Source organism: Bufo gargarizans, chromosome 8 (assembly GCF_014858855.1).
Source record: "Bufo gargarizans isolate SCDJY-AF-19 chromosome 8, ASM1485885v1, whole genome shotgun sequence".
NCBI classification, from domain to species: Eukaryota; Metazoa; Chordata; class Amphibia; order Anura; family Bufonidae; genus Bufo; species Bufo gargarizans.
The window spans coordinates 199,533,165-199,657,809 of NC_058087.1; the positions used below are offsets into that span (position 1 = coordinate 199,533,165).

The 124,645-nt window shown below is 47.1% G+C and overlaps 1 protein-coding gene across 3 annotated transcripts; it reads left to right on the forward strand.

Annotated features, from left to right (window-relative positions):
- Positions 1-673: 673 nt before the first annotated feature.
- Positions 674-81,693, forward strand: LOC122944422. Of its 3 annotated transcripts, XM_044302658.1 has the most exons (11): positions 674-881; positions 1,136-1,161; positions 2,997-3,276; positions 6,360-6,587; positions 18,003-18,122; positions 28,333-28,452; positions 32,153-32,251; positions 67,777-67,872; positions 70,847-70,863; positions 80,411-80,681; positions 81,120-81,693. In XM_044302658.1, the coding sequence occupies exons 1-11, from the start codon at positions 680-682 to the stop codon at positions 81,302-81,304; spliced, it is 1,644 nt and encodes a 547-aa protein (XP_044158593.1). In that variant the 5' UTR covers positions 674-679; the 3' UTR covers positions 81,305-81,693. The 3 variants fall into 3 exon arrangements, with proteins under 3 accessions (XP_044158593.1, XP_044158594.1, XP_044158595.1); XM_044302659.1 differs by lacking the exon at positions 67,777-67,872; XM_044302660.1 differs by lacking the exons at positions 32,153-32,251; positions 67,777-67,872.
- Positions 81,694-124,645: the final 42,952 nt, after the last annotated feature.

Sequence of the window (124,645 nt, forward strand, 5' to 3'; positions counted from 1 at the left end):
AGGTAGCATCCTGGCTGCCATGGTAACCCATCAGAGCTCCGGGATTACACTGCTGGGGCTCCAATCAGAAGCTGCCACCGCCACCAATGAGGAGGAGGGGACCCTGTGGCCACTGCCACCACTGATTTTAATATGGGAGGTGTTGGGGGGGAGGGCGCACTGCACCACCAATGTTTTTAATACTGGCGGGGGGAGGGCGCAAGGCGCCACCAATGAAAGTTAACGTTTAATACAAATACAGGTGCCGGTGGCAGAATCACAGGAGCTGCGATCAGCGTCAGTTAACCCCTCAGGTGCCGCACCTGCCTCCAGTATCTGTATTAACGAGTTAGTTATCTTCATTGGTGGCGCAGTGACCACAGCCCCTCCCCCTTCTCCGCCCCTCTCTCCTCTCATTGGCAGAGAGTCCTTCTTGCCTGCGCTGCTGAGGGAACATGGCACACCCTGACAGCAGCGCGCTCCATGTTCTCTGATACTAGGCTGCACAGTAGCGATTAATGTCAAATACGATACGATACCTGGACAAAAGTATCGATTGAGTATCGATATTTCGATACCCGAAACAACCCTAGACTAGGCTCCCCTGATATAAGGAAGTCTTGCTCTGGTGGATAATGATGGGGGTAGTTGTCCTCAGTATTTTCTCATAATCTAATGTGAATGTTCAGGAGCGGAGAACATGATAAAGGTGATTATTGATTCGGAAGAAGCGGAATCCCAGGAACGGAACCATTCTGAATGGGGACAATCCCCCCCGTGTCCCCAGGTGACTCTGACGGAGGCCGAGCTGGATGCGATCAGTCCATCCGACGATGTGTCTATAGGGAGGAGAATGGCCGACAAAGTGAAGCAGATGAGGAAAATCCTACAAGTGGACGCAGGTGAGTGAGGAATACAATCTCAAGACAATATCATTGGTATGAGGATGTTGGGGGCAGTAGTGGTGTAGGTGGGCTTCTGCTTTGCAGGTCATCTTGGCCGGTGTGGGATGTAGACCCCATCTGGGACCAGTGATAGACTGGGGCTTATCATCTATTACATCCTGACCCCTGCTGTGCCGGCGGCGGTCGGAGTATTATATGATATTACCGCTTGTCGTGTCTGGTACTAATCGCCTTTCTTTCCCTCTTTACAGATAATTCACTTTTACATCGTCTCTGGGTAAGGAAAACACAGAGGATCTAATGGCCGAAGTAATCTGCATGTGTGATTAGTGCTGAGCGGATCGAAGTCAATCAAATTGACTTTGATCCGACTTTCTGACGCTTCGTGGTAACAAATCAATTTTTCCTGAAATGGTGGCAAAAAAAGAAATAAAAACATACTGGCCTCATCCATTTGCACTCGAAGATTCTGAAATCTCGCGCACGCCGCCGTGTGATGTCACCACATTATCACGATGGCCGGGGAGCGGTGACTTCACCAGTAATGTCAGTCACCACCTCATCAGCACGTGACAGAATTTGCGAGTTTTCTTCAAGATGGCTGCGATGGCCTCTCCCCGAGCAAAAGGATGCGATGAGTATGTTTTTATTTCTTTTTTGCCACCATTTCAGGAAAAATTGATTTGTTCCAGCGGGATGCAATATGGCGGCAGGCCTTCTAAATGCTTCTCTCATTCCTAACTGGCCTTGGCTTCAATATGGTTTGCTGAGGAGGGCGTCTTTTGCCCGTTTTCCCTCTACTCCATTAATGAATCTCTTGGTACAGGATAATGCAAGGAGCGGGTGCTCTGCGAGCTGCTCCCCGGGGCTCCTGCAGCAGGAGGGGAACGCTCCCCTCACTGCACCATGGCTTGTCTCTCTGGACACTACAGCTTCCTGAAACCCCTCTCTTGGTGGAAAACAGGACTGGCCCACTTCTGCCCAAAGGGGGGATAAGAATGGTATGGTAAGTTCCATTCTCTCTGCCAGGTACACTGCCACCCGCTGGTGAACCAGGCACAGTGCATGAACAGTTTTTGCACATAAGCCAATGACTCTTTGCTGATGGTGGTAGCACAGTTGGTGCTGCAAACCAATACAATGGTGGCAAACAGGCTAGCAATAGGCATGTAGGAGTGGTAGTGTCCCTCTGGGCCGCTACACTTCACATGACCGGATTACTTTAAGTTATTACGATGTAACAATCAGCAACATTTCCTGGGATCTGTACGATGATAATTACAATCACCTGCACGTTTCGTGTCCTGATATTGTATATTATTTCTAGGAATTTATGGGGGTTGTCAGCACTGGAATCAGTGTAAAAAATACTCTAGGACTTCATCTCCCTCATGTCCTGGTCTCTAGGCACTGGTCTGAAACACTGTAACAAAACACCTGCGCTGGGAATTGAAAAACTGAAAAAATAAAGTAAAATTAGAAAAATGCAATAAACATATTTTAATGGTCAAATAAACACCATAACCTTGTACATAACATAGAGATGGTCGGTCTCCCTGTAACCAGAAAAACCTGCGCAACAAAGAGATGGCTATCGGTAAAAAATAAGGATAAATAGCTCTTTTTTCCACATTTCACTCATGGTAAAAACTAAAAGAAAATATGAAAAAAATTTTTTACCTGGAGCAAGAGAAAAATCTGGAAGAAATTAGCAAAAAAAAAAATATATGAAAATAAGAATTTTAGAATTGGGATTTTATGCAGCTTTCTTCCCCTGTGATGATGTTCACATTTGTCATTTTTGTCTTTCCTTGCTATTCATGACACAACAATAATATATTCATTATTTTGACAGAAATGAAATTGAAAATCAAAAATTAAATTTAAAACTATTTATGATTATTGGGGTGAGTGAAATTACCTGGGATATAAGGGGGTTAATTGCCCGGATGCATCTGGAGGTGGTGATGAGTATCTGCTCAGCTCCTCCTGCTCTATCATCTCCAGACTGCAGCTGCAGCACCAGGTTAATGAGACAGTCCCGGCTGTCGGTCTTCTTCAGGGTTTTCTGGTCTCTGATGCTCTTCTGCACCTTGTGTATCTTTACTTCAGTTTCAGGATAGTAAACCTGTTATCGGGATCTTCTCCAGAGAAGCAGAGAGTCAGTATTCCTGGCTGATGAGCGCCCTCGGGTCACACCCTCACAGGGGTCGTATTGCTGAGGTCCGGCCCTGCTGCATCAGTAATAATGGCTTACAGCAGTTTTATCAGGATTTATCTCTCTGCAAATTCGGGATCCTGTATCACAGCAAGAACAGAGGGAGAATCAATGTGACCGATGTGGTGGACGCCCTGTATGATGAGGAGCTGAAGGATCTCTCCTCTAGACATGGTAAGAGATGGAGGATTGTGTGCTCGAGAATGATAGCCCTAAGTATGATGAGATGTATGGTTAGTAATATGTCCAGTGTGATGGTGGTGACCGGTGGTGGTGACCGGTGGGGTGAGATGTATGGTTATTGATATGTCCAGTGTGATGGTGGTGACTGTTGAGATGTGTGTATGGTTAGTAATATGTCCAATGTGATGGTGATGACCGGTGGGGTGAGATGTGTGGTTATTGATATGTCCAATGTGATGGTGGTGACCGGTGGGGTGAGATGTGTGGTTAGCAATATGTCCAGTGTGATGGTGGTGACCGGTGGGGTGAGATGTGTGGTTAGTAATATGTCCAGTGTGATGGTGGTGACCGGTGGGGTGAGATGTGTGGTTATTGATATGTCCAGTGTGATGGTGGTGACCGGTGGGGTGAGATGTGTGGTTATTGATATGTCCAATGTGATGGTGGTGACCGGTGGGGTGAGATGTATGGTTATTGATATGTCCAGTGTGATGGTGGTCACCGGTGGGGTGAGATGTGTGGTTAGCAATATGTCCAGTGTGATGGTGGTGACCGGTGGGGTGAGATGTGTGGTTAGTAATATGTCCACTGTGATGGTGGTGACCGGTGGGGTGAGATGTGTGGTTATTGATATGTCCAGTGTGATGGTGGTGACCGGTGGGGTGAGATGTATGGTTAGTAGTATGTCCAGTGTGATGGTGGTGACCGGTAGGGTGAGATGTGTGGTTAGTAATATGTCCAGTGTGATGGTGGTGACCGGTGGGGTGAGATGTATGGTTATTGATATGTCCAGTGTGATGGTGGTGACCGGTGTGGTGAGATGTGTGGTTATTAATATGTCCAGTGTGATGGTGGTGACCAGTGTGGTGAGATGTGTGGTTATTGATATGTCCAGTGTGATTGAGGTGACCGGTGGGGTGAGATGTATGGTTAGTAATATGTCCAGTGTGATGGTGGTGACCAGTGGGGTGAGATGTATGGTTAGTAATATGTCCAGTGTGATGGTGGTGACCGGTGGGGTGAGATGTGTGGTTAGTAATGTGTCCAGTGTGATGGTGGTGACCAGTGGGGTGAGATGTGTGGTTAGTAATATGTCCAGTGTGATGGTGGTGACCGGTGGGGTGAGATGTATGGTTAGTAGTATGTCCAGTGTGATGGTGGTGACCAGTGGGGTGAGATGTAAGGTTAGTAATATGTCCAGTGTGATGGTGGTGACCGGTGGGGTGAGATGTATGGTTATTGATATGTCCAGTGTGATGGTGGTGACCGGTGGGGTGAGATGTATGGTTATTGATATGTCCAGTGTGATGGTAGTGACCAGTGTGGTGAGATGTGTGGTTATTGATATGTCCAGTGTGATGGTGGTGACCGGTGGGGTGAGATGTGTGGTTATTGATATGTCCAGTGTGATTGAGGTGACCGGTGGGATATGATGTATGGTTAGTAGTATGTCCAGTGTGATGGTGGTGACCGGTGGGGTGAGATGTATGGTTAGTAATATGTCCAGTGTGATGGTGGTGACCGGTGGGGTGAGATGTGTGGTTAGTAATATGTCCAGTGTGATGGTGGTGACCGGTGGGGTGAGATGTATGGTTATTGATATGTCCAGTGTGATTGAGGTGACCGGTGGGGTGAGATGTATGGTTAGTAGTATGTCCAGTGTGATGGTGGTGACCGGTGGGGTGAGATGTATGGTTATTGATATGTCCAGTGTGATGGTGGTGACCGGTGGGGTGAGATGTGTGGTTATTGATATGTCCAGTGTGATGGTGGTGACCGGTGGGGTGAGATGTATGGTTAGTAGTATGTCCAGTGTGATGGTGGTGACCGGTGGGGTGAGATGTATGGTTATTGATATGTCCAGTGTGATGGTGGTGACCAGTGTGGTGAGATGTGTGGTTATTGATATTTCCAGTGTGATGGTGGTGACCGGTGGGGTGAGATTTGTGGTTATTGATATGTCCAGTGTGATTGAGGTGACCGGTGGGATATGATGTATGGTTAGTAATATGTCCAGTGTGATGTTGGTGACCGGTGGGGTGAGATGTGTGGTTAGTAATATGTCCAGTGTGATGGTGGTGACCAGTGGGGTGAGATGTGTGGTTATTGATATGTCCAGTGTGATGGTGGTGACCGGTGGGGTGAGATGTGTGGTTAGTAATATGTCCAGTGTGATGGTGGTGACCGGTGGGGTGAGATGTATGGTTATTGATATGTCCAGTGTGATGGTGGTGACCGGTGGGGTGAGATGTGTGGTTATTGATATGTCCGGTGTGATGGTGGTGACCGGTGGGGTGAGATGTGTGGTTAGTAATATGTCCAGTGTGATGGTGGTGACCGGTGGGGTGAGATGTGTGGTTATTGATATGTCCAGTGTGATGGTGGTGACCAGTGGGGTGAGATGTGTGGTTATTGATATGTCCAGTGTGATGGTGGTGACCGGTGGGGTGAGATGTGTGGTTATTGATATATCCAGTGTGATGGTGGTGACCGGTGGGGTGAGATGTATGGTTATTGATATGTCCAGTGTGATGGTGGTGACCGAAGAGATGTGTGGTTATTGATATGTCCAGTGTGATGGTGGTGACCGGTGGGATGAGATGTATGGTTATTGATATGTCCAGTGTGATGGTGGTGACCGGTGGGGTGAGATGTATGGTTATTGATATGTCCAGTGTGATGGTGGTGACCGGTGGGGTGAGATGTATGGTTATTGAAATGTCCAGTGTGATGGTGGTGACCGGTGGGATGAGATGTATGGTTATTGATATGTCCAGTGTGATGGTGGTGACCGGTGGGGTGAGATGTATGGTTATTGAAATGTCCAGTGTGATGGTGGTGACCGGTGGGGTGAGATGTATGGTTATTGATATGTCCAGTGTGATGGTGGTGACCGGTGGGGTGAGATGTATGGTTATTGATATGTCCAGTGTGATGGTGGTGACCAGTGGGGTGAGATGTATGGTTATTGATATGTCCAATGTGATGGTGGTGACCGGTGGGATGAGATGTGTGGTTATTGATATGTCCAGTGTGATGGTGGTGACCGGTTCTCTGTAATGTTCTCTGCACAGGGAAGAGTAACGTCATTGTGGTCATAGATGATCTGGAGGACAGCAGTGATCAAGAGAAACGCAGGATTCTAAGTCATCAGCCGAGTATTGGGACAATGGCCGCAGGTCTATTCCTGATCAGTCTCGAGGAGAAGAAATCAAACTATCAGAGATATCTCATGGTGACCAAAGAACAAGCGGAGAAGAAACTGCAGAACCTGACAGAAGTGATAAGAAAGATGAAATCTGGTAATATCATCGTCTGTTCTAGAGCTCACCATGTATGGAGCGCACACCGTGGTCATACCTGTGGGGTTACACAGGACGGCAGAGTCATTCCTGTGACACAGTGACATTATTTTTAAGACTGAAACCAGACGCCGTCCGTCCAGTTCAGCCGGTTATCCTGGAATGCTGATCTGGAGGAAGGCAGGAACCTCCATAAGATTAGACAATGACAGTTTGTTAGTGTTTCTTCAGTTTAGTCATAAATCAGATGAGGTGGTCGTTTAGGAGAGAGCGGGGCCGGAGACCGAGTCTGACAGATGTGCTAGTGATTGGCCTTCTGCAGCCCGCTCTGTGGTGCGTATACTGTACACGCCGGCTGCAGGATCCAAATTCACTTTATCCATGCAAACTCAGAAAACCCCTTTAATCTGTCGCCACACATATCCCTATCATTAAAGAGGTTGGTCTGTGAAGGTTCTCATTTATCCAGGTCATGGTATATATCTGTAAAGAATAAATCAAGGCAACTGGACGTACTGTAGATTTCTTGAAAACGTTTCACTCGTTCTTCCAACGAGCTTTCTCAATTCTGAGTGATTGTACAAAAATTCTGGGAATAAATATGTAACTGAATCCACATCTGGTAATTATACCCAGCATTGGGTCAAAGGTGTTGATACCATTACCCTAATTGGAGTCAGTAGGTGATAATGACCTCCCAGAAAAAGGTGTCAAGACAGCATTGTATGTGGCAGACAATAGATGTCTAACCCCCCCACCTCTATTCAAGCTTGGCTTCCATATTTTTACGTAGATGGCCTCCTTCACGCCTCGTTTGTACCAATCGGCCTCCTTATCCAAAACACGTACTTGACTGTCTTCAAAGGTGTGACCTGTTCCTTTTAGATGTAAGTACACGGCTGAATCTTGACCAGAGGTTTTGGCTCTTCTATGCTGAGCCATACGCTGATGTAGTACGCGTATGGCTCAGCATAGAAGAGCCAAAACCTCTGGTCAAGATTCAGCCATGTACTTACATCTAAAAGGAACAGGTCACACCTTTGAAGACAGTCAAGTACGTGTTTTGGATAAGGAGGCCGATTGGTACAAACGAGGCGTGAAGGAGGCCATCTACGTAAAAATATGGAAGCCAAGCTTGAATAGAGGTGGGGGGGTTAGACATCTATTGTCTGCCACATACAATGCTGTCTTGATATATCAACACCTTTGACCCAATGCTGGGTATAATTACCAGATGTGGATTCAGTTACATATTTATTCCCAGAATTTTTGTACAATCACTCAGAATTGAGAAAGCTCGTTGGAAGAACGAGTGAAACGTTTTCAAGAAATCTACAGTACGTCCAGTTGCCTTGATTTATTCTTTACAGATATATTAAAGGGGTTGGCGACTTTCTGGCGACTTGTGACCGCTGTGCTTGTAAGATGACTGGATGGCACTTACTTATATAGCCTGAGTTATTATTGGGTGCAGTTTGCTATATTTCATACGTAATGCCCCCTTGTTAGGGAAATATTCTGTGCTGTCCACAGGGGGCGCAGTCCATAAGATGGCCGCTGATGGAGGGTCATGTGACCAGACACATCACTCAGCCTTCTCCAGTCAGATGGAGTGCAGGCGGCAGGTGCCGTGTATCTGAGGGGAGGAGATGTCACATGGCGGTGGTCAGCCTGGTCACATCACCCTCCATCAGCAGCCATTTCATTCACAACATCTCTGTGTGGACAACAAAAAACACCATAAACTGGCGCAGAATTTCAACACAGTTTATATTAGTGAGTGCTGTGCAGTCATCTCACAAACACATCGGTCAACAGCAACCACAAAGTGGCCAAACCCATTAAGCTTCACAATAGCTAAAGTGAGGACCCAGCAATGCACCAGGACACTGTTTGTGTGACGGTTTATTACTATTTTATACACTTTTACAAACTGCATGGCACAAATGGTTAATAATAGGGATGAGCGAACTCGAACTGTATAGTTCGGGTTCGTACCGAATTTTGGGGTGTCCGTGACACGGACCCGAACCCGGACATTTTCGTAAAAGTCCGGGTTCGGGTTCGGTGTTCGTCGCTTTCTTGGCGCTTTTGTGACGCTTTCTTGGCGCTTTTTGAAAGGCTGCAAAGCAGCCAATCAACAAGCGTCATACTACTTGCCCCAAGAGGCCATCACAGCAATGCCTACTATTGGCATGGCTGTGATTGGCCAGAGCACCATGTGACCCAGCCTCTATTTAAGCTGGAGTCACATAGCGCCGCCCGTCACTCTGCTCTGATTAGCGTAGGGAGAGGTTGCGGCTGCGACGTTAGGGCGAGATTAGGCAGATTAACTCCTCCAAAGGACTTGATTAACTGATCGATCTGCAGCTGTGGATCATTGAGCTGCTGATCCTCAATTGCTCACTGTTTTTAGGCTGCACAGACCGTTTGTCAGTCTCATTTTTCTGGGGTGATCGGCGGCCATTTTGTGTCTTGTGGTGCGCCAGCACAAGCTGCGACCAAGTGCATTTAACCCTCAATGGTGTGGTTGTTTTTTGGCTAAAGCCTACATCAGGGTGAAGCTGTCACACCAAGTGCATTTAACCAGCAATAGTCTGTTCATTTTTTGGCCATATACAAAATCAGGGGCAAGCTGCGCCTGTCACCAAGTGCATTTAACCCTCAATGGTGTGGTTGTTTTTTGGCTAAAGCCTACATCAGGGTGAAGCTGTCACACCAAGTGCATTTAACCAGCAATAGTCTGTTCATTTTTTGGCCATATCCCAGTCTAATTCTGTCACTAAATCCATACCGGTCACCCAGCGCCTAAATACTAGGCCTCAAATTTATATCCAGCTAAATCTGTCCCTAGTGCTGTAGCTGGGCGAGTTATTTAGTGTCCGTTCAAGCACATTTCTTGTTCTGGGTTGAAATACAATTCCCAATTTAGCAATTTCATAATTTAGTGGTTTCTGCTATATCAGAGCTATTTGAAATCTATCCCTAAAAGGGTATATAATATTCAAGGTGCACATTGGGTCATTCAGAATAACTTCACACACACCCGCTTCTGTGCATTTCCAAGTCTAATTCTGTCACTAAACCCATACCTGTCACCCAGCGCCTAAATACTAGGCCTCAAATTTAAATCCCTCTAAATCTCTCGTTACCGCTGTCCTGTTGTTGCTGGGCAAGATATTTAGTGTCCGTCAAAGCACATTTTTTGTTCTGGGTTGAAGTACAATTCCCAATTTAGCAATTTCATAATTTAGTGGTTTCTGCTATATCAGAGCTATTTGAAATCTATCCCAAAAAGGGTATATAATATTCAAGGTGCACATAGGGTCATTCAGAATAACTTCACACACACGCTTCTGTGCATTTCCAAGTCTAATTCTGTCACTAAATCCATACCGGTCACCCAGCGCCTAAATACTAGGCCTCAAATTTATATCCCGCTGAATTTGAATACAATACATTGGGCCAAATAATATATTTGTTGTTGTGGTGAACCATAACAATGAGAAAAACATCTAGTAAGGGACGCGGACGTGGACATGGTCGTGGTGGTGTTAGTGGACCCTCTGGTGCTGGGAGAGGACGTGGCCGTTCTGCCACATCCACACGTCCTAGTGTACCAACTACCTCAGGTCCCAGTAGCCGCCAGAATTTACAGCGATATATGGTGGGGCCCAATGCCGTTCTAAGGATGGTAAGGCCTGAGCAGGTACAGGCATTAGTCAATTGGGTGGCCGACAGTGGATCCAGCACGTTCACATTATCTCCCACCCAGTCTTCTGCAGAAAGCGCACAGATGGCGCCTGAAAACCAACCCCATCAGTCTGTCACATCACCCCCATGCATACCAGGGAAACTGTCTCAGCCTCAAGTTATGCAGCAGTCTCTTATGCTGTTTGAAGACTCCGCTGGCAGGGTTTCCCAAGGGCATCCACCTAGCCCTTCCCCAGCGGTGAAAGACATAGAATGCACTGACGCACAACCACTTATGTTTCCTGATGATGAGGACATGGGAATACCACCTCAGCATGTCTCTGATGATGACGAAACACAGGTGCCAACTGCTGCGTCTTTCTGCAGTGTGCAGACTGAACAGGAGGTCAGGGATCAAGACTGGGTGGAAGACGATGCAGGGGACGATGAGGTCCTAGACCCCACATGGAATGAAGGTCGTGCCACTGACTTTCACAGTTCGGAGGAAGAGGCAGTGGTGAGACCGAGCCAACAGCGTAGCAAAAGAGGGAGCAGTGGGCAAAAGCAGAACACCCGCCGCCAAGAGACTCCGCCTGCTACTGACCGCCGCCATCTGGGACCGAGCACCCCAAAGGCAGCTTCAAGGAGTTCCCTGGCATGGCACTTCTTCAAACAATGTGCTGACGACAAGACCCGAGTGGTTTGCACGCTGTGCCATCAGAGCCTGAAGCGAGGCATTAACGTTCTGAACCTGAGCACAACCTGCATGACCAGGCACCTGCATGCAAAGCATGAACTGCAGTGGAGTAAACACCTTAAAACCAAGGAAGTCACTCAGGCTCCCCCTGCTACCTCTTCTGCTGCTGCCGCCTCGGCCTATTCTGCTGCTGCCGCCTCGGCCTCTTCCTCCGCCTCTGGAGGAACGTTGGCACCTGCCGCCCAGCAAACAGGGGATGTACCACCAACACCACCACCACCACCTCCGTCACCAAGCGTCTCAACCATGTCACACGCCAGCGTTCAGCTCTCCATCTCACAAACATTTGATAGAAAGCGTAAATTCCCACCTAGCCACCCTCGATCCCTGGCCCTGAATGCCAGCATTTCTAAACTACTGGCCTATGAAATGCTGTCATTTAGGCTGGTGGACACAGACAGCTTCAAACAGCTCATGTCGCTTGCTGTCCCACAGTATGTTGTTCCCAGCCGGCACTACTTCTCCAAGAGAGCCGTGCCTTCCCTGCACAACCAAGTATCCGATAAAATCAAGTGTGCACTGCGCAACGCCATCTGTAGCAAGGTCCACCTAACCACAGATACGTGGACCAGTAAGCACGGCCAGGGACGCTATATCTCCCTAACTGCACACTGGGTAAATGTAGTGGCAGCTGGGCCCCAGGCGGAGAGCTGTTTGGCGCACGTCCTGCCGCCGCCAAGGATCGCAGGGCAACATTCTTTGCCTCCTGTTGCCACCTCCTCCTTCTCGGCTTCCTCCTCCTCTTCTTCCACCTGCTCATCCAGTCAGCCACACACCTTCACCACCAACTTCAACACAGCCCGGGGTAAACGTCAGCAGGCCATTCTGAAACTCATATGTTTGGGGGACAGGCCCCACACCGCACAGGAGTTGTGGCGGGGTATTGAACAACAGACCGACGAGTGGTTGCTGCCGGTGAGCCTCAAGCCCGGCCTGGTGGTGTGTGATAATGGGCGAAATCTCGTTGCAGCTCTGGGACTAGCCAATTTGACGCACATCCCTTGCTTGGCGCATGTGCTGAATTTGGTGGTGCAGAAGTTCATTCACAACTACCCCGACATGTCAGAGCTGCTGCATAAAGTGCGGGCCGTCTGTTCGCGCTTCCGGCGTTCACATCCTGCCGCTGCTCGCCTGTCTGCGCTACAGCGTAACTTCGGCCTTCCCGCTCACCGCCTCATATGCGACGTGCCCACCAGGTGGAACTCCACCTTGCACATGCTGGACAGACTGTGCGAGCAGCAGCAGGCCATAGTGGAGTTTCAGCTGCAGCACGCACGGGTCAGTCGCACTACAGAACAGCACCACTTCACCACCAATGACTGGGCCTCCATGCGAGACCTGTGTGCCCTGTTGCGCTGTTTCGAGTACTCCACCAACATGGCCAGTGGCGATGACACCGTTATCAGCGTTACAATACCACTTCTATGTCTCCTTGAGAAAACACTTAGGGCGATGATGGAAGAGGAGGTGGCCCAGGAGGAGGAGGAGGAGGATGAGGAAGAGGGGTCATTTTTAGCACTTTCAGGCCAGTCTCTTCGAAGTGACTCAGAGGGAGGTTTTTGGCAACAGCAGAGGCCAGGTACAAATGTGGCCAGCCAGGGCCCACTACTGGAGGACGAGGAGGACGAGGATGAGGAGGAGGTGGAGGAGGATGAGGATGAAGCATGGTCACAGCGGGGTGGCACCCAACGCAGCTCGGGTCCATCACTGGTGCGTGGCTGGGGGGAAAGGCAGGACGATGACGATACGCCTCCCACAGAGGACAGCTTGTCCTTACCCCTGGGCAGCCTGGCACACATGAGCGACTACATGCTGCAGTGCCTGCGCAACGACAGCAGAGTTGCCCACATTTTAACCTGTGTGGACTACTGGGTTGCCACCCTGCTGGATCCACGCTACAAAGACAATGTGCCCACCTTACTTCCTGCACTGGAGCGTGATAGGAAGATGCGCGAGTACAAGCGCACGTTGGTAGACGCGCTACTGAGAGCATTCCCAAATGTCACAGGGGAACAAGTGGAAGCCCAAGGCCAAGGCAGAGGAGGAGCAAGAGGTCGCCAAGGCAGCTGTGTCACGGCCAGCTCCTCTGAGGGCAGGGTTAGCATGGCAGAGATGTGGAAAACTTTTGTCAACACGCCACAGCTAACTGCACCACCACCTGATACGCAACGTGTTAGCAGGAGGCAACATTTCACTAACATGGTGGAACAGTACGTGTGCACACCCCTCCACGTACTGACTGATGGTTCGGCCCCATTCAACTTCTGGGTCTCTAAATTGTCCACGTGGCCAGAGCTAGCCTTTTATGCCTTGGAGGTGCTGGCCTGCCCGGCAGCCAGCGTTTTGTCTGAACGTGTATTCAGCACGGCAGGGGGCGTCATTACAGACAAACGCAGCCGCCTGTCTACAGCCAATGTGGACAAGCTGACGTTCATAAAAATGAACCAGGCATGGATCCCACAGGACCTGTCCGTCCCTTGTCCAGATTAGACATTAACTACCTCCCCATAACCATATATTATTGGACTCCAGGGCACTTCCTCATTCAATCCTATTTTTATTTTCATTTTACCATTATATTGCGAGGCTACCCAAAGTTGAATGAACCTCTCCTCTGCCTGTGTGCTAGGCCTAAATATATGCCAATGGACTGTTGCAGTGGTGGGTGACGTGAAGCCTCATTCTCTGCTATGACATGCAGACTAATTCTCTGCTGACATGAAGACAGATTCTCTGTTACGGGACCTCCCTCCTCTGCCTGGGTGCTGGGCCTAAATATATGCCAATGGACTGTTGCAGTGGTGGCTGACGTGAAGCCTGATTCTCTGCTATGACATGCAGACTAATTCTCTGCTGACATGAAGACAGATTCTCTGTTACGGGACCTCCCTCCTCTGCCTGGGTGCTGGGCCTAAATATATGCCAATGGACTGTTGCAGTGGTGGCTGACGTGAAGCCTCATTCTCTGCTATGACATGCAGACTGATTCTCTGCTGACATGAAGACAGATTCTCTGTTACGGGACCTCTCTCCTCTGCCTGTGTGTGTGCTGGGCCTAAATATATGCCAATGGACTGTTGCAGTGGTGGCTGACGTGAAGCCTGATTCTCTGCTATGACATGCAGACTAATTCTCTGCTGACATGAAGACAGATTCTCTGTTACGGGACCTCTCTCCTCTGCCTGTGTGTGTGCTGGGCCTAAATATATGCCAATGGACTGTTGCAGTGGTGGCTGACGTGAAGCCTCATTCTCTGCTATGACATGCAGACTAATTCTCTGCTGACATGAAGACAGATTCTCTGTTACGGGACCTCCCTCCTCTGCCTGGGTGCTGGGCCTAAATATATGCCAATGGACTGTTGCAGTGGTGGCTGACGTGAAGCCTCATTCTCTGCTATGACATGCAGACTGATTCTCTGCTGACATGAAGCCAGATTCTCTGTTACGGGACCTCTCTCCTCTGCCTGTGTGTGTGCTGGGCCTAAATATATGCCAATGGACTGTTGCAGTGGTGGCTGACGTGAAGCCTCATTCTCTGCTATGACATGCAGACTAATTCTCTGCTGACATGAAGACAGATTCTCTGTTACGGGACCTCCCTCCTCTGCCTGGGTGCTGGGCCTAAATATATGCCAATGGACTGTTGCAGTGGTGGCTGACGTGAAGCCTCATTCTCTGCTATGACATGCAGACTGATTCTCTGCTGTCATGAAGCCAGATTGTCTGTTACGGGACCTCTCTGCTCTGCCTGTGTGCTAGGCCTAAATATATGCCAATGGACTGTTGCAGTGGTGGCTGACGTGAAGCCTCATTCTCTGCTATGACATGCAGACTGATTCTCTGCTGACATGAAGCCAGATTGTCTGTTACGGGACCTCTCTCCTCTGCCTGTGTGCTAGGCCTAAATATATGCCAATGGACTGTTGCAGTGGTGGCTGACGTGAAGCCTCATTCTCTGCTATGACATGCAGACTAATTCTCTGCTGACATGAAGCCAGATTGTCTGTTACGGGACCTCTCTCCTCTGCCTGGGTGCTGGGCCTAAATTTATGACAATGGACTGTTGCAGTGGTGGCTGACGTGAAGCCTGATTCTCTGCTATGACATGCAGACTGATTCTCTGCTGACATGAAGCCAGATCCTCTGTTACGGGACCTCTCTCCTCTGCCTGTGTGTGTGCTGGGCCTAAATATATGCCAATGGACTGTTGCAGTGGTGGCTGACGTGAAGCCTCATTCTCTGCTATGACATGCAGACTGATTCTCTGCTGACATGAAGCCAGATTGTCTGTTACGGGACCTCTCTCCTCTGCCTGTGTGTGTGCTGGGCCTAAATATATGCCAATGGACTGTTGCAGTGGTGGCTGACGTGAAGCCTCATTCTCTGCTATGACATGCAGACTGATTCTCTGCTGACATGAAGCCAGATTGTCTGTTACGGGACCTCTCTCCTCTGCCTGGGTGCTGGGTAGTGTTGAGCGCGAATATTCGAAAAGCAAATTTTTTTCGCGAATATCGCAACTTCGCGATTTCGCGAATATTTCGAATATAGTGCTATATATTCGTAAAAACGAATATTCGTTTTTTGTTTTTTTCCCCCCCCCCCACAAAATTACAGTACACATATAATTGATTGTTTCCCAAAGGTCCAACAGCTCAGATCTTACTCACATTGCCTAGAAAGTGATTGAGGCGCGAATCTTCGTAAGGCGATTTTATTAGCGCACATGCGAATATCGGCACGTCCCAGAACAGAGGCAAAGGGCTTTGCATTCATACATTAGTGAATTGAGTTGCGAATCTTCGTAAGGCGATTTTATTAGCGCACATGCGAATATCGGCACGTCCCAGAACAGAGGCAAAGGGCTTTGCATTCATACATTAGTGAATTGAGTTGCGAATCTTCGTAAGGCGATTTTATTAGCGCACATGCGAATATCTACACTTGTCCCAGAACAGAGGCAAAGGGCTTTGCATTCATACATTAGTAATTGAATTGAGCTGCGAATCTTCGTAAGGCGATTTTATTAACGCAAATGCAAATATCTACACTTGTCCCCAGAACAGAGAGGCAAAGGCCTGTGCATTCATATAGTATAGCACCATATTCGCGAATACGTAGAACTTCGTAAAATTCGATTTACGAATATTCGTATTTTTTATTTTACTTTCCACCTTACAGATTACATTGATCTGTACTCTGTCAACTACTGTCATCACCCCCCACTGTATCTCGATTGATTCCCAAAAGTCTTACATTCCCTAGAAAGTGATTGAGGTGCGAATCTTCGTAAGGCGATTTTATTAGCGCACATGCGAATATCTACACTTGTCCCAGAACAGAGGCAAAGGGCATTGCATTCATACATTAGTGATTGAATTGAGTTGCGAATCTTCGTAAGGCGATTTCATTAGCGCACATGTGAATTTTGCATAGCATATGTATTATGCGATGCGAAAATTCGAATTATCGCATATGCGAAATAATAACGAATTTGAATAATGGCGAATATTTTACGAATATTCTTTCGAATATTCACAAAATTTCGCGAATTCGAATATGGGACATGCCGCTCAACACTAGTGCTGGGCCTAAATTTATGACAATGGACTGTTGCAGTGGTGGGTGACGTGAAGCCTCATTCTCTGCTATGACATGCAGACTGATTCTCTGCTGACATGAAGACAGATTCTCTGTTACGGGACCTCCCTCCTCTGCCTGGGTGCTGGGCCTAAATATATGCCAATGGACTGTTACAGTGGTGGCTGACGTGAAGCCTCATTCTCTGCTATGACATGCAGACTGATTCTCTGCTGACATGAAGCCAGATTCTCTGTTACGGGACCTCTCTCCTCTGCCTGTGTGTGTGCTGGGCCTAAATATATGCCAATGGACTGTTGCAGTGGTGGCTGACGTGAAGCCTCATTCTCTGCTATGACATGCAGACTAATTCTCTGCTGACATGAAGACAGATTCTCTGTTACGGGACCTCCCTCCTCTGCCTGGGTGCTGGGCCTAAATATATGCCAATGGACTGTTGCAGTGGTGGCTGACGTGAAGCCTCATTCTCTGCTATGACATGCAGACTAATTCTCTGCTGACATGAAGACAGATTCTCTGTTACGGGACCTCTCTCCTCTGCCTGGGTGCCGGGGCCTAAATATCTGAGAATGGACTGTTCCAGTGGTGGGTGACGGGAAGCCAGATTCTCTGCTATGGAACCTCTCTCCAATTGATTTTGGTTAATTTTTATTTATTTAATTTTTATTTTAATTCATTTCCCTATCCACATTTGTTTGCAGGGGATTTACCTACATGTTGCTGCCTTTTGCAGCCCTCTAGCTCTTTCCTGGGCTGTTTTACAGCCTTTTTAGTGCCGAAAAGTTCGGGTCCCCATTGACTTCAATGGGGTTCGGGTTCGGGACGAAGTTCGGATCGGGTTCGGATCCCGAACCCGAACATTTCCGGGATGTTCGGCCGAACTTCTCGAACCCGAACATCCAGGTGTTCGCTCAACTCTAGTTAATAAATATGTCACAAAGCAGAAATGGTGTAAACTGCACGGAAGAAAAGTCCCATTTTGCTGTAAATCCTCCTGAGGAGACGCTGTTTCCTTTCCTTTCTGCAGAGATCGGTCGGGTCACATATTCCCCTAATATCTTATCCTTTCTCCTGGTGTCTCCCTTCACTTTCCGACACCTTTCTCTTATTTTGTGATGCTGAGCACTGCTTGACCTCTCCACAAATGTCAGCATTAGGCTCTTGTCCATAGCCTGCCCGCATATTCCTGATCTCTTCCTGCAGTCACACCCATCAATTATCATTATAATCAACAGAAATGAAGAAAATCCCGATAATTGCCCAGTGCAGACAATCACTCACATTGTAGCAATAAACTACTTGTGTATTACAAATATATGAATGTTAATAAACACAATGTAAATCTTTTATCATTTAAATTAGGTGAAAAGGCAGAAAGATTGATGCCTTCACCTGGAGCAAGAGAAAAATCTGGAAGAAATGAGCAAAACAAATCAGAAAGCAGAGAAGATATGATCCAGACAAAATCAGGCGCCCAGCAGGGTAAGATCACCCCTTTTTATAACCTGCAAGATTTTCAGAATGTTTATACTTTTTCCAAACAGTTGTCCTCTCATCTGCATACCTAATCTCAGAGGGTACCGCGATGGGCACGAACAATAGGCCAGTATTTGATCCTTTAATACAGGGGTGCACAACGTTTCCTGGTTGGGGGCCACATTGCCAGACTGAACCAATAACGAGGGCCGAAATTAAAATTTAAAGGTGTAATAACAACTGAAATATTGCACTTATGGCACATTTAACACACATTATATACCAATAATGTCTAGTTACACTTCCAGGACTCCCATCTAATGGGAGAAATACATGAAAAATACATGTAAGCAGCCACAAGACATAGGCATACATGTCTGTTACCAGATGGTTGGGGGCCGCACAGAATGGTATCAAGGGCCGCATGTGGCCCCCGGGCCGCAGGTTGTGCACCCCTGCTTTAATACATCTGGTTATGGATTAGCTGTGATAATCTTCCGGGAAGTCTCCATTATCTTACTATTCCTTAGAGATCAGTCCGGTCACATCCCCCGATTTATCTCTAAATGATGGTCAATAGAATTTATATTTTCTTTTATATGTGGATCATGTGTTTTCTATTTTCCATTAAGTATATTGTAAAGAGAATCAGAATATTGGGTTAAGGTGGATCCACATGGCCTGATGTTTGGGCCGATTATTGGGAACAAATGTTTCTATGAACGCTCAGTCTTGATATAATTTGCCCATCTGAAGGTGCCACAGATCACCTCATGAACGAGCAAAAGCTTGCTGCTTTTCCAAGGCTGCTAGTTCAAGTGCTGATCTACAAGTGCATTGGAGATATTCAGGAGATACTCGGGAGGTAATCTGGAGGTGGAGGCAATCTAAACAAGTAAGATTTGTTTGTTTAAAATCTTTCCCCTCTTTACAATGGCAGACCTGGTTCTGTGAGGAATTGTTGTGCTTTTATTTCAGGTTCCACTCTTCAGAGGTTTGGATACTGTAGACAGCTCTCCATAATGCAGCAGGAAATTACCTTTTTGAAATATGAGATTTGTAAATTAACCATTAAACAAACTCAGGCTGAGAACATTGCAATGCCACTGCCACAGAAATGGAAGATGGGTTACTGTAGGTTCTGGTAGACTGAGTGTTGTGGATAGAAGACATGTCCCACAGTCTGTGGCTCTCCATAATTCATTTGCAGCACTTTCAGAGTGCAAGAGCAACATGGAGGATGGCTCAAGCACAGTGGGTGAGAAACAATCATCTCCCATGCCTAAAGTATGCAAGACTGCAGCCAAAGACAAAAAGGAGAAGGTGAGGATTGATAGTAAGCAGCTGTTGGTGGGCGATTCCATCATAAGAGGTGTGAAGTTTGAGTAGAATGGTGTTGTGAGATGTCTCCCTGGTGCTACCGCTAGCAGGGATAGACGACGGATCCTTAATATTGTTAGGCAAGCAAAGCAGGAAAGGGAAGTGGATGTTATTGTCCACCTTGGGACAAACGATCTGGCTTGCAATGAGGTTTCAAAGGTGAAAGAAGCTTTTCACACACTTGGAAAGGATATACGGGAGGTTGCATCAACTGTTTCATTCTCTGCAGTTTTGCCTGTGCATAACCTTCAGCATGACAGGAAGATGCGCATTAAGGAATTCAATGTATGGCTTGGTGAATGGTGTCTGAACCAAGGGTTTGGCTTTGGGTCTTATGTTAGCTCTTGTTGGAATGAAAAAGAACTGTACAAGAAAGATGGTTTGCATCCTTCTCTCAAGGGAACGAATGTCCTCAGTGAACAGTTCCAAGTATTTGCTAAGGAGCATTCAAACTAGGAAAGGGGGGCAAAAGAGTGATAATCCAGCAGTCCAACTGCCCCCCGGAACAATGGCAGAAGATGCCAGTAGCACAAAGGTTAAGAAATGACAAGCTCGGAATCTTGTCTACAAATGCTCGCAGTTTAGGGAATAAGATCAATGAACTTGAGGCTATAATGGCATCTGAGAATGTAGTGGCTGTTACTGAGACGTGATTCAAGGGGAGTAATGACTGGGATATATCAATACCAGGGTTCTATCTATACAGGAAAGACAGAGAAGGCAAGAAGGGGGAAGGGGTGGCCCTGTATGTGAAAGATAGCATAAAATCTAATTTGATACAAGTTAGCGAGAACAATTTAGAGTCAGTTTGGGTTACCTTGCAGCTTGATAATCATAAGGTAACTCGTGTAGGTGTGATATATAGACCACCTAGCCAAGTCAAAGAATTAGATGATCTACTAGTTCAGGGAATAGCTAAAATGACATTGAAGGGGGAAGTTATCATTATGGGAGACTTCAATCTTCCAGATGTAAACTGGAAAACCAAAATAGCTAGTTCTGCCAGGAGTACAGATATTCTAAATTCCCTACTGGGATTATCTCTACAGCAAGTAGTGGAGGAGCCAACCCGGAAGGAGGCCATTTTAAATTTAGTATTCACAAATGGGAATTTGGTATATGATATTACTGTAGGGGAAAGCTTGGGATCTAGTGATCACCAGTCAGTGTGGTTTACTATAAGTACAGTGACAGAGTCACGCCACACAAAAACAAAAGTTTTAGATTTTAGAAAAACAGACTTTTCTAAAATTAGATTAGTGGTATACGAGTCCCTATCAGACTGGAACAGTTTCATTGGAGTCCAGGAGAAATGGGACTACTAAAAAGTGGCACTATTGAAGGCAACAGAAAATTGCATTAGGCTTGTCAGTAAAAGCTAAAAAAGGAAGAGACCACTGGGGTACTCAGCAGAAGTGGCCAAAATCATTAAAAACAAAAAGATAGCATTTAGGAATTATAAAAAAAAAAAAAACGAGGATGAAAGGCAAATTTATAAGATTAGGCAGAGAGAGGCAAAACAAGCTATAAGAGCTTCTAAAGCACAGGCAGAAGAGAAATGAGCTCAGTCAGGGAGAAAAGGCGATAAGACATTCTTCAAATACATAAATGAAAAAAGGAAACTAAAACAAGGAATTACCAAATTACAAACAAAAGAAGGAAGGTGTATGGAAGAAGATAAAGAACTAGCTGACTGCCTCAATGAATACTTCTGTTCAGTTTTTACAAAGGAAAATGAAGGAAAAGGACCTCAGTTAGGAAAGATTTTGACGCATGTGTCTTTACAGAGGAAGAGGTTCTGAGTCAGCTGTCTTAAATTAATACAGATAAGTCACAGGGGCCTGATGGGATACACCCAAAGCTATTAAAAGAGCTCAGCGGTGAACTAGCAAAACCATTAACAGATTTATTTAACCAATCACTGGCAACAGGAGTCGTCCCAGAAGATTGGAAATTAGCAAATGTTGTGCCCATTCACAAGAAGGGTAGTAGGGAGGAATCGGGCAACTATAGACCAGTAAGCCTGACATCAATAGTGGGGAAATTAATGGAAACCATACTTAAGGAGAGGATTGTGGAACATCTAAAATCCCATAGATTGAAAGATGAAAAACAGCCTGGGTTTACTTCAGGGAGATCATGTCAAACTAATCTTATAGATTTTTTTGATTGGGTGACTAAAATAATAGATGGAGGAGGTGCAGTAGACATCGCTTATCTGGACTTTAGTAAGGCTTTTGATACTGTCCCACATAGAAGGCTTATCAATAAAGTGCAGTCATTGGGCTTGGACTCCCATATTGCTGAATGGATTAGGCAGTGGCTGAGTGACAGACAACAGAGGGTTGTAGTCAATGGAGTGTATTCAGACCAAGGTCTTGTTACTAGGGATGAGCTAACCCGAACTATATAGTTCGGGTTCGTACCGAATTTTGGGGTGTCCGTGACACGGACCCGAACCCGAACATTTTCGTAAAAGTCCGGGTTCGGTGTTCGTCGCTTTCTTGGCGCTTTTTGAAAGGCTGCAAAGCAGCCAATCAACAAGCGTCATACTACTTCCCCCAAGAGGCCGTCACAGCCATGCCTACTATTGGCATGGCTGTGATTGGCCAGAGCACCATGTGACCTAGCCTCTATTTAAGCTGGAGTCACGTAGCGCCGCCCGTCACTCTGCTCTGATCAGTGTAGGGAGAGGTTGCAGCTGCGACGTTAGGGCGAGATTAGGCTGATTAACTCCTCCAAAAGACTTCATTCAGAGATCGATCTACAGCTGTGGATCATTGAACTGCTGCTATTCAATTGCTCACTGTTTTTAGGCTGCCCAGAGCGTTTTTCAGTCACTTTTTTCTGGGGTGATCGGCGGCCATTTTGTGTCTTGTGGTGCGCCAGCACAAGCTGCCACCAAGTACATTTAACCATCAATAGTGTGGTTATTTCTTTGCTATATCCTACATCAGGGGCTTGGCTGTGAAATACAATTGCCAAAATAGCAGTACCCTAAATCTGGTGTTTCAGCTGTGGCCAGCCAATTGTAATACTGTCTGCTGTCTGGCAAAGGATATATTTTCGTTCTGGGTTGAAAGACAATTCCCAACTTAGCAATTCCCTAAATCAGTGGTTTCTGCTGTATTAGGCCTACTTTAAATCTATCCATAAAAGGGTATATTAGATTGAAGGTGCAGATAGGGTCATTCTCAATAACTTCACACACACGCTACTGTGCATTTCCAAGTCTAATTCTGTCAGTAAATGTATACCTGTCACCCAGCGCCTAAATACTAGGCCTCAAATTTATATCCAGCTAAATCTGTGGTTACTGCTGTGCCTGTATTAGTGTAATACGGTACCTAGATAGATGCCAGATAGTGTTAGGTGCCTGGAAAAAAAGGCCTGAATTTGAATTCAATACATTGGGCCAAATAATATTTTTCTTATTGTGCACAACCAAGTATCCGATAAAATCAAGTGTACACTGTGCAACGCCATCTGTGGCAAGGTCCACCTAACCACAGATACGTGGACCAGTAAGCACGGCCAGGGACGCTATATCTCCCTAACTGCACACTGGGTAAATGTAGTGGCGGCTGGGCCCCAGACGGAGAGCTGTTTGGCGCACGTCCTTCCCGCCGCCAAGGATCGCAGGGCAACATTCTTTGCCTCCTGTTGCCTCCTCCTCCTACTCGGCTTCCTCCTCCACTTCTTCCACCTGCTCATCCAGTCAGCCACAGACTTTCACCACCAACTTCAGCACAGCTCGGGGTAAACGTCAGCAGGCCATTCTGAAACTCATATGTTTGGGGGACAGGCCCCACACCGCACAGGAGTTGTGGCGGGGTATAGAACAACAGACCGACGAGTGGTTGCTGCCGGTGAGCCTCAAGCCCGGCCTGGTGGTGTGCGATATTGGGCGAAATCTCGTTGCAGCTCTGGGACTAGCCGGTTTGACGCACATCCCTTGCCTGGCGCATGTGCTGAATTTGGTGGTGCAGAAGTTCATTCACAACTACCCCGACATGTCAGAGCTGCTGCATAAAGTGCGGGGCGTCTGTGCGCGCTTCCGGCGTTCACATCCTGCTGCTGCTCGCCTGTCTGCGCTACAGCGTAACTTCGGCCTTCCCGCTCACCGCCTCATATGCGACGTGCCCACCAGGTGGAACTCCACCTTGCACATGCTGGACAGACTGTGCGAGCAGCAGCAGGCCATAGTGGAGTTTTAGCTGCAGCACGCACGGGTCAGTCGCACTGCGGAACAGCACCACTTCACCACCAATGACTGGGCCTCCATGCGAGACCTGTGTGCCCTGTTGCGCTGTTTCGAGTACTCCACCAACATGGCCAGTGGCGATGATGCCGTTATCAGCGTTACAATACCACTTCTATGTCTCCTTGAGAAAACACTTAGGGCGATGATGGAAGAGGAGGTGGCCCAGGAGGAGGAGGAGGAGGAGGAGGAGGAAGAGGGGTCATTTTTAGCACTTTCAGGCCAGTCTCTTCGAAGTGACTCAGAGGGAGGCTTTTTGCAACAGCAGAGGCCAGGTACAAATGTGGCCAGCCAGGGCCCACTACTGGAGGACGAGGAGGATGAGGATAAGGAGGAGGTGGAGGAGGATGAGGATGAAGCATGTTCAGAGCGGGGTGGCACCCAACGCAGCTCGGGCCCATCACTGGTGCGTGGCTGGGGGGAAACGCAGGACGATGACGATACGCCTCCCACAGAGGACAGCTTGTCCTTACCTCTGGGCAGCCTGGCACACATGAGCGACTACATGCTGCAGTGCCTGCGCAAAGACAGCAGAGTTGCCCACATTTTAACGTGTGCGGACTACTGGGTTGCCACCCTGCTGGATCCACGGTACAAAGACAATGTGCCCACCTTACTTCCTGCACTGGAGCGTGATAGGAAGATGCGCAAGTACAAGCGCACGTTGGTAGACGCGCTACTGAGAGCATTCCCAAATGTCACAGGGGGACAAGTGGAAGCCCAAGGCGAAGGCAGAGGAGAAGCAAGAGGTCGCCAACGCAGCTGTGTCACGGCCAGCTCCTCTGAGGGCAGGGTTAGCATGGCAGAGATGTGGAAAAGTTTTGTCAACACGCCACAGCTAACTGCACCACCACCTGATAAGCAACGTGTTAGCAGGAGGCAACATTTCACTAACATGGTGGAACAGTACGTGTGCACACCCCTCCACGTACTGACTGATGGTTCGGCCCCATTCAACTTCTGGGTCTCCAAATTGTCCACGTGGCCAGAGCTAGCCTTTTATGCCTTGGAGGTGCTGGCCTGCCCGGCGGCCAGCGTTTTGTCTGAACGTGTATTCAGCACGGCAGGGGGCGTCATTACAGACAAACGCAGCCGCCTGTCTACAGCCAATGTGGACAAGCTGACGTTCATAAAAATGAACCAGGCATGGATCCCACAGGACCTGTCCGTCCCTTGTGCAGATTAGACATTAACTAGCTCCCCTTAACCATATATTATTGGACTCCAGGGCACTTCCTCATTCAATCCTATTTTTATTTTCATTTTACCATTATATTGCGGGGCAACCCAAAGTTGAATGAACCTCTCCTCTGTCTGGGTGCCGGGGCCTAAAAATATCTGACAGTGGCCTGTTCCAGTGTTGGGTGACATGAAGCCTGATTCTCTGCTATGACATGAAGACTGATTCTCTGCTGACATGAAGCCTGAATCTCTGTTATGGGACCTCTCTCCTCTGCCTGGGTGCCGGGGCCTAAATATCTGACAATGGACTGTTCCAGTGTTGGGTGACGTGAAGCCTGATTCTCTGCTATGACATGAAGCCTGAATCTCTGTTATGGGACCTCTCTCCTCTGCCTCGGTGCCGGGGCCTAAATATCTGACAATGGACTGTTACAGTGGTGGGTGACGTGAAACATGATTCTCTGCTATGACATGAAGACTGATTCTCTGCTGACATGAAGCCTGAATCTCTGTTACGGGACCTCTCTCCTCTGCCTGGGTGCCGGGGCCTAAATATATTACAATGGACTGTTCCAGTGGTGGGTGACGTGAAGCCTGATTCTCTGCTATAACATGAAGACTGATTCTCTGCTGACATGAAGCCTGAATCTCTGTTATGGGACCTCTCTCCTCTGTCTGGGTGCCGGGGCCTAAATATATTACAATGGACTGTTCCAGTGTTGGGTGACGTGAAGCCTGATTCTCTGCTATGACATGAAGCCTGATACTCAGCTGACATGAAGCCTGAATCTCTGTTATGGGACCTCTCTCCTCTGCCTGGGTGCCTGGGCCTAAATATATGACAATGGACTGTTCCAGTGTTGGGTGACGTGAAGCATGATTCTCTGCTATGACATGAAGACTGATTCTCTGCTGACATGAAGCCTGAATCTCTGTTATGGGACCTCTCTCCTCTGTCTGGGTGCCGGGGCCTGAATGAATATATATCAATGGACTGTTACAGTGGTGGGTGACGTGAAGCCTGATTCTCTGCTATGACATGAAGACTGATTCTCTGCTGACATGAAGCCTGAATCTCTGTTATGGGACCTCTGTCCTCTGTCTGGGTGCCGGCGCCTAAATATCTGACAATGGACTGTTCTAGTGGTGGGTGACGTGAAGCCTGATTCTCTGCTATGACATGAAGACTGATTCTCTGCTGACATGAAGCCTGAATCTCTGTTATGGGACCTCTCTCCTCTGCCTGGGTGCCGGGGCCTAAATATATGACAATGGACTGTTCCAGTGTTGGGTGACGTGAAGCCTGATTCTCTGCTATAACATGAAGACTGATTCTCTGCTGACATGAAGCCTGAATCTCTGTTATGGGACCTCTCTCCTCTGTCTGGGTGCCGGGGCCTAAATATATTACAATGGACTGTTCCAGTGTTGGGTGACGTGAAGCCTGATTCTCTGCTATGACATGAAGCCTGATACTCAGCTGACATGAAGCCTGAATCTCTGTTATGGGACCTCTCTCCTCTGCCTGGGTGCCGGGGCCTAAATATATGACAATGGACTGTTCCAGTGTTGGGTGACGTGAAGCATGATTCTCTGCTATGACATGAAGACTGATTCTCTGCTGACATGAAGCCTGAATCTCTGTTATGGGACCTCTGTCCTCTGTCTGGGTGCCGGCGCCTAAATATCTGACAATGGACTGTTCCAGTGGTGGGTGACGTGAAGCCTGATTCTTTGCTATGACATGAAGACTGATTCTCTGCTGACATGAAGCCAGATTCTCTTTTATGGGACCTCTCTCCTCTGCCTGGGTGCCGGGGCCTAAATATATGACAATGGACTGTTCCAGTGTTGGGTGACATGAAGCCTGATTCTCTGCTATAACATGAAGACTGATTCTCTGCTGACATGAAGCCAGATTCTCTGTTATGGGACCTCTCTCCTCTGCCTGGGTGCCGTTGCCTAAATATATGACAATGGACTGTTCCAGTGTTGGGTGATGTGAAGCCTGATTCTCTGCTATGACATGAAGACTGATTCTCTGCTGACATGAAGCCAGATTCTCTGTTATGGGACCTCTCTCCTCTGCCTGGGTGCTGGGCCTAAATATATTACAATGGACTGTTGCTCTAACTAAACATATAATAACCTGACTCACCTAAAGGACCGTTCACACACGGTCATAACATGCGGCTTTCTCAGCCCAATAGTCAAGCAGCCTCCAGGCTCTAGCAAATGTAAGGCTCTAGCAAATTCCAGGCTGTCCCTTAACCTCGTGGTCCCTCAGCCTAGCCCGGCTAAGACCACACACACAGAGCCTCAACAGGCCTCTGTTTCTGGAAAACACACTCTCCTTCCCCAGACTGGGAGCCACACCCAAGTCCAGCAACAGGATTAAATACCATCCCTGGACATGGGCATATTCCAAAATCCTGGACTGGAGCATGGGAAACAGGCACCCACCCAACACATTGCCTGTTCCCAGTAAAAGCCCACCCTGGACTAGCTGGAGCTAGCTAAGCTAAGTAGCTTGGTGTCCACCAACTAGTTTAGTGGCCACCTATATCTAGGGCCTTTACTCCACCAAGGCCGGGCCCCTTGGTGACACGCTCCTGGTGCAAACACCCCTTTTTCATGCTTCCCCGACACTTTACTGCACCCATCACTATTCACATTGCCACACCCTCCATCAGCAGCCATTTCATTCACAACATCTCTGTGTGGACAACAAAAAAACACCACAAAATGGTGCAGAATTTCAACAAAGTTTATATTAGTAAGTGCTGTGTAGTCATCTCACAAACACATCGGTCAACAGCAACCACAAAGTGCCCAAAGCCCTTTAAGCTTCACAATAGCTAAAGTGAGGACCCAGCAATGCACCAGGACACTGTTTTTATGACGTTTTATTACTATTTTATACACTTTTGCAAACTACATGGCACAAATGGTTAATAAATATGTCACAAAGCAGATATGGTGTAAACTGCACGGAAGAAAAGTCCCATTTTGTTGTAAATCCTTCTAAAGAGACGCTGTTTCCTTTGCTTTCTGCAGAGATCGGTCGGGTCACATATTCCCCTAATATCTTATCCTTTCTCCTGGTGTCTCCCTTCACTTTCCGACACCTTTCTCTCATTTTGTGATGCTGAGCACTGATTGACCTCTCCACAAATGTCAGCATTAGGCATCTTGTCTATAGCCTGCTCGCGTATTCCTGATCTCTTCCTGCAGTCACACCCATCAATCATCATTATAATCAACAGAAATGAAGAAAATCCCGATAATTACCCAGTGCAGACAATCACTCACATTGTAGCAATGAACTACTTGTGTATTACAAATATATGAATGTTAAAAAATGCAATGTAAATCTTTTATCATTTAAATTAGGTGAAAAGGCAGAAGGATTGATGTCTTTACCTGGAGCAAGAGAAAAATCTGAAAAAAATAAGCAAAACAAATCAGAAAGCAGAGAAGATATGACCCAGACAGAATCAGGCGCCCAGCAGGGTAAGATCACCCCTTTTTATAACCTGCAAGATTTGCAGAATGTTTATACTTTTTCCAAACAGTTGTCCTCTCATCTGCTTCCCTAATCTCAGAGGGCACCGCGATGGGCACGAACAATAGGCCAGTATTTGATCCTTTAATACATCTGGTTATGGATTAGCTGTGATAATCTTCCGGGAAGTCTCCATTATCTTACTATTCCTTAGAGATCAGTCAGGTCACATCTCCCGATCTCTAAATGATGGTCAATAGAATTTATATTTTCTTTTATATGTGGCTCATGTGTTCTCTGTTTTCCATTAAGTATGTTGTAAAGATAATCAGAATATTGGGTTAAGGTGGATTCACATGGCCTGATGTTCGGGCCGATTATTGGGAGCAAATGTTTCTACGAACGCTCATTCTCGATAAAATTTGCCCATCGAAAGATGCCACAGATCACCTCATGAATGAGAAAAACGCTAGTTCATGGGGGGGAAAATAATCAGAGGTGCGGACACCTCAATAATCGTTCCTGGGCAGCAGATCGTGTGGTCTGAAGAACCTCTGCTGCCCAGGAGCAATGATTTTTTATGGGGACGGGCTCGTCCTCATACTGTGGAGGTGATTGCTGTATGTAAATACAGAGCTTCACCTCCACTTAACGAGCAGCCGACTGACGGGAAGGAACACTTCCTTCCTGACAATCTGCTTCTCCTCGTATAGCTCTCATGTAAATCCACCTTTAGTTACTGCTATCCCAGTGGTCCGTGCCGGCAGGCTCAGATTGGCCCACTGGGGAGTCGGGGAAATCCTCGGTAGCCCCTGCCTAGTTACAGTCTACATATTAATCAGCGGCGGCGGGCAGCCCCAGCTTTCTGCTGGCAAGCGCCGCTACCTGCCGCTACAATAGGAAGAGCATAGCTACACAGACATACAGAAGGTGGCGAGATGATCTTGACTGTCATGATTATCTCGCCACTTAACTTGCCCTGCAGTGATGCTGGCACTGCCATCTTTCAGTGGGCGGCGGGCCCCTCCTCGTGATACGTGCCTGCGCTTCCTTCTCACCCCTTGCACTACACGCACGCACACTGTGACCTCACAGAGCCCTGCAGCCCGCCCATATTCTGGAGTCTGCAGAGCGCGGCGGTGGGCTTTTACTGTGGTGCTGAGCGTGCAGACATGCTGGTGGTGCTGCCGTGTCCCCCATGAAACAGTAGCTGTGACACAGTTGGTGACATCACAGGCTGCCGCTAGTCCCCCAAGACAGTATAATATATATAGTTTAGTAAAAATATAATTTCACATTTTAATGCATTCCCCTCTGGAAATTACAACTCCTAGCATGCCCTGTAAGATGCAAACCTCCAGGACCTGCTGGGAGTTGTAGTTTTCCTGCAACATGATGTAGTTTTATATCACAATTATGATTACATGCCACAAAAATTTTAATAAATATTGATAAAAAAAATAATACATACTTCAACAGTCCTCACACAGCTCCGTAGACGTAAATGTAAAAAAATACAGTATTTTTGGTTTATTTTTGTGCTTTATTTTTATTTTTTTGTATTAACCTGTAGGATACCTAGGTTTCAAGTAAAAAAAAAAAAAACACAGGTTTCCCATAATAAAGTCATATAAAAGTATAAATAACAGAAAAAAAAAGAAAAACAGACATATATTAGGTATCGCTGCGTCTGTAACGACTCTCTATAAAAATATGACATGATCTATCCCCTCAGATGAATGCCATAAAAAATTTAAATAAAAACAGCCATTTTTTGGTCAACTTACCTCACAAAAAGTTTAATGCCAAGCAATCTAAAAATTGTATGTACTCCGAAATGGTACTAATCAAACTGTCACCTCATCCTGCAAAAAAAAACAAGCTTCTACATAAGACAATCGCCCAAAAAATAAAAAAAATATGGCTTATAGAAAGATATTTACTTTTCAGAAATGTTTTCACTGCGTAAATCATACTGTAAAGGGATTGTCTGATCTCAGACAATGGGGGCATATGGCTTATCGTATAGATGTGGGTCCCACCTATATCAGAGTAGAGCCCCCCAAGGTGATGGCTGTAGGACTCCGGTCCGGCCACCACCAATCGGTCTCCCCATAGAAGTAAGTGGGAGCGCACCGCGCATGACTGGCCACCGCTCCCATTCACTTCTATAGGCCCGACGGAACTATTTGTGGCGGCCCCATAGAAAATGAATAGATGGCGGCTGTGTATGCGCAGTGCGCCCTCCACCACTTTCCGGGCTCCGTTCTCAATATAGGTGCAAGTCCCGGTGGTGTGACCCACACCTATAAGACAATGGGGGCAGATCCTAGCGATATTCCCCCATTGTCTGAGATGACACAACCCCTTTAACAGAAATAAAACCAATAGACATATCAGGTATCGCTGCGTCTGTAACTACCTGCTCTATATGACATGACCTATCCCCTCAGGTGAATGCCATAAAAATAAAAATAAACAGACATTTTTTGGTCCCTTTGACCCAAAAAAGTGTAATATTGAACGATCAAAAAATGCAACAATAAATATGTCAACTTTTCTGCAAAAAAGGAGCCCCTACACAAGATGATTGGCATAAATATATATATATGGCTTTCAGAAATGGAAACATAATTTAAAAAAAATGATTTTTTATGTAAAAAAATAATAAAGATAGACATAATGTCGCAGTGTAGTTCACTGTGACAGGGGTTACCGCGTTGCTCGCTTTAGTAGCTCTTGGGCGTACTGGCTGCGGTGGTCGCCGTGTAGGCTGATTACCTGATGAACGAACGAAACACTCATTCATCTGGTACCGTGATTCGATCGTTTGTGCGCACATGACCATTTACTGGAAGTAGATTGTGCTGTGTGATCACGATCTGCTGCCGGCAAACAACTAGTCAGTATGAGGAAGAACATGGACAGTAGTGATCACTGCTCCCCGTACAACGGAGATCACTGCATGGAAGTACAGCGTTCTCCTCCGTTAAAGAGCAGGCATTTGTCGGGAAGGAACGCGTCCTCCCCAACAATCTCCTACTCCGTCGCCCTGTGTAAAGGGACCAGAATTTCAACACAGTTTATATTAGTGAGTGCTGTGCAGTCCTCTCCCAAACACATCGGTCCACAGCAACCACAAAGTGGCCAAAGCGCTTTAAGCTTCACAATAGCTAAAGTGAGGACCCAGCAATGCACCAGGACACTGTTTGTGTGACGTTTTATTACTATTTTCTACAATTTTGAAAACTGCATGGCACAAATGGTTAATAAATGTGTCACAAAGCAGATATGGTGTAAACTGCACGGAAGAAAAGTCCCATTTTGTTGTAAATCCTTCTGAGGAGACGCCGTTTCCTTTCCTTTCTGCAGAGATCGGTCGGGTCACATATTCCCCTAATATCTTATCCTTTCTCCTGGTGTCTCCCTTCACTTTCCAACACCTTTCTCTCATTTTGTGATGCTGAGCACTGATTGACCTCTCCACAAATGTCAGCATTAGGCATCTTGTCTATAGCCTGCCCGCATATTCCTGATCTCTTCCTGCAGTCACACCCATCAATCATCATTATAATAAACAGAAATGAAGAAAATCCCGATAATTGCCCAGTGCAGACAATCACTCGCATTGTAGCAATGAACTACTTGTGTATTACAAATATTTGAATGTTAATAAATGCAATGTAAATCTTTTATCATTTAAATTAGGTGAAAAGGTAGAAGCAAGAGAAATATCTGGAGAAAATGAGCAAAACAAATCAAAAAGCAGAGAAAATGTAACCCAGACAGCATCAGGCGCCCAGCAGGGTAAGATCACCCCTTTTTTTAACCTGCAAGATTTGCAGAATGTTTACACTTTTTCCAGACAGTTGTCCTCTCATCTGCTTCCCTAATATCAGAGGGCACCGCGATGGGCACGAACAATAGGCCAGTATTCGATCCTTTTATACATCTGGTTATGGATTAGCTGTGATAATCTTCTGGGAAGTCTCCATTATCTTACTATTCTTTAGAGATCTGTCAGGTCACATCTCCCGATCTCTAAATGATGGTCAATAGAATTTATATTTTCTTTTATATGTGGATCATGTGTTCTCTATTTTCCATTAAGTATGTTGTAAAGATAATCAGAATATTGGGTTAAGGTGGATCCACATGGCCTGATGTTCGGGACGATTATTGGGAACAACTGTTTCTATGAACGCTCAGTCTCAATATAATTTGCCCATCTGAAGGTGCCACAGATCACGTGATGAAGAAGCAAAACGCTCGTTCATGGGGGGAAATAATCAGAGGTGCGGACACCTCAATAATCGTTCCTGGGCAGCAGATCGTGTGGTCTAAAGAACCTCTGCTGCCCAGGAGCAATGATTTTTTATGGGGACGGGCTCGTCCTCACACTGTGGAGGTGATTGTGTATGTAAATACAGAGCTTCACCTCCACTTAACGAGCAGCCGACTGACGGGAAGGAACACTTCCTTCCTGACAATCTGCTTCTCCTCGTATAGCTCTCATGTAAATCCACCTTTAGTTACTGTTAGCCCAGTGGTCCGTGCCGGCAGGCTCAGACTGGCCCACTGGTGAGTCGGGGAAATCCTCGGTGGCCCCTGCCTAGTTACAGTCTACATATTAATCAGCGGCGGCGGGCAGCCCCAGCTTTCTGCTGGCAAGCGCCGCTGCCTGCGCTACAATAGGAAGAGCAAAGCTACACAGACATACAGAAGGTGGCGAGATGATCTTGACTGTCACGATTATCTCGACACTTAACTTGCCCTGCAGTGATGCTGGCACTGCCATCTTTCAGTGGGCGGCGGGCCCCTCCTCGTGATACGTGTCTGCACTTCCTTCTCACCCCTTGCACTACACGCACGCACACTGTGACCTCACAGAGCCCTGCAGCCCGCCCATATTCTGGAGTCTGCAGAGCGCGGCGGTGGGATTTTACTGTGGTGCTGAGCGTGCAGACATGCTGGTGGTGCTGCCGTGTCCCCCATGAAACAGTAGCTGTGACTCAGTTGGTGACATCACAGGCTGGTCCCCTAAGACAGTATAATATATATAGTTTAGTAAAAATATAATTTCACATTTTACTGCATTCCCCTCTGGAAATTACAACTCCTAGCATGCCCTGTAAGATGCAAACCTGTAGGACCTGCTGGGAGTTGTAGTTTTCCTGCAACATGATGTAGTTTTATATCACAATTATGATTACATGCCACAACTTTTTTTTTATAAATATTAATAAAAAAATAATACATACTCCAACAGTCCTCACACAGCTCCATAGATGTAAATGTAAAAAAATACAGTATTTTTGGTTTATTTTTGTGCTTTAGTTGTGTTTTTTTTTTTGTATTAACCTGTAGGATACCTAGGTTTCAAGTAAAAAAAAAATACAGGTTTCCCATAATAAAGTCATATAAAATTATAAATAACAGAAAAAAAAGAAAAACAGACATATATTAGGTATCGCTGCATCTGTAACGACTCTCTATAAAAATATGACATGATCTATCCCCTCAGGTGAATGCCATAAAAAAACTAAATAAAAACAGCCATTTTTTGGTCAACTTGCCTCACAAAAAGTCTAATGCCAAGCAATCTAAAAATTGTATGTACTCTGAAATGGTACCAATCAAACTGTCACCTCATCCTGCAAAAAAAAAAAAGCTTCTACATAAGACAAAAAAAAAAAAAAAAAAATGGCTTTCAGAAAATGGTAACACAAAAAGATATTTACTTTTCAGAAATGTTTTCACTGTGTAAAACATACTGTAAAGGGATTGTCTGATGTCAGACAATGGGGGCATATGGCTTGTCTTATAGATGTGGGTCCCACCTATATCAGAGTAGAGCCCCGCAAGGTGATGGCTGGAGGACTCCGGTCCGGCCACCACCAATCGGTCTCCCCATAGAAGTGAGTGGGAGCGCACCGCGCATGACTGGCCACCGCTCCCATTCACTTCTATAGACCCAACGGAAATAGCTTGGCTATTTGTGGCGGCACCATAGAAAATGAACGTTCTCAATATAGGTGCAAGTCCCGGTGGTGTGACCCACACCTATAAGACAATGGGGCAGATCCTAGCGATATTCCCCAATTGTCTGAGATGACACAACCCCTTAAACAGAAATAAAAACAATAGACATATCAGGTATCGCTGCGTCTGTAACTACCTGCTCTATATGACATGACCTGACATGAATGCCATAAAAATAAACAGATATTTTTTGGTCCCTTTGACCCAAAAAAGTGTAATATTGAATGATCAAAAAATCATATGCAGCAATAAATATGTCAACTTTTCTGCAAAAAAGGAGCCCAACACAAGATGATTGGCATAAAAATATATATATGGCTTTCAGAAATGGAAACATAATTTAAAAAAAATGCTTTTTTATGTAAAAAAATAATAAAGATAGACATATTGTTGCAGTGTAGTTCACTGTGACAGGGGTTACCGCGTTGCTCGCTTTAGTAGCTCTTGGGCGTCCTGGCTGCGGTGGTCGCCGTGTAGGCTGATTACCTGATGAACGAACGAAACACTCATTCATCTGGTACCGTGATTCGATCGTTTGTGCGCACATGACCATTTACTGGAAGTAGATTGTGCTGTGTGATCACGATCTGCTGCCGGCAAACAACTAGTCAGTATGAGGAAGAACATGGACAGTAGTGATCACTGCTCCCCGTACAACGGAGATCACTGCTTGGAAGTACAGCGTTCTCCTCCGTTAAAGAGCAGGCATTTGTCGGGAAGGAAAGCGTCCTCCCCAACAATCTCCTACTCCATCGCCCTGTGTAAAGGGACCTTAACAGATTAGGCTCAACTACAATGAGCTGCTTAACGAGAACAATCTGATGTAGAGCAGTGCACACTGTATTGTCTGCTAAACTGCAAATATTAATGTGCATGAGCCTGAAAAATGAACAAGTAATATTTATTTTTGGTAGCTGGAGGGTGGGCCCCTAGAATAATTTCTACTGGTAGGCCCTAGGCACCCCAGTCCGATACTGCATGCCGACGCTGCTGCCCCTACCCGCGGGCAGGCTGCCGGGCTCCCTCTTTCCCTCCTGCTGCCATGGGCCCTGCTGACAAGAGCAGACAGCAGGTAGCTTAACTGTTGCTCCGTGCCAGAGTTTATATCCTGCCGGAGACCTGTACTGTTGTTAGGGCTTGTATGGGTGTGTCTCTCCTCCCTTGTGAGGCAGCACGTACACGGCCCCTGTCTCACCAGCCTATGGCTGGATTGCAGATAGTATTTAACCCCTTAATGCAAAACGCTGTGCATGTACGGCGCCGGATGCATTGCCAGAATGCATTCCACCGTAAATGAACGGTGGGCTGAACGGGCAGGTGCAAGAGCTACATCCGCCCGATCACTGCAGGGCTCCGGCAGTCCCTGCTGTATCCGCCGACATCGCTGTTTACAGCGATGCTGGCGGGTTAACCCCTTCTATACCCCGGTCAGCGCTGACCTCGACCTAGAAGTGGTTTGCGGCGGGTGAAGGAGCGCATCAGGTCCCCGCGCTGCAGTGGCGGGGACCCGATATGAGACAAGGCAGCCCGATGCCGTGCAGAGGCTTCCCAATCCCCTGCACGGCATCGGGACCTGCCTTCTACGGGGGCCGAGGAGATCCAGCCTCAGGCCCGTCTCCTAGGCAACCTAACTAGCCTCAGGCCCGTCTCCTAGGCAACCTGTCCAGCCTCTGGCCCGTCTCCTAGGCAACCTGTTAGTGTATGACTCAGTGTAATCCACTAACAGGCAATGCATTACAATACAGATGTATTGTAATGCATTGCAGAGGGAATCAGACCCCCAAAAGTTGAAGTCCCAGAGTGGGACAGAAATAAAGTTTTAAAAAAAAAGTTTAAAATAGTGTTTTCAATAAAAATAAATAGTTTCAAGTTAAAAAAAGAAAAAAATTCCCCTTTCCCCTGATTTTATAATAAAAAAAAGAAATAACAAACAAAAAACACACACATCATGACCGGCTCTATAAATATATCACATGATCCACCCCGTCCGATAGACACCATAAAAATAAAAACTGTGTAAAATAAAGCCATTTTTGTCACCTTACATCACTAAAAGTTCAACACCATGCGATTAAAAAGGCGTATGCCCCCCAAAAATAGTACCAATCTAACGGTCACCTAATCCCGCAAAAAATGAGCCCCTACATAGGACAATTGTGAAAAAAATCAAAAATCTATGGCTCTCAGACTATGGAGACATGATTTGTTTTTTGTTTCAAAAATGCTTTTATTGTGTTAAACGTAAAAATAATAGAAAAAGTATACATATTAGGTATCGCTGCATCCATAACAACCTGCTTTATAAAAATACCACATGACCTAACCCCTCAGATGAACACCGTGAAAAAAATAATAAAGTGTCAAAAAAGCATTTTTTTGGTCACCTTACATCACAAAAAGTGTAATAGCAAGCGGTCAAAAAGTCATACGCACCCCAAAATTGTACCAATCAAACCGTCATCTCATCCCGTAAAAATGATACCCTACCTAAGAGTATCGCCCAAAAAAAAAAAAAAAATATCGCTCTCAGACTATGGAGACACTAAAACATGTTTTTTTTTTTGTTTAAAAAATATTAGTGTATAAAACTTAAATAAATAAAAAAGTATACATATTAGGTATCGCCGCGTCCATAACAACCTTCTCTATAAAATATCCCTGATTTAACCCCTCAAGTGAACACCGTAAAAAAAAAAAAAAAAAGCCATTTTGTCACTTGACATAACAAAAAGTGTAATAGCAAGCAATCAAACAGTCCTAAACACCCCAACATCATACCAATCAAACCGTAATCTTATCCCGCAAAAACTGAGCCCATACCTAAGACAATTGCCCAAAAAAAAAAAAAAAGGCTTTCAGAATATGGAGACACTAAAACATGATTTTTTTTGTTTCAAATATGCTACTATTGTGTAAATTTTAAATAAATAAATAAAGTATACATATTAGGTATTGCCATGTCCGTAACAACCTGCTCTATAAAAATATCACATGACCTAATAAATTAAATATTGTATCAAAAAGCCATTTTGTCACTTTACATCACAAAAAGTGTAATAGCAAGCGATCAAACAGTCATACGCACCCCAAAATAATACCAATCAAACCGTCTTCCATGCTGAAAAAAATGAGTCCCTACATAAGACAATCGCCCCCCCCCAAAAAAAAAAACTATGGCTTTCAGAGTATGGAGACACTAAAAAATCATTTTTTTCAAAAATGATTTATTATGTAAAACTGAAACAAACAACCAGAAAAGTAGTCATATTTGGTATTGTCGCGTCCATTACAACCTGCTCTATAAAAAGAGCTCATTATCTAACCTGTCAGATGAACGTTGTAAATAACAAAAAATAAAAACGGTGCCAAAGCAGCAATTCTTTTGTTACCTTGTTTAACAAAAGGTGTAATATAGGGCAACCAAAAATCATCTGTACCCTAAAATAGTACCAACAAAACTGCCACCGTATCCCGTATTTTCCAAAATGGGGTCACTTTTTTGGAGTTTCTACTCTAGATGTGCATCAGGGGGTCTTCAAATGTGACATGGCAAGTTAAAATTATCCCAGTGAAATCTGCCATACAAAAACCATATGACGTTCCTTTCCTTCTGCGCCCTGCCGTGTGCCCGAACAGCAGTTTACGACCACATATGGGGTGTTTCTGTAAACTACAGAATGAGTGCAATAAATATTGAGTTTAGTTTGGCTGTTAACCCTGGCTTTGTTAGCGGGAAAAAATGATTAAAATGGAAAATCTGCCAAAAAAAGTTAAATTCTGAAATTTCATATCCATTTTCAATTAATTCTTGTGGAACACCTAAAGGGTTAACAAAGTTTGTAAAATCAGTTTTGAATACCATGAGGGGGGGTGTTTCTAAAATGGGGCCACTTTTTTGGAGTTTCTACTCTAGGGGTGCATCAGGGGGGCTTCAAATGGGACATGGTGTCAAAAATACTCCATCAAAATCTGCCTTTCAAAAACCATATGGCATTCCTTTCCTTCTGCGCCCTGCCGTGTGCCCGTACAGCAGTTTACGACCACATATAGGATGTTTCTGTAAACTACAGAATCAGGGCAATAAATATAGAGTTTTGTTTAGCTGTTAACCTTTGCTTTGTTAGCGGAAAGCAAATGATTAAAATGGAAAATCTGCCAAAAAAGTGAAATTCTGAAATTTCATCTCCTTTTTCCATTCTTCTTCTTTTTTTTTTTTAAATATATATCCAATTTCTTTATTAATATACAAAACGAATACACGCAAAATATTCAAACTTAATATAATTAATCAATACCATTTTACCCCCAACCCCCACCCTACCTGTGATGCGTCCACTCCCTCCTCCCCCCCACCCCCCCTAAAGGGCAGAGAAGGAAGGGGAGAAGGAAGAAAGAAAGAAAGAAAGGGAAGAAAAAAGAAAAGAAAACAAAAAAAAACAACACTATTACAAATACAATTAAGTCAACACTTCCAATCATCCCATATCTTAGTCCATTTATCTAGTGCATCTCTCTGCTTATAGAGAATCCGTTCGTAGTTTTTAACCTTATTAACCAAGCTTATCCAGTTGTTTACCTCTGGAGTATGGCGTGCAAACCAGCTCCGGCTAATCAACACTCTGGCCAATAATAGTGTTCTACCTAACATAATCTTTTGATATTTATGGCTACCTATTAACGAAAAGTCATTCAGTAAGAACAATTGTGGCTCAAAAGGAATCCATATTTTCAATTTCTGAGTAAGAAGATTATTAATAGCGTTCCAGTAAGCTCCAAGTTCTGGACAGGCCCAGATCATGTGCAGATAATCCGCACCTACAGTATCACATCGAGGACATTTGGAGGTGTCTCTTAATCCACACTTGTTTAACCAGGTGGGGGTAACATATAATCTATGATAAATATGAAACTGTATTAGAACATGATTAAAATTGTGAGATAGTAAATCAAAATTAGTAAAAAATACTTCCCCACCCTACCGATTGTATATTTGGGCAATCCATCTCCCAAGCCCTTTGTCCCGGCGATTGTGTCTTTCCAAAACGTGATTTAAGTGGTAGTTTATATATATTGGAAATCTTAATTCTTTGTGGTAACTTCCCTAACCACCCATTTAGCGGAGCAGTATTATCTATTTCTAAAAGTGATTTATCATTCAAACTAAAAAGTGCCGACCGAAGCTGAAAATACCTGAACCAAGAGAGGTTCACTATATTATGTGATCGTTCCACAAACGACTTAATCTCTCAATTCTTAACAACCTGTGTAATATAAAGAATCCCATTCTTTTGCCAAAATTGATCCGTAGCTATACCCTCTAAACTCTGTAAGTGAATATTGTGCCAAAGAGGCGTGAATGTAAGGGATCCCTTCACCCCCAGCCATCCTCTAGTAGGAGCCCAGATTTTCAGTAGTGATTTTGTAGTCGCTTTATGGCCCTGGTCTCTATTAATCAGTAACCCGGATTCCAGAGGCGTAAATATGTTATTATGCGAGGAGCTTCTCACTAACCTACTCAAAAATGTACTATTTTGCCATTCATAACACATCTATAGCTGAGCAGCAATAAAATAACCTTTGAAACAAGGGAGGTTTAAACCCCCCTGTTCCAAAGGTTTATACAAGTATTCCAATTTGAGGCGCACACGTTTTCTTCCCCAAACTAGATCATTTATTATTCTTTCCATAAGTTTAAAATATTTATCCTCTATCCAGGTAGGTATATTTTTAAGAACATAGAGGATTTGAGGTAGAATCACCATCTTGACCAGTGAAAGTCGATCTGCCCTAGAGAAGGAAAGTCTCAACCAAATCCCTATTTTTGCCCTAATTTTCGTTATCAATGGGATCAAATTGAGTTGTACACAATTTTCAACCCTGGGAGATATCATCATGCCCAAGTATTGAAAAGTGTCAGCAACATCTAGCTGGGTTATCAAGGACTCCTTTTGGGGCAACGGGTCTATTGGCATCAGAATTGTCTTCGACCAGTTTATATCTAGGCCTGATACCTCACCAAATAGTTTAACCATCCGAATAATTCTTGGGGCAGTTATTTATGTATTATCTATAAAAAAAAAAGGACATCGTCCGCATATAGGGAAATCTGATCCTCCACGCCTAGTATTCCAAATCCTTTAATTTGGGTGTCCTGCCTAATAGCCAGAGCCAGAGGCTCAATATAGATATTAAATAGGAGTGGTGACAATGGGCAGCCCTGGTGAGTACCTCTATTTAAATCAAAACTGGTAGTAAGGCGCCCGTTGAGACTCAACTTAGCCGTGGGGGATCTATACAGTAGTTTAATCATATTTATGAATCTCTCCCCAAAGCCCATCCTGGCCAGGACCCTCCACAGGAATCGCCACTCCACCCTGTCAAAGGCCTTAGAGGCATCCAGTGACAGGATGGAGCGAGCAGACCCCCCAGGGGCCTGTATATTAGCGAAAAGCCGATGAAGATTATGGTGAGTGCCCTTATTTGGGATAAAACCGTTCTGGTCCGGGTGGACAATGGAGGAGATGACCCTAGAGAGTCTTGAGGCCAAAATCCTTGCGAGGAGCTTTACGTCCGTGTTCAACAGTGAAATCGGTCTGTAGGATCCCAGTTCTATGGGGTCCTTACCTTTTTTTGGAATTAATATTATTAAAGCTTCCGACATTGAAACCGGTAGGGTCCCCTCCTCCACCGACTCAGCAAAGACCCCCAACAATTTGGGAAAAATAACCTCCTTATATTTACTATAAAATTCATATGGGAGTCCATCTGAGCCGGGGGTGGAGTTACCCGAGCAAAGTTTAATTGCCCCTTCAAGCTCCTGAATTGAGAGATCAGCCTCAAGAACCCTCCTTTGAGCCGAATAATAGTAGGGAAAATAATACCGTCAAGATAGACATCCATCATTTCATTCGTAATCTTACAATCAGCTCTATAAAGTTCTGAAAAGTAGTCCAAGAAAACTTTCTCTATAGAATTTTGTCCAACAACTATCCTCCCATTAGGCAATATTGTCTATATTTTTCTTGGATTCCTGACTCAAGATCACTCTGGATAGAAGTTTCCCCGGACGCCCCGATTCAGTAAAGTATTTTTGGCCCTTAAAGAATAAACTCTGTTGGGCCTTCTCCAGCAGGAAGTTGGAATATACTTGTGTGGTTTTCTGCATGGTTTCCCTATTTTCCTCTGTCCTATTTATATAGTAAGATTGTGTAGCTAAGGAAGCTTGTTCTTTTAAGTTTCCCTCCTTTTCCCCATACTCCTTTCTCAGGTTAGCAATATTACTAACCATTATTCCCCTCATATAGGCCTTAAAGGTGTCCCATACTACTTGGGTTTTTGCTGAGGTATAATTAGCCTCCCAAAATTGGTTAATTTCCTTTTGTATTATTTCATGATTTTTTATTACTGATAACCAGTAGGGGTTAAGTCTAAATGGAGACCTCCCGATTTGTTTATCCTGAATCAGGCAGAGTTTGAGGAGTAGGGGGAGGTGGTTCGAGAGTGACCTAGTCTCGTACCTCATTCGTTTTACATATCGCAAATATTTTTTATTAATCAAAACATGGTCTATTCTGGACATAGATCTACCTAATTTACTAATGCATGAGAAGACCCTTCTCCCCTGTCCCAGACTTCCCCAAACATCCTCGAACCCAGGCCTCCAAACAGAAATGTGCCAAGGGGGACGTCCCCCTTGCCGCCAATAGAGACCCTGTCGTCCGCGGGATTGATGACGCAATTAAAGTCTCCCATAATCAATGTAGGACACTCTGGCCATTTATCCATAAATTTTAGCAGAGAGTTGAGTACTAAGAAAGAAAATGGAGGTGGGATATAAACAAAGGCCAGAATACACATCTTCGCCGCCGGCTTACAATATAGGAAGACAAATCTCCCCTGGTGGTCAACAGAGGCTGCCTCGCACATAAAATCAATCGTTCTATGAATAAAGACAGTCACTCCCCTGGAATGACTAGAAAAGGTAGAATGGTATGTGTGCGCAGCCCAGCCCCTGGTGACGACCCTGGAGGTCTCCCCCGTAAGATGTGTTTCTATCAAACATATAATAGCTGGGAGATGTGAACGCATCAAATCAAAAACCGCTTGTCTTTTTCTTCTATCCCCCAGGCCCCTGACATTCCAGGTAAGAATTCTAATTGACATTATAAAAATTAATCTAAAAATAAAAAATAAAAAAATAAAAAAAGAACACACACAACTCTTCCCCACCCTAGACACATCACAGCCCCCAATCCAATTAATCCACCGCATAAATCAGCAGATCCCTCGCCTATGGCCACCCCCCCCCACCCCTCCGCTCGACACCTCACCGCTAGTTAACCAAAGAAAGGGAACTATATAGAGCATAATCTGCCAGCTATTGATCCCAACAAAACCTTGAGCAGTTAGATCACATATTATTTCGTTCAAGCCACTCCGCAGCTTTATCCGGCGTATCAAAAAACAAAGTCGTATCATTGAAAATAATCCGGAGTTTGGCTGGGAAGACAAGTGAGTATTTAATATCCCTTTCTCTTAGTCTCTTTTTAACAGTATTAAACAAGCGTCTCTTTTCTTGGACATCTTTGGAAAAATCATGAAAAAAGGCCAGTTTATTTCCATCATATAAAACAGGGGGGCATTCCCTCGCCCGTCTTAGTACTATGTCTCTATCTCTTGAAGCCAGCATTTTAACAAGGAGTGTCCGTGGTTGTCTCCCAGGAATTAATTTACCACCTGGGACTCGATGAACTCTTTCTAGAAACAAGGGCGAAAAGTGCTCCCTCCCAAAATTTTCAAGAATCATCGCCTGTATAAACTGAGTAGGGTTCTTATCTTCCGCGCCCTCTGGGATCCCCAGGATTCTTACATTGTACCTTCGTGATCTGTCTTCCAGATCCACCACCTTTTTTTTAAGGCGATTCAAATCTGTCTTTAACGTGGACATCTCAGTGTTTATTTCTTTGTATTCATTCTGTATAGTAATCATAGAGCTCTCCACCTTATTGACTCTATCTCGGATTTTAGACAGATCATCTCTAATCAGTCCCACATCGACTTGAATTGCGCCAAGCTGGGTTGTAATAGCCTGTATTAGGTCCCCGTTCTGTTTTACTGCCAAAATAATTTCTTTTAACTGCGAGGAGTTGGGGTTGGTCACACCTTCTCCGTCTATTCCCTCCTCCCCTTGCGGATACGCAGGAGCTTTTTGTAATTCAAGTTCCATCACTTCGGGAGTATCATTTTTTTAAGAGCTGGTATCTTTTTGCCCACCTCTGGTATTAACCCTTGGGGACCTCAAAAACTGGTCTATTTTCCCTCCTTCAGAGGGTTTAGTAGCCGGTTTCTGACCAGAAAGGTCCACAGACCGCCTACTGGCCTTCGGTGCCATTTCCCCTTTTTTTTTTTTTTTTTTCCATCCGCTTGTCTCTCTCCTCTATATTATTTTCCTCACCAACCGCCTCCCTCTTTCTCTCTCCACAAACAGTTTTTTTTTGTGTTTTTTTTTTACAGAGTACCTCAATTCCTATGGGTACAATATCCCATATAGAGTATGGATGTAGGTTAAGGCTGCATAAATGTCCTTAAAGTTGAAAAGGTTAGCTGCTTAGAGGATTAGTTGGTTACTCAGTTAGTAAAAGTTACTGTTAATGGGAGCAAAAGTAAAGGAACCGTCTCACCAGTCTTCAGTTCACTGTTCACTGTTAAGAAGCCCGGCCGGATAGAACAGGGGGAACACACTCAGGGAGATCAGGCAGATCGCAAGTTGCAGGAGGGAGGAAGGATCCGGAAGACCAGAGAGGAACGGCCATAGGAACAGCCACCGGAGCGCACCGCATACAGCAGCAGAAACCATCCAGAGGCGCCGAGATATCACCCCCAGAACATCGACAATTTCCCGGTATTTTCACACTAAGGCTCAGGAGACACCGGGTAGCAGGGGCCCGACGAAGGAGCAGAAGCACCAGCACCACTTGTTACAAGTCCGCGGTCCCCTATCCCCTATCCGGGCGTAAGAGCAGGAAGCAGGAGGCAGTGGGAGTGGGAGAGACGCCGCAATCAGCGGTCAGCGAGGCAGCCGAGCATCGGGGAGGAGGAGCGAGCGCGACGTCCTCACGTCATCACGTCATCCCCTTTTACCATTATTCTTGTGGAACACCTAAAGGATTAACAACGTTTGTAAATTCAGTTTTGAATACCTTGAGGGGTGTAGTTTCTAAAATGGGGTCATATTTGGGTGGTTTCTATTATGTAAGCCTCACAAAGTGACTTCAGACCTGAACTGGTCCTTAAAAAGTGGGTTTTGGAAATTTTCTGAAACAATATCAAGATTTGCTTCTAAACTTCTAAGCCTTCTAATGTCCCCAAAAATTAAAATGGCATTCAGAAAATAATCCAAACATGAAGTAGACATATGGGAAATGTAAAGTAGTAGCTATTATATGAGGTATCACTATCTGTTTTCAAAGCAGAGAAATTGAAATTTGGAAAGTTGCAAATTTTTCCAAATTTTTTGTTAATTTGGTCTTTTGATAAAATTTTACCATGAAGTACAATATGTGACGAGAAAACAATCTCAGAATGGCTTGGATAAGTAAAAGTGTTTTAAAGTTATCACCACATAAAGTGACACATGTCAGATTTGCAAAAATCAGTCTTGTCCTTAAGGTGAAAAATGACCCGGTCCTTAAGGGGTTAAAGACGCTTCCTACCACAGGAAGATGCCTGAGCAACTCATGGTCACTAGCTTGCCTAGTACCAAGTGTGAAGGTGTTTTTCAAGTTCTGCTTTGCTGTGTACCCTGCTTTTGGAATTATCGGATTTTGCTTGTTTGCCGCCTGCCTCTGACCTCGGAGTTCGTTTACAGACCTTGATTGATCGTTGCCTGCCCTGACCCCGGACTTCCTGACCACGCACATCCCCTCGCTGCTTGCACCGGTATCTCTGACCCCCTGGTCAGCTGCCACTGACTCGGGGACTGCTCTGGAGTGACACCTGGCAACTACCCTAACGGCCCAAGTCTATCCTCACCATCGGAAGCTCTAGTGAAGGCCAGGTTGTTGCTTAGTCACGCCCCTATTAAAGTGCTCAATGACGCTCATAAATTATGGTGCACGGCGGCACCTAAAAATAACCGGTAGTCCTACCATGCCATGGGAGTCTTCTGGGCTTCATGGATATACAACTGATAGTATGATCCTGATCAAAAGTTTAAGACCACTTGAAAAATGGCAAAAAATCTTATTTAGCATGGCTGGATCTTAACAAGGTTCCAAGTAGAGCTTCAACATGCAACAAGAAGAAATGGTAGTGAGACAAAACATTTTTTGAGCATTCAATTTAATGAAAACAACGAATAAACTGAAACAGGCTGTTTTTCAGCTGTTCAAAAGTTTAGGACCACATGCCTTTAAAAGGCCAAATCTGTGCAAAGATGTGGATTCATTGTCATTTTCTGTCAGGTAGTCACGTTGTGATGGCAAAGGCAAAAAAACTCTCCCTTTTTGAACGTGGTCGGGTTGTTGAACTGCATAGGCAGGGTCTCTCACAGCGCGCCATCGCTGCTGAGGTGGGACGCAGTAAGACAGTCATTTGGAATTTTTATTAAATGATCCTGAGGGTTATGGAACAAAAAAGTCAAGTGGAAGACCCAAAAAATTTCATCAGCACTGAGCCGGAGGATCCAATTGGCTGTCTGGCAAGACACTAGACAATCCTCTACCCAAATTAAGGCCCTTACTGGTGCTGACTGCAGCCCCATAATCATCAGACGGCATCTGAGACTGAAGGGCTTCAAAAACAAAAAACGTCTTCAAAGAGCTCGTCTCCTTGAACGCCACAGAACTGCTCGTTTGGACTTTGCAAGAGGGCACCAAACATGGGACATTCAAAGGTGGAAGAAAGTTTTATTCTCTGATGAGAAAAAATTTAACCTTGATGGTCCTGATGGTTTCCAACGTTACTGGCATGACAAGCAGATCCCACCTGAGATGTTTTCTACGCGCCACAGTGGAGGGGGCGCCATAATGGTCTGGGGTGCTTTTTCCTTCAGTGGAACAATGGATCTTCAGGAAGTGCAGGGGCGTCAAACGGCCGCTGGCTATGTCCAGATGTTGCAGAGAGCATTCATCATGACTGAGGGCCCTCGTCTGTGTGGTAACGACTGGGTTTTTCAACAGGACAACGCTACAGTACACAATGCCCGCAGGACAAGGGACTTCTTCCAGGAGAATAACATCACTCTTTTGGCCCATCCTGCGTGTTCCCCTGATCTAAATCCAATTGAGAACCTTTGGGGATGGATGGCAAGGGAAGTTTACAAAAATGGACAACAGTTCCAGACAGTAGATGGCCTTTGTGCGGCCGTCTTCACCACTTGGAGAAATGTTCCCACTCACCTCATGGAAACGCCTGCATCAAGCATGCTGAAACAAATTTTTGAAGTGATCAACAATAACGACGGAGCTACTTATTACTGAGCTCATGTTTGGAAGTTGGATTTCTGTTTCGGGGGGGGGGTTTAGTTTTTTTTTGGATGTGTGGTCCTAAACTTTTGATCAGCTGAAAAACAGCCTGTTTCAGTTTATTCGTTGTTTTCATTAAATTGAACACTCAAAAAAATGTTCTGTCTCACTCCCATTTCTTCTTGTTGCATGTTGCAGCTCTACTTGGAACCTTGTTAAGATCCAGCCATGCCATTTTTCAAGTGGTCTTAAACTTTTGATCAGGACTGTATGATCCTGAAAAAAACAAGGCAAGTAGCGGACAGAAAGAGAGATGGGCTATAGATTCCTAGACAGCCCTAAGGTATGGGTGGTATGCTGGCCCTAACGTCATAGCCACGGAGCACCCGTCCTAAAAAGAATGACCCCGTCCAGAATCTTGCCCTCAAGCTACTTGATCCTAAAGTTCCCTAGTAGTGATGAGCGAACTTGTGTTTTAAGTTCGGCGTCTAAAGTTCGAGTTCAGGTTATCGAAGTATCCCGTTATGGATTCTAAGGCTGGGTTCACACCTGAGCGTTTTACAGCGCGTACGATCGCGCTGTAAAACGCCCGACGCCCCAAAAAGTTCATGAGCTTCTTTGGGGCGTCTTGTCGCGCGTTCCCGCTGAAGTCTATGTACGGGAACGCGTGACAAGACGTTCCGTTATGGTCCATAGTAGCGAAATCCATAACAGGATACTTCGATAACCCGAACCCGAACTTTAGACGCCGAACTTAAAACACAAGTTCGCTCATCACTATTTCCAAGTGCAGCTGGTCCCTACATGCATGTTTCAATTTACTCTCATCAGGGGAAACATTACAGAAACTGGATAGAAACAAAAACCAAATCCAGAAGGGCATAAGTTAAGTTTGGTCTGACTTCACAATACACATACAGAAAAGTGCTGGTAAATGGGATGAAAAAATGCCTCGATGGTAAACAGGGCAATCTAAATGGAAGTGGCAGCCCGAGATATAGGCTCCACTAGTGTACTGGGCCTGCGCAAGTACCGCAAGATGGAGGGCACTTACAGTAGTGAGGGGAAGCCTTGTGAGGAAGGGCTCCCCCGATCCGGTGGGCCTAGACACGTTCCGAGGCAGTGGGATAGCCTGCCTGGAGACGACAGCCCACTCGGAATTTGAATCAATTCTGATTTCAAAACGAGGCCTGAGGCGCAGCGTGGTGACGTCGGAACAATTGCCAACGCAATCATGCATTCGCGACAAGTGCTTAAGGTAGACAGCGCTTCCTGAACTTGTGTAATGACCGGCAACACGCACAGGGAGGAAAAAGGGAAAGTCCTGCCCAAGGGAGAGGGAAAGGTGGTGACCCCTAAATCACCTTGCGGCTGGCACCTGACTGCCCTGATGTCCCTAGACGGGTTCCTCACCCGTGCGGCGATCACGTGCCTAAACCCTGGCTTTCCCTGAAATGAACCCTAGATAATGAACGGGCCGGTGGGATCGCTAGTCCGCACCACTGCACTAAGAGGGAAACACCAGGGAGAGGACAGACAAACACAGACAAACACAAACACCCAGGTGGGCGACCACAGCAGTCCACAAAGGTCCAACAGGGATCCGGAGGGTAGCGTTCTAAGGCAACACTCAGAGAACGCAGCAACACAGCTCCAGTGGGTCAGAATAGATGTCCAGGCAGGAAGCTCTATATCTGGCAACCAGAGAAGTGTGAGAGGGGAATATAAGGAGGATTGGGAGTGCTGGACAAGGAACAGCTGAGGAGGAGAAGCTACGGATCCCTGAGTGAGACAAAAGGGTTTGTAAAGCAAACCCAGAAAGCTACAATAAGGAAACATCCCTATCTTACATAGAGCGTGCAGCCAACCGCTGCGACCTCCTGACCCCGGGTATAACGGAGTCAGGCGTGGGTCTTGACACCCTCGTGACAACTTGAAACCGTGTGATGATGCGTCCCAATGCGTATTGCGTCATCACATTTGGCCACACATTGCGTCATAAACATAGGACGCATTCGTTACATGCAACCATAGTTGAAAATGTTGCCAGACAACCGGGACATGTTCCCGGCAACCATCAACAGCGCGGTCCTATTTTGAGGGCGGCGCTAAACATAAAGGGCATTTAGTGGCGATCAAATACAAAAGGTAATCTGTTCAAGGGAACCCCGACCCAGAACTGCGATTGGACAGAAGAAACAAAGGAATATATAAAAAACTGACACCAACCAAAGCAAAATTATAAGATGTTCATAAAAAATGAAACAATTAAAGCATGGTTGTTCATTTTAATACAGGAGGCACGGCCTCCAAATAAAGCCATATATTACAGTAGAAGTAGACAAACTGAGGAACAAGCAGGGGATAATAGAATAATGCTGGTCAAATAAAACAACTAAAACATAGCTGTTCATTCAGACCTAGGGGGCGACACCGTACGTAACGTGTAAATCCACCGGGCTTCATGTTGTAAGAGTGTGCGGTCCCAGTCCCCCAGTGTAGGTGGTGGGACGACTTCAATGCCCATAGCTTTAATGCTTTTGGGGTCACCAGAATGGTGGTCATGCACATGACGGGACACAGCCGTATCCCCCCTGTTCAAAATGTCCCCCAGATGTTCACCTATGCGTCTCGCAGTTCCCTCTTTGTTTTGCCTACATACTCCGTGGGGCAGTCACACGTGATTTTATAAATGACTCCCCGGCTACGACAATTAATTAAATCCTTAATTGGGAAGGACCGCTGGAGATTAATACTGTAAAACGAGGGTGTCAAGAGCCACGCCTGACTCTGTTCACAATTATCCACAGATAACCTTCAGGAGAGGACACAGCCTGAGGGACCTGCTGGTACACAGCCACTACAGTTCAGCTACTAAGGGCAGTTCCTGGTTAGATTGAAAACCCTTGGGTAGCTTTAAATGTAGTGGCTGTGTTGCCTGTAGTACAATACAGACAGGAAAATTAGAGTTGTTTCCTGACCACTCATTTTGTTATGAATGGCTAACAATGGAGCGAAGCAGGCAGAGGAGGAGTCTGAGCGGGAGAAGTGGAAAGGGATGATGACGATGTGAAAAACACCGCACTGCTTGTGGATGCAGCCTGGCTACCGCGAGCTGGACTAGAAGAAGGAGGGAATTCCTGCCGCGGTGGCTGGCTGCCACCTCTGTTTGCCCACTGGATGGGGCGATGCCACTTCATGTGGTTTAATAAAGCTATGGTGCCTACATTTGTGTTTGCCTGCCATAACCGCTTTCACAAGACAATGCTTTTGTCTTCTGGCAGCGTGAAGAAAAGTTGCCAGATGGGAGATACTCGCGCACTAGTAGAAGTAGCCAAGCTGGGTTTAGCTCTGGCACATTTTGGGCCTAACTCACCCACTTCGTCAGTTGCATCACCAGATTCTGAAGCAGACATGGCCCTGACTGTTCTTGGGGAGCTATGTGGCCTCTGCTCTTTATTGCCACTGCCATCACCCTTCTCTTCTGATGTTGCCTCCTCCTTCTCAGAACCTTGATCTGGCTCCCAGGTCCTGTCCAGCACACAATCGTCGTCAGAGTCCTCACCCTCCCTTTTGCTTCTATCAGACTGTGGTCTTTCATGGTGGGTTCCTTGGTCCCCCTCCCCTGCTCTGCATTTGCACTGACTGCCACTGTCACTGCCCCCAATGCCAACACTGCAGCTATGGATGACAAAACTGCCCCCACCAACCTGGGGTCTGCAGCCTCCTTCTGCACTTCCTCCTCAGGGCAGTACAAATGTTGCGCCTTTCTGAAGCCAGCAGGGACAACTGCAGCCTGCTACTACTACTACCACTACCTCTGGCCGGATAGATTGCTGAAGCCTGATGCTCAATTTCACATTAATACCACAGCTAGATTGCTGCTACACCTTGTCTTGTAGTAATAACATATATATATATATATATATATATATGCTGGTTTAATTACAAACCGGATTCCAAAAAAGTTGGGACACTAAACAAATTGTGAATAAAAACTGAATGCAATGATGTGGAGATGGCAAATGTCAATATTTTATTTGTAATAGAACGTAGATGACAGATCAAACGTTTAATCCGAGTAAATGTATCATTTTAAAGGAAAAATACGTTGATTCAAATTTTCACGGTGTCAACAAATCCCCAAAAAGTTGGGACAAGTAGCAATAAGAGGCTGGAAAAAGTAAATTTGAGCATAACGAAGAGCTGGAAGACCAATTAACACTAATTAGGTCAATTGGCAACATGATTGGGTATAAAAAGAGCTTCTCAGAGGGGCAGTGTCTCTCAGAAGCCAAGATGGGTAGAGGATCACCAATTCCCACAATGTTGCGCAGAAAGATAGTGGAGCAATATCAGAAAGGTGTTACCCAGCGAAAAATTGCAAAGACTTTGCATCTATCATCATCAACTGTGCATAACATCATCCGAAGCTTCCGAGAATCTGGAACAATCTCTGTGCGTAAGGGTCAAGGCCATAAAACCATACTGGATGCCCGTGATCTCCGGGCCCTTAAACGACACTGCACCACAAACAGGAATGCTACTGTAAAGGAAATCACAGAATGGGCTCAGGAATACTTCCAGAAACCATTGTCAGTGACCACAATCCACCGTGCCATCCGCCGTTGCCAGCTGAAACTCTACAGTGCAAAGAAGAAGCCATTTCTAAGCAAGATCCACAAGCTCAGGCGTTTTCACTGGGCCAGGGATCATTTAAAATGGAGTGTGGCAAAATGGAAGACTGTTCTGTGGTCAGACGAGTCACGATTCAAAGTTCTTTTTGGAAATCTGGGACGCCATGTCATCCGGACCAAAGAGGACAAGGACAACCCAAGTTGTTATCAACGCTCAGTTCAGAAGCCTGCATCTCTGATGGTATGGGGTGGCATGAGTGCGTGTGGCATGGGCAGCTTGCATGTCTGGAAAGGCACCATCAATGCAGAAAAATATATTCAGGTTCTAGAACAACATCTGCTCCCATCCAGACGTCATCTCTTTCAGGGAAGACCCTGCATTTTTCAACAAGATAATGCCAGACCACATTCTGCATCAATCACAACATCATGGCTGCGTAGGAGAAGGATCCGGGCACTGAAATGGCCAGTCTGCAGTCCAGATCTTTCACCTATAGAGAACATTTGGCGCATCATAAAGAGGAAGGTGCAACAAAGAAGGCCCAAGACGATGGAACAGTTAGAGGCCTGTATTAGACAAGAATGGGAGAGCATTCCTATTTCTAAACTTGAGAAACTGGTCTCCTCGGTCCCCAGACGTCTGTTGAGTGTTGTAAGAAGAAGGGGAGATGCCACACAGTGGTGAAAATGGCCTTGTCCCAACTTTTTGGGGATTTGTTGACACCATGAAATTCTGATTCAACATATTTTTCCCTTAAAATGGTACATTTTCTCAGTTTAAACTTTTGTTCCGTGATTTATGTTCCATTCTGAATAAAATATTAGAAGTTGGCGCCTCCACATCATTGCATTCAGTATTTATTCACGATTTGTATAGTGTCCCAACTTTTTTGGAATCCGGTTTGTACATTTAACAATGCAAAAAAAATATATAATAATTGAAATTCCAAGCATGTTGAAACTGAAAAATACGTAAATAGATGATTGAGGCGTGACACTCAATTTCAACTTAACACACACAGGTAGATTGCTGCCACACCATGGATATTGCTGCAGTAATCACACATATACCTGTGTGTGTGTATGTATGTATGTATAATTAGATAGCTATATATATATATATATATACTCACCTAAAGAATTATTAGTATAATACTAATACGGTGTTGGACCCCCTTTTGCCTTCAGAACTGCCTTAATTCTACGTGGCATTGATTCCACAAGGTGCTGATAGCATCTTTAGAAATGTTGGCCCATATTGATAGGATAGCATCTTGCAGTTGATGGAGATTTGAGGGATGCACATCCAGGGCACGAAGCTCCCGTTCCACCACATCCCAAAGATGCTCTTCTGGGTTGAGATCTGGTGACTGTGGGGCCATTTTAGTACAGTGAACTCATTGTCATGTTCAAGAAACCAATTTGAAATCCTGAACACTTTGACTGAACGCCGGATCAGGCCTTTTTCCCATTGACTTGCATTAACGCCGGATCCGGCGCCGTGTGTTCAGTCAAACCGGATCCGGCTTTTGCATGTTAAACCCGAAAAATGTGAAAAAAAAGTTAAAGTCCATAAATGGCGGATCTGTTTTTTCCAATGCATTTTTTCATTGTGACCAAAATCCTGATCAGGATTCAAATGTAATCCGTTTTCACACGTTTTTCCGGATCCGGCGGGCAGTTCCGGTGTCGGAATTGAACGCCGGATTTAAACAACGCTAGTGTGAAAGTAGCCTTACAGTGACGTCACCTTTGATGTAGATGTTCTCTTTCCTCATCTTCTCCTTTCAGACCTTCAGACCAGACACCATTTTTCAGCCATTTCTCGTCTCTGCAGTTTGACAAAAAAATTCTTAGTTTACTACTAGAGTTGAGCGGACACCTGAGTTGACCGGAAATGTTCGGGTTCGAGATCCGAACCCGATCCGAACTTCGTCCCGAACCCGAACCCCATTGAAGTCAATGGGGACCCGAACTTTTCGGCACTAAAAAGGCTGTAAAACAGCCCAGGAAAGGGCTAGAGGGCAGCAAAAGGCAGCAACATGTAGGTAAATCCCCTGCAAACAAATGTGGATAGGGAAATGAATTAAAATAAAAATTAAATAAATACAAATTAACCAATATCAATTGGAGAGAGGTCCCATAGCAGAGAATCTGGCTTCCCGTCACCCACCACTGGAACAGGCCACTGTCAGATATTTAGGCCCAGCACCCAGGCAGAGGAGGGAGGTCCCGTAACAGAGAATCTGTCTTCATGTCAGCAGAGAATTAGTCTGCATGTCATAGCAGAGAATGAGGCTTCACGTCAGCCACCACTGCAACAGTCCATTGGCATATATTTAGGCCCCGGCACCCAGACAGAGGAGATGTTCATTCAACTTTGGGTAGCCTCGCAATATAATGGTAAAATGAAAATAAAAATAGGATTGAATGAGGAAGTGCCCTGGAGTCCAATAATATATGGTTAAGGGGAGGTAGTTAATGTCTAATCTGCACAAGGGACGGACAGGTCCTGTGGGATCCATGCCTGGTTCATTTTTATGAACGTCAGCTTGTCCACATTGGCTGTAGACAGGCGGCTGCGTTTGTCTGTAATGACGCCCCCTGCCGTGCTGAATACACGTTCAGACAAAACGCTGGCCGCCGGGCAGGCCAGCACCTCCAAGGCATAAAAGGCTAGCTCTGGCCACGCGGACAATTTGGAGACCCAGAAGTTGAATGGGGCCGAACCATCAGTCAGTACGTGGAGGGGTGTGCACACGTACTGTTCCACCATGTTAGTGAAATGTTGCCTCCTGCTAACACGTTGCGTATCAGGTGGTGGTGCAGTTAGCTGTGGCGTGTTGACAAAAGTTTTCCACATCTCTGCCATGCTAACCCTGCCCTCAGAGGAGCTGGCCGTGACACAGCTGCCTTGGCGACCTCTTGCTCCTCCTCTGCCTTGGCCTTGGGCTTCCACTTGTTCCCCTGTGACATTTGGGAATGCTCTCAGTAGCGCGTCTACCAACGTGCGCTTGTACTCGCGCATCTTCCTATCACGCTCCAGTGCAGGAAGTAAGGTGGGCACATTGTCTTTGTACCGTGAATCCAGCAGGGTGGCAACCCAGTAGTCCGCACACGTTAAAATGTGGGCAACTCTGCTGTCGTTGCGCAGGCACTGCAGCGTGTAGTCGCTCATGTGTGCCAGGCTGCCCAGGGGTAAGGACAAGCTGTCCTCTGTGGGAGGCGTATCGTCATCGTCCTGCGTTTCCCCCCAGCCACGCACCAGTGATGGGCCCGAACTGCGTTGGGTGCCACCCCGCTGTGACCATGCTTCATCCTCATCCTCCTCCACCTCCTCCTCATCCACGTCCTCCTCGTCCTCCAGTAGTGGGCCCTGGCTGGCCACATTTGTACCTGGCCTCTGCTGTTGCCAAAAACCTCCCTCTGAGTCACTTCGAAGAGACTGGCCAGAAAGTGCTAAAAATGACCCCTCTTCCTCCTCCTCCTCCTCCTCCTGGGCCACCTCCTCTTCCATCATCGCCCTAAGTGTTTTCTCAAGGAGACATAGAAGTGGTATTGTAACGCTGATAACGGCGTCATCGCCACTGGCCATGTTGGTGGAGTACTCGAAACAGCGCAACAGGGCACACAGGTCTCGCATGGAGGCCCAGTCATTGGTGGTGAAGTGGTGCTGTTCCGCAGTGCGACTGACCCGTGCGTGCTGCAGCTGAAACTCCACTATGGCCTGCTGCTGCTCGCACAGTCTGTCCAGCATGTGCAAGGTGGAGTTCCACCTGGTGGGCACGTCGCATATGAGGCGGTGAGCGGGAAGGCCGAAGTTACGCTGTAGCGCAGACAGGCGAGCAGCAGCAGGATGTGAACGCCGGAAGCGCGAACAGACGGCCCGCACTTTATGCAGCAGCTCTGACATGTCGGGGTAGTTGTGAATGAACTTCTGCACCACCAAATTCAGCACATGCGCCAAGGCAAGGGATGTGCGTCAAACCGGCTAGTCCCAGAGCTGCAACGAGATTTCGCCCATTATCACACACCACCAGGCCGGGCTTGAGGCTCACCGGCAGCAACCACTCGTCGGTCTGTTGTTCTATACCCCGCCACAACTCCTGTGCGGTGTGGGGCCTGTCCCCCAAACATATGAGTTTCAGAATGGCCTGCTGACGTTTACCCCGGGCTGTGCTGAAGTTGGTGGTGAAGGTGTGTGGCTGACTGGATGAGCAGGTGGAAGAAGAGGAGGAGGAAGCCGAGAAGGAGGAGGTGGCAACAGGAGGCAAAGAATGTTGCCCTGTGATCCTTGGCGGCGGAAGGACGTGCGCCAAACAGCTCTCCGCCTGGGGCCCAGCTGCCACTACATTTACCCAGTGTGCAGTTAGGGAGATATAGCGTCCCTGGCCGTGCTTACTGGTCCACGTATCTGTGGTTAGGTGGACCTTGCCACAGATGGCGTTGCGCAGTGCACACTTGATTTTATCGGATACTTGGTTGTGCAGGGAAGGCACGGCTCTCTTGGAGAAGTAGTGGCGGCTGGGAACAACATACTGTGGGACAGCAAGCGACATGAGCTGTTTGAAGCTGTCTGTGTCCACCAGCCTAAATGACAGCATTTCATAGGCCAGTAGTTTAGAAATGCTGGCATTCAGGGCCAGGGATCGAGGGTGGCTAGGTGGGAATTTACGCTTTCTCTCAAATGTTTGTGAGATGGAGAGCTGAACGCTGCCGTGTGACATGGTTGAGACGCTTGGAGACGGAGGTGGTGGTGTTGGTGGTACATCCCCTGTTTGCTGGGCGGCAGGTGCCAACGTTCCTCCAGAGGCAGAGGAGAGGCCGAGGCGGCAGCAGCAGAAGAGGCCGAGGCGGCAGCAGCAGAAGAGGCCGAGGCGGCAGCAGCAGAAGAGGCCGAGGCGGCAGCAGCAGAAGAGGTAGCAGGGGGAGCCTGAGTGACTTCCTTGGTTTTAAGGTGTTTACTCCACTGCAGTTCATGCTTTGCATGCAGGTGCCTGGTCATGCAGGTTGTGCTCAGGTTCAGAACGTTAATGCCTCGCTTCAGGCTCTGATGGCACAGCGTGCAAACCACTCGGGTCTTGTCGTCAGCACATTGTTTGAAGAAGTGCCATGCCAGGGAACTCCTTGAAGCTGCCTTTGGGGTGCTCGGTCCCAGATGGCGGCGGGCAGTAGCAGGCGGAGTCTCTTGGCGGCGGGTGTTCTGCTTTTGCCCACTGCTCCCTCTTTTGCTACGCTGTTGGCTCGGTCTCACCACTGCCTCTTCCTCCGAACTGTGAAAGTCAGTGGCACGACCTTCATTCCATGTGGGGTCTAGGACCTCATCGTCCCCTGCATCGTCTTCCACCCAGTCTTGATCCCTGACCTCCTGTTCAGTCTGCACACTGCAGAAAGACGCAGCAGTTGGCACCTGTGTTTCGTCATCATCAGAGACATGCTGAGGTGGTATTCCCATGTCCTCATCATCAGGAAACATAAGTGGTTGTGCGTCAGTGCATTCTATGTCTTTCACCGCTGGGGAAGGGCTAGGTGGATGCCCTTGGGAAACCCTGCCAGCGGAGTCTTCAAACAGCATAAGAGACTGCTGCATAACTTGAGGCTCAGACAGTTTCCCTGGTATGCATGGGGGTGATGTGACAGACTGATGGGCATGGGTTTCAGGCGCCATCTGTGCGCTTTCTGCAGAAGACTGGGTGGGAGATAATGTGAACGTGCTGGATCCACTGTCGGCCACCCAATTGACTAATGCCTGTACCTGCTCAGGCCTTACCATCCTTAGAACAGCATTGGGCCCCACCAAATATCGCTGTAAATTCTGGCGGCTACTGGGACCTGAGGTAGTTTGGTTCACTAGGACGTGTGGCTGTGGCAGAACGGCCACGTCCTCTCCCAGCACCAGAGGGTCCACTAACACCACCACGACCACGTCCGCGTCCGCGTCCCTTACTAGATGTTTTCCTCATTGTTATCGTTCACCACAACAACAAAAATATTATTTGACCCAATGTATTGAATTCAAATTCAGGCTTTTTTTTACAGACACCTAACACTATCTGGCATCTATTTAGGTGCCGTATTACACTAATACAGGCACAGCAGTAACCACCGATTTAGCTGGATATAAATTTGAGGCCTAGTATTTAGGCGCTGGGTGACAGGTATAGGTTTACTGACAGAATTAGACTTGGAGATGCACGGTAGCGTGTGTGTGTGAAGTTATTGAGGATGACCCTATGTGCACCTTCAATCTAATATACCCTTTTATGGATCGATTTAAACTTGGTCTGATACAGCAGAAACCACTGATTTAGGGAATTGCTAAATTGGGAATTGTATTTCAACCCAGAACAAAAAATGTGCTTTGACGGACACTAAATAACTTTCCCAGCCACAACAGTACAGAAGTAACCACAGATTTAGCGGGATATAAATTTGAGGCCTAGTATTTAGGCGCTGGGTGACAGGTATAGGTTTACTGACAGAATTAGACTGGGATATGCACAGTAGCGTGTGTGTGAAGTTATTCAGAATGACCCTATGTGCACCTTGAATCTAATATACCCTTTTAGGGATAAATTTAAAGGGAACCTGTCACCTGGATTTTGGGTATAAAGCTGAGGACATGGGTTGATAGATGGCCACCAGCACATCCGCAATACCCAGTCCCCATAGCTCTGTGTGCTTTTATTGTGTAAAAAAAACGATTTGATACATATGCAAATTAACCTGAGATGAGTCCTCTACTTGAGATGAGTCAGGGACAGGACTCATCTCAGGTTATTTTGCGTATGTATCAAATTGTTTTTTTTACACAATAAAAGCACACAGAGCTATGGGGACTTGGTATTGCGGATGTGCTAGCGGCCATCTAGCAACCCATGTCCACAGCGCAATACACAAAATCCAGGTGACAGGTTCCCTTTAAAGTAGGCCTGATACAGCAGAAACCACTAAATTATGAAATTGCTAAATTGGGAATTGTATTTCAACCCAGAACAAAAACTGTGCTTTGACGGACACTAAATAACTTGCCCAGCCACAACAGGACAGCGGTAACGAGAGATTTAGCGGGATATAAATTTGAGGCCTAGTATTTAGGCGCTGGGTGACAGGTATAGGTTTACTGACAAAATTAGACTGGGATATGGCCAAAAAATAACCACACTATTGATGGTTAAATGCACTTGGTGTGACAGCTTGACCAACCACACTACTGAGGGTTAAATGCACTTGGTGTGACAGCTTGACCAACCACACCATTGAGGGTTAAATGCACTTGGTGACAGGCGCAGCTTGCCCCTGATGTAGTATATGGCCAAAAAATAAACAGACTATTGCTGGTTAAATGCACTTGGTGTGACAGCTTCACCCTGATGTAGGCTTTAGCCAAAAAACAACCACACCATTGAGGGTTAAATGCACTTGGTGGCAGCTTGTGCTGGCGCACCACAAGACACAAAATGGCCGCCGATCACCCCAGAAAAAAGTGACTGACAAACGGTCTGGGCGGCCCAAAAACAGTGAGTAATTGAATTTCAGCAGTTCAATGATTCACAGCTGCAGATCGATCACTGGATGGAGTCCTTTGGAGGAGTTAATCTGCCTAATCTCGCCCTACTGTCGCAGCCGCAACCTCTCCCTACGCTAATCAGAGCAGAGTGACGGGCGGCGCTATGTGACTCCAGCTTAAATAGATGCTGGGTCACATGGTGCTCTGGCCAATCACAGCCATGCCAATAGTAGGCATGGCTGTGATGGCCTCTTGGGGCAAGTAGTATGACGCTTGTTGATTGGCTGCTTTGCAGCCTTTCAAAAAGCGCCAAGAAAGCGACGAACACTGAACCTGAACCCGAACCCGGACTTTTACGAAAATGTCCGGGTTCGGGTCTGTGTCACGGACACCCCAAAATTCGGTACGAACCCGAACTATACGGGTTCGCTCATCCCTATTTACTACTTTTCCATCATCCTCCCATCTCCTGGACAAATCATCCTACCACCCCCAATACTGTGCCGCTGTGCTCCCCAATATTATACTGCAGAAACAGAAAAACCTCCTGATAATGCTAGTACCACACAGATAGTGCCCCCTTCAATAATCATTGGCCCTAAAGTGCCCTAAAATAACTGCGCCCAGCAAATAGTGCCCCTGACACTAATAGTGTAAACATAATGTCCCCCAAAAATATCTGTGCTAAGCTGATACTGTGCCAAGGTGCCCCCACAGTAATAGTGCTCCCAAAAGTCCCACCAATAGTAATAATTCTCTGCTAGTAATAGTGCCCCCAATATGTCCCCACTGTGCTCCAGAAGTAATAATGCTCCCATAGTGCCCGTACTAGTAATCATGTTCCCCATAAAGCCCACCATAATGCCCCCAGTAGTAATAATTCTCCTTATATTGTGACAGTACAAAAATGCCCCCTTATAATTTGTGCCAGTGTAAAAAAATACCCCCTTTTAATGCCCCAGTTGAGCTAATGTCCCCATAGTGTCCCCATAATGTGTCAGTATAAAACACCTCTATATAGTGCCATCATAGTGACTAGGGATGAGCGAATCGACTTCGGATGAAACATCCAAAGTCTATTCCCATAAAACTTTGTTCTAATACTGTACTGTATTAAAATGTATTGGCTCTGATGAGCCGAAGTTATTGCTTTGCGAAGTCTCGCGAAACTTCGCACAATAACTTCATAAATTAATTTTGAGTGGTACCTTGGAACCGAACTCGAGTTTGGGAAATGTTTTTTTACAGTACAAATTTATGAAGTTATTGCGCAATGTCTCACGAGACTTCACAGAGCAATAACTTCGGCTCATCGGAACCAATACATTCTAATACTGTAAGGAGCTCCTGCTCCGTACAGTATTAGAACAAAGTCTTATGCCAATCGACTTCGGATGAAACACATTCGCTCATCCCTAATAGTGACATCACTGCCCCGCCTGCAGCCTATCAGAGGAACGGGGAATGGAGATGCCTCTTCCCTGCCCTGCAGCATCCATCTGTATTGCTGTCCCGAGTTCTTTTAGCGGACATACATAGAATCAGCTTTATATACTAGATATAGTTATATATATACTAGCAGAAGGACCCGGCTCTGCACGGGTATATTTCATCTATTTCATTTAATGTTTCTGTGTGTCGTTAAAAGATATCGACAGTATCCCCCATAATAGCGACTAGAGTTGAGCAAACACCTGGATGTTCGGGTTCGAGAAGTTCGGCCGAACTTCCCGGAAATGTTCGGGTTCGGGGTCCGAACCCGACCCGAACTTCATCCCGAACCCGAACCCCATTGAAGTCAATGGGGACCCGAACTTTTCGGCACTAAAAAGGCTGTAAAACAGCCCAGGAAAGGGCTAGAGGGCTGCAAAAGGCAGCAACATGTAGGTAAATCCCCTGCAAACAAATGTGGATAGGGAAATGAATAAAAATAAAAATAAAATAAATAAAAATTAACCAATATCAATTGGAGAGAGGTTCCATAGCAGAGAATGAGGCTTCACGTCAGCCACCACTGCAACAGTCCATTGGCATATATATAGGCCCAGCACCCAGGCAGAGGAGAGAGGTCCCGTAACAGAGAATCTGGCTTCATGTCACCCAACATTGGAACAGTCCATTGGCATATATTTAGGCCCCGGCACCCAGACAGAGGAGAGGTTCATTCAACTTTGGGTAGCCTCGCAATATAATGGTAAAATGAAAATAAAAATAGGATTGAATGAGGAAGTGCCCTGGAGTCCAATAATATATGGTTATGGGGAGGTAGTTAATGTCTAATCTGGACAAGGGACGGACAGGTCCTGTGGGATCCATGCCTGGTTCATTTTTATGAACGTCAGCTTGTCCACATTGGCTGTAGACAGGCGGCTGCGTTTGTCTGTAATGACGCCCCCTGCCGTGCTGAATACACGTTCAGACAAAACGCTGGCCGCCGGGCAGGCCAGCACCTCCAAGGCATAAAAGGCTAGCTCTGGCCACGTGGACAATTTAGAGACCCAGAAGTTGAATGGGGCCGAACCATCAGTCAGTACGTGGAGGGGTGTGCACACGTACTGTTCCACCATGTTAGTGAAATGTTGCCTCCTGCTAACACGTTGCGTATCAGGTGGTGGTGCAGTTAGCTGTGGCGTGTTGACAAAAGTTTTCCACATCTCTGCCATGCTAACCCTGCCCTCAGAGGAGCTGGCCGTGACACAGCTGCCTTGGCGACCTCTTGCTCCTCCTCTGCCTTGGCCTTGGGCTTCCACTTGTTCCCCTGTGACATTTGGGAATGCTCTCAGTAGCGCGTCTACCAACGTGCGCTTGTACTCGCGCATATGTAGTGTCCCACTAGGTAAAAGTGGGCACTACACAAAAGGGTTAATGTGTTTACTGCCTTACTGTTATGTGTATGCATTTCCCTGTTACATGCTTATCAGGCCTAGTTGGGTGTAATATAACATTTCAGACACTAGAGGGAGATAGGAAGCCCCTAGTATAAATGTTCAGGCCCAGACAGGGGAGAGGCAGTGTATTCCAGGGGACTAGAGGAGTTACCTCGTCAGCCTGAAGCTGCTGAGGCTAAGGATAGCTCAGTGGAGATACCCCAGTAGTAGGACAGCACCTCCTGGGAGAAACCTGCAGCCACCTTTCCCATCCAGCAGTGAAGACAGCTAGGAAAAGAAGGTACTGTAACCTTAAAGGGGTTGGCCACTCTCCATGTATTTTCAGCAACTGTGGGGGAGGCAGGGAAAAAATACATTTCCTAATATATGTCTTTAAGAAGATATGCCTATTTTTTAAACAATCTGAAGCCACACCCCCTGAGCCTCTCTCTGATGTGCAGCCAGTCCGTCCATGGCTCCACGCGACATGGAGAAGATCCGTCCATGGCTGCTGTGTAAATGCGCATGCCCAGTCAGCCCCTACCACAGGCTTCCCTGCTCCTACTGTGTCAGACTTCTGAGATTCCCCGATTTCCCCCCCCTCCCCCTGCAGCCCTCAATGTGCCCTCTTATTTTATTCTCAGCTAAACTCCAGACACAAAACGGACTAAGGAGTTAAACTCCTATCAAGAAACAGACCTTCAGACGTCTGCCTGCTCAGCTGTGTATCTAATCCTATCCTGTGTGATACTGCCTGCTCAGCTGTGTATCTAATCCTATCCTGTGTGATACTGCCTGCTCAGCTGTGTATCTAATCCTTGCCTGTGTATACGCTGCTGAGCTGGTATCTAATCCTATCGTGTGATACTGCCTGCTCAGCTGTGTATCTAATCCTAGTCCTGTGTGATACTGTCCTGCTCAGCTGTGTATCTAATCCTGTCCTGTGTGATACTGTCCTGCTCAGCTGTGTATCTAATCCTGTCCTGTGTGATACGCCTGCTGAGCTGTGTACTTAATCCTGTCCGTGTGATACTGTCTGATGAGCTGTGTATCTAATCCTGTCCTGTGTGATACTGCCTGCTGAGCTGTGTATCTATCCTCTCCTGTGTGATACGCTGGCTGAGCTGTGTATCTAATCCTCGTCCTTTGTGATACTGTCTGCTGAGCTGTGTATCTAATCCTGTCCTGTGTGATACTGGCCTGCTGAAGCTGTGTATCTAATCCTGTCCTGTGTGATACTGTCTGCTGAGCTGTGTATCTAATCCTATCCTTGTGCGATACTGTCTGCTGAGCGGTGTATCTAATCCTATCCTGTGTGATACAGTCTGCTGAGCTGTGTATCTAATCCTATCCTGGTGTGATACTGTCTGCTGAGCTGTGTATCTAATCCTATCCTGTGTGATACTGTCTTGCTGAGCTGTTGTATCTAATCCTATCCTGTGTGATACTGTCTGCTCAGCTGTGTATCTAATCCTGTCCTTGTGATACTGCCTGCTGAGCTGTGTATCTAATCCTATCCTGTGTGATACTGTCTGCTGAGCTGTGTATCTAATCCTATCCTGTGTGATACTGTCTGCTGAGCTGTGTATCTAATCCTATCCTGTGATACTGACTGCTGAGCTGTGTATCTAATCCTTCCTGTGTGATACTGCCTGCTGAGCTGTGTATCTAATCCTATCCTGTGTGATACTGTCTGCTGAGCTGTGTATCTAAGCCGATCCTGTGTGATACTGCCTGCTGAGCTGTGTATCTAATCCTATCCTGTGGTGATACTGACTGCTGAGCGGTGTATCTAATCCTATCCTGTGTGATACTGTCTGCTGAGACTGTGTATCTAATCCTCCTGTGGTTATACTGTCTGCTGAGCTGTGTATCTAATCCTATCCTGTGTGATACTGCGGCTGCTGAGCTGTGTAATCTAATCCTATCCTGTGTGATACTGTCCTGCTGAGCTGTGTATCTAATCCTATCCTGTGTGATACTGTCTGCTGAGCTGTGTATCAATCCTGTCCTGTGTGATACTGCTGCTGAGCTGTGTATCTAATCCTATCCTGTGTGATACTGTCTGCTCAGCTGTGTATCTAATCCTATCCTGTGTGATACTGTCTGCTGAGCTGTGTATCTAATCCTATCCTGTGTGATACTGTCTGCTGAGCTGTGTATCTAATCCTATCCTGTGTGATACTGTCTGCTGAGCTGTGTATCTAATCCTATCCTGTGTGATACTGTCTGCTGAGCTGTGTATCTAATCCTATCCTGTGTGATACTGTCTGCTGAGCTGTGTATCTAATCCTATCCTGTGTGATACTGTCTGCTGAGCTGTGTATCTAATCCTATCCTGTGTGATACTGTCTGCTGAGCTGTGTATCTAATCCTATCCTGTGTGATACTGTCTGCTGAGCTGTGTATCTAATCCTATCCTGTGTGATACTGTCTGCTGAGCTGTGTATCTAATCCTATCCTGTGTGATACTGTCTGCTGAGCTGTGTATCTAATCCTATCCTGTGTGATACTGTCTGCTGAGCTGTGTATCTAATCCTATCCTGTGTGATACTGTCTGCTGAGCTGTGTATCTAATCCTGTGTGATACTGTCTGCTGAGCTGTGTATCTAATCCTATCCTGTGTGATACTGTCTGCTGAGCTGTGTATCTAATCCTATCCTGTGTGATACTGTCTGCTGAGCTGTGTATCTAATCCTATCCTGTGTGATACTGTCTGCTGAGCTGTGTATCTAATCCTATCCTGTGTGATACTGTCTGCTGAGCTGTGTATCTAATCCTATCCTGTGTGATACTGTCTGCTGAGCTGTGTATCTAATCCTATCCTGTGTGATACCTGCTGAGCTGTGTATCTAATCCTATCCTGTGTGATACTGTCTGCTGAGCTGTGTATCTAATCCTATCCTGTGTGATACTGTCTGCTGAGCTGTGTATCTAATCCTATCCTGTGTGATACTGTCTGCTGAGCTGTGTATCTAATCCTATCCTGTGTGATACTGTCTGCTGAGCTGTGTATCTAATCCTATCCTGTGTGATACTGTCTGCTGAGCTGTGTATCTAATCCTATCCTGTGTGATACTGTCTGCTGAGCTGTGTAGCTAATCCTATCCTGTGCTGATACTGTCTGCTGAGCTGTGTATCTAATCCTATCCTGGTCGATACTGTCTGCTGAGCTGTGTATCTAATCCTATCCTGTGCGATACTGTCCTGCTGAGCTGTGTATCTAATCCTATCCTGTGCTGATACTGTCTGCTGAGCTGTGTATCTAATCCTATCCTGTGTGATACTGTCTGCTGAGCTGTGTATCTAATCCTATCCTGTGTGATACTGTCCTGCTGAGCTGTGTATCTAATCCTATCCTGTGTGATACTGTCTGCTGAGCTGTGTATCTAATCCTATCCTGTGTGATACTGTCCTGCTGAGCTGTGTATCTAATCCTCTCCTGTGTGATACTGGCCTGCTGACTGTGGATATCAATCCTTCCTGTGTGATACTGCTGCTGAGCTGTATCTAATCCTATCCCTGTGTGATACTGTCTGCTGAGCTGTGTATCTAATCCTCTCCTGTGTGATACTGCCTGCTGAGCTGTGTATCTAATCCTATCTGTGTGATACTGTCCTGCTGAGCTGTGTATCTAATCCTATCCTGTGTGATACTGTCTGCTGAGCTAATCCTATCCTGTGTGATACTGCCTGCTGAGCTGTGTATCTAATCCTATCCTGTGTGATACTGTCCTGCTGAGCTGTGTATCTAATCCTATCCTGTGTGATACTGTCTGCTGAGCTGTGTATCTAATCCTATCCTGTGTGATACTGTCTGCTGAGCTGTGTATCTAATCCCCCCTGTGTGATACTGTCTGCTGAGCTGTGTATCTAATCCTATCCTGTGTGATACCATCTGCTGAGCTGTGTATCTAATCCTATCCTGTGTGATACTGTCTGCTCAGCTGTGTATCTAATCCTATCCTGTTTGATACAGTCTGCTGAGCTGTGTATCTAATCCTCTCCTGTGTGATACTGTCTGCTGAGCTGTGTATCTAATCCTATCCTGTGTGATACTGTCTGCTGAGCTGTGTATCTAATCCTATCCTGTGTGATACTGTCTGCTGAGCTGTGTATCTAATCCTATCCTGTGTGATACTGTCTGCTGAGCTGTGTATCTAATCCTATCCTGTGTGATACTGTCTGCTGAGCTGTGTATCTAATCCTATCCTGTGTGATACTGTCTGCTGAGCTGTGTATCTAATCCTGTCCTGTGTGATACTGCCTGCTGAGCTGTGTATCTAATCCTATCCTGTGTGATACTGCCTGCTGAGCTGTGTATCTAATCCTATCCTGTGTGATACTGCCTGCTGAGCTGTGTATCTAATCCTATCCTGTGTGATACTGTCTGCTGAGCTGTGTATCTAATCCTATCCTGTGTGATACTCCCTGCTGAGCTGTGTATCTAATCCTATCCTGTGTGATACTGTCTGCTGAGCTGTGTATCTAATCCTATCCTGTGTGATACTGTGAGCATGCTGGTAGTTGTAGTTTTGCAACAGCTGGAGGGCCTCAGGTTGGCAATCCCTGGCCTAGGTTGTTGCCCATGATTGCACGGTTCTGCCTCTGAGCTGGCACCTATTGGCTAGAGGTAAAATAAATTGAGGAGGTTTTTTGGTCCCCCAAGGACTTTCCCCGTTGCGTAATTTACTCCGGGAACACCACCACTGCCACAATATAGTCCCTGTCCAATAAGTGATAACGGAGGCAGCATGTCCGGTGAAAAAAATCCCTTTATTGGGAACTGCTTACATGCAAAAACGTGTTAAAAGAGTTGCTACGTTTCAGCTAATACATAGCCTTTATCAAGCACACCATATAGTCCCTGAACACCACGACTGCCATGATATAGTCCCTGAACACCACGACTGCCATGATATAGTCCCTGAACACCACGACTGCCATGATATAGTCCCTGAACACCACGACTGCCATGATATAGTCCCTGAACACCACGACTACCATGATATAGTCCCTGAACACCACGACTGCCACGATATAGTCCCTGAACACCACGACTGCCATGATATAGTCCCTGAACACCACCACTGCCATGATATAGTCCCTGAACACCACGACTGCCACGATATAGTCCCTGAACACCACGACTGCCTTGATATAGTCCCTGAACACCACGACTGCCATGATATAGTCCCTGAACACCACGACTGCCACGATATAGTCCCTGAACACCACGACTGCCATGATATAGTCCCTGATCACCACGACTGCCATGATATAGTCCCTGAACACCACGACTGCCACGATATAGTCCCTGAACACCACCACTACCATGATATAGTCCCTGAACACCACGACTGCCACGATATAGTCCCTGAACACCACGACTGCCATGATATAGTCCCTGAACACCACGACTGCCATGATATAGTCCCTGATCACCACGACTGCCATGATATAGTCCCTGAACACCACGACTGCCACGATATAGTCCCTGAACACCACCACTACCATGATATAGTCCCTGAACACCACGACTGCCACGATATAGTCCCTGAACACCACGACTGCCATGATATAGTCCCTGAACACCACCACTGCCATGATATAGTCCCTGAACACCACGACTGCCATGATATAGTCCCTGATCACCACGACTGCCATGATATAGTCCCTGAACACCACTATGTCATAGTATAGTTAATTATCTTCAATATAAAGCACAGATATTATGATCACTGTCCAGTGTAGATTAGACTTTCTTCTGCAGCACTTTGTGTATCAGTAATAATGATCTCAATATAAATCAGGGGATGGTGATGGAAGATCTGGCCCCGTACCTGCAGGAAGCGAGAAACCTGTAACACAGCCGGAAAAAGGGAATATTAGAGACTATTTAGATGTGGGTAAGATCTTTTAATCTGTAAAGAGAATCTATAGCCTAGTTCTTTATCTTCTGTACATTTCTGACCTCAGGTGGCACCGCTATGGGGGCGAACACTAGCACACCCCCGCAGGAACCTCAAACATCTTGACTTTCGCTTGCTTTCTGACTCTCTTCTCCCACTCTCTACCATCTGTTGCCTCCAAGACCCAGAAGCTGCTACCACCCTATATAACACCACATTAAGTACAGCTCTGGACACTGTTGCCCCCCTCACACACAACAAAATCCGGAAAATCAACAGACAACCCTGGCACACCAACCTGACCAAAAAACTCAGACAAGCTTCCAGGGCTGCTGAGCGGCAATGGAAGAAATCCCATTCTAAAGATCATTTCACCGCATACAACCAATCCCTCCTCATATTCAAATCCTCACTCGCTGATGCAAAACAGGCTTACTTCTCATCTCTCATATCTTCCCTGTCCCACAGCCCTAAACAACTTTTTAGCACTTTTAATTCCCTTCTCCGCCCCCCAGCGCCCCCACCCTCTCCTCTCTTCTCAGCTGAGGACTTTGCCAAATATTTCAAACAAAAGATAGTCCACATCAGAGAAAACTTTACTACACAGTCCCCACAGACCCTCTACACAACTGCTCGGTCCTCTTCTCCCAAAACCCACTTCTCTACCATTACAGAAGGTAAACTCTCCACTCTACTCTCCAAATCTCATCTGACCACCTGTGCACTTGACCCAATCCCATCCCACCTCATCCCTAACCTCACCAGTGTTTATCCCAGCCCTAACTCATCTCTTCAACCTATCACTAAACTCTGGTGTCTTCCCCTCTGCTTTTAAACATGCTACCATTACACCCATCCTCAAAAAACCTTCACTTGACCCATCTTCCTTGTCCAGTTATCGCCCCATATCACTTCTTCCGTATGCCTCAAAGCTACTTGAACAACACGTCCATTCAGAACTGTCCTCCCACCTCTCCTCCTGCTCCCTCTTTGACCGCCTACAATCTGGCTTCCGAACCCACCACTCGACCGAGACTGCCCTTACCAAAGTCACCAATGACCTACTCACAGCCAAAACCAAGAAACAATACTCTGTCCTCCTTCTCCTTGACCTGTCCTCTGCCTTCGACACTGTTGACCACTCCCTTCTGTTGCAAACTCTCTCATCTCTTGGCATCACTGACCTGGCCCTCTCCTGGATCACATCATACCTCACAGACCGGACATTCAGCGTCTCCCACTCCCGCACCACCTCCTCGTCTCATTCCCTCTCTGTTGGTGTCCCGCAAGGCTCTGTCCTAGGACCCCTGCTCTTCTCTATCTACACTTTTGGCCTGGGACAGCTCATAGAGTCCCATGGCTTTCAGTATCACTCCTACGCTGATGACACACAAATCTACCTCTCTGGTCCAGACATCACCACCTTACTATCTAGAATCCCACAATGTCTATCTTCTATATCATCCTTCTTCGCCTCTCGCTTTCTTAAACTTAACATGGATAAGACAGAATTCATAATCTTTCCCCCATCTTGTTCAACCCCCCCTACAGACCTGTCTATCACGATCAATGGCTGCACACTATCCCCAGTCAACAAAGCCCGCTGCCTTGGAGTGACCTTGGATTCTGCCCTTTCCTTCCGACCGCACATCCAAGCCCTTTCCACCACCTGCCGTCTCCAACTCAAAAACATCTCCCGCATCCGCGCTTTCCTTAACTTTGAATCTGCGAAAATACTTGTACATGCCCTCATTATCTCCCGCCTAGACTACTGCAACATTCTCCTCTGTGGCCTTCCATCTAGCACTCTCGCACCCCTCCAATCTATCCTCAACTCTGTTGCCCGACTAATCCACCTCTCACCCTATTATTCCTCTGCCTCTCCCCTTTGCCAATCCCTTCACTGGCTCCCCATTGCCCAACGAATTCACTTCAAAGTACTTACAAATACATACAAGGCCGTCCATAACCTGTCCCCTCCCTACATCTCTGAGCTAATTTCCCGATACACCCCCACACGCACTCTCTGATCCTCACAAGACCTCCTTCTCTCCTCTCCTCTTATTGCCTCTTCCCACAATCGACTCCAGGATTTCTCCCGTGCATCCCCCATACTCTGGAACTCGCTACCCCAACATATCAGACTCTCACCTACAGTGGAATCCTTCAAAAGAAACCTGAAAACCCACCTCTTCAGACAAGCCTCCAACCAGTGACCCTGCTGCCTCTATACCGCCACGACCAGCTTCACCCGCACCTACTGTGTCCTTCTCCCATACCATGTAGATTGTAAGCCCTCACGGGCAGGGCCCTCTCTCCTTCTGTACCAGTTTGTAACTCATTTTGTTTATGATTAGTGCAATTGTCTGTATTATGTATGTGCACCGCTTATCACATGTACAGCGCTATGGAAGGAATGGCGCTTAAATAATAAATAATAATAATAATAATAATAATAATAACAATAGGCCAGATATGGACAAGTCTGATATCTTCTCCACCTTACAGGACCTGATACCTTTGGGGAAACACAGTGTAATCCCCTTTCTATTCTACAGAGATGAGTCAGGTCACATATTTCCCCATTATGTCACCCATTCTTCTGGTGTCTCCTCATCTTCTGTTTCCAAACCAAACAAGTTCTGATTCTGTTCTACAGGAATGAACGACCTTTACTACAAATGCCCCAATAACCTCTAGTCTATGGTAATGTTATAAGGGTTCTGGGTGTCATGTCTGATCACAATGTCATTATATCTGACTTGAGATCCACACACCGTATACTACAGGAACTTCTATTCATCTATTACTGCTGACAACCTGCCTATATACCATGTCTGAGAGGTAGTCACAGCCCCGCCCCCTGGATTCTGTGAATACATTGAAGCACATGAGTAGATCTCTTGTATTTTCTTTCATGGTTTCATCAATGACTTTTAGTTTATAACCTTTTTCTTCTTATATTTTACAGAATTTGCTCTTCCAGAGGTGAGTATTTTTACTTCTGTTGGTCTAAAGTCTACGATGTTATCATTATACATGGAGACGTCGAGTCTATTCTGTTGTGTAATTGGGATGTAGCAGAGTTATGTTGTTATTACCTGATATAAGACTATGCAGTAAGCTACTGTACAATGCTCCCATAGACAGCAGATGGCACATAGTGATATCTCCTCCTGTGATGTTATAGTGACCATGTCAGCTCTGCTACATCTATCCAGATGCAACCACAGTGATAATGTCCCGCTGTCAGCCATAAACAGAACCAGGCAGCTCTTTCAGTGCGATCATAATACAGTCTGTGCTAAATGTGCACAAAAGATGACATACAGTATACATTGTCCGGACCAGTATGGCTACCAAAACCAGGGATGGCGGCCGTGTCACGGGACATCACCCCAAAGTGAAGCAGAAGTAATAAAAGCCAAACCCAGCAGTGCTGAGTCCACACCACCGGGGGTCCTGGTAATAAAAGGCACAGATAGAGTACCGCCATATCAGGCTGACTGTATGTCATTAGTGTCCATACAAGTCGTGCCCCCAACCAAGATCCATATTCACAAGTGTATAACCCAGCAGGTAAGTGATCTCAGAAACCAGTGCCATGTCTGCACGGAGGGAAATAATACAAGTGTGTCAGTGACCCCATAATAACTGCAGACATGGAGGGGAAGGGGACCTTACATCAATAGCAAGAGATACAAATAGAGGTAATGTCGATATGAGAGAAAGAGAGTGATTAGAAAAACACATGAAAAACGCCCCAAGTCTGAACAGTGACAAAAAAATATGACGTAAATAAATAATATAGAAACTCTGTATAGTGTTACATATGAACTAAATACAATAAAAAGGGAAAAAAATGAATAAAAACACATAAAAAAACGCACATAAGTGTGAACAGTGACAGTGAAAAAAATAATTTTCTTTGTTTGTTCCGCTCCATTCCTCATGCATCATCTTAAATGCCTGAAGCCGCTGATCTTATATCTGTAAATGACAAACCATGTGTGAGCGCGGCAGACGAAATACAGACGACACATGAGGAGGTGCCGCTCTAGAAATGATAAACACAAGAAAACATTCTACATATAGAAAGAATAAAAACCTGAAGGAATCAGAGGAAGGCGCTAACGTCCAGAGCTTCATTCAGGGTCGTTGGCACCGCTGAGCTCCGGGTGCTCGCCCCTACAAATTCTCTCTGGGCCAGAATCTTCTCTTGTTGTCCGCCCTTTGCTTGGTTGATTCTGTACCTACCTCTTCCTCTGAGGCCAGAAGAGTCACAGCCATGATATGTCTGGAAACGATGGGGAACAGGCCACAGTTTGTCCTTTTCCTCGGCTAGGAACCCCAGAACATGATCTCCTCCTCCATCACATGGAGCAGTAAGGGAGGACATACGTACCTCCACCTGTATTACATCTGATATGATGAGAGATCCTATAGTCACGTGTTCTCACAGTATTGTAGAAGGTTTCTGTCCTCACAATATTCGGGCAGGCCACACACCTCCCACAAGGAGCACAGCTCCATTATGGTCCTCGAGCACCAAAGGCCCTCTGAATAGTCATGCCAGAGTAATGGTTCCAAACTAATGTGTCCCTCAGGTTGTCCCATATGTTATGGGAGATTTTGTCAAAAATCTTGATAGAATATTATCAGTCAGTGAGACGGCCCAATATCTGTGAAGAGCAGCTCTTACCTCTTGGTGTCTTGTGTTTAATGTACTGATACGTTTTGCATCCTCACAGTTTTTCAGTTGCTTTGGTTTCGGAGTGAGTAGCCTCACACAGTTACTATCTATGGCTCTCCTGTATCCAGACTTGGTTTCTTTAGTCATAGCCACCTTCCCTGCTGGACAGATCGGCACCTGCCTCACAAAAGCCTCCTTAGTTGAGGATCTCCTCCTAATTCCCAGGAACTGTCCTGTGAATGAGATGTTCAGTGTGGAAGGATCTTCTTTCCTAATTACATCACTTATTAAATCACCTCGTTCCGCCATCTAAACAATCTGTTTTCTGGGCACATTTGATGTCGCATTGGTTATTATTCAGACATCCCATTAAAGGTCTCAAGTTCATCCACTGAACCCTGTCATACAAAAATAATGTTGTCAATAAAGTGACCCAGGAAGACACAGCCCCTGGAAGACATTTGTATATGAAGGCACACAAAATGCCCCCATTGCGGTTCCCTGGAGCTGTAGGTAGAGGGTGTCCTTCAATGCAAAAAAAAAAAACCTGCATGAAAGTGCACACGGCCTACCTGATATTCAGACACCACCCATGTGGGAGATGGTACAATGCAGGCAGGTGGGCAGGGGTATATAGGGGCTCAGTGCTCCCTTATGAAGGGAATAAAAGCCTCTTTTTGGGCCTGTTGTGCCAGGAAGAGGTGAGTATTAGGCGGTACGTTATCACTGCATATGCACTGTGTTCAGGTGTCGGTCTGATGAAGTCGGGAGGTGCTTGTTGGACTCATGCTCATTATTCTGTGCACTGCAACAACTACATTATTATTAGTGATGAGCGGGAGGTGCCATATTCGATTTCGCGATATTTCGTGAATATTCGATTGAATATTCGTATTATATTCGTCGAAATCGAATATTCGTAATTATTTCATTTATCGCGAATAATATGCGATTAAACTAATCGTGCGATTTTTCTGTATAAGGCAACGTTCCTATGACTATGGCTAGGCTAATATGTGTATTTTACGAATATTCATAACATTGCTCTAACTTCGTCTTTTAGAATATTACGAATATTCGTAAAATACACATATAGACTGTAATTTAGCTAATATAGTGCTATAATCTTTTTTTTTTTTTAGTCTAATTTTTTTTGCCTCTTCTGAACTCCAGTTTTGGAAAATATATACACTATTAAAAAAATTACTATAGCACTATATTAGCTAAATTGCACATATAGACTGTAATTTATGTGTAATGTTATTCCACTTTGGCATACTGCTCCCCGACAAGCGTCCCCATAACCATGGGAACGCCTGTGCGTTAGAATATACCATCGGATCTGAGTTTTCACGCTTGTCGGGGAGCAGTATGCGAACAACTGTACAGATAGGAAAAAAATAATGCCAAAATTCTAAATAACGAATATATTCACTATATTGCTATGTATTCGTTTTTTAGAATATTGGTAATTTTATTTTCCATATGAAAACATGATTCCCTCCCCCCCCTGCTTAAGTTGCTTGTGGGCCAATGGCTTATTGACCCACAAGCAAGAAGCAGGGACAAATCATATTTTCAGATGAAAAAAGAATATTCGATTTCGCGAATATATAGAACTATATTCTAAATATTCGCAAAATCTCGAAGTTAAGATATTCGAGAAAAAAATTTGCAATTCGAATATTCGAGCTCAAGACTAATTATTATGTCTGTCTCCAGACACAGTGTTATGTTGTTAATAAAGTTCTGCTAAAAAGAAAAGGCAGGAAGGGGCGGGGCCTTGCTGCACATATACAGAGAGCTGCGAGAGAAGGGAAGGCAGGAAGAGGCGGGACCTTGCTGCACAGGTACAGAGAGCTGAGAGAGAAGGGAAGGCAGGAAGGGGCGGGGCCTTGCTGCACAGGTACAGAGAGCTGAGAGAGAAGGGAAGGCAGGAAGGGGCGGGGCCTTGCTGCACAGGTACAGAGAGCTGAGAGAGAAGGGAAGGCAGGAAGGGGCGGGGCCTTGCTGCACATATACAGAGAGCTGAGAGAGAAGGGAAGGCAGGAAGGGGCGGGGCCTTGCTGCACATGTACAGAGAGCTGAGAGAGAAGGGAAGGCAGGAAGTGGGGGGCCTTGCTGCACATGTACAGAGAGCTGAGAGAGAAGGGAAGCCAGAAGCTGAGGTGCTGAGATCTGATCTCAGTGGACGTTATATTCATGTTATTTCTGAATAGGCCCTGCTTTTCCTTGCGCTGCGTCTGATGGAGACCGGATTCATCCGCTGCCAACAGGTTCTGGGCTCAGAAGTACACAGCATACAGGAGGACAACAGGGAGAAAATATGGCCGCCAGCAGCAGCTCAGTGACATTCACCGTGCCGCTCCTGACTACCAGTCCTGGAAATTCAAAGTGAAGATGCTTCTGGTAAGAGAAGATCTGTGGAAATACAAACAAGAACGTAGAGCAGACCGACTGCCAGAGGATCGGCTGGAGAAGGATCAGAAAGCACCGAGCACCATCTCCCTCAGTACAGACGATGGTCAGATTGTGCTCATATGTAAATGTAAAACTGCAAAAGAGATGTGGGACGAGCTACAGAAAGAAAGGACGAATCTCAGCAATGAGATTTAATGAGAAAACTGGACCCGTCTAAGCTAAGCGAGGGCCGGAACATGCAGGACCACATAGGAGATACCAGAGAACCTGTAGAGCGTCTGCGAGGTACTGGAGGAGAAATACCAGAGCTCCATGTGGCCGCACTGTTACTCGCCTCTCTTCCAGAACGTTAGAACACTTGTGACTGCACAGCTCATTTACAGGAGACACGTCAGTGTTATGTGTGCAAGAAAACAGGTCATCTGAAACCTGACTGCAGAGGTAGAAAGCTGGAATGAGACAGCTAAAAAGGCAGAGTGATCAACAAAGAGTTAAAAGTACTGTCAGTGAAGAAAGTAACACTACAAGTACTGAAATCCATCAAACCAGCCATGGTGCATAAACTCTAGAGCAACCAGTCATATGATGAACAACAGAAACTTCTTCTCTAACCCTGACCAAAGTAAGACAGAGGACATGCTCCTAGCCAATGGTCAGTATATGACTTCAGAAGGAGCAGGAGATGGCGGCATTCATTGTCAGGTCTCCCCAACACAAAGCAGAAGGATCTGCTGTACGTCCCAAGTCTCGAAAGTGCGATAAACGAGAGGCGCACTCTCGCAGTGGTGTAGGGTAGCCTAACTGTCCATTAATGGTGTTGCACTTGTCACGGTGCTCCTATCTGGATACGCTGGAACCCCAGGCATTGCCTTCGGGAACCGCAGAAAAGGAGTGGTTGATGAAGGGGATGAAGAATAAATTGAGTCCAGACCTTGTGAAGAGGTTATCAACAGCTTTACTTGAATACACTTTTCTCCAAACGATTTCCAGGCTTTGCCTTGGTTTCCAGCAGGCTTTGGCATTAACTTTGGCAGGCAAACAAACTCAACTCTGCTACATCAGTCGCTCTTTGGCTCTGCTGTGCTAACAGGATAACAGCAGAATGTAGCTGTAGCTGTAGGCTGTACTTTGCTTGATAATCTGATCTCCAACTTTATCCAGGGAACTTTCTCCTCATGGCTTCTGAGGCTTCAGGCTTTGGCCTCTGTGTCCAGCAGAGTTGAAGTTGCTCTAGCTGGCTCAGGCAGGGCTCGCCCAACAGGGACGCATCCTGCTGCACACCCTCCCTTGGCAGGGGGTAAGCTAGACTTTTCCCTAGCAGGGGGTAAGCTGAACTGACCCTGACTAACTACTCTCTTAGAGAGAGCTAGAATGGAAAGAGGGGTTCCATCCTAGGTAAAATAGCTCTACCGTTGTTGCCGCCATCTGCTGGTGAGCCAGGCACATTACACTTGAACATAAGAGTTGCATGGAAATAGAAATACACATTTTGTTAGACCTGGCAATTAATACACAGGATGACACGTGGTTAACTGTAGGAGATAGTAGTGAGGCGCAAAGGTGGTAACGGCACTCTGGGGCGTTACATAAGCAATTTGTTGTCTGTGAAGAAACTCACTGGACGGGACAGGACAATGAAGTCTCACTTAAGAACGACCGCTACATCATCTCAAGACAAGGGGGCACACTTACAGAAGGAAAAATTACAGATGGACTGTATCAACTAAATACAAACAGGGACAGCAGAAGGACTGTGCTCATGTGCGGCACATAGAGACCCCAGGGCGATGAGAAAGCCAGTTCAGGACCAGCTTTCTAAAGGGGTTAAAATAGACCAATGACATCAGATGATGAAAAGTACAAGCTGCCTTAAAGGGAGAATCTCCAGAAGAACATTTCCTACTAATAGTGCCCAAGATCGGAGCAGCCCCGTGACTGAATGCTCACAGAAGTTTGTGGTCCACTGAGTAAGCGCCCCCCGGTCAAGGAAAGATGTTTCCTCAATTTTATTGATGATTATTCGAGGTAACAGTAACAATGACGTTCCAGAGAAACGTGAAGAACATCTCTCTGAAGTAAGTGACAAGTTTGGGAACAAGCCAAAGATTCTCCGTGCAGACAATGGAACTGAATCCAGAAGTGAGAAGACACAAAGCATTTTACAGAGAAATGGAGTCCTATTCCAGACGACCAAGAAAGAAGGAACCGAGCTCTCGGTGAAAGAGGAAGACGTGCGGTGTGCCGTGTGACGCAGATCGACCAACAACATACTGGGCTCAAGGAATCATGGCAGCTCGCTATATTCAAATAGACGGCCAAGTAAAGCTGCAGAGAAAACGCCACATGAGCAATGGTACAAGAAGCCCAAACCGCACCACATAGGAATATCTGGAAGGAAGGCATCTGTATATGTAACCAAAGAAAAACGTACCAATGGGAATCCCATGGCGAGGAAGGTGTCCTGGTCGGCTACAGTGAGGGGTTACAGGATCCTGCACCCCGACTCCATGTGCCTGATGGAGACCGGATTCATCCGCTGCCTCTGTATCTGGGGTGTTACCTTCATGTGGAACAAGCACTAACTATTGTTATATTGTTATATTTGTTGGAATACAGCAAAGGAGCCGTGTGAAGCTGACAGTAGATGGCGCTGTGTTAACCATCACTGCTTATTCCAGTGCAGTTCTTCCAGGGTATGTACTGTCTGGTGACGATAGAGGTGTTCTCTCTGGTGGTTTCCATCTTGATAATGATGTTACAGTTAATGGTCGCTGTTTTGTAAACCAGTTCTTTGTTCTCCCACAATGTCTGAGCGCTCTTCATGAAAGCTACAAACACTGCAACAATGTTATCTATTATTATCGTGGCCATTACTCCTCTGCTCTATGGGAGTAGGGTAGAGGACAGGAGTGGTGGTAGTAGCACTGATGGTGGTGTGAGATGGGGAAACAGCTCTCATTGTCTGAACACTGTTTGTATATATTAAATTAAATGATCTGGACTGACAGTCTGCTTTTTGGCCACAAGATGCCGCTGTTTCCTAAACACAGCTACATACTACTTATATTTCCATATTCATGAGAGGTGGTTACAAAGAGCCTGGAGAGAAAGGGATCAGCCATCCTAGAAGAAGCTGAGACTGAGGAACTGTGTCAGCAGAGGATCCGACGGCATCCAGGTGTGGGGGCATACCTCAGTGACCAGAGTGGCAGCCAAGTGAAGCTGATCCTGTCCAAGACCCTGATCCTGTCCAGAGGAACGAGGATTGCTTCTAGGAACGCTGATGAGAGCTGAGGAGGAAAGCAGCATACTCTGTGGGACCGCATGCTTGTTGGAGAGGCATTTGTTCTGTCCAGAGTCACCAGCGGAGGCAGAGCAGACCTGGGTCGGTAAGATCGTGCAAGTGCCTCATTACAGTGTTAGCGCCCGGAGACTGAGACCAGGCCTGTAGTCAGTTAGGCTCTCTGTCAGGCCACAAGTGTTGCTATTGTTCATTGCAAGGACTCCATAACTTAAAGGGACATTTCACATTGGAGAGTTGATAAACTTCAAACAAACTCAAGCCAGGCTGGTGTTTTACTCAGGAGGAATACTCAGCACGTGCTACAGGACCAGTTATGGGAGGGGGAATACTGAAGAACTGTGTAAGATTGTAAGCTGTTGTGCTGCACCGCAGGCTAGCCCGTACCACACACCCTAACACTTGTTCTTGTTTTTGAGGGTAATAACAGGTAAGGTGTGGCAGTTTAGTTGTGCCCGCCAGTAGGTAAATTACTGCACTTTCCTCCTGCATCCATAGGTGGGTGCCGCGATGTGCAGCACAAGGGTCTTAGCCTTCGGGCTGGGTGTAAGTAAATTATTGTATGCTCCCAGCATTTAAACATTTAAGTAAAATTCTGTTTTGGCAAAAGCTGGTGTTGGGGTTGTTTTCCTTGTTCGGGATTTCACTGTATCCTGGGGAGCCTACCCCGGTACACGGCTTACAGTTGTACTCATGGTGGCAGTCCTCACTCTTGTGCTCCTTGGGCTGTGAAGTGATGGGAGGTTGCACCCTAGTTCCCCCGTTGCACACCCTGGTTTTGGGATCTCCTACTTGGTATTGTTTGGGGTGCCCTTCGTGTTGTTGAATGTTGGGTGCAAGGCAGGTGTCTCATGAAGGCAAATATGAGGGGTGGTGGGGGTGCGGCTCCAATCATGAGGACAGTTTTGTTACGACAAGTAATTCTGCAAATGAAAATCAGTTCCATTCATTTGTTTGGGGCAGCCAACACATAGATTTCGTCAAGCCCCGTTCAGGTGGATGGAACTGATTTTCAGTCGCAGGGTGTTAAGACGCCCTAACAGTTCGTTACTGAAGGTAACAGGACTGACTGCTCAGAAGTCGTCACGGTTCCGACCAGGGTCACATAGAACAGTCTCTGAGTCCTGAGGCCACTCATATATGGTGGTAAACAGCCCATGGGCTCCCGGGTCATCTTACAAATACCGTGCTCTCTTCCCTGTTCAGCCAACCTTACTGACTTGCTGTTTGCGGCAGCAGATCGTGAGTAGACAGCACAATCTGATGTGGGCAAATCGCAATCTTTTAGCATGCTGAATGATCACGATTGCTCGGGTAATCGGCGGCAGTATTACACTGCCGGATGATCGGTAACAAGCGTTACTACGAACGCTCCTTAGTGATCGTCTGGCAGAATATCTGCCAGTGTAATACAGGCTTAACACGTCAGCTGCACTTTGTCTCTAGACGAGCTCATTATAATGGCTACAATATAATCCGCAGATGCTGACAGTTCAGTTTCATCACAGGCAGATGGAGGGAGTCATGTGTCTGGACTATGAGATGGAATCTATAGGGCGGCCGGTGTGGGCACTTCTGGTACATGGCTGGTTTCCCGGATGGAAAATGTCAGCATGGAGGTCGACATGTACGTCTGGGAGTTACTAGTTGGCAGTTGTGTCCCTGGACAGTCTGACTACTAGTAGCGTTCCTAATTCTGTTATAGTGTTCTGTTATTCTGAATTTTAGGATGGAAAGCAAAAAAATCTGTTTTGCTAGGTCCAAATACATGTCTATGGGCACAAATAACGATTCCTGACAGGACTTTTTTTCCCGTCATGTAATGGAACAAAACTGAACCGTTATTTGTTCCCATATATAATGGAATTAGGAACACTATTGTGAACGCCCCCAAAGCCCATCTGGACCTTTACTGCAGACTCCTGTAATTCATTCATATACCACTAGTGGGAGTAATAGAGGAACAGCACTAGATAGAGTCATAAGACATTAGAAATAGGAGAGGGGAGCACGCCTTCTTATGTGGATCCTCACTTATTCCCACAGTGACCCCCTCATGCATTGATCATTTCTGTGTCTGTTCTTTATTTGTGGTTATTTCTTTCTCATTTTTTTATTAGTTAAATAAAAAGTCTATCGGGATCTTCTCGAGATCCTCAGAGAGTGAATATTCCTGGCTGAAGATGCTGCTGGAATCACAGGATTTCAGTAACTGTGTCCAGTCTGTCCGCTCCTGTCTTGTCTCCAACGTGTTCTCCGAGTTCTGTAATGAGGTGACTCGGTGCAAATTTGGGATCCTGTATCATTCCAAGAACAGAGGAAGGATCAATGTGACCGATGTGACGGACTCTCTGTATGATGATGAGCTGAAGCTTCTCTCCACTACACTTGGTGAGTCTTACATCCACAGGAGATGGACATGTTCCGGAATTATGTCACTTGTGACCCCCCCCCCCCCCCCACGATAAGTTGATTTAAGGGGCTGCACTTCTTCCTAATCAGCACCGCACTTTGGTAGTAGTTGTGACGGGTACTGCAGATCAGGCCCATTGAAGTGAATAGGAACGAGCTCCAGTAACAGGCACAGCCACTACCAGATGGGTGGCGCTGTGCCTGTTGAACAATGATTGGGATGCTGTGCTCTTTGGACCTCTGCAGCCCCTTCAATCAGTTTATGAGTGGGGAAGCCACGGTCAGGCCCCCACCGGTATGATATTGATGGTCTATCCTGGTGACCTGCCCTCAGTGTTTTAGCCTTAGAAAGCCCCTTTACTGATCTTCCTGTGTGTGGTCAGGGCTGCAGTAATTCTCTTCTGGCGTCCCATGCAGGAAAGAAGAACGTGGTTGTAGTGATCGATGACCTGGATGACGCCAGTGATGCCATGAAGAATAAACTTCTCAGCGCTCAGCACAGCATCGAGAAACTGGCCCGAGATCTGATCCTCGTACAGCGCTCGTCATCGGAGGAGAAGAGTAGGGCGACCAGAGACGCATTGAAGAAGGTCTTCCAGTGACTGCAGGGATCATGTGGGGTAGTTGGGGATATCTTCACCATCTGACATCCTGACGATTACATTTCTGGTAATGTCCTCCCACAGCTAAATACAAAACCTGAAACCACGAGGACAGCAGAACATATATCTTATTACATCTGTGTGTCCATACATTGTCACGCATCTCCAGCTCATCATGGAGGTCGGTCGGTCATATGTTGGGACTTAATCAGGATCAGACAGTACGATTTCCATGTCTGGCATTTAAGATCTTAGCTATGAGAACAATAGAACACGTCCAATAATATGTCTATAACAGAGATTCACTCTCCTGCAATGTATATCTATGGAGCCTATAATAAGTGGTGTGACCTACAATCTATGAATAAAACCCTCTTTGTGAAGTCAGATTTTCTTCCAGTGATCATCAGGTTAGAGGAATGTTCCCATATCTGCAATTTATAAAGCACATCGTCATCACCGCTGAGAGAAAATGACTTTCTTCTCCTCTCCTCTGTACTAGTCTCCACTATGTCCTTCTTCTCTGTTCTCTTTTCCCGTGTTCTCCTCTCCTCTGTGTTCCTCAGTGCTTTGGTGTCTCAGGAGGAGATGCCAGATGTTACCTTGGCCCATGCAGAGCTCCATAATGATGAGGTTGTAATGAGCATTGATCCATAGAGGAGAAGAGAGAAGCTCCTACAGTGTCAGGCTGTCCGATCAGAGTATCAGAGGAAGCTCTGGTGGGCCCAGGGTCTGATACCATAGTGGGCCCCAAAGGTCCAGGAGAAAAGTTTATTTGGTGCTGCTTTTGGAGCCAATAACTTATAACTAGGGTCTATTTCTTTAAATGAAAACATATTAAACTTTATTGATAATATGAGGGTTGGACCCCGCAAATAATTTCCTCTGGTGGGCCCAAGGAAGCCCAGTCCGACCCTGAGCCCCTATAACAATGGGTGCTGCCACCAGTGTGTGTGCTGTGAAATGACATGAGCAGCCTGTTCATAGTGTCTGAGTAAAATATGCCTCACTACAGACAGAGGAGAGCGTTCCAGTGAGCTAGAGACAGATGTGGAGCAAGTGATCTACTGTAGGACCAGCAGAGGTGCAGATCCATGCATATCTACTAGTGCAACCCCATAAGAAATTCCCAAACATGACAGGTTGTGTGAGTGGTTGCCTCTCTGAGACCCATAGCACCACTGGTGGACAGTCACTTGTATGCAAGAAGGACCAGTTGGACTAGGACAAGTGCTGTGCCTCCAAGTGCGTCCTGTAACCACCAGGCATAGAGCGGCACTGGAAATGAAAGTTATCTGCTACTCCACAAAAATCTGCATCTTTCCACCGAGGGGACTAGACCTCATTCTATTCTTTATTATATTATTGTAAGTTCTACAGAATATCTAAAAGAGGTGACATAAAGTAGAGAGAATGCAATGTGTCTTAAGAAGCTCGAACTCTTTTGCACAACATGTGCGCGGTGATAGATTTGGCGCCTCTTTCGCCCGTCTCCTGTTGGTTTGTGCTGTTATATTAGACATTACTAATGTCTGCCCCATAATCTTCCATCGCCACCATCATCTCCTTATGAATTCTTTCATGGAACTCTTTGGGCAGATATGTGTCCCCAAGAACTCTGGAGTGCTCGGAGCAGGCTGGTGCTAAAGACTGAAAGCCCTCACAGATGAGCGGCATCAATCTCAGCACCGCTGCTCAGCACAAATCCTTGGTGTCCAGTCACACAGACCTTTCCCAGAGAGATGACTGGTACAGCTGTGGACACTGTGTGCCCAATATCAGCTGGAAATAGCCATTATTTTATCAATCCAGCTACATCTTAAAGCTCTGGTTAGAAGACGTCATCCGTTCCCACTGGATAGAAGAGATGTAGTCCAGATGAATAAATTAGCCGTGGTCAGCTCCTGTAGCTCCACGTAGTTCTATGTTCTCCAGTTATGATTTCTACCTCTATGACAGGATATTTCTTTTATCTGTTATCCGCTATTGTGAATCCATCATCAGCCGTAGTTTCATCTGGAACGAGAGCCATTACTTCTCATTTGCTGTTTGGTTGAATCTTAATATTTCATCTTAGGGTGCAGGATCCCACGTGCGCTCAGTATGTCAGCCACCGCAAATAATCGCAGTCCGCAGCCCATTCTTCTGTATTTCGGCATCATAAGACTGCCTGGTCTAAGTCTAAGAAAATAGGCAGGGTAAGAAAGTTTTCTTACTGCATCCCCCTCCCCCCTCCTCTATTCACTATACTGATCCTGACTCTGCAGCTGCACCCCCCTCCTCCCTCTCCTCTATTCACTATACTGATCCAGACACTGCAGCTGCACCCCCTCCTCCCTCTCCTCTATTCACTATACTGATCCCGACACTGCAGCTGCACCCCCCTCCTCCCTCTCCTCTATTCACTATACTGATCCTGACACTGCAGCTGCACCCCCTCCTCCCTCTCCTCTATTCACTATACTGATCCTGACTCTGCAGCTGCACCCCCTCCTCCCTCTCCTCTATTCACTATACTGATCCTGACTCTGCAGCTGCACCCCCAGCTCCCTCTCCTCTATTCACTATACTGATCCTGACACTGCTGCTGCACCCCCCTCCTCTATTCACTATACTGATCCTGACACTGCAGCTGCACCCCCCTCCTCCCTCTCCTCTATTCACTATACTGATCCTGACACTGCAGCTGCACCCCCCTCCTCCCTCTCCTCTATTCACTATACTGATCCTGACACTGCAGATGCACCCCCTCCTCCCTCTCCTCTATTCACTATACTGATCCTGACACTGCAGCTGCACCCCCCTCCTCCCTCTCCTCTATTCACTATACTGATCCTGACACTGCAGCTGCACCCCCTCCTCCCTCTCCTCTATTCACTATACTGATCCTGACACTGCAGCTGCACCCCCCTCCTCCCTCTCCTCTATTCACTATACTGATCCTGACACTGCAGCTGCACCCCCCTCCTCCCTCTCCTCTATTCACTATACTGATCCCGACACTGAAGCTGCACCCCCCCTCCTCCCTCTCCTCTATTCACTATACTGATCCCGACTCTGCAGCTGCACCCCCCCTCTTCCCTCTCCTCTATTCACGATACTGATCCTGACACTGCAGCTGCACCCCCTCCTCCCTCTCCTCTATTCACTATACTGATCCTGACTCTGCAGCTGCACCCCCTCCTCCCTCTCCTCTATTCACTATACTGATCCTGACTCTGCAGCTGCACCCCCCTCCTCCCTCTCCTCTATTCACTATACTGATCCTGACACTGCAGCTGCACCCCCCTCCTCCCTCTCCTCTATTCACTATACTGATCCTGACTCTGCAGCTGCACCCCCTCCTCCCTCTCCTCTATTCACTATACTGATCCTGACTCTGCAGCTGCACCCCCTCCTCCCTCTCCTCTATTCACTATACTGATCCTGACACTGCAGCTAAACCCCCTCTCCCCTCTCCTCTATTCACTATACTGATCCCGACTCTGCAGCTGCACCCCCCTCCTCCCTCTCCTCTATTCACTATACTGATCCTGACACTGCAGCTGCACCCCCTCTCCCCTCTCCTCTATTCACTATACTGATCCTGACTCTGCTGCTGCACCCCCCTCCTCCCTCTCCTCTATTCACTATACTGATCCTGACTCTGCTGCTGCACCCCCTCCTCCCTCTCCTCTATTCACTATACTGATCCTGACTCTGCAGCTGCACCCCCTCCTCCCTCTCCTCTATTCACTATACTGATCCCGACACTGCAGCTGCACCCCCTCCTCCCTCTCCTCTATTAATTATACTGATCCTGACACTGCAGCTGCACCCCCTCCTCCCTCTCCTCTATTCACTATACTGATCCTGACTCTGCAGCTCCTCCCCCTCCTCCCTCTCCTCTATTCACTATACTAATCCTGACTCTGCAGCTGCACCCCCCTCCTCCCTCTCCTCTATTCACTTTAGAGATCCAGACACTGCAGCTGCACCCCCTCCTCCCTCTCCCCTGTTCACTATACTGATCCCGACACTGCAGCTGCACCCCCTCCTCCCTCTCCTCTATTCACTATACTGATCCTGACTCTGCAGCTACTTCCCCTCCTCCCTCCCCTCTATTCACTATACTGATGCGGACTCTGCTGCTGCACCCCCCTCCTCCCTCTCCTCTATTCACTATACTGATCCTGACACTGCAGATGCACCTCCCTCTCCTCTATTCACTATAGAGATCCTGACACTGCAGCTGCATCCCCCCTCCTCCCTCTCCTCTATTCACTATACTGATCCCGACACTGCAGCTGCACCCCCTCCTCCCTCTCCTCTATTAATTATACTGATCCTGACACTGCAGCTGCACCCCCTCCTCCCTCTCCTCTATTCACTATACTGATCCTGACTCTGCAGCTGCACCCCCTCCTCCCTCTCCTCTATTCACTATACTGATCCTGACTCTGCAGCTGCACCCCCTCCTCCCTCTCCTCTATTCACTATACTGATCCCGACACTGCAGCTGCACCCCCTCCTCCCTCTCCTCTATTAATTATACTGATCCTGACACTGCAGCTGCACCCCCTCCTCCCTCTCCTCTATTCACTATACTGATCCTGACTCTGCAGCTGCACCCCCCTCCTCCCTCTCCTCTATTCACTATAGAGATCCAGACACTGCAGCTGCACCCCCTCCTCCCTCTCCCCTGTTCACTATACTGATCCCGACACTGCAGCTGCACCCCCTCCTCCCTCCCCTCTATTCACTATACTGATCCTGACACTGCAGCTCCTTCCCCTCCTCCCTCCCCTCTATTCACTATACTGATGCGGACTCTGCAGCTGCACCCCCCTCCTCCCTCTCCTCTATTCACTATAGAGATCCAGACACTGCAGCTGCACCCCCTCCTCCCTCTCCCCTGTTCACTATACTGATCCCGACACTGCAGCTGCACCCCCTCCTCCCTCTCCTCTATTCACTATACTGATCCTGACTCTGCAGCTGCACCCCCCTCCTCCCTCTCCTCTATTCACTATAGAGATCCAGACACTGCAGCTGCACCCCCTCCTCCCTCTCCCCTGTTCACTATGCTGATCCCGACACTGCAGCTGCACCCCCTCTTCCCTCTCCTCTATTCACTATACTGATCCTGACTCTGCAGCTGCACCCCCTCCTCCCTCTCCTCTATTCACTATACTGATCCTGACTCTGCAGCTGCACCCCCTCCTCCCTCTCCTCTATTCACTATACTGATCCTGACACTGCAGCTGCACCCCCTCCTCCCTCTCCTCTATTCACTATACTGATCCTGACTCTGCTGCTGCACCCCCCTCCTCCATCTCCTCTATTCACTATACTGATCCTGACTCTGCTGCTGCACCCCCTCCTCCCTCTCCTCTATTCACTATACTGATCCCGACACTGCAGCTGCACCCCCTCCTCCCTCTCCTCTATTAATTATACTGATCCCGACACTGCAGCTGCACCCCCTCCTCCCTCTCCTCTATTAATTATACTGATCCTGACACTGCAGCTGCACCCCCTCCTCCCTCTCCTCTATTCACTATACTGATCCTGACTCTGCAGCTCCTCCCCCTCCTCCCTCTCCTCTATTCACTATACTAATCCTGACTCTGCAGCTGCACCCCCCTCCTCCCTCTCCTCTATTCACTATAGAGATCCAGACACTGCAGCTGCACCCCCTCCTCCCTCTCCTCTATTCACTATACTGATCCTGACACTGCAGCTGCACCCCCTCCTCCCTCTCCTCTATTCACTATACTGATCCTGACTCTGCAGCTCCTCCCCCTCCTCCCTCTCCTCTATTCACTATACTAATCCTGACTCTGCAGCTGCACCCCCTCCTCCCTCTCCTCTATTCACTATAGAGATCCAGACACTGCAGCTGCACCCCCTCCTCCCTCTCCCCTGTTCACTATACTGATCCCGACACTGCAGCTGCACCCCCTCCTCCCTCCCCTCTATTCACTATACTGATCCTGACACTGCAGCTCCTTCCCCTCCTCCCTCCCCTCTATTCACTATACTGATGCGGACTCTGCTGCTGCACCCCCTCTTCCCTCTCCTCTATTCACTATACTGATCCTAACTCTGCAGCTCCTTACCATACTCCCTCCACTCTATTCACTATACAGATCCTGACACTGCAGCTGCACCCCCCTCCTCCCTCTCCCCTGTTCACTATACTGATCCTGACACTGCAGATGCACCCCCCTCCTCCCTCTCCCCTGTTCACTATACTGATCCTGACACTGCAGATGCACCCCCCTCCTCCCTCTCCTCTATTCACTATAGAGATCCTGACACTGCAGCTGCACCCCCTCCTCCCTCTTCTCTATTCACTATACTGATACTGACTCTGCAGCTCCTCCCCCTCCTCCCTCTCCTCTATTCACTATACTGATCCAGACACACCAGTTGCATTACACTTCTCCCTCTGCCCTGTTCACTATAGAGATCCAGACACCGCAGCTGTATCCCCCTCCTAGCTCTCCTCTGTTCACTTTACTGATCCAGGCACTCCAGATGCACTCCTAGCCTCCCTTTGCCCTGTTCACTATATTGATTCTGACACTGCAGCTGCAGCCCCCTCCTTCCTCTCCTCTATTCACTATACTGATCCCGACACTGCAGCTGCAGCCCCCTCCTTCCTCTCCTCTATTCACTATACTGATCCTGACACTGCAGCTGCACCCCCTCCTCTCTCTCTCCTCTATTCACTATACTGATCCTGACACTGCAGCTGCACCCCCCTCCTCCCTCTCCTCTATTCACTATACTGATCCTGACACTGCTGCTGCACCCCCCTCCTCCCTCTCCTCTATTCACTATATAGATCCTGACACTGCAGCTGCACCCCCCTCCTCCCTCTCCCCTGTTCACTATACTGATCCTGACACTGCAGATGCACCCCCTCCTCCATCTCCTCTATTCACTATACTGATCCAGACACTGCAGCTGCACCCCCCTCCTCCCTCTCCTCTATTCACTATACTGATCCTGACACTGCAGCTGCACCCCCTCCTCCCTCTCCCCTGTTCACTATACTGATCCTGACTCTGCAGCTGCACCCCCCTCCTCCCTCTCCCCTGTTCACTATACTGATACCGACACTGCAGCTCCTCCCCCTCCTCTATTCACTATACTGATCCTGACTCTGCAGCTGCACCCCCTCCTCCCTCTCCTCTATTCACTATACAGATCCTGACACTGCAGCTGCAGCCCCTCCTCCCTCTCCCCTGTTCACTATACTGATCCTGACTCTGCAGCTGCAGACCCTCCTCCCGCTCCTCTATTCACTATACTGATACTGACACTGCAGCTGCACCCCCCTCCTCCCTCTCCCCTGTTCACTATACTGATCCTGACACTGCAGCTGCACCCCCCTCCTCCCTCTCCTCTATTCACTATACTGATCCTGACTCTGCAGCTGCAGCCCCTCCTCCCTCTTCTCTATTCACTATCCATTGAATTTCTCAGCACAGATTCTTGAAATATTTTTCAATCATTGACAGATATCTTGTAAGCAGAGAATTAACTGCACAACTATGTACACCATTCACTGACAACCATGCTAGGAAAATGTATGAAAAAACAAACAAACCACACACATCATGGAATGTGGTACTGTTATTGTGGCTTTCTATAGAATCAGTTGTAGGAATATTTGCTAGAACTGTACCTTTAACCATGAACAATCTCTAGAAAATGTAGCAAAAAAAGGTTCAGTTTTATTAAATCGTTAGAAGGAATTATCCCCAAATTTATCATACAGGGGATAAAATTTTATGTTGATAAGTGCACAATAATGCACCTGGGGCGTAAAAACCCAAGAGCAGAATATACAACCAGTGATACAGTCCTAACCTCAGTATCTGAGGAAAGGGATTTAGGGGTCATTATTTCAGAAGACTTAAAGGTAGGCAGACAATGTCATAGAGCAGCAGGAGATGCTAGCAGAATGCTGGGGTGTATAGGGAGAGGCATTACCAGTAGACAGAGGGGGGGCGCTCATGCCGCTCTACAGAGCACTAGTGAGACCTCATCTGGAGTATTGTGCGCAGTACTGGAGACCATATCTCCAGAAGGATACTGATACTTTGGAGAGAGTTCAGAGAAGAGCTACTAAACTGGTCTATGGATTGCAGGATAAAACTTACCAGGAAAGATGAAAGGACCTTAACATGTAGAGCTTGGAAGAAAGACGAGACAGAGGGGAGATGATAGAGACTGCTAAATACATAAAGGGAATCAACAAGGGAAAAGAGGAGAGAAGATTTACAAGAAGGAAAACTGCTACAAGAGGACAGAGTTTTAAATTAGAGGGGCAAAGGTTTAAAAGTAATATCAGGAAGTATTACTTTACTGAGAGGGTAGTGGATGCATGGAATAGCCTTCCTGCAGAAGTGGTGGCTGCAAATACAGTGGAGGAGGTTAAGCATGCATGGGATAGGCATAAGGCCATCCTTCATATAAGATAGGGCCAGGGGCTATCCGTAGTATTCAGTATATTGGGCAGACTAGATGGGCCAAATGGTTCTTATCTGCCGACACATTCTAGGCTTCTATTACAGGCAAAATTCAAGTATTTTTAACATAGATTCTGAGAATAAAAAGTCGACCAGGCACCGACCGCACATCACAAATAATCACAAAGAGTCAAACAAGTGGGAGCAAAGATCATAATGAGCAACTGGAAGACATAACCTGGGTGTCCTTAAGTCTACCCAAGATTCATGATTTGAGCCCCATGAGATATCATCTATATCTCTATAAGTCAACACCAGGGCTCCAGGTAAGTTATAGAGGAGATCGTCCGAACTCATGATTCTTGATTGTAGACTGTCTCCTCGATGTTCATCAGGAGGTGGTTCAGTTGATTTGGGATTTGGCCATGTATTTAGATGTCCTGCAGCTTGTGAGTTATTGAGCCACCATAAAAGGAGCATTAATGTGGCCGGGAGTGAACTTGTGGTTATAAGAGTAGACATTGAGAGGAGAGATCTGGACTGCAGGCTGAATAGGAATCAGAAATTATAATCTGTGATAGGAGAGATGATTCTCCATGTGTGTGATGGGTAGGGGGTGGAGACCATATCAGTGAGGACCACGCGCTCGTGTTTCCTGTACGTCCCCATAGGGATGCCTGGGTACTAGCCTGAGAGCTGAGTACTGGAGCAACCGCTGGGTGATAATACTTTAGAATATCAGGAACCAACATCTACATGTAGACATCTAAAGAATCATCTACTGGGAAGAGCTGCGATGTTCATGCTCCATTCCTTTCTGTAGATCCAGGACAGTTCGAGCTTCACAGTCTATAGTTTGCTCAGATGAACTGAAAATGACTCTTCTGGAGGTGATATACTACAGAGTGGGGGCAGGGATAGGAGGGGCGGGAAATATAACTAATCTTCTAGGGAGGTGACCATCTTCATTGATTTAATCCCCAATCAGTCGAACCCAAGAGACGTCCCATCTGATTGAGAGAGGTAATGAGTGATGGAGTCTATAGGAGGAGTGATGTGAACCTCAAGATATGGAATCTAAACCAAAACCTAAAGTTAACCCCTTAACGACCAGGCCTGCTTGACTTATAACGGCCAAGTTTTATTTACATTTTTTTCATTGTCACATTTCAAGAGCCATAGCTTTTTTATCTTTTCGTTGATTTTCTCATGGATAAGTCGTGTTTCTCACTGGCACCAGTTTGCTGCAGACATTGATGTACTGGGTGTCATTTTGCAGTCAGGGCTCAGGATGTACTAGATCGACCAAATGTCCGTGGTAATGACAGAAATGTGTATCTGATTCTGAGAGGTTATTAGCGAGGGTCTTGCTTTGTGTGGCGGGGTGCGGCGTCTCGGTACATACACGTGTGAATATACCCCATCTAAACCCTAATTGAAAGAAAGAACTGGATGTAAAATGTTGTGTTAGCCATCCTTGGACTCTTTCTTCAGCAGGGGATCGGCGTCATCAGTAGGACCTTCACTGATGTCTTCTGTAGAATTTTGACCTCCATTTGAATTCTTCTTAAATAAATGTGTAAATAAAGCTCTTGCTCCTCCTATTATTGCACCAAAACCAATGGCTCCACTGTAAGACCGTGAACCGGGGAGGGACCCCTAGGATACAGCGAAGTCACAGACAAGAAAAGCGACACCGACACCAGCATTTGTGCAAAAGAACTGAAACTTTACTGAACACTAGAATTAAGCACAAATTCAACTGTAGTGAAAATGTACTGAAGTTACATATGCTTGGCTTGGAAGCCGAGACCCCTGTGCTGCACAGCACGGCACCCCAAGATGGAGGACAGACACCACTTGCAATGCTTTACCTATTGCGAGCACAACTATCACTGCCTCACTTTACCTATTATAAACCTAGAGAACTGGAATAATTGTGTGGGATGCAAGATACAAGCAACCCGCGGTGCAGCACAAGAGCTCACAATCTTAAAGGTATATACTATAATTTTCCCTTCCCTTGTTCCCAAACAACACTGTTGCACGTGTCCTGAATACTCCCAGCCTAGACGCTGGAGTAGCTTTGTAACACAGTCCTTGTAGCACAATCCTTATGACACGATCCTTGCAACCTGCTGCACACAGAATCCCTATCTATCTGACTAAATGCAGGAATGAATCACAGTCTCTCGTATGTCCAGGCTTCCACAATTGACTGCGATGCGTGCACAATCTAGCTTATTGACGACCTGGGTATGGTCTTTATCCGATGGCGACTTAAACCAAATTTAAAGTCCTTCCATCCAACATGAGGCCCTGCAGAGTCTTTAGTCACGTTCCACGGTTCTTCCAGCCTTCCGGGAACCGATCCTCTCTCTCCTGGACGACATCTGGTTCGATGACAGTCATCAGTCACTTCCAACAGTGACCCTGGCCACTCCAAGTCCCTCTGACGCGAGGATGGCACTCGATGCTGTCTCCCAGTCTTTGTCCAAACATGTCTGCTCAGCTCACATTTCCTGCTTCTCCTCAGCAGCAGCAGCATGAGTCATCAGCTCCACCTCTTATGCATATTCAAATCCTTAACAAAACTTAAATGTGTGGAGGGTCAGAGACCTCTATTGGTAAAACAATGAAACAACAGTCTACAACTTAAATAGAACAGTATTTCTGCAATGAAAGCTGCTTCTTAATCTCACATCAACAAAATTAGAAACCGTTTTAAAGCAATGGTGGTTGTTTCACCCTCTTACACCACCAAGAGCAGACGCCACTATAACACCTGCCTCTGCAGTGAGCGCCACTCCAGCTATGACACCTCCTGCTGCCCCTCCAGCCAAACCCAACACAACTAAACCCACTGTAGCTCCAGCCTCCCACCATCACATTACGCTTTTTAGAGTATTCAGAGTAAAATCTTTCTTGTTCTTCTTTTAATTCAGTTTGTAAATCATCCACGAGAAGGTTCTTCTGTTCCTCAGATTCAGACTCCAAGCAAGTTTTATACTCATCCTGGAGGGAGGTGACCGCAGACTCCATTTTTGACTTTACTTCTGATGGTTTAGTCATCACGACTAGGGATGAGCGAACTCGAACTGTATAGTTCGGGTTCGTACCGAATTTTGGGGTGTCCGTGACACGGACCCGAACCCGGACATTTTCGTAAAAGTCCGGGTTCGGGTTTGGTGTTCGTCGCTTTCTTGGCGCTTTTGTGACGCTTTCTTGGCGCTTTTTGAAAGGCTGCAAAGCAGCCAATCAACAAGCGTCATACTACTTGCCCCAAGAGGCCGTCACAGCCATGCCTACTATTGGCATGGCTGTGATTGGCCAGAGCACCATGTGACCCAGCGTCTATTTAAGCTGGAGTCACATAGCGCCGCCCGTCACTCTGCTCTGATTAGCGTAGGGAGAGGTTGCGGCTGCGACAGTAGGGCGAGATTAGGCTGATTAACTCCTCCAAAGGACTTGATTATTGATCGATCTGCAGCTGTGGGTCATTGAGCTGCTGATCCTCAATTGCTCACTGTTTTTAGGCTGCCCAGACCGTTTGTCAGTCTCATTTTTCTGGGGTGATCGGCGGCCATTTTGTGTCTTGTGGTGCGCCAGCACAAGCTGCGACCAAGTGCATTTAACCCTCAATGGTGTGGTTGTTTTTTGGCTAAAGCCTACATCAGGGTGAAGCTGTCACACCAAGTGCATTTATCCAGCAATAGTCTGTTTATTTTTTGGCCATATACTACATCAGGGGCAAGCTGCGCCCGTCACCAAGTGCATTTAACCCTCAGTAGTGTGGTTGGTCAAGCTATCACACCAAGTGCATTTAACCAGCAATAGTCTGTTCATTTTTTGGCCATATACTACATCAGGGGCAAGCTGCGCCCGTCACCAAGTGCATTTAACCCTCAGTAGTGTGGTTATTTTTTGGCCATATCCCAGTCTAATTCTGTCAGTAAATCCATACCGGTCACCCAGCGCCTAAATACTAGGCCTCAAATTTATATCCTGCTAAATCTCTCGTTACCGCTGTCCTGTTGTGGCTGGGAAAGTTATTTAGTGTCCGTCAAAGCACATTTTTTGTTCTGGGTTGAAATACAATTCCCAATTTAGCAATTTCATAATTTAGTGGTTTCTGCTATATCAGAGCTATTTGAAATCTATCCCTAAAAGGGTATATAATATTCAAGGTGCACATAGGGTCATTCAGAATAACTTCACACACACGCTACTGTGCATTTCCAAGTCCAATTCTGTTAGTAAATCCATACCGGTCACCCAGCGCCTAAATACTAGGCCTCAAATTTATATCCCGCTGAATTTGAATACAATACATTGAGCCAAATAATATTTTTGTTGTTGTGGTGAACGATAACAATGAGGAAAACATCTAGTAAGGGACGCGGACGCGGACATGGTCGTGGTGATGTTAGTGGACCCTCTGGTGCTGGGAGAGGACGTGGCCGTTCTGCCACATCCACACGTCCTAGTGTACCAACTACCTCCGGTCCCAGTAGCCGCCATAATTTACAGCGATATATGGTGGGGCCCAATGCCGTTCTAAGGATGGTAAGGCCTGAGCAGGTACAGGCATTAGTCAATTGGGTGGCCGACAGTGGATCCAGCACGTTCACATTATCTCCCACCCAGTCTTCTGCAGAAAGCGCACAGATGGCGCCTGAAAACCAAGCCCATCAGTCTGTCACATCACGCCCATGCATACCAGGGAAACTGTCTCAGCCTCAAGTTATGCAGCAGTCTCTTATGCTGTTTGAAGACTCCGCTGGCAGGGTTTCCCAAGGGCATCCACCTAGCCCTTCCCCAGCGGTGAAAGACATAGAATGCACTGACGCACAACCACTTATGTTTCCTGATGATGAGGACATGGGAATACCACCTCAGCATGTCTCTGATGATGACGAAACACAGGTGCCAACTGCTGCGTCTTTCTGCAGTGTGCAGACTGAACAGGAGGTCAGGGATCAAGACTGGGTGGAAGACGATGCAGGGGACGATGAGGTCCTAGACCCCACATGGAATGAAGGTCGTGCCACTGACTTTCACAGTTCGGAGGAAGAGGCAGTGGTGAGACCGAGCCAACAGCGTAGCAAAAGAGGGAGCAGTGGGCAAAAGCAGAACACCCGCCGCCAAGAGACTCCGCCTGCTACTGACCGCCGCCATCTGGGACCGAGCACCCCAAAGGCAGCTTCAAGGAGTTCCCTGGCATGGCACTTCTTCAAACAATGTGCTGATGACAAGACCCGAGTGGTTTGCACGCTGTGCCATCTGAGCCTAAAGCGAGGCATTAACGTTCTGAACCTTAGCACAACCTGCATGACCAGGCACCTGCATGCAAAGCATGAACTGCAGTGGAGTAAACACCTTAAAACCAAGGAAGTCACTCAGGCTCCCCCTGCTACCTCTTCTGCTGCTGCCGCCTCGGCCTCTTCTGCTGCTGCCGCCTCGGCCTCTTCCTCCGCCTCTGGAGGAACGTTGGCACCTGCCGCCCAGCAAACAGGGGATGTACCACCAACACCACCACCTCCGTCACCAAGCGTCTCAACCATGTCACACGGCAGCGTTCAGCTCTCCATCTCACAAACATTTGAGAGAAAGCGTAAATTCCCACCTAGCCACCCTCGATCCCTGGCCCTGAATGCCAGCATTTCTAAACTACTGGCCTATGAAATGCTGTCATTTAGGCTGGTGGACACAGACAGCTTCAAACAGCTCATGTCGCTTGCTGTCCCACAGTATGTTGTTCCCAGCCGCCACTACTTCTCCAAGAGAGCCGTGCCTTCCCTGCACAACCAAGTATCCGATAAAATCAAGTGTGCACTGCGCAACGCCGTCTGTGGCAAGGTCCACCTAACCACAGATACGTGGACCAGTAAGCACGGCCAGGGACGCTATATCTCCCTAACTGCACACTGGGTAAATGTAGTGGCAGCTGGGCCCCAGGCGGAGAGCTGTTTGGCGCACGTCCTTCCGCCGCCAAGGATCGCAGGGCAACATTCTTTGCCTCCTGTTGCCACCTCCTCCTTCTCGGCTTCCTCCTCCTCCTCTTCTTCCACCTGCTCATCCAGTCAGCCACACACCTTCACCACCAACTTCAGCACAGCCCGGGGTAAACGTCAGCAGGCCATTCTGAAACTCATATGTTTGGGGGACAGGCCCCACACCGCACAGGAGTTGTGGCGGGGTATAGAACAACAGACCGACGAGTGGTTGCTGCCGGTGAGCCTCAAGCCCGGCCTGGTGGTGTGTGATAATGGGCGAAATCTCGTTGCAGCTCTGGGACTAGCCAATTTGACGCACATCCCTTGCTTGGCGCATGTGCTGAATTTGGTGGTGCAGAAGTTCATTCACAACTACCCCGACATGTCAGAGCTGCTGCATAAAGTGCGGGCCGTCTGTTCGCGCTTCCGGCGTTCACATCCTGCCGCTGCTCGCCTGTCTGCGCTACAGCGTAACTTGGGCCTTCCCGCTCACCGCCTCATATGCGACGTGCCCACCAGGTGGAACTCCACCTTGCACATGCTGGACAGACTGTGCGAGCAGCAGCAGGCCATAGTGGAGTTTCAGCTGCAGCACGCACGGGTCAGTCGCACTACAGAACAGCACCACTTCACCACCAATGACTGGGCCTCCATGCGAGACCTGTGTGCCCTGTTGCGCTGTTTTGAGTACTCCACCAACATGGCCAGTGGCGATGACGCCGTTATCAGCGTTACAATACCACTTCTATGTCTCCTTGAGAAAACACTTAGGGCGATGATGCAAGAGGAGGTGGCCCAGGAGGAGGAGGAGGAGGAAGAGGGGTCATTTTTAGCACTTTCAGGCCAGTCTCTTCGAAGTGACTCAGAGGGAGGTTTTTGGCAACAGCAGAGGCCAGGTACAAATGTGGCCAGCCAGGGCCCACTACTGGAGGACGAGGAGGACGAGGATGAGGAGGAGGTGGAGGAGGATGAGGATGAAGCATGGTCACAGCGGGGTGGCACCCAACGCAGCTCGGGTCCATCACTGGTGCGTGGCTGGGGGGAAAGGCAGGACGATGACGATACGCCTCCCACAGAGGACAGCTTGTCCTTACCCCTGGGCAGCCTGGCACACATGAGCGACTACATGCTGCAGTGCCTGCGCAACGACAGCAGAGTTGCCCACATTTTAACCTGTGCGGACTACTGGGTTGCCACCCTGCTGGATCCACGCTACAAAGACAATGTGCCCACCTTACTTCCTGCACTGGAGCGTGATAGGAAGATGTGCGAGTACAAGCGCACGTTGGTAGACGCGCTACTGAGAGCATTCCCAAATGTCACAGGGGAACAAGTGGAAGCCCAAGGCCAAGGCAGAGGAGGAGCAAGAGGTCGCCAAGGCAGCTGTGTCAATGCCAGCTCCTTTGAGGGCAGGGTTAGCATGGCAGAGATGTGGAAAACTTTTGTCAACACGCCACAGCTAACTGCACCATCACCTGATACGCAACGTGTTAGCAGGAGGCAACATTTCACTAACATGGTGGAACAGTACATGTGCACACCCCTCCACGTACTGACTAATGGTTCGGCCCCATTCAACTTCTGGGTCTCTAAATTGTCTACGTGGCCAGAGCTAGCCTTTTATGCCTTGGAGGTGCTGGCCTGCCCGGCGGCCAGCGTTTTGTCTGAACATGTATTCAGCACGGCAGGGGGCGTCATTACAGACAAACGCAGCCGCCTGTCTACAGCCAATGTGGACAAGCTGACGTTCATAAAAATGAACCAGGCATGGATCCCACAGGACCTGTCCGTCCCTTGTCCAGATTAGACATTAACTACCTCCCCTTAACCATATATTATTGGACTCCAGGGCACTTCCTCATTCAATCCTATTTTTATTTTCATTTTACCATTATATTGCGAGGCTACCCAAAGTTGAATGAACCTCTCCTCTGTCTGGGTGCCGGGGCCTAAATATATGCCAATGGACTGTTCCAATGTTGGGTGACGTGAAGCCTGATTCTCTGCTATGACATGCAGAATGATTCTCTGCTGACATGAAGCCAGATCCTCTGTTACGGGACCTCTCTCCTCTGCCTGGGTGCTGGGCCTAAATTTATGAAAATGGACTCTTACAGTGGTGGGTGACGTGAAGCCTGATTCTCTGCTATGATATGAAGACTGATTCTCTGCTGACATGAAGCCAGATTGTCTGTTACGGGACCTCTCTCCTCTGCCTGGGTGCTGGGCCTAAACTTATGAAAATGGACTCTTACAGTGGTGGGTGACGTGAAGCCTCATTCTCTGCTATGACATGCAGACTGATTCTCTGCTGACATGAAGCCAGATTCTCTGTTACGGGACCTCTCTCCTCTGCCTGTATGCTGGGCCTAAATATATGCCAATGGCCTGTTGCAGTGGTGGGTGACGTGAAGCCTCATTCTCTGCTATGACATGCAGACTAATTCTCTGCTGACATGAAGCCAGATTGTCTGTTACGGGACCTCTCTCCTCTGCCTGGGTGCTGGGCCTAAATTTATGACAATGGACTGTTGCAGTGGTGGGTGACGTGAAGCCTGATTCTCTGCTATGACATGCAGACTGATTCTCTGCTGACATGAAGCCAGATTGTCTGTTACGGGACCTCCCTCCTCTGCCTGTGTGCTGGGCCTAAATATATGACAATGGACTGTTGCAGTGGTGGGTGACTTGAAGCCTCATTCTCTGCTATGACATGCAGACTAATTCTCTGCTGACATGAAGCCAGATCCTCTGTTACGGGACCTCTCTCCTCTGCCTGGGTGCTGGGCCTAAATTTATGAAAATGGACTCTTACAGTGGTGGGTGACGTGAAGCCTGATTCTCTGCTATGACATGAAGACTGATTCTCTGCTGACATGAAGCCAGATTGTCTGTTACGGGACCTCTCTCCTCTGCCTGGGTGCTGGGCCTAAATATATGCCAATGGACTGTTCCAATGTTGGGTGAAGTGAAGCCTGATTCTCTGCTATGACATGCAGACTAATTCTCTGCTGACATGAAGCCAGATTCTCTGTTACGGGACCTCTCTCCTCTGCCTGGGTTCCGGGGCCTAAATATCTGAGAATGGACTGTTCCAGTGGTGGGTGACGGGAAGCCAGATTCTCTGCTATGGGACCTCTCTCCAATTGATTTTGGTTAATTTTTATTTATTTAATTTTTATTTTAATTCATTTCCCTATCCACATTTGTTTGCAGGGGATTTACCTACATGTTGCTGCCTTTTGCAGCCCTCTAGCCCTTTACTGGGCTGTTTTACAGCCTTTTTAGTGCCGAAAAGTTCGGGTCCCCATTGACTTCAATGGGGTTCGGGTTCGGGACGAAGTTCGGATCGGGTTCGGATCCCGAACCCGAACATTTTCGGGAAGTTCGGCCGAACTTCTCGAACCCGAACATCCAGGTGTTCGCTCAACTCTAATCACGACTTTATAAAATGGTGGATTCTGTGAGGGAGGAAGACAAAGAGTAGATTCCAGAGTAACAATAAATAAGAATAAAAAGCCAAAATATGATTCTTGCAAATAAACCTTTGAATATTAAATTCTCAAAAAAATCATTTTCCAGAGATTCTTTAAAAAAAATACAGACTCCAGATCAGACTCTTACATAGAGGCTCACCCTCTTCTTTTCTGGGATTTGTGGCTCCATTCTTGGCTTGAGGACCTGCACAGATCTGGTTGTGTGACCTCATCTGCGGGTCCTTCAACATTAAAGGCTCACTGACATTGCACAAAATTTTTGATGTGTCATAAAGACACATCAAAGGACTTGATTGGTGGGGGCTGAGTGCTGAGACACCCACCAATTCCTAGAACAAGGAGGGAGAAGCACTTGTATAGCATGATCTCTGTCCTCACTGCAGGAGACGGCTCAATAGGGATAATTTCTGGGGGCGTGGCTGGCAGCCGAGCTGTGAATACGGCATTCCCTGAGGCTCTCACCAGCCGGCCCTAATCACAAGCCATCCAACCCAAAAAAGCTGACAAATGGCCACCAAACATAACGATAAGGTCCCACCACCTCAAGACCTACCAAACATAGAGCTCCCAGGATCTCCAGAGCCAGAGCTGCGGCAGCGGCCTGGTCGGGCCCCAAAGACCTCTGCCTCGATTTGTGGGGACAAACAGCACGCGGGATCGCGAACGCCCCAATCAGGGCCAAGCTAGCTGATGGAGAACCCCTGAGTCCCTGCTTATATGGAGGGGAACGCCACCAGAGCTTCCCAGACCTCCGGAGCCAAAATAAAAACTGAGGCCTAGTGAGACTGCACATCCCCGAACTAAATTTCCAAGAGCAGCGATACAGCGGCCGACCAGCACAGCTGCCAAATCCCTGCAAATAAAGGGGTCCCCCCCACACACAAACGCTAACAGACGGGACAGCACCGATCTGGAAGACAGCAGTGACAACATATACATCTACCTAGGACCTTGACGGCAGTCAGCCATACTCACCAGAATCCCCTCCAGAACGCTGAGGGCTCCAGAAAATACGAGGTCAGTAGCACCCAGCTATCTAAAAGAAAACTAAGACCCCGACCTACTACCGCTGCCCACCTCTCTGCAGGTCCACCGCACTAACCAGGCTTGCCTGAATTTTTCTGGTCTCTACCTGCTGTGAGAGGGACCGCCAGTAAATACCTACAGAACTTAAAGGGCCACAGACCCAATTTTTCATGGTCGCTCAGTCATCCAAAACCTTTTTTTTCCCCTTGCATACAAATAGAACGGCCAATATCAATGCCACACTAACCATGCTCACCCAGCATATCGGGGCCATGAAATAGAGAGAACTGCACACCAATTACACTGCAGATGTCTGTCCACGCAAGCGTTCAGCCCACCACCAACAGTAATGGTGAAAATAGGCCCACATAAATCTAGGAATACAACCACATCCCGCCAGATTGGTTCACTGGAGCCTTTTGTGCAAAGGTGCCATTCCGTCCAACCCATCCGGTCTCTCCCACTCAAGTAAAACGTCTCCAGATAGAGACACTGACAGAGAACTAGCCTCACATAATCCGCAAGATATGGAAAGTGACGGGGAAGATACACAGGAAGATAGGGGCCTTCCCATCTCTAGATCCTTCCTGGGAAAAGCATTTACCAAAGCTCTCGAACCAGTGGTAAAAGAGCTACAATATATCAAACAAGATGTGAGGAACATCGGAGGTAGAGTCGAACAGCTGGAAACCACCCAATCCTAACTGATCTCCTACACCGAGGCAGCTTCATCCTCCTGTAGTGTCCCACCAGGTAAAGGTGGGCACTGCACAGGTTAATGTGTATTCATTGCATTAAATGTCATGCGTTTGTTTTCCCTGTATTATCTGGGTGTCAGGCCTGTCAGGGTGTAGTTTAGCCTCCCAGACGTTAGAGGGAGCTGGAGAGCCCTAGTTACATATAGGAAGGCCCAGACAGGGAAGTGTTAGTTCATTCCAGGGGACTAGAGGAGTCACCTCGTCCACCTGAAGCTCCTGAAGCTAGGATCAGCTCAGTAGAGATACCCCAGTTGCAGGAACCAACCTCCTGGGAGAAACATACAGTTATCCACCTGATAGGAGGAGGCGATCCAGGGTAAGCTAAGTGACCCTGATGGGCAGAGAATCTTTAGACCGTGCAGCAAGCAGTATAATACCTGAGGAGGAAAGTAACCAAGGATTAAAGCCAACCATTTAGGCATCCGGGCCTTGGGAGATATAAAGCCAGAGCAGGAGTTCTAGAAAGGACACTGTACATTGATTCTGAGGAAAGGTACAACCTGCTGCTGAGTGCTTGTAAAGTTTACCCTCAGCGTATCTTGCATGACTATTGCCTGCCATATTGTGAATAAGCCCCTTTGTGGAACTGTAATCTGAAGACTGTGCTACACCTGCTGTACAAAGTTGGATTGTTCAGTAAAGTTACGTTTTGGTTCACTATATACTTGTGTACCTTCATCATTCCAACCACCATCCGGCGTGCCACCGTCCAAAGGCACTGACGTCACGAATACCACAGGGACCTTGCCCCAGGCACACAAAATACCTGTAACATCCAGGGCACCTCAACTACCATCAGGCCTGGTCCCTATCTACAGAGCGTGCCCCAGAGGAACCGTGTCTACCTCTCCTTCACTGCCACGCGCCTGCCCAGGGTTCTCCAATATAGTGAGTACCCTCGATTGCCCATAACTGTGACCTCACTTCGTCATACCCTGCAGGTCTGGCGTGTTGCATAAATTGGCGTCACGAACAGGATCCGAATATTCCTGCGCCATAGCGGATTTAAAAACTGTGTGCTGAAAATTGTCTTAAAGTGACAAGCCCCAATTGTTTTATTGAATATTGCTGGGCCAAAGTGAACTGTAATATTTGCGGTGTGAAGATTGCATTGTATGGACTATTTTCTGCCGATTTGAGTCACCGCTTGCTGTCAGTGAATAGACAGCCATATTGCCCATTTAACCTGATCGGATTACAAGTGCACCTCGTGGAGCTGTTTGGCGCGAAAAAGAGGACTTTGGCGCGAAAAGAATCAGGCGGAGCCATCACCCAACCAACCAGGAAGAAGAACTCCGCCTACCTGAGTCCCGGAGCTACGAGAGGCCGCGCCCACCTGCTGACGCGGTACACAGGACGTCCCGACACCCGGAGCTGCGCATCTCGCGAGACTTGGAGCGAGCACCACCGGAGTGAGTACCAACTTTAAAAACTTTTACCGGCTTCTCCGCTTACCTGTCCGGAAGCTCCCCGACCCCTGCCAAGGCACCGGAGGGATCCCCGCTAGTAGTGAAAGACTTGTCTGAAAAAAAAAAAAGTTAAAGTTACTGCCATAGCCGCTCCGGTCCGCTCCGCTACATTTAAAGGGCCATACCCACCTAGCAACGCCATGTCCGCGGTCGAGGAAATCGCACAGGCAGCCCCAGTCGTTCCTGCTGAAGTACCCGCAGCCGACTCTGGGGCCCCCGCCGCCGCGGCACCGCCAAGCCTGATGCCGCTAACCATGCCGTACTATTTCGGGGCCCCCTGGTTCCCACGTTATTCAGGGGAAGCCCACAAGTTAAAAGACTTCAGGGAACAGTTACTGGCCTTGTTCCGGCTTTATCCCATAAATGCTGAGCAGCAAATGGAGATCCTCTTAGCTCAGTTAGAAGGGGCCGCCCGCAGGGAAGTAATGTCATTGCCCCGTTCTGAGAAAAATAGCCTGGAACAGATCTTTGAACGTTTGGGCACCACATTTGAAGCCAGAACGGTGTCAGAAGTTAAAATGCGCTTCTTCAGCAGAAAACAGCAGCCTGGAGAGTCGCTCCGTGAGTTTGCCCTGTCCTTACAGGAGACGCTGAGAGCTGTAGTCCAAGTGGATCCTAAAGAAGCTGAGGACCAGGACCGGACTCTTAGAGAGCAATTCATTGCAGGCATAAGTACTGAACATTTAAAGGGCCAGCTACGGGTGTTGTCAGCTCAACACCCTCACTGTGCATTCCTGGATTTTAAAGAATTGGCCAGAACCCTGCTCCAGGGCCAGCAACCTTCCCTGAACCCCAGGCTTGTCAGCCAAAGACTATTAATGTGGGGTCTGCAGGAGTCGGTCAAGCCACCCAAGCTCCAGTCACAGATCTAGTGGCAGCACTAATGGAGCAAGTGAACTATCTTACTCTAAGTCTAGAGAAGGTGTGCAAAAAGATAGAGGAGTGGGAGAGACCATTGTTACTAGAAGATAAGGATCCTCTTCCTCCCAGGCTCCCACCTGCATATGGAGATGTGTATCCAAAAGAGCCTGATGGGCGACTGAAGTACCGGCCCAGAAGTAGAAAACAGCCTGTCTGCCAGCATTGCAAGAAATATGGACATACCGAATCCATGTGCTGGCAGTTAAACGAGTAACCCCTGAGGCAGAGGACCGCCCCTCGGGAGGTAGAACAGAAGGTCCAAAGGATCCAAACTGGATGCCTAAGTATGTCGGGTCCCGTCCGAAAATTAATATATGTATCAACGGGAAATCCTTTGAAGCCCTGTTGGACACCGGGTCACAGGTCACCACCATTCAACGGCCTGCCTTTGACAAGTTCTGGGATCCAAGTCTCCTCACCCAGCCACCAGAGTCCTGGCTAGATATTATCGCTAGCAACGGTAAGCCAGTGAAAGTGCATGGGTATTGGGAACCTACTCTTCAGGTGGGAGAAGCCACCCTGCCACAGCAAGGCGTGATTGTGGTACAAGCCGGAGGTAATGGAGGACATCCCGTGATCTTAGAGACTAATGTTCTTAAAAATTGTTACTCCGAAGTGCTTGAAGCATTGAACCAAACCATATCATCCGCCTCACCTGCTTCCAGAAGAGTTATTCAGAAAACTATTAGCGTGCTGTGCGCTCAACAAAGGTTCGCCAACAAGAAAGGAGAAATTTGCACTGTCCGGATCCGGGATAACCGGCCGGTGGTTTTGCCTCCAAATTCCCAGATCATCCTGTGGTGCCGTGCTGTATTAGGGATCCAGGGCCAGGACTATCAAGCCCTAGTGGAACCTATTCCTATTAAGGATCATCCTTTCGTACGGACAGCCAAGAGCATGGTGACCGTGTCCCAAGGTAAAGTGCCTGTTCGTTTAATCAACTTTGGTGATCATCCCGTTACCCTCTTTAAACACTGCCCCGTTGCTCAGCTTCTACAGGTGTCTTTCCAGGATGTGATCCGTCTGCCTGCCACGGAGGCGTTCCAGACCACACAGAGCAGCAGCCTCCCTACGGCATCCTGGTGGGAAGAACTACATGTGGGGAACGAATCCACCCCAAAGGAGCAAATAGAGGGGGTCCTGAAGCTGGTGAAGGAGCACCTCCAGGCTTTCAGCAAACACTCCACAGACTATGGAGAGGTCAGTGTGATCAAACATACCATACCCACTGGCTCTCACCCTCCTATTAAGGAGAGGCACAGACCCATACCACCTACTACCTATCAGTCTGTGAAAGAGATGATACAAGAGATGAAAGACTCTAATATAATCCGGGACAGCCATAGTCCCTGGGCTGCGCCCCTAGTACTTGTTCGAAAAAAAGATGGCGGCATAAGGTTCTGCGTGGATTACAGGAAAATTAATCAAATCACCCACAAAGATGCATATCCATTGCCACGCATTGAGGAGTCCTTGACTGCCCTGGGGTCATCAGCCTATTTCTCCACCTTGGACTTAACCAGCGGGTACTGGCAGGTACCCATGGCCCCAGAAGATCGAGAAAAGACTGCTTTCACTACACCCATGGGCCTGTTTGAATTTAATTATATGCCATTTGGACTGTGTAATGCTCCAGGAACGTTCCAGAGGCTGATGGAACGTTGTTTAGGCCATAGGAATTTCGAGACGGTGCTATTATACCTGGATGACGTCATTATATACTCCAAGACGTATGAGGACCATCTAAAGCACCTGGGTGAGGTGTTTCAAGTTCTTTCTAAATATGGCCTCAAAATCAAGCCATCCAAGTGCCACCTGCTGAAACCAGCCGTCAGATATCTCGGGCACATTGTCAGTGCCGAAGGAGTACAGCCTGACCCTGACAAACTTGCTGCTGTCCGTAACTGGCCTACTCCTACGACCGTGAAAGAGGTGAGAAGCTTTCTCAGTTTTGCAGGGTACTATAGGCGATTCATCCCGCATTTCGCACAAATTGCGGATCCCATCCAGGAACTCTTGAGAGGGCATCCAAAAAAGAGCCCAAAGACTCCTATTCCTGTTGAATGGAATGAAGAGCGGGAGATTGCCTTCCAACTCCTAAAGAAGAAGTTGACTGAACCCCCTGTTCTGGGTTACCCAGATTATCAGAAGCCATTCCACCTCTACACAGATGCCAGTAAAAGAGGCCTGGGGGCCGTGTTGGCTCAAGTGCAAGATAACAAAGAAAGGGTGATTGCCTACGCCAGCCGATCCCTGAAGGGAGCTGAGAAGAACGACCAGAATTACAGTTCTTTCAAGCTGGAGTTCCTTGCCTTAGTGTGGGCTGTGACTGAAAAGTTTAAGGACTATCTCGCTGCCACACCGTTTGTTGCCTTCACAGATAATAATCCCCTGGCGCATCTGAATACAGCCAAATTAGGGGCACTGGAGCAAAGATGGGCCTCGCGCCTGGCCAACTATGATTTCACTGTGAAGTACCGGGCAGGCCGCTCCAATGATAACGCTGATGCTCTGTCACGACTCCCCACTACAGAAGCCCCAGATGAACCGAAAGATGCCTGGGAAGAGGTGGAGATGCCAGCGTTCTATAATAAATTTACCCAGCAGGATAATATACGTACTGAAGATTCCCCTGCTGCTGATCCTTCCTCATCAGATGGTCGTGAGTCCAGAGGCGATCAAGAAAGATGGATTAAGCTCCAGTCCGAAAGTAGAGTCCTCGGTGAACTGCTCGACTTCCTTACTAGTGGAAAAGTCCCTGAGAGGATCCGCAGGAAGAGTGCAGACCCAGAGCTAGTGAGACTGTGGAGACATCGCCATCAACTATTCCTTCAAAAGGGCCTGTTGCTCAGAAGGAGTCTGGATCCAGTGTCCTATGATAGAGTGTATCAAATTCTCCTGCCACGTCGGGATGCCAGCCTGGTGCTGGATATGTACCACAACCAGTCCGGACACTTCGGTGTGCAAAAGACTGAGGCCACCATTCGCAGAAGATTCTATTGGATCGGGATGAGAGAAGATATCGAGAAATGGTGCCGAGAATGCACCGCCTGTGCTGTGGGGCGAACTGAACGCCATGACCAGAGGGCGCCTCTCCATCCCATCGTAAGTAAGGCTCCTTTAGAACTTGTTGCCATTGATCATGTAAAGTTAGAGCCGAGTCGCTCAGGGTATACATATGCCATGACTATAATTGATCACTTCACTAAGTTTGTCGTAGCAGTGCCTGTGAAAGACCTGACAGCAAAGACCACAGCGGAGGCGTTCTGGAAGCATTTCCTGTTGCCCTACGGTTGCCCAGAAAGGATCCTCACCGATCAAGGGTCCGCATTTGAGTCACAGCTGTTCCATGAGATGTGCCTGCTACACAACTGCCAGAAGGTCCGGACCACCGCCTATCATCCGCAAGGTAACGGACTCTGTGAAAAAATGAATAAGACTCTCATTGAAATGCTGAGAGCAGTACCCCCTGAGACGAGGGGAGATTGGCCTACTTTGTTGCCGCAGCTTATGTACACTTACAACACCATCCACTGTTCCACCGGTTACACCCCGTTCTATTTGATGTTCGGCCGACAAGGGAGATTGCCTGCGGACCACTCCTTAGGGGTACAAGTGCCGGATGAGATCAACCCACTGCCCAAGACTGACTGGGTAGTGGAGCACCAAAGGCGTCTTCTTAATGCTAAGGAGCTTGTCCAGGAACGGATGGAGATTGTCCGAGAAAGGCAGCAGAAAGACTTTGACCAGACTGCCCATGCGGGACCCCTGGCTCTGGGAGACAAGGTATGGTTGAAAAACAACCATCGGACCAGCAAGTTGGACAGCAAATGGGAAAGGATTCCCTACCTTATCACTGCCATACCTAATGCTGCAGCCCACATTTACCAGATCTCCAGGGAAGGAAGAAGTCCCCAAGTTTTTCACAGGAACCGCCTCAAGCCCTGTGTAGAAGGAGAACCAGCGGCGGAGGAGATGGAACCGGAGCCTACTGAAGAAGAGTTGCCGGCTCCACCTATGGACCCTATGCAGGCTGTGGAGAACTTAATCCATGATAAAGAGCCGCTCCACTGGGCCCTCACGCCTTGGTTGAATCTATTGGTTCCTGCTCCTGTTCCTGTTAGCCCTCAGCCTCCTGAAGAAGCTCCAGAGGCAATGGGCTCCTCTGACCTTCCTGAAGCCAGGCAGGAAGAATCCCTGCCAGTAAGGAGGTCTACCCGTTCTACCAGGGGGCACCGACCTGTGAGGTTTGTGGACTACGTTATGGGCCCAGGTAGCCACTCACGGGAAACCCCTGTTTAACCATTGCAAGCCTGGGTACGGACTCATGTTGTTCTTTGAGCCTCCAAGGACTTCTGTTTATCTACATTTTATATGGACTATCCTGAGTTATTGATACGCTGTGCCAGGTCAGCGCCCCTGTTCCCTCACCTTATCCTGAGAGAAGAGAACGACGCCCCTTGTCATCACTCCTTTCAGTGCATTTAATAACTGTTACATTGTTAATGTGGTGAATATTGCATATGTATGTTCTCTGCTATCTTTCAGGTTGCCGTTCCAGATGGGCGGACCCTCCATGTTGCGCCGAGGACGGGCAACGTTATAGCGTGGGGGTATGTAGTGTCCCACCAGGTAAAGGTGGGCACTGCACAGGTTAATGTGTTGCATTGCATTAAATGTCATGTGCATGTTTTTCCCTGTATTATCTGGGTGTCAGGCCTGTCAGGGTGTAGTTTAGCCTCCCAGACGTTAGAGGGAGCTGGAGAGCCCTAGTTACATATAGGAAGGCCCAGACAGGGAAGTGTTAGTTCATTCCAGGGGACTAGAGGAGTCACCTCGTCCACCTGAAGCTCCTGAAGCTAGGATCAGCTCAGTAGAGATACCCCAGTTGCAGGAACCAACCTCCTGGGAGAAACATACAGTTATCCACCTGATAGGAGGAGGCGATCCAGGGTAAGCTAAGTGACCCTGATGGGCAGAGAATCTTTAGACCGTGCAGCAAGCAGTATAATACCTGAGGAAGAAAGTAACCAAGGATTTAAGCCACCCATTTAGGCATCCGGGCCTTGGGAGATATAAAGCCAGAGCAGGAGTTCTAGAAAGGACACTGTACATTGATTCTGAGGAAAGGTACAACCTGCTGCTGAGTGCTTGTAAAGTTTACCCTCAGCGTATCTTGCATGACTATTGCCTGCCATATTGTGAATAAGCCCCTTTGTGGAACTGTAATCTGAAGACTGTGCTACACCTGCTGTACAAAGTTGGATTGTTCAGTAAAGTTACGTTTTGGTTCACTATATACTTGTGTACCTTCATCATTCCAACCACCAACCGGCGTGCCACCGTCCAAAGGCACTGACGTCACGAATACCACAGGGACCTTGCCCCAGGCACACAAAATACCTGTAACATCCAGGGCACCTCAACTACCATCAGGCCTGGTCCCTATCTACAGAGCGTGCCCCAGAGGAACCGTGTCTACCTCTCCTTCACTGCCACGCGCCTGCCCAGGGTTCTCCAATATAGTGAGTACCCTCGATTGCCCATAACTGTGACCTCACTTCGTCATACCCTGCAGGTCTGGCGTGTTGCACTCCCTCCAATCTTGCCAGTCTCACATGAACAAAATGGTGAACTGGATGGAAGATCAAGAAAACAGGGCAAATCGGAACAACCTAAGATTGAAAGGAGTCCCCAAATCTATCACGGCATAAGCCCTTTCTGACACTGTAAAGCAGATAATCATCTCCATCCTAGGAGACTGATATCCCCTGGAAATCTCAATTTAAAGAGCACACAGAGCCCTGAGGGCTAAACCCTTCCCCACAGAACCACCAAGAGACATGGTCTGCAGCCTATTTCACTCCAAAGTTAGAGATGAAATCCTTAGTCTAGAGAGAACTAAACCGCTGACTCCAATAGAGGGCTCCACGATCTCAATCTACAAAGACCTAGCCAGAATTACCCTCTCTAAAAGAAGCATACTAAGACCTCTAACAGAAGTGCTAAGACACTGGAACATCCCTTACAGATGGCTTTTCCCCTTTGGCCTCTCTCTCACTGTGGACAGGAAGAGGATCATCCTGAAGAACCACTCGGAATTACCAGAGCTTTTTCAACTTCAGAAAATCCCAGACTTGGACATTCCCGACTGGTCCCCCATACAAGATCTTGCGACACTTCCGACCATCCCTCCACCCACCCCGTGGGAGATGGCGGGCACAGAGAAACACAGAAGAAATTGCAAAAGAGAAGGAAAGCTAACACCCAGAAGAATTGAGGTCGACCCCACCTGAAACTGCGCCTGGTTTGAGGATAAGGCAAGCTCTCTGAATCTAGAGGGACCACGATGGACGTCGCTCCCACCTTGTTTATTTCTCCATTGCACCTTGTGTTCAGCTCTGCTAAATTAGCAAAAGATTGGCTCGACCAGGACATGGATTCCTCCTGTGTCTACTCAGACACGTCTATGCCCATAGATCACTCCTTAGGGCCTTGTGATCCTACCTCCTACTCCCCGCATCTAACTTGTGGGAAAAGGGACGGTCCGTGTTCCGGCCACGACCATCCTAACGAGGGCTGCTTTGGCCGGGGTCGCACACAGTTTAATGCGACGCAGGCCGAACCGGACCCTACTCTTTTCTGTTCAGTTGTCAAGTTAGATTCCGTAGCTGGCCCACAGCTGGCTCATAACTACATCAAGACAATGCTTGTTACACATGATTTAAACGCCCCCCCTACCACTCCTGCCCACACTCCCCAGAGGCTTCCGGAAACTATATATAGTCGATGTACACTTAGGGACTCATCCTCCCTTCTAAGGGGAAGGGGGGGGGGTGTACCCATCCGCAAACTAACTATGGCGGACCTTAAACTAGTTTCTTACAATGCAAGAGGTCTACACCTAGTGACAAAACGCAGCCAAACTCTTCACTACTTCAAGGAAAATGAGAGTAGATGTTCTTCTCCTACAAGAGACCCACTTCTTAGAGACAAAACACCAACCTTTCACAGACATTATTTCAACCTGTGGTTTCACTCCCATACACCTACAAAAAACTCCAAAGGAGTATATATCGTCTTTGCCAAACGTACATCATTTGAACTCTCGAGCTCATACTCAGACCCTGAAGGCAGAATTCTTATTATCTCAGGAAAACTGAATGGCACGCCAGTCACCCTTGCCAACATCTATGCCCCCAACTCCCGACAAGCACCCTGGATCCACTCCACACTGGCATTATTGTACAGTCATAGGTCAGGAGAGCTGATAGTAGGAGGGGACTTCAATGTTGCCTTAGACCAGCTAATAGATACCACATCTGGGAAATAATCACTCTCGTATAAAGCTCTCAAACATATTAAAAAGTCCCTTCAACTCCTATCTCTCAAGGACGTTTAGTGCTTTATGCACCCCACCGATAGGGATTACACTTTACACTCAGCACCACACAATTCCTATCATAGAATCGATTATTTCTTCCTTCAACAATCCTCCCTCCTCAAAATTCGACCACAATAGGCTCCAGTATACATTCGGACCATTTCCTAATGATACTCATATTAACGCTATCTCCTCAACACATCTCTAGACCACCTTGGAGGCTAAACGAAACACTATTATCGATTCCCTCAGCTCATTCCAGGATTCAGACATGTCTGGATCTCTTTTTCCAAGAAAACCAGAACACAGAGGTTCCCACCCCTATGATTTGGGAGGCTCATAAAGCCACAGTAAGGGGCAAATTTATTTTCATAGGAACATATCAGAAAAAATTAAGGGATTCACAGATAAAAGACCTTCAACTTAAAATAAGCGACCTAGAGAAACTACACAAACAATCGCTAGCATCCTCACATCTCTATCAACTCACAGCAGCCCGCCTACAATTACAAAACCTACAAAAACTCTGCCAAGGTAAATATGTCGGTAAAACACGCCTTCTACGCTCACGGTTACAAAGCCTCTAAATTCATGATGTCTCTCATCAAACGACGCAAACCCCGAATGCACATCTATAAAATAAGATCATCAACAGGTCGCCCCACATCAGACCCAGGTATGATCGAAAAAGAATTTATCGAATTCTACACCTCCCTATACCAACTAGATGCCACAGAACAAACTGAACGCGCTCGGGACCGCATCACCTCCACTGTGAGTTTCTTATCAAAGATCACCCTACCCTCCCTCACCCCCTCCTCACACACGGCCTTGTTAAAGCCCTTCACATTAGATGAGGTCCAAGCTGCCCTGTGGAAGAGCCCGAAAAGTAAGGCCCCAGGCCCAGACGGCCTCCCTTGCTCATATTACACGTCCTTCTCCTCCTCCCTGCTACCCCGGCTCGGGGAGACTTTCAACAAAGCCTACATTACATTGATTGACAAGGAGGGAAAAGACCCCTTAGTCTGCGGCAGTTACAGGCCAATATCCTTACTAAACACTGACTTAAAGCTTTACACCAACCTACTTGCAAACAGAATGAAATTACTGATACCCTCTCTGATCTCCGCAGAGCAGGAAGGGTTTGTGGCGGGTAGAGAGGGAAAGAACAACACATTGCGAGTACTTTCACTGCTCCAGATCGCCGACCGAAAGAAAACTCCTCTGGTGCTCCTGGGGACAGATGCTGAGAAGGCGTTCGACAGGGTAGATTGGACCTACATGCGCCAGGTATTATTACACTTTGGCTTTCCCCCACCATTCGTAGATGCCATATTTGGGATGTACACCTTTCCCACTGCCAGACTACGCATCAACCACTCTCTATATTCCCCCTTTAGGATTCGTAAAAGGTACCAGACAGGGTTGCCTCTCATCCCCCATCCTGGTTGTGCTATCCCTCGAACCACTCCTTCAAACTATCAGGGAACACCCAGACATTAAGGGATGTCACGATGGCCATTTTCCCCATAACGGAGCAGCATATGTGGATGATATTTTAATAATTATATGTCAAACCTCTCAGAGGCCTTTCCGGTGCTATCAGACTACAGTACTATCGCCAACTTTAAAATAAACACTACTAAATCAGAGGCCTTAGGGATTAACATAGATGAGAAAGAGAAGATGAACTTACAATCTCAATATCCCTTTCACTGGCCGACATCACATATCACTTACCTAGGGATCAAGATCAGCCCCTCCTGGCATGATCTTTTCACCCTTAACTAAGCCCATATCCCCCGCACCTTTCAATCTATACCGGAGTCCTGGTCCTTGCCATACCTATCATGGAGGCAGAAAAACCTTATCAAGGCAATTCTACTACCAAAACTCCTGTACTTACTCCAGACACTCCCGATTCCCCTACCGCTTTCCTTTTTCACGACAATCAGGAAACTCACTAACAAATATCTATGGCGGACGACCCAGGCTAAACCACGCCTTGCTCACACAACACAAAACACGCGGAGGAATGGCACTGCCTGATTGGAAACTATACTATGAGGCGGTAGACTTACCCAGAATAATACAATGGACTAGACTAAATACCAACAAACTCTGGGTTGCACTAGAAGAAGATCTAGCCTCTCGCCCGCTGCGCTCCCTCATCTGGGATCCTAGCAATGAGAAGGTACTCCTACAAACGCTAAACCTAATCACCAGGTCCTCATCAAAGATATGGAACTCCCTCAAGGATAAACCCCCCCCCCCCCCACTTCTCATGCTAGTGATGGACCTCCCGACTTTACACCTCCTGCAATACTCAGACACTCATAAGACTAACAGACCTGAAATCTATACACATCCTGGATTTCTTGGATTCTGAGGAACCAATAGACCCTCTGACCCCATCTTCACTGCACTCATTACAAAAGGCTCACATCAAATCTCGCCTGACCCCTTGTCTTAATAACCCAACCCCAATAGAGACCTTACCCAATTTGAAAAACTGATAGCTGCCAAGACACCTTCAAATCACCTACTATCACAGATCTATAAGACCCTCCAGCAGATAAAACACCCCTCGGGTGGAGAATATATTAAAGCATGGAGTAGGGATCTAGACACGACCTGGACAGAATCCGAGATAAAACAGCTAGATCTCCTCTCACATGGTATCTCAAGATGTACAAGGATCCAAGAGGAGCCTTCAAACTCGTCACCAGATGGTATCTCACCCCAGTCAGGCTTAGGCTACTTTCACACCTGCGTTTGGTGCGGATCCGTCTGGTATCTGCACAGACGGATCCGCACCTATAATGCAAACGCTTGTATCCGTTAATAACAGATTCTTTAAAAAAAGGTCTAAGTCAAAACGGATCCGTCCTGACTTACACTGAAAGTCAATAGGGGACGGATCAGTTTTCAATTGCACCATATTGTGTCAGTGAAAACGGATCCGTCCCCATTGACTTACATTGTAAGTCAGGACGGATCCGTTTGGCTCTGCATTGTCAGGCGGACACCAAAACGCTGCAAGCAGTGTCCGCCTCCAGAGCGGAATGGAGACGCAACGGAGCCAAACTGATGCATTCTGAACGGATCCTTATCCAGTCAGAATGCATTGGGGCTGAACTGATCCGTTTTGGACCACTGAGCCCTGAACGGCTCCCACAGGCGGACCCAGTACTGACAGCTGCTGGAGGTGCTCCCAGTCGCAGGGTTCACATTTACACATGTGGTGGTCATGCCCAATCCACCAACCTTTTTGGACTAGGATTCTAGAGACAATAGAAACGATATGTTCTCTGACTGTGACCCCGACTCCAGCCTCAGTGCTATTGAACATCAGACTGCAAGACATTCCCCACAATAAAAGGAAACTCTTCCAATTTATGTGTCCTCCGCGGCAAAATCCCTAATCCCACTAGAACAACAGTCATCACCCACGCTTACACAACGGCTCCACAAAGTCAATCATATAAACCTCATGGAAGAACTCTCAGCCTGGGAGTCTAGATCGCATAATGGATTCCAGAAGACCTGGGCAGGCTGGGTCACATACCGCAATACAACACCTTACATTACAAATCTTTCTGACTCTAACCCGTCCACTTGAAGATTACACCCCACAGAAGCCAACCCCCATCCCACCCCTCTTCTGTACCAGCCCCTCCAGACCCCACGTATTGTTCCCCTTTATTATTTGGCCCAACATAGGAAGGTATGCCCATTTACGCTCGCCCACTTGCTCTACCACCATCACCGTGTGGGCCATAGGATGAAACTCTCACCCACCACATAAACCTCCCAATCTTTAGTTACCTCAAACACTTTATCGTGTATTTACTGTTTATCATTACATAACTATTTACGTTTCGTATGCTTTGACCATTGTGAAATCCGTATACCGTCTTTTCCATGTATAAAAAACAATAAAAAGATACTTGAAAAGGAAAAGGAGACGGCTCAATAGAAAATCCATGGACCTGTCGTAATTCTGTCTTCTGTAGTGAGGAGAGAAGGAACATTGCCGGCCTCTCAGCCTCTCCGTCTCAGTCTCTATTGTGCCCCCTTTACATTATTATGAGTAAGTCCAATGGGAGGCAGCGAGGGCATTGCTGGGGCAGCTATACCTAGGTCCACAGGATGCAAACACTGCAAGGTCAAACCTTCAGGTCTCTTTATTTCCTAATGAAGGGCAGCTAATTAGCATAATTTCCCCATGAAGCATATTCTTCAAGACTCCGTACCGTATTGTTAGTCTCCACAAGGAGAACCCTCCCAAGAACTAAACACCAAAATTACAAGATTGACATCTCAGACACCTTGTCTACTGTCTTAGGCTACGTTCACACTAGCGTTCGGGGCTCCGCTTGTGAGCTCTGTTTGAAGGCTCTCACAAGCGGCCCCCAAACGCATCCGTCCAGCCCTAATGCATTCTGAGTGGACGCGGATCCGCTCAGAATGCATCAGTCTGGCAGCGTTCAGCCTCCGCTCCGCTCAGCAGGCGGACACCTGAACGCTGCTTGCCTGGCCGTGCAGATCCGTCCAGACTTACAATGTAAGTCAACGGGGACGGATCCGTGTGAAGATGACACACTGTGGCTCAATCTTCAAACGGATCCGTCCCCCATTGACTTTACATTGAAAGTCTGGACGGATCCGTCTGAGGCGACTTTCACACTTAGAAATATTTTAACAATATATTGCAGACGGATCCGCTCTGAACGCAAGTGTGAAAGTAGCCTTTGCCACATCCATAATATTAATAATTGTTGCAGAGTATGATTACTGGGTGCAGCAGAGTCAATTCAGATTACACGTTGTGGAGTAACAGGAACTGACCTTATTGGAACATGAGTGCAATACCAGAAGGTCACCTTACATGGAGAATGGCACGGAAATCAGTGAGTTCATCTCAATGTACAGGAAATACAACACATCATAGAAATGCATAGAGACCAAAGTAACAGCGACATCTAGTGTTATAACTATAAACTGCAGTTATCTGGCAACAGACGAAACTGTAAATTGTATCTCCAGCTTTATATATAATCTGCTCAGCTCCTCCTGCTCTATAACACGCTGCCTGCAGATTACATGGTGACAGGTTCTCTGTATATATAATCTGCTCAGCTCCTCCTGCTCTATAACACGCTGCCTGCAGATTACATGGTGACAGGTTCTCTGTATATATAATCTGCTCAGCTCCTCCTGCTCTATAACACGCTGCCTGCAGATTACACGGTGACAGGTTCTCTGTATATATAATCTGCTCAGCTCCTCCTGCTCTATAACATGCTGCCTGCAGATTACATGGTGACAGGTTCTCTTTATATATAATCTGCTCAGCTCCTCCTGCTCTATAACACGCTGCCTGCAGATTACATGGTGACAGGTTCTCTGTATATATAAGCTGCTCAGCTCCTCCTGCTCTATAACACGCTGCCTGCAGATTACATGGTGACAGGTTCTCTGTATATATAATCTGCTCAGCTCCTCCTGCTCTATAACACACTGCCTGCAGATTACATGGTGACAGGTTCTCTGTATATAATCTGCTCAGCTCCTCCTGCTCTATAACACGCTGCCTGCAGATTACATGGTGACAGGTTCTCTGTATATATAATCTGCTCAGCTCCTCCTGCTCTATAACACGCTGCCTGCAGATTACATGGTGACAGGTTCTCTGTATATATAATCTGCTCAGCTCCTCCTGCTCTATAACACACTGCCTGCAGATTACACGGTGACAGGTTCTCTGTATATATAATCTGCTCAGCTCCTCCTGCTCTATAACACGCTGCCTGCAGATTACACAGTGACAGGTTCTCTTTATATATAATCTGCTCAGCTCCTCCTGCTCTATAACACGCTGCCTGCAGATTACACAGTGACAGGTTCTCTGTATATATAATCTGCTCAGCTCCTCCTGCTCTATAACACACTGCCTGCAGATTACATGGTGACAGGTTCTCTGTATATATAATCTGCTCAGCTCCTCCTGCTCTATAACACGCTGCCTGCAGATTACATGGTGACAGGTTCTCTGTATATATAATCTGCTCAGCTCCTCCTGCTCTATAACATGCTGCCTGCAGATTACACGGTGACAGGTTCTCTGTATATATAATCTGCTCAGCTCCTCCTGCTCTATAACACTCTGCCTGCAGATTACATGGTGACAGGTTCTTTGTATATAGAGTCTGCTCAGCTGCTCCTGCTCTATTACACGCTGCCTGCAGATTACACGGTGACAGGTTCTCTGTATATATAATCTGCTCAGCTCCTCCTGCTCTATAACACGCTGCCTGCAGATTACATGGTGACATGTTCTCTGTATATATAATCTGCTCAGCTCCTCCTGCTCTATAACACGCTGCCTGCAGATTACATGGTGACAGGTTCTCTGTATATATAATCTGCTCAGCTCCTCCTGCTCTATAACACGCTGCCTGCAGATTACACGGTGACAGGTTCTCTGTATATATAATCTGCTCAGCTCCTCCTGCTCTATAACACACTGCCTGCAGATTACACGGTGACAGGTTCTCTTTGTATATAATCTGCTCAGCTCCTCCTGCTCTATAACATGCTGCCTGCAGATTACTTGGTGACAGGTTCTCTTTATATATAATCTGCTCAGCTTCCTCTGCTCTATAACACGCTGCCTGCAGATTACATGGTGACAGGTTCTCTGTATATATAATCTGCTCAGCTCCTCCTGCTCTATAACACACTGCCTGCAGATTACTTGGTGACAGGTTCTCTTTATATATAATCTGCTCAGCTTCTCCTGCTCTATAACACGCTGCCTGCAGATTACATGGTGACAGGTTCTCTGTATATATAATCTGCTCAGCTCCTCCTGCTCTATAACACGCTGCCTGCAGATTACACAGTGACAGGTTCTCTGTATATATAATCTGCTCAGCTCCTCCTGCTCTATAACACGCTGTCTGCAGATTACACGGTGACAAGTTCTCTGTATATATAATCTTCTCAGCTCCTCCTGCTCTATAACACACTGCCTGCAGATTACACGGTGACAGGTTCTCTGTATATATAATCTGCTCAGCTCCTCCTGCTCTATAACACACTGCCTGCAGATTACATGGTGACAGGTTCTCTATATATATATAATCTGCTCAGCTCCTCCTGCTCTATTACACGCTGCCTGCAGATTACAAGGTGACAGGTTCTCTGTATATATAATCTGCTCAGCTCCTCCTGCTCTATAACACACTGCCTGCAGATTACTTGGTGACAGGTTCTCTTTATATATAATCTGCTCAGCTTCTCCTGCTCTATAACACGCTGCCTGCAGATTACATGGTGACAGGTTCTCTGTATATATAATCTGCTCAGCTCCTCCTGCTCTATAACACACTGCCTGCAGCTTACACGGTGACAGGTTCTCTGTATATATAATCTTCTCAGCTCCTCCTGCTCTATAACACGCTGCCTGCAGATTACACGGTGACAGGTTCTCTTTATATATAATCTGCTCAGCTCCTCCTGCTCTATAACACACTGTCTGCAGATTACACGTGACAGGTTTTCTTTATATATAATCTGCTCAGCTCCTCCTGCTCTATAACACGCTGCTGCAGATTACACGGTGACAGGTTTCTCTGTATATTAATCTGCTCAGCTCCTCCTGCTCTATAACACACTGCCTGCAGATTACATGGTGACAGGTCTCTGTATATATAATCTGCTCAGCTCTTCCTGCTCTATAACACGCTGCCTGCAGATTACACGGTGACAGGTTTCTCTGTATATATAATCTGCTCAGCTCCTCCTGCTCTATAACACGCTGCCTGCAGATTAACGGTGACAGGTTCTCTGTATATATAATCTGCTCAGCTCCTCCTGCTCTATAACACGCTGCCTGCAGATTACACGGTGACAGGTTCTCTGTATATATAATCTGCTCAGCTCCTCCTGCTCTATAACACGCTGCCTGCAGATTACACGGTGACAGGTTCTCTTTATATATAATCTGCTCAGCTCCTCCTGCTCTATAACACACTGCCTGCAGATTACACGGTGACAGGTTCTCTGTATATATAATCTGCTCAGCTCCTCCTGCTCTATAACACGCTGCCTGCAGATTACACTGGTGACAGGTTCTCTGTATATATAATCTGCTCAGCTCTCCTGCTCTATAACACACTGCCTGCAGATTACACGGTGACAGGTTCTCTGTATATATAATCTGCTCAGCTCCTCCTGCTCTATAACACGCTGCCTGCAGATTACACGGTGACAGGTTCTCTGTATATATAATCTGCTCAGCTCCTCCTGCTCTATAACACGCTGCCTGCAGATTACACTGGTGACAGGTTCTCTGTATATATAATCTGCTCAGCTCCTCCTGCTCTATAACACGCTGCCTGCAGATTACACGGTGACAGGTTCTCTGTATATATAATCTGCTCAGCTCCTCCTGCTCTATAACACACTGCCTGCAGATTACACGGTGACAGGTTCTCTGTATATATAATCTGCTCAGCTCCTCCTGCTCTATAACACGCTGCCTGCAGATTACATGGTGACAGGTTCTCTGTATATATAATCTGCTCAGCTCCTCCTGCTCTATAACACGCTGCCTGCAGATTACACGGTGACAGGTTCTCTGTATATATAATCTGCTCAGCTCCTCCTGCTCTATAACACAGCTGCCTGCAGATTACACGGTGACAGGTTCTCTGTATATATAATCTGCTCAGCTCCTCCTGCTCTATAACACGCTGCCTGCAGATTACACGGTGACAGGTTCTCTTTATATATAATCTGCTCAGCTCCTCCTGCTCTATAACACGCTGCCTGCAGATTACATGGTGACAGGTTCTCTGTATATATAATCTGCTCAGCTCCTCCTGCTCTATAACACGCTGCCTGCAGATTACATGGTGACAGGTTCTCTGTATATATAATCTGCTCAGCTCCTTCTGCTCTATAACAAGCTGCCTGCAGATTACACGGTGACAGGTTCTCTTTATATATAATCTGCTCAGCTCCTCCTGCTCTATAACACGCTGCCTGCAGATTACATGGTGACAGGTTCTCTTTATATATAATCTGCTCAGCTCCTCCTGCTCTATAACACGCTGCCTGCAGATTACATGGTGACAGGTTCTCTTTATATATAATCTGCTCAGCTCCTTCTGCTCTATAACATGCTGCCTGCAGATTACATGGTGACAGGTTCTCTGTATATATAATCTGCTCAGCTCCTCCTGCTCTATAACACGCTGCCTGCAGATTACACGGTGACAGGTTCTCTTTATATATACTCTGCTCAGCTCCTCCTGCTCTATAACACGCTGCCTGCAGATTACATGGTGACAGGTTCTCTTTATATATAATCTTCTCAGCTCCTCCTGCTCTATAACACGCTGCCTGCAGATTACACGGTGACAGGTTCTCTTTATATATAATCTGCTCAGCTCCTCCTGCTCTATAACACACTGTCTGCAGATTACACGATGACAGGTTTTCTTTATATATAATCTGCTCAGCTCCTCCTGCTCTATAACACGCTGCCTGCAGATTACACGGTGACAGGTTCTCTGTATATATAATCTGCTCAGCTCCTCCTGCTCTATAACACACTGCCTGCAGATTACACGGTGACAGGTTCTCTGTATATATAATCTGCTCAGCTCCTCCTGCTCTATAACACACTGCCTGCAGATTACACTGTGACAGGTTCTCTGTATATATAATCTGCTCAGCTCCTCCTGCTCTATAACACGCTGCCTGAAGATTACACGGTGACAGGTTCTCTTTATATATACTCTGCTCAGCTCCTCCTGCTCTATAACACACTGCCTGCAGATTACACGGTGACAGGTTCTCTGTATATATACTCTGCTCAGATCCTCCTGCTCTATAACACACTGCCTGCAGATTACACGGTGACAGGTTCTCTGTATATATAATCTGCTCAGCTCCTCCTGCTCTATAACACGCTGCCTGCAGATTACACGGTGACAGGTTCTCTGTATATATAATCTGCTCAGCTCCTCCTGCTTTATAACATGCTGCCTGCAGATCACATGGTGACAGGTTCTCTGTATATATAATCTGCTCAGCTCCTCCTGCTCTATAACACGCTGCCTGCAGATTACACGGTGACAGGTTCTCTGTATATATAATCTGCTCAGCTCCTCCTGCTCTATAACACGCTGCCTGCAGATTACACGGTGACAGGTTCTCTTTATATATAATCTGCTCAGCTCCTCCTGCTCTATAACACACTGCCTGCAGATTACACGGTGACAGGTTCTCTGTATATATAATCTGCTCAGCTCCTTCTGCTCTATAACAAGCTGCCTGCAGATTACACGGTGACAGGTTCTCTTTATATATAATCTGCTCAGCTCCTCCTGCTCTATAACACGCTGCCTGCAGATTACATGGTGACAGGTTCTCTGTATATATAATCTGCTCAGCTCCTCCTGCTCTATAACACGCTGCCTGCAGATTACATGGTGACAGGTTCTCTGTATATATAATCTGCTCAGCTCCTTCTGCTCTATAACAAGCTGCCTGCAGATTACACGGTGACAGGTTCTCTTTATATATAATCTGCTCAGCTCCTCCTGCTCTATAACACGCTGCCTGCAGATTACACGGTGACAGGTTCTCTTTATATATAATCTGCTCAGCTCCTCCTGCTCTATAACACGCTGCCTGCAGATTACATGGTGACAGGTTCTCTGTATATATAATCTGCTCAGCTCCTCCTGCTCTATAACACGCTGCCTGCAGATTACATGGTGACAGGTTCTCTTTATATATAATCTGCTCAGCTCCTTCTGCTCTATAACATGCTGCCTGCAGATTACACAGTGACAGGTTCTCTGTATATCTAATCTGCTCAGCTCCTCCTGCTCTATAACACGCTGCCTGCAGATTACACGGTGACTGGTTCTCTGTATATCTAATCTGCTCAGCTCCTCCTGCTCTATAACACGCTGCCTGCAGCTTACACGGTGACAGGTTCTCTGTATATATAATCTGCTCAGCTCCTCCTGCTCTATAACACGCTGCCTGCAGATTACACGGTGACAGGTTCTCTGTATATATAATCTGCTCAGCTCCTCCTGCTCTATAACACGCTGCCTGCAGATTACACGGTGACAGGTTCTCTGTATATATAATCTGCTCAGCTCCTCCTGCTCTATAACACGCTGCCTGCAGATTACACGGTGACAGGTTCTCTGTATATATAATCTGCTCAGCTCCTCCTGCTCTATAACACGCTGCCTGCAGATTACATGGTGACAGGTTCTCTGTATATATAATCTGCTCAGCTCCTCCTGCTCTATAACACGCTGCCTGCAGATTACACGGTGACAGGTTCTCTGTATATATAATCTTCTCAGCTCCTCCTGCTCTAAAACACGCTGCCTGCAGATTACATGGTGACAGGTTCTCTGTATATCTAATCTGCTCAGCTCCTCCTGCTCTATAACACGCTGCCTGCAGATTACATGGTGACAGGTTCTCTGTATATATAATCTGCTCAGCTCCTCCTGCTCTATAACACACTGCCTGCAGATTACATGGTGACAGGTTCTCTGTATATATAATCTGCTCAGCTCCTCCTGCTCTATAACACGCTGCCTGTAGATTACATGGTGACAGGTTCTCTGTATATATAATCTGCTCAGCTCCTCCTGCTCTATAACACGCTGCCTGCCTGTAACTGGTTAATGCAGTGATTCAGGTTAAAGTGAAAGTGTCTGCGATTCCTGGAAATGAGGTGATACAGTGAATGGGGGGAGGGGAGTTCTGCGCTCAGCTGGCCTGGGTTTATGTAGCAGAGCTGTGTTTGTACAATGTGCTGCACCCCTCAAGGCTGGGTCGCTGCTCTGCCCTGTCAGGAGCTGGCAGTATAGTCCTCCTCTCGTCCTCTTGGATACACATTAGTAGAAATAGTCAGTCGGCCTCTGGAAGAAGGTGGTGATGCTCGTATGCTGGGTGTACGTTCAAAAGTCCTCAAAAGATGGACTGTAAAATCCCACCCCAACTCTGCTAAGCCACGCCTCCGATCTGGTAAGGCCACTCCCCCTCCCACTCTGCAGCCGACGGGGATTTAAAAAATTAAGGTAAAAGGACCGGTAGGTCAGCTGCAGGGTGGGGGAGGGTGAGTTTCCTGCAGCTCACGCTCAGACAGCACAGTGCTGCTACTGTTCTAATGGATGTCCCTGCGTCTGTCCAGGCCCTGCGCCGGGCGGAGGACAGGGAGTCTGAAAGCCGGACTGTCCGGCCTAAAACCGCCCCTCTGGCCACCCTAGAAGTGCGCGCCCGTACATCCCTGCAGAAGAAGTGATCAGCACTCGCTCTGTGACCCTAATAAATCCGGACTTTATTGCCATAAAAAGACAAATGTGACGCATTTCAGCAAAATGATGATTGTTTAATAAATCACGTCACATTTGCCTGAGTTCTGTTTATGGTAATAATCAGGATTCTTAGCGTCAAAGAGCGAGTGCTGATCACTGATGATGAAGCCGTAATAAGGTGCAGGGTGCACTGAGATCGAGAGCATGTGATGTGCTGGGGTGTGAATACTTTATACAAGCACCATGTGTGATGTGCTGGGGTGTGAATACTTTATACAAGCACCATGTGTGATGTGCTGGGGTGTGAATACTTTATACAAGCACCATGTGTGATGTGCTGGGGTGTGAATACTTTATACAAGCACCATGTGTGATGTGCTGGGGTGTGAATACTTTATACAAGCACCATGTGTGATGTGCTGGGGTGTGAATACTTTATACAAGCACCATGTGTGATGTGCTGGGGTGTGAATACTTTATACAAGCACCATGTGTGATGTGCTGGGGTGTGAATACTTTATACAAGCACCATGTGTGATGTGCTGGGGTGTGAATACTTTATACAAGCACCATGTGTGATGTGCTGGGGTGTGAATACTTTATACAAGCACCATGTGTGATGTGCTGGGGTGTGAATACTTTATACAAGCACCATGTGTGATGTGCTGGGTGTGAATACTTTATACAAGCACCATGTGTGATGTGCTGGGGTGTGAATACTTTATACAAGCACCATGTGTGATGTGCTGGGGTGTGAATACTTTATACAAGCACCATGTGTGATGTCCTGGGGTGTGAGTACTTTGTACCTACACCATGTATGATGTTGGGTAGAGAGTTCCAGAGTAGGGGAGAGGCACAGGAGAAATCTTCCTGGATCATGAGGCATCCGGTGCCTCTCACTCCCCCCCCTCCAGATTACGTACAGAGGGAGGAATCTGCAGAGTGAAAGTGAAAGAGACACAAGAAAGTGAAAGAGACACCTCACACTCATCTACGTAAGAGAGAGGCGAGAGCGCAGGGATCAGAGGGAGACCCTAAGCAGCAGAGAAGGGGGCAACAGCTGGGGAAAGACCCCTCCAGACATAGAGCAGGTCACATGGATACAGCGCCACCTGCAGGTCACATGGATACAGCGCCAACTGCAGGTCACATGGATACAGCGCCACCTGCAGGTAACACGGATACAGCGCCACCTGCAGGTCACACGGATACAGCGCTATCTGCCGGTCACACGGATACAGCGCCATCTGCAGGTCACATGAATACAGCGCCACCTGCAGGTAACACGGATACAGCGCCACCTGCAGGTCACACAGATACAGCGCCACCTGCAGGTCACATGGATACAGCGCCACCTGCAGGTCACATGGATACAGCGCCACCTGCAGGTCACATGGATACAGAGCTATCTGCAGGTCACATGGATACAGCGCCACCTGCAGGTCACGTGGATA

What these genes read in the sequence shown, in the direction of transcription:
- LOC122944422 (XM_044302658.1), top strand. Translation starts at nt 680, where the DNA reads ATGATAAAGGTGATTATTGATTCGGAAGAAGCGGAATCCCAGGAACGG. An exon ending in AGAATCAGGCGCCCAGCAGG is followed by an intron (nt 28,453 to 32,152) that starts GTAAGATCACCC and finishes CATTTAAATTAG; the next exon opens with GTGAAAAGGTAGAAGCAAGA. An exon ending in AGCATCAGGCGCCCAGCAGG is followed by an intron (nt 32,252 to 67,776) that starts GTAAGATCACCC and finishes AATATAAATCAG; the next exon opens with GGGATGGTGATGGAAGATCT.